Source organism: Pan troglodytes, chromosome 12 (genome assembly GCF_028858775.2).
Source record: "Pan troglodytes isolate AG18354 chromosome 12, NHGRI_mPanTro3-v2.0_pri, whole genome shotgun sequence".
Taxonomy (NCBI): Eukaryota; Metazoa; Chordata; class Mammalia; order Primates; family Hominidae; genus Pan; species Pan troglodytes.
In genome coordinates, this window is record NC_072410.2 from 102,521,918 (window position 1) to 102,646,653 (window position 124,736).

General features: G+C 39.0%; 1 protein-coding gene, 1 non-coding gene and 1 pseudogene across 51 annotated transcripts; all 3 read left to right on the forward strand.

The window, feature by feature from the left end:
• The first annotated feature begins 2,599 nt into the window (after positions 1 to 2,599).
• On the forward strand, positions 2,600 to 106,087 carry PUM2 (pumilio RNA binding family member 2). Of its 50 annotated transcripts, none has more exons than XM_063789270.1 (23): positions 4,053 to 4,311; positions 21,885 to 21,981; positions 22,999 to 23,219; positions 27,583 to 27,651; positions 28,579 to 28,703; positions 36,323 to 36,431; positions 42,523 to 42,710; positions 43,283 to 43,452; positions 46,368 to 46,638; positions 46,882 to 46,975; positions 57,493 to 57,618; positions 60,648 to 60,790; positions 64,382 to 64,520; positions 71,659 to 71,802; positions 71,914 to 72,201; positions 91,680 to 91,947; positions 94,659 to 94,788; positions 96,418 to 96,546; positions 98,609 to 98,746; positions 99,439 to 99,564; positions 99,795 to 99,916; positions 100,768 to 100,960; positions 103,106 to 106,087. In XM_063789270.1, exons 7-23 carry the CDS (start codon positions 42,531 to 42,533, stop codon positions 103,235 to 103,237), a joined length of 2,793 nt encoding a protein of 930 aa, XP_063645340.1. In that variant the 5' UTR covers positions 4,053 to 4,311; positions 21,885 to 21,981; positions 22,999 to 23,219; positions 27,583 to 27,651; positions 28,579 to 28,703; positions 36,323 to 36,431; positions 42,523 to 42,530; the 3' UTR covers positions 103,238 to 106,087. The 50 variants fall into 50 exon arrangements, with proteins under 50 accessions (XP_063645322.1, XP_009440346.1, XP_063645330.1 ...); XM_016947801.4 differs by lacking the exon at positions 28,579 to 28,703 and adding an exon at positions 76,327 to 76,563 and having other exon boundaries at positions 4,057 to 4,311; positions 96,418 to 96,552; XM_054677711.2 differs by lacking the exon at positions 28,579 to 28,703 and adding an exon at positions 76,327 to 76,563 and having other exon boundaries at positions 4,057 to 4,311.
• A 2,353-nt stretch (positions 106,088 to 108,440) lies between these two features.
• Positions 108,441 to 108,502, forward strand: LOC112208237 (U7 small nuclear RNA). The gene has a single exon (XR_002942656.1). It is a non-coding gene; the product is annotated as a U7 small nuclear RNA (small nuclear RNA).
• Positions 108,503 to 113,702: 5,200 nt separating this feature from the next.
• LOC739366 (developmentally-regulated GTP-binding protein 1-like) lies at positions 113,703 to 115,248 on the forward strand (annotated as a pseudogene).
• The last annotated feature ends 9,488 nt before the right edge of the window (positions 115,249 to 124,736 follow it).

The window sequence follows — 124,736 nt, forward strand, 5'->3', positions numbered from 1 at the left end:
CTCACTATGTTTCCCAGGCTGGTTTTGAACTCCTGCCCTCAAGTGATCCTCCCATCTTGGCCTCCCAAAGTGCTGGGATTACAGGTGTGGACCTCTGTGCCCAACCAAGCTTATATTATTTTTATCAAATTGACAAGCTTACAAAAAGAGTTTACTAGGGGTTTCACAAACAGTCTCAGTGGAAAAGAGCATTTGCATAAGGAATATTAAAATGCTCAAAGATTTATGCTCTAAGATGTGATCTGTCTAAATTGGTGGTTCTCAGTCATGGCTATACATTATAACTACTGAGGAGTTGTGTTTTTGTTGTTGTTGTTGTTGTTGTTGTTGTTTGTTTTTGAGATGGAGTTTTGCTCTTGTCGCCCAGGCTGGAGTGCAATGACGCGATCTTGGCTCACTGCAACCTCCACCTCCCGGGTTCAAGTGATTCTCCTGCCTCAGCCTCCCTAGTAGCTGGGATTACAGGTGCCCACCACTACACCCGGCTAATTTTTGTATTTTTAGTAGAGATGGGGTTTCACCATGTTGGCCAGGCTGGTCTCGAACTCCTGACCTTAGGTGACCCGCCCACCTCAGCCTCCCAAAGTGCTGGGATTACAGGCGTGAGCCACCATGCCCGGCTGTAAGGAGCTTTTAAAAAGTACCCATGTCCACGCTTCAGCTAAGACCCATTAAATCCAAATCTCTGGTGGTAGGGCTTGGGAATTAATATACTTTAAATGTTCCCCAGGTGATTCTGATGTGCAACTCTGGTTGAGAACCACTGGACTCAACAGGCCAACGAGACACATTCCCAAACGCAATGCTTGTTGCTGGAAATTCAAGACACTCCATTCTGTGCCTCCTCCAGTCCATACGGGCATACACACCAGGACCAGTTGTTAAGGTAGAAGGGGAGAGAGAACACTGCATAGGCTACTGGCAGTCTGATTTCCCTTGTGGTCATAAGATGCCTGTCAGCGGGAACTGTGGCAACATGTTTTCTTGTTTACACTCAGGGGAGAGAGACTGGACTGGCTTTTCTTCCTCCAGAAGCTCTGAGTTAGCACCTCTTTGTGTCTCACTGGCTCAAAATGGATAAGGCACGCCCATTACAGAACCAGTTTCTAGCAAGCGGAGTGGAATTATTGTGATTGGCTTACTAATGTTTCTCAAACTTTATTGTGCATAGGAATTGCCCGGGAATCTTGTTAAAATGCAGATTCTGATTAAGCTGATCTGGCATGGGGCCAAGATTCTGCATTTCTAACAAGCTCCCAGGTGACGAGAATGGCTGTTGGGGTGTCAATTACAATATCCACCTCAACTACCAAGCACACGAGATATTTACATTAGCTTGAGGAGTATATTCTTTCCTTGTAGGTAAATCTAAAGAGAAGCCAATTATAATCAGAAGTGCTTAATGAGCATGGCAGATTGCAAAGCATATGCGAAGGCACAGAAGCAAGAAACTGCTCACTGTGCATAGGGAATCATGAGCTCCAGAGGAGATAGGGACATAGGCAGATCACTAAAGGGTGGGGCTTTAATCTGCGTCTTGCAGAGCACCAAACCTGTAAGAGATTCTCCATGAAGAAACGCCTCCTAGGGTCAAATTTGGTTGGGACACATTGCATATTATGTCCCTCACTTGGATATTTACAATGCATATTTTGATTTTAAAGGCACTAATAAGTCTGGCAGAAAATAAACCTTTTGTCACATAGAGATAATACCTCATAGGTAATTTGTGGAGCTCAGTTCAAAATGAAAATGAGGGGCCCTTTTGTCAAAAACCACTAAGACTTTCTAGATGGTGACATAAGAGCATTAAACCAATCGTAGAATCTTTTTAGGCACCCCCCAGGCCTTGTTCAACTGCACAGGTCACGTGCCTGTGCTGAAGCTGGCCTTGTTCATGGGGATATCTGGAACATTAAATGAGACAATGTATGGAAAGTGCTTTGGTGCTTGCATGTTGTTAGTACCAAACAAATAACTATAGCTTACACGTGGCTTTTAGTAGGACTCTTGGTTGTAACAGAAATTCACTTCATCTAGCTTAAGCAAAGAAGCAGAATTTACCATAAGGATCCAGGAATGCGGCTCAGACTCCAAGGGTAGAGGCAGCCAGCCAGGCACAGAAACATGTGAAAGAGAGACATTGTCAGCACTCTCCTTTTCTCTCTCAACTCCACTCTTCTCTACAGGTTCCCTGTCTTACAGGATGGAACTAGTCTGCCCAAGGGATCCCAGGTCCAAGAGACTTTCGAGGTTGGGGTCTCTTAGTCCCAATTCCATATTCTAAGGGAGGGCCTGTGATGGATTTATCTAGTTTCACCCACACTAAGCAACTGTATATAAAGACCCTTCTGCTATTATCAGCTCAACGGAGGGGAAAGGAGAAGGCAGGCAAAATGTGTACACCCCAGTATCTCCCATTCTTACTTGATCGTGAGACATTTCTTAAAGGAACATCTATTAACACTGAACACAGCACACTAGGGAAATGCTGTTGTGGGTGATGGGGAGCAATGAGATGGTTGAAGCAGAGGCCTGAGCGCCAGGAATTGGATTTGCATTTTAGATAGCAGTGAGCAGAACTGATTGGAGGGAGTGAGACTGGAGACAGGAAAGCTGATTAAGAGCCAGCTACAGAAATCCAGACCTGGGAAGCAAGGCTAGTATTAGTGAGGAGGCAGAGGAAGACTGTCTCCAGAATTACTTGGGAAGTAAAAATCTGCGAGGCTTGGTAAGTTATTTATATTTGGAGTGGGGGTAAGAGGAAGAGACAAGGATGGTTCTCAGAGGTGTAATTTGGGGAATGAATAGGTGGTGACACTGCCAATTACAGACACAGTACAAGAGTGGGGGGTAGGGGATGGGTGTGACTTCAGTTTTTAACATGCTTGGTGACAAGAATATTCAAGTGAAAATATCTAGAAGCCTGAAATATGAGCCTAAGGTAGGGGCTTGGGATGGATTTCAATGTCAGACATTTTTCAGTAATAGTTAAAAACCGAAGAGCCCATGTATTCAACAGGCACTTGGCACAGTGTGAAACAAAACACAAGGTCCTTGCCCTCGTGGAGCTCACAGTCGCCTAGGGAAGACATACATTAAGCAAACTATACGGGAGGCCCTGAATATTTACGAAGTGCAGCATGTCAGGAGAGCCAGGAGCTGTGCAAATAAACCATCAAGAACAAATCGGACACGGTGCCTGTTACAGCTGTGTGACCTGGAGCCGGTTAGGTTAGAATCCTGGAATCACCACTGCTTTGCATGGGGGTCCAGGACAGCAAGGCAGATTTGGAGTTTCCAACTAGCCTGTAAACCGGGAAGGAGAGAGCGCTTAGTACGCGAGAAAAAGAAACAGCCAACGAGTGAGAATCACTGGCCCAGCTGGAGAACGACCGGAGTTTCCTTTGTGTGCACCGGGACCAAGCACTGGGGGCCAACAATTTGCTGAGAGCTGGCTCCACCTGCCTGGGGTGCAACCACGAGAAGAGTGACAGCCCTCTCGCAGGGTACAATCTTCCACCCCCAGATGCATCTCCCTCGTCTGGTTGTGGGGAGGTACAGAGTGAAAGCTAAAGGCCTGAATTAACGTCCGGCTCTTGTGGGCGCCAGCACTCCGGAAGCGAAATGCCAGGAGTACCCCAAGGTGGGCGGCGCGGGCGCAGACACCCGCACACCCAGTTGGGGGAAAACAATGAGCAACCGGGTAGGAAGCCGAGGGTAAGAAGATACAGAAGTCGAGGCCCAACACGGGAAGACAGTCGAACACAGCGTTTGGCAACAGCACGCCTACGCTGTCCGAGCCCGGCGCGCGCTCCCCGCGCCGCGGCGGAGCCCAGGAGGGAAGCGCGAGCCCGCAAGGTGAGGGCGGGGTAGGGCACGCCGGAGAGGCGGCCAAACACGTGAGAGCGCGGAGAACGTGCGCACGCGCAGGGCGCCCCCGGCCCGCGCGGCGGGAGCGCGGGAGCAGGGACGCAAGGCATTGAAAGGAGCCGCGCCTCGGTGAGCGCTCCCCCTCCCCTTTCTCCCGGGGTGCATTGCGCGCGCCCGGTGGGCGGGGGGGAGGGGAGGGGAGGCGGCGGTGGCAGCCATGTTGTTGTGAGTCTCTGTGTCTCACCCTCGGTACTTCGGTGGTTCGGAGGAGGAGGGGGAGGAGAAGGAGGAGGTGGGGTGGGGGGGGAGGGTGGTAGGTGGAGAAAGAAGACATTGCCGCCACCGAAGGCGGAGGAGGGGGAGGACCGCCAAGAGCGACGCCGCCGTGTGCCCAACGGTCGGTGTCCCCGGCTGAGGCAGCGCGGCCGCAGCAGCCCTGTAAGTCAGTCCGCGTTCGCTCTTTCTCCGGTCCTTTGGCGCCGCCGAGGATGGCTCCCCAGGCTTTGTGCGGCGGCCTCGGCGGGAGCCGATCGCCAGCGGGAGGGCGGATAGGGCCTGCTGAGTGCCCGGGCCGGTGCGGCCTGGGGCCCGCTCGCACAATGCAGGGGGAGGGGTGCCGGAAGGGGGTGTGCGCGCGCGGGGGAGGGGGCGCCGCGCCGGCCGCTTTCCCGCTTCCTTCCCTCCGCTGGGCCGCCGCCTCTGGGGCCTGGGGCGCCAACCCGGTTCTCCCTCCGATTCGGCGCGCTGGAGGTTAGAGACCGAGCTGTCGGCCCTAGGGTTCGGAAAGAGGGGAGAGGCCGGGTGGCCCCAGAGAAGCATGCGGATTGCAAGTGGGTGAAGAGGAAGGAGTGGGTTTATGAAAACAAGTGTGGGCATTTTCAAAGGCCGGAGTGTGTCCGGGAAAAGCTTGCCGTGGACGGATGTGGGTATGAAGCCGTGACTTGGATTCGCCTTGTTTAGGTTATAGGAACGGATTTCGATATTCAGAAAAATATGTAAATTAAAACCAAAGGCAAGATTAGCGGCTTCTACTATTTGAGCAGTAGTTTTGTATCTGAATTGGGTCAGGTTTTGGGGAAAATGTTTAAAGTTTCATGCCCAAACACGTGTAAAAGTTAGTGTTGTTTCTGAAAACACAGCCAGAGAAAACCTACTTAACTTAGCTTTTTATTCTAACATACGTAAACTTTTGAAGAGAGGAGTGTATTGCCAGCATATTAGGTGCAATAAGACATCGTGTTAGGACTTAGTACTTTGAGATTTTTACTTGTTGAGAAAACGGGGTAGATGTTTTGGTGAAGGAAAACGAGAAAAATGCTTGTAAACGGTGAAGAGAAATGTAATACCTGTAAAGGTACTGTATGTCAAGAAAACAATTTTAATAAAAGGAGTTACCGAAGGATTTTAAAAGCTTGTTTAATGGTTAGATTTCGTGTTTAATAGGTGACTCTTCACCATGTGACCTGGAGTATTGGAAGATGACTTAAGGAATCCTGTAAATAAAAAAAAAACAACAAAAATGAGTATTTTCAATTTGTTTCTCTTCCTAGCCTCCTTTTAAACAATGATTTACTTCATTTGCTCAATCATTATGAATAAAAATGATGGCATTTTCCGTGCTGCAAGAATTTCTTTAAAATTCCGATTTTTGGTGAAATTGCATTGTGTAGAATTTTCTTGGTGTGCATGAGGGCAGTTTTTGTATGCAGAAAAGGTTTACGATAATCTTAAAAATAAAATTTTATTTCAGAAACCTGGTTCTTGAGGATTTAAGTCCAGTTTTTAAATTCTGTTTACAGGTCTAGCTATTTTGAGTTATAATTGCCAGTAACTTAAGCATTTTCCAGCAATTTAAGCTGTGTTTAACACATGCTTTCCTTAATTTGAGTCCAAAGTTCTCTTAGGTGTTTCAGCATTTAGCAAGATTTCAACTTCTTAAAAGAGCCTAAATTACTGACATTTACTTTGCTCTTACAAAGCTGTCACTTTAGAATAAATTCTCAGGCATTACAAATACTGTATATAAATTACCAAATAATACTTGGATTTTGTTTCTCTTAAGCATTCCATACTTGTTTATGAATCTTTTTTTCTTGTTTGAGACAGGGTCTGGTTCTGTCGCCCAGACTGCAGTGCAGGTGGTGAGATCTGGGCTCACTGCAGCCTCCGCGTCCCGGGCTGCAACTGTTCTTCCACCTGAGCCTTCCGAGTAACTGTAGCTGGGGGTACAGGCGCACGCCACCACGCCCGGCTAATTTTTGCATTTTTTGTAGAGACAGGGTCTCACTGTGTTTCCTGGGCTGAACTCCGATCTCAAGCGATCCTCCCGCCTCGCCCTCCCAGAGTGCCGGGATTACAGGCGTGAGCCACCGCACCCGGCTTGTTTATAAACCTTTCTGGTGTGGAAAGATAATTTGCCTTCCGGAGTAGGTACTTATCTTAGTTAACAAAAGTAATTATGACCAGAGATTTGGGCCAGGTGTGAAATCCACAGCCAATTTTCTCAGTGACCAAGCTGTCTCCTTTTTATAGACCCTAACATGATCTGCATAGTTTTAAGTGGAGGTTGATTCCTGTCTCCTAAACTCAAGTTCTACATACGTCCTAACTTAAATACCTTGTTGGGTTTCCAGGATATGGAAATACTTGTATTTTTTCATATTCTTAAAATTTACAGATATTTAAAATATCCGAATATTTGAGTCTCACATGGCTTTGTCTACATGGCTGCAATCACAGCTTGAGACCATTTTACTAACAGGTGTGATTAAGATAAAAATTACACTTATAGCCAGGTAAATTGGTTTGTGGCATATTAAGTAGATTTCTTGCTTTTTTCTTTATTATTATTATTATTAATTTTTAATATAGGTGAGGTCTTGCTATGTTGCCCAGGCTGGTCTCAAACTCCTGGGCTCAAGCAGTTCTCCCGCCTTGGCCTCCCAAAATGTTGGTATTAAAAGCATGAGCCCCGGTGCCAGACCCTTGCTGTTTTTAGGAAATGCATTAAAATAGTCTGACTTGTTCCTTTTGTCCTGCCTCCTCACTTCGCTTTGATGAGTTTGTAAGAGGGAACGCTGATGAAATATGGCAGAGCCCCTTCCTCGCTTTCTCTCTGGGAGTCTTCTCCCTGCAGAAAGCACTTAATTTGCCCTGCTTTTTCATGAGACTACCAAAGTTAGACTCCCCATTTCCAGAGGACAGTAGTTGTCCAGTGCTACTTGTGACTGGGTTAGAATAATTATGGAGTGTGTTTGGAAGCCCACTTGGCCTAGGTCTAAATTATGCCTCCACTGTGGTTTTATCAGTAGTAAAGGAAATCTTAGGATTAACACAAGTCCAACTACTGTGTCTTTCAGTCAGTTCGGAATTCTGTTGTGGAAAAAGGTTTCCTCAAACCCTATCATTTAGGAGCTAATATTTTAATAGTGATTTTTATATTTGGCAATATATATAGACAGGAGACAGTTTTTATTTAAAACTTAATTGCTTTTGTAGTTGAAAAAGTGGAAGTTTTCTATTTTCAAGCTTTTCCAGTGAGTGAAACGCTGTATAGAATTATTAGGTAGGTGCGTGATAAATGCTTTTTCTTTGAGTTTCATGTAGCATTATGTTTAGAGACATGTTAGTGTTTTTTTTCCTTAGTGACTTTTTCTTCAAATAACTCGAGAGTTATCTTTTTAAATGAAAAATCAAGACATGCCTAATTAAACACAAGTATTAAAAGTTTTATTTGACCTTTGGCTGGTTCCTTTTTATAGTCTTAAGTGTTTTAGAGAATTTTTAAACAGATTGTTTATTTAAGCTGTTGGCAAAAGCATAGTTTCATTAGTAAGTTCCATTCTGCAAGTTTAGCTACTGGATCCCAACCATTTTCAGGTTGCATATTGCATATTGTTGGTTTTCACATCTTACTCTCTCACTGTTCTCTTGTGGAGGAATAAAAGATTTTAGAATAGAGTACTGGGAAATATCCAAATGTACACACCTTGTATGCATATCACTGTAGCTGGCAAGTGCAAAAAAAGAAGTAGCATGAAGTGTAAAAGGAGAAGGGAGGTAATTGAAGTGTTAGATGGTTTGACTGACTGCAAATGGGACAGGAAAAAAAAGGTAGTCATCACCTATTTGGAGCTAAATATGTTGGGACCACAGAAGCCCCCTAAAATGTTTCCTGGAAGGGACTTGGTACAATTGGCTATGAAATTGTACTGAAAACCACTTAGTCAACACTGCCCAGGGAAATGGAACCTGTAGCTGGCTGCCAACACACATACAATGTGGTCATGGCGGGGTGGTAGGGAAGGATTGTTTACATTTTTTTAGTTCTGGGGAAAAATACACTAATGGAGGAAACCTGGTTTGAGGACAGCTCTTTGATCTATCTTATTGTAGTAGCCATCTTATGACAAGAGTAAGAAGTTCTGGATCTCAAAGTGGTGATCCCTGACTTTAGGCAGTTTCTGAAAAACTTAAGAACAGTGAGAGAAAGATGCAATTGGTCTTATTCATTCAGACATGAAATAAGGCAAATGAGTGTTAGAGGGAGAGTACCCCTAAGTATAGGTCTTTATTAGGCAGTCAAATGAAGCAAACTGTAGGAAGAAAAAAATGTGGATTGTATTGTATGATTTTATAAATACCAAAAATGTATACAGATTGGAACTACTTGTATCTTCCATTTTCTTGACCATGTCATTTTTAAGTTAGTTTATTAAGAACATCTCCATAGTAGCTTATCGGTAGTTTTAGCATGATTACATGCAAAAACATTCAGTTATCTATGATAAAACTTGAATCTTTAAAACCAATTCAACATGAACAGAATTATGTTTTGAAGTTGTGAGGATAATGGCTCCAGGTTTTGCCTATAGGTGTTTTCTTGGACCACCTTTCAATGGAAGTGTAATTTATTACTTTTTTTCCAAAGGAGAGTCTTAGGTGCCCTCGTCTTAATATCTAAATTATGTGCATCCTACACTAGCAAGAATAGGAGTGCTCTACGCTCTTGCTAAAGGTAAATTGTTTGCCAGTTCTTCAGAATCGTGGTTGAGAAAATACTCATGGAGTATGGACATTCAGTCCATTTGTAGTCTGAATATTAAAATTGTGTCTTTTCATCACGCTAAAATACCTGCACAAGTTTTTTGGAGACAGAGTTTCGCTCTTGTTGCCCAGGCTGGAGTACAATGGCGTGAACTCGGCTCACTGCAACCTCCGCCTCCCAGGTTCAACCGATTCTCCTGCCTCAGCCTCCCAAGAAGCTGGGATTACAGGCGCCCACCACCACGCCCGGCTAATTTTTGTATTTTTGGAAGAGATGGGGTTTCACTGTTGGCCAGGCCGGTCTTGAACTCCTGACCTCAAGTGATCCACCTGCTTCATCCTCCCAAAATGCTGGGATTACAGGCGTGAGCCACTGTGCCTCGCCCCACACATTTTTTTTTGAGCGTTGCAGATGTATCGTGCCACACTGTCCTTAGATGCTGGTGATACGGTGATATGTGGTCCTTGTTTTTAAGACCTTTATAGGAAAGTGGAGAGAAGATTGAACTTGTGATTACAGTGCAGCATGCTAGCCTGCCACTGAGGTGGTATTATAAAAGTGCTGTGGTGTGGGCACGTGGCCCATGCCTGTAATCTCAACACTTTGGGAGACTGAGGCGGGACGATCACTTGAGTCCAGGAATTCAAGACCAGCCTGGCCAGCATAGGGAGACCTTGTCTCTACAAAAAATTAAAAAACTGGTCTGGCATGGTGGCACGCACTTACAGTCCAAGCTATTTGGGAGGCTGAGGTGGGAATGAGGTGGGAAGGTCACTTGAATCCAGGAGATTGAGGCTGCAGTGAGTTGTGATCGTGCCGCTGCACTCCAGACTGGGCGACAGAGGGAGGCCCTGTCTCCCCCGCCCTGCCGCAAAAAAAAAAAAAAAGAAAAAAGTGCTGTGGACACATGTAGGTAGAGACTGCAGGGACAGGAAAAGCTTTCCACAAGAGGTAAAGCGGAATCTTCTTTTCTTTTCTTTTCTTTTCTTTTTTTTTTTTTTTTTGAGACAGTCTCCCTCCGTTGCTCTGGCTGGAGTGCAGTGGCACTATCACAACTCACTGCAAGCTCCGCCTCTCGGGTTCACGCCCTTCTCCTGCCTCAGCCTCCTGAGTAGCTGGGACTACAGGCGCCCGCCACGAAGCCCTGCTATTTTTTTTGTATTTTTAGTAGAGACAGGGTTTCACCATGTTAGCCAGGATGGTCTCCATCTCCTGACCTCGTGATCCGCCGGCCTCAGCCTCCCAAAGTGCTGGGATTACAGGTGTGAGCCACTGTGCCCAGCTGCGGAATCTTAAAATGTTATAGAAGTTAATTTAGTCCCGAGATGGGTGAGGTGGCATTCAACCAGAGGGATTAATAGCCGTAGTAATCCTGATAGGGTAGAATGACAAGAGTTTAAGGTGCAGTTATAGGGAGGAGGGTGACAAAAGAGAGATAGGAGAGATAGGTAGAAGCCCACCAGATTGAAGTCCTTTATCTAATATGGACAGTCCAGGATTATAATTTAGGAAGATATAGACAATCATGGTGTCCTTGAAAGCCTTAGAGAATTACTGTGTAGTTAGTTTTCCTGGATTATATTAGGAGTTAGGTATTTGACTTTTCCTTGAGGAACTGACTGTAAGAAAGACTATGAGGCTGGGCGCCTAACGCTTTGGGAGGCCGTGGCAGGTGGACTGCTTGAGCTCAGGCATTTGAGACCAGCCTGGGCAACGTGGTGAAACCCCATCTCTATAAGAAATGCAAAAATTAGCTGGGCATGGTGGCTCGCGTCTGTAGTCCCAGCTACCTGGGAGGCTGAGGCGCGAGGATCTCTTGATCCCAAGAGGTAGAGATTGCAGTGAGCCAAGATCGAGCCACTGCACTGCAGCATGGGCAACAGAGTGAGGCCCTGTCTCAAAAAATAAAATAAAGTAAAATAAAATAAAATAAAGTAAAATGATACTATGAAACCTTGTATCTGTTAATGGTAATGTTGAAGATATTTTCTATTACAACTCTGTTGCCTCAATAATGCTCCATCTAAGAAATTGCTTTTTTTTTCTCTTTGATACTGGGATGAGGGCAGGTGTCTCATCGTGTTGCCGGGGCTGGAGTGCAGTGGTGCAGTCACTGCTCACTGCAGCCTCAACTGCCCAGTCTCAAGCAGTTCTCTGACTTCAGCCTCCTGAGGAGCTGGCATTACAGGCGCACAACATCATACCCAACTAGTTATTTTGTTATTATTTGTAGAGACAAGGTCTCACTATGTTGCCTTGGCTAGTCTCGAATTTGTTGCCCCATGTGGTCTCGAATTCCTGGACTAAAGCAATCCTCCTGTCTTGGCCTCCTAAAGTGCTGGGATTATAGGTCCAAGCCACCATGCCCAACAGAAATTTCTTTTAAAGCTTAGTGTTAGGAATAAGGTTGCATCCAAGGGTTTGGTATGATTTCTTTCTCTGGCTAATGAGAATTGTACATACCTACTGTTTGTACAATTACTAGCACAACTGGTTAGCATTAAACCTACTAGTTTATTTGCTATTTTATTTAATAAATTACTTAGTTATTTTTATTTAGAAACTTTTTTTTAATTTGAGGCAGGGTCTCTGTCATCCAGGCTGGAGTGCAGTGGTGTCACCCAGGCTGGAGTGGAGTGGTGTGAACATGACTCACTGCAGCCTTGACCTCCCTCGCTCTAGTGATCCTCCCACCTCAGCCTCTTGAGTAGCTGGGACCACAGGCATGTACCAGTACACCCAGCTAATTTTTTTGTTTGTTTTATTGTATATTTCCTTTAAGATAGTCTGCCGTCTTCCAAACATTTGCTTAAGTGAATAAAGTAAGTTTATTTAAATTATACTCAAATTTTTTTTAAACACAGACTCTTTTAAAAATATGTAATTTAGCTGGGCATAGTGTGGCACTACTGTAACCCTAGAGGTTGAGGCAGGAGGATTGCTTGAGCCCAGGTTTGGAGGCTGTGAAGGCACCACCGCACTCTAGCCTGGGTGACAGAGTAAGACCCTGTCTGTAAATATATATATGATTTAATACTTAATCCTTGAAACTAACACAGATTTGGTTTCTCTCCATACATTTCTACCTAGATGTTTGGTGGTGTTTTTGATGTAATAACTTGCCTTTTTAAAACTTAAGTATCTTTAGGAAATTGGCTTGGTCATTTCATCTCACTTTAAAGTTAACCAATTCAAAGCTTGTTCTTGATTACTTGAGGAACTTCAAAAACCGCAATTCATACTAATCACCTAAATGATTCCTTTTACTTCAAAGATTTATACAATTCATATATATTTCTTAGACTATTCATAAGTCATAATAAGCTAAATATATTTTAAAGCTTTTAACCGTAAGTTAGGGTTTTCCTAGACAAAAATTAAATCTCTATTCTACCCAGTCTTATGAGAAAATTGAATATATTTCATACCTCACATTCATTTTTCTTTAAGTTGTCTTGGAAATGACTAGAAACACTACATAAAATGTACTTGTGTTAACATTTACAGAAAAGTTATGGTAATACTGGGTTAAGGTTAAACAGTTTTAATTGTAGAATTTCTTGGAGCCAGTAACAGAAGGAAGGAAAGATTGAACATGTACTCAGAGCTTGCAAAGGAGCAAGTGGGTGCTACTTAGCAGCATACCTGAAATGTATTGGACAAGGGATCACTTATTTCTGAGAACACTGAGTTGGTGAATAAGGAGCACACTTAGGAAAATTCCAAATAAACTGCGTTAAAGTCTGCTTCTTAAAATTGTTATTTTTCTCCAGTTGTCTCAGACCATGCATTCAGATTTCTTCCTTTAGTTCTCTGTTACAATTTAGTTAACATTTCTTTTTCTTTCTTTCTTTCTTTTTTTTTTTTTTTTGAGACAGAGTCTAACTCTGTTGCCCAGGCTGGAGTGTAGTGGCGCAATCTCCGCTCACTGCAACCACCACCTCCTGGGTTTAAGAGATTCTCCTGCCTCAGCCTCCCTAGTAGCTGGGATCACAGGCGCCTGCCACCACACCTGGCTAATTTTTATATTTTAGTAGAGACGGCCTTTCACCATGTTGGCCACCCTGGTCTCGAACTCATGACCGCAAGTGATCCACCTGTCTCAGCCTCCCAAAGTGCTGGGATTACAGGCGTGAGCAACCATGCTAGGCCTCTAGTTAACATTTCTTAAGTTGTTTTTCCTTGGTGAGATATTAATTCTAATTGATAGCATGTAACAATTGAAAATTACTAAGATAGCCGTGTGAGACAAGTCTTCATTTGTTGGACTTTCAGCCTAGTACTAATAGGAACAAAAAGTAACACAATAACTTTTGTACTTTGATAGTTTCCAAGCTGTAATGCAGTTAAGCTATGTTTATATAGGACATTAAGAAATTTATTTTGCTAACCTCAGTAAGTCTTACAATATGAAGAAATACAAAGATAAAGCCAACAGTACCTTCTTTACCAAAGTTGAGTGAGATGTTTATTTTTTCGTACTTCCCACAAACATATGTAGTCATACATTGCCCCCCTCGTTTTTTGAACAAAAATTGGATCATATGATACACATTAGGCAACTTTGTATTTTTACTTAATATCATGGACATTTTACATATAACTTTAATTACTTGTAATTTTTGTACTGGCTCATTGTTTTAACTTTTTTCTGTTGTTGAGTTTGGCTTATTTTTTTAATTTTGTACCACCATGTAAGTGGTGCTGCAGTAAACATCTTTATATAGTTAATTCATTTGTGTTGGTGCTGTTTGTTTAAGGTAAATTTCCAAAAGAGAAACTTCTGGGTCAAAATATTTTCTTTTTTTTGCGGGGCAGGGAGAGAGGGGGGCTGTGCAGAGCGCAGGTAAGAGCTGTGGCCCCTGCTATGTTGCCTACGCTGGTCTTGAACTCCTGGACTCAAGTATTCCTACTGCCTTGGCCAACCAAAGTGTTGGGATTATAGGCATGAGCCACTGTGCCCAGTCCAGAGAATTTTATATTGATTTTTAAACAAATAAACAAAAAGTTCAGTTTGATGTGTCATTAATACTCTAGAAAGCACTTGCATTTCAATTTCATTTATTACCTCACTTAATCTTTGCAACAGCCCTATGAGGGAGGCATTGTTGTTTCCATTTGCAAATGGACAAATGAGATCGAGTTCATTTAGCTAGTTAGTGGCCAACCTGGAACTGTATTCTTGGTCTTTTGATTCTGATTTCTGTTACACCATGATGACTGATACTAACAAAATTTTTTAGTTGGGAAACTTCTAGGGTGTTTGTGGATATATTCCTTAGCCATATGGTGATGTATGAGTGTTTCAACCCTATCTGCACAGGGAAAGCATCACCTGGAGAGCCTAAAAAATACTAATAAAAATCCGCCTGTCTTGCTGCCCAGACTAATTCAAGCCAGCCTTGGGTAGGTGAGACCTGAGCAACTGTAGTTTATAAAATCCTCTTACCTGGACTCTGATGTGTGTTGTAAGTGTTTGAGAACTAGTGATCTCAAAATTGGGGTGCTCCCATCCCTGAGGGGTACCTGAAGAGTTTCCAAACTACATCCGTTAGTGCATTTAAGTCTTCTGGGAATCAGTTATCAGGTCCTCACCATATATGTACTGAGAAAGGTAGAACTCTGATCCATCCCACATCTTACTGTTGTGTATTTTACCCAGGTAGTTAAACTTTGGCACCAAAGAGTTAGCTTTCTTTTGTGATTAGTCCTATCTTACATTGCTGTTGGAGTGAAACGTAGCATTCTATAGAACTGGCATATTTTCACCTCCATTGGTATTTTCTGAATTCATATCAACAGTAGTCTTGGATGACAGGAGTAATGACAGATTTTTTTTTAAACCGGTTCACTTGTTCCTTCCCTAACCTGTTAAAGAATACATTACAAAGCAAAGGACGATACTAAAATACTTTGAAAGCTAGAAATATATAAATCATGTTTATCACAGCATACTGTCAAATATATTGGCTTTAAATTAAATGTATGATTTAGTTGGCCGTTTTTTTTTTTTACATTGAGGAATTTATCAAGAGTAGGATAGAACTAATCTAGATGAAATGACGTTTATAAATACTTATCCTGTGTTTTTCTTTTATTTATTATTTTTTGAGATGGAGTTTCACTCATCGCCCAGGCTGGAGTACAGTGGCACAATCTCGGCTCACATGATCTCGGCTCACTGTAACCTCCGCCTTTCAGGTTCAAGTGATTCTCCTGCTTCAGCCTCCCAAGAGGATGGGATTACAGGCGTGTGCCCCCACAGTTGGCTAAGTTTTATATTTTTAGTAGAGACAGGGTTTCACCATGTCTGCTAGGCTGGTCTTGAACTCCTGACCTCAGGTGGTCCACCCGCCTCGGCCTCCCAAAGTGCTGGGCTTACAGGCATGAGCCACCATGCCTGGCCTGCTTTTCTTTTTTCTTTTAAATCAGATGGTGAGAGAATATTTACATCTACAAACTGAGCTTTGCTTTTTAAAAACCTGGTGTATTAAAAGTAAGGCTAAAGATATTTACTATAGTAGGCATTGAGTGTACACGTACATTCTTTTATGTTGCTTCTAAAATGGTTGGAAACTTACAAACAAGACTAAAATGAAAATATTTTTCTTTTAAGTGATGCTTCGTTTAGATGTTTTATTGTACTTTTTTTTTTTTTCTCTTGAGATGGGTTAACCTTGGTCATTTTCCCACTCCTGGTCTCAAGTGATTCTTGCCACCTCAATCTCCCAAGTAGCTGAGATTACAGATATGTACCACCTTGCATGCAGAATTACATAACTGTAATTTATTTGCAAGTCATGATACATATTCTGCATGTAAGTATATTTAATTTAGGAAAAATCTAGTCTTGCTCATACATTGTAGTAAACATTTTTTTTTTGAAATAAGCTATAGAAATAACTTATTTTTTAGTGCTTAGATGTGGCATATTATTAACTAATTTATTAAATATTTGGGTCCTTCCATATATAAAGCCATTGATTTCCAAGTTAACATGACTGTAAGAACTATATAAGTGTGTGATTTTATATTTTAAAATTTTATTTTAAATATATATTTTAAATATTTCTAAAGATATAACTAGTGTGTGGAAAACATTCTAGGAGTTAAGAACTATAAAATGTAATGTAAAAATCATGCATATCCTTTTTCTAGGTGCGACCACTATTAATGGTTAAGTGTGACTTATGCTTGCATCCTGTTTTTACAAAACTAGGATGATAGGAGCATAGATTGGTTTTCACTTTGCCTTTTCATGTAATAACCTGGAATATTTGTATTATATCATTTCCCTTCCCTATTACTATATCCTTAGTATTCCTTTGACTTCCCTCATAACTAGTAGCATTTCATGGAACACTGGTATAACCAGAACAGTTGATGAGATTGTGTGGGATTTTTTTCTTTCCTGGTTCTGATTTAGAGAAGTTTTAAAATTTAGTGGGCAGGATGTATTAGTAATACTGCAACATACCAATTAAATTCTGTGGGAATTAAGAGAAAGATTGTTTGGGGTCAGCTTTAGGGAAAGCTGCATTTGAGCCAAACTTTGAGGAATTTGTGGGATTTGCGCATGAAGGGATAAGTGGTAAACAATTGTCCAGGTGTTTTTTTTTGTTTTGTTTTTTGAGACAGAGTCTTGCTCTGTTGCCCAGGCTGGAGTGCAGTGGTGCAGTCTCGGCTCACTGCAACCTCCGCCTTCTGGGTTCAAGCGATTCTCTTGCCTCAGCCTCCTGAGTAGCTGAGATTACAGGCACACGCTGCCATACCTGGCTAATTTTTGTATTTGTAGTAGAGACAGGGTTTTACCATGTTGGCCAGGCTGGTCTCGAATTCCTGAGCTCAGGTGATCCACCTGCCTCAGCCTCCTAAAGTGCTGGGATTACAGGCGTGAGCCACCACGTCTTTTAGAGAGTAGCGTAATTGGCATTAGCTTGAGTGATGGCTTATGCTTGGTTGGTATGGGAAAGAGCATGGGCTTTTTGGAATTTTGATAGTATTATGTTCTCTACCATTTTAGTAGCTTTGTATATTAGGGTAGGGAAATTGTGGCCAGTTTTCCTATTTGCAAAGTAATGATGCAGTATTGACTTTGCTGGATTATAGTGAGAATTATATATAATGTGCCTGGTATAATCTGTGGCATAAAATGGGGTGCTCAATAAAATTTCTGTTGTTATTCTCTTTGGGGGAAGGTTATCTGATTAAAAATTAGTCTCCAAAATTTGTACCCTTTTGGAAATCAGTTTTTAGGAAAATTTTTCATACACTAGTCAAAAGTATGTTTGAGGAAGTAATAAGCCAAATTAAGTTCATATGAAGGCTTGGACCCTAAGTGAATTAAAAACTGCAGTTTATAAATGTTTTAAAAATATTTTTGTCCGAATTGTGTAACTGACCTTCAAGGCCCAGCTTAAATACCACCTGCTTTATGTGGCTTTCTGTCAGACTGCTATATGTATTTTATTAAACTTAATTTTTTTCTAACCACCTAGCCTTTTCATTTATTAAACTTTATTATGGAAGCTTTCAAACATGTAGAGAGAATAGTAAGTATTGTGAACCCTTGATAGCTACCATCCTTGTTCAACATTGTGTGAAATCTTATTTATACCCATATTTTACTTTTTGAAGGAGTATTTCAAAGTAAATCCCAAACAATATGCCATTTCAAGCATAAATGCTCTTACTGATGAGGACTTACAAAAAACAAACCCAATCCTCTTGCTAGTATCATAACTAATAGAATTCCTTACTGTTATCTAATACTCATTCTATATTTGAGTTTCGCTGATTTTTCTCAAAAAAGTCTTTATAATTGGTTTGTGAGAAGCAGGATTCAAACAAGGCTTACACAGTTTTTTTTTGACATTTAGGCCTATACCACAGTCTGTGTAATCTGCTTCCCCCCCCTTCAAAATTTTATGTCATAAATATGTATTTAGATCAGTAGTTTTATATTAGACAAATTGACAGTAATATATTAGACAGTTTTATATTAGACAAATATCAGTAATATTATATTAGACAAATTGAAGCTTAGTGTTTTTTGAAGGCAGTTCTTCATATGTGGTGGTACTGTTTCATATTACATTATGAGTCATATAATGTCTTACTCCACTATTAGGATGATGTCACATTTTAAATCACAGAAAATAACTTAGGAATACTAGGCCAGGTGTGGTGACTTATGCCTGTAATCCCAGCACTTTGGGAGGCCGAGGTGGAAGGATTACTTGAACTCATGAGTTCCAGATCAGCCTGGGCAACATGGTGAGACCCCATCTGTACCACACACACACACACACACACACACACACACACACACACACACACACAAATTAGCCAGGCCTGGTGGCACCTGTCGTCCCAGTTACTCAGAAGGCGGAGTTGGGAGGTTCCCTTGAGCCTGGGAGGTCAAGGCTGCAGTGAACCCTGATTACGTCACTGTGCTCCATCTTGGGCAACAGAGCAAGACCCTGTCTCTTTAAAAAAAAAAATTATAATATATCTTTAACTTTAGAACCACTTTTTAGGCCAGGCACATTTGCTCATTCCTGTAATGCTAGCATTTTGGGAGGCCAAGGCAAGGTGCAGATCACTTGAGTTCAGGAGTTCAAGACCAGCCTGGGCAACATGGCAAAACCCTGTCTCTAAAAAAATACAAAAATTAGTTGGGCATAGTGGTATGCATTTGTAGTCCCAGCTCCTTAGGATACTGAATAGAAGGATCACTAGCCCAGGAGGTCAAGGCTGTAGTGAGCCATAATCAATGCCACTGCACTCCAGCCTGGGCAATAGTGAGACCCTGCCTCAAAAAAAAAAACAAAAAACAAAAAAACACTTTTTGTGTTATGTAAACAGTTTTCTAAAGCTTGTCATCTTCATTTCCATCTAAATTATTTGACCTGCTTCTCTCAGACAATACCTAAAGCATCAAAACCCAGCATAGATTGAGGCTGTTTAGTGTGTAGATCTTATCTAAGTAGTATATTTTTCAAAATAAGGCAACTTTTCTTCAGCAGTATTTTGATTCTCCAAATAAGTCAGTTGAGAGGATGCCTTATAAGAGGAGAAACTTTTGTAAGGACCCAAATATATGGTGATTCCCCTTTCAGAGAATTTTAATGGAACAAAAATCTTATGTTTGCAGATATATAGATTTGTCTAAATGATGGGTTTGGAATAAAACATTAAAAGATTTGAGCTTTGAGCTAATAGGGTCTTTGAAGGAGATTTTTGGCTTCTGTAAGTCTGTATGTTGACAACACTAATTTTTATGCCAAATTTCATTCAAAACATAAAACTTTACTTTTCCTTATTATAATTGAGTCAGTAATACTATTCTTTGTTATAGAGTTTTTTTGCCTTGCTAGTAAAGCCAGCAGAGGTAACTCCCCCATGAAAGTATTTGGACAAACTAGAAAACAGACTGTTGATTTAGCTCTTGGTTGACCCACTAGCTAAGTGACTTGTTCATCGTCACTGAAAAACTGTATGATTCAATTTATGCCCTCAGAAAAATAAGAAATTACCAAGAGTTGGTTTGAATAGTAGAAACTTTGTTAAATCTTTAAAGGCTAATGGTCTCCTATAAATACCTAAACCTGGATTTAGATTTACTTTTGTCATGTGAATGAGAAAAGGCATTGCTAAACAAAAAAAAAGTTTGTTGGCAGATTTGCAATAAAGTGATTTAATTTGCTGAGCAGAAGAAAGTATTCTTTAGGAATTCAGCACTTGTTTGTTTGCCGTAGATACCACGGATGTTCAATGATTATGTTCATTAAAATCAGTCCAGCTGGGTGCAGTGGCTCACACCTTTAATCCTAGCACTTTGAGGGGCTGAGGCAGGAGGGCTGCTTGAGCCCAGGAGTTTGAGACCAGCCTAGGCAACATAGGGAGACCCCTGTCTCTACAAAAAATACAAAAATTTGCTGGGGGTGGTGGCATGCACCTTTAGTCCCAGATACTCCCGGAGACTGAGGTGAGAGGATGCAGAGAGCTATGATTGCCCCACTGTACTCTAGCTTCAGTGATAGAGTGAGACCTTGTCTCAAAAAAAACAAAACAGTCCAAGGAGGATGATTACGGAGAATATGTCCTAAGAAGCTTAAGTCACTCTGTGTATTGACTTATTTGTGACTCAACTAGGTTTTTATGTAATTTTGTTGTCTTTGTAATTGATGCAAAAGGAAGGTACAGTCTCCAGGCTGTAGATGACAGACTTGGAGAAGTAGTGCCTGTGTGAAGTTGCAATCATTAGTCATTTTGTGTTGGTAAATGTCTTCAGCAGTACAAAAAGTCTAAGCGAAAGCCTTGTTCATTGTCCTTATGTTAAAATAAGCATTGTATATTAATATATGAAGATATGTAAATACCTAGTCACTATCCAGATACTAATTGATTTTATGATCAGAATTCACATTTCATAAAATATGGTTCTTTTCATTCATTAAATGTTGAACATTTACATAGCTAAGACAGTCACTAATCCCTTTGACCCCAGAGGTTAATTTCTACTATGGTGTTAATTTATAATTACAAGATTATAAAAGTGTGATTAGTACCATGTGGCAGTAGAGTGCTTTAATACCATTTATTGTATCTCCAAATGCTTTCCCCACCCTGTTTTTAATGTAGGCATATGGTAAGAAATTGAACCAGATATCCAGGAAGAAATAATATTTTTAATTAAAAAAAATTTTTTGAGACAGAGTCTTGCTTTGTCACCCAAGCTGGAGTGCAGTGGAGCGGACCATGGCTCACTGCAGTCTTGACCTCCCAGACTCAAGCAGTCTTCCCACCTCAGCCTCCTGAGTAGCTGGGACTACAGGTGCATGTCACCATGCCTGGCTAATTTAAAAAAAAATTTTTTTTTTGTAGAAACAGGGTGTATTTAAAAATGTCTGAGACTGGGTAATTTAGAAAGAAAAGAGGTTGAATTGTCTCATGGTTCTACAGGCTGTACAGAAAGCATAGTGGCTTCTACTTCTGGGGAGGCCTCGGGAAACTTAGAATCATGACAGAAGGTGAAGTGAAAGCAGGCACCTCTTACGTGGCTGTAGCAGGAGGAAGAGAGAGGGGAAGGTGTTACATACTTTTAAACAACTAGATCTTAGAAAAACTATCACAAGAGTAGCACTGAGGGGATGGCAATAATCCATTCATGAGAACTCTGCCCCCATGATCCAGTCACCCTCCACTAGGCCCCATCCCTAACACTGGGGTTTACGTTTTGACATGAGATTTGGGTGGGGACACAGATCCAAACCATATCTCAGGGTCTCGCTATGTTGCAAGGGCTGGTCTTGAACTCCTGGGCTCAAGTGATCTTTTTATATTGGCCTCCCAAAGTGCTGAGATTACAGGCGTGAACCATCATGCCTAGCCAAAACAAATACTTTTAATAATGTAAATGTCCTATATTAATGCATTTTCTTGCTTCTTTACACAAGCTATTTGTCAATTTTTTGGCTTTTGTTTTTGTTGTTGTTGTTGTTGCTTTTCTTTTTTTTGAGACAGGGTCTTACTGTGGCCATGGCTCTCTGCACCCTCAACCTCCTGGGCTCAAGCGATCCTCTCATCTCAGCCTCTCGGGTAGCTGAGACCACAGGTGTGCACCATAGTGCCCGGCTAATTTTTTAATTTTTTGTAGAGCTAGGTCTCCCTATGTTGCCAAGGATGGTCTTGAATTCCTGGCCTCAAGCGATCCTCCCACCATAGCCTCAATAATGTGTTAGGATTACAGGCATGAGCCACTGTGCTCAGTTGTTGACATTTTGGATTATGCACTAGTAAATAGGAAAACTATCACTGAGCTAAATCAAGTTGTTATTTGAATGCTTCACCTGTTTTTCCTCACATCATTAGTAATAATCTGCCTACTGAAAAATTAGCTAATATTGTTAAAATTTAGAATGAGCAAAATAAGATACTGTCATTTCTTTTCTTTTGCTAGGAAACAGTCATAACCTCAAAAATGACTTTTTAATTCAAATATAAGATTATACTGGGTCTTGGCCAAAGAAAAGTTTCTGTCGTATATTTCTGTGTTGGTAAGTTCTCATTATTTATTAAAGAAAATAATATTGGAGATTTGAGCCTTAATAATGCAGACAAAAAAAATTGAAGATAGAATTTATACCCTAAGCAGTACATGGTGCCATACTCCTGAATACATTTTTTTCAAATAAACAGTGAAATAGTATATAACCAGTTGCTAGTAGGTCCTATTGCTTGTTAGAAAAGATCTTTCCTCCCTAAGATTTAATCATTTGGATAAAGTCACTAAATTTATGTCCAAATTCCAACTTTTTTATTACCATCAGATGACACCAGCATTGGTAGCTGTTTAAGAGACAGCAGATTGACATACTTTAGAAATTTTGGAGTCCCACTTAGTAGCATATGGGCAGCTGTCTCCCCATCTCTTCAACTTTATTATAGTCTATATGGTATTGCCTGAGAGTTGGAAAAGTTATTTGTCTCCCATTGTCTTGCCCAATTTCTCCTTCATTCTCTTTCTCGTAATTGAAATAAACAGTAACACCCTAAACTGAAAAGCTGAGCTTAAGTCGTGCTGGTGGGGGTGGGGTTTTTTTTTTTTTTTTTAAGTCTTTTTACTCTACTACCCTGATTATTGAAAGATAATAAAATTACCTCCATTTAGATATGATCTGAAACCCCCATTCGTTTAAAAACACACACACACACACACACACACACACTCTAGTAGTATAAGTGAAAAAGTTGAAAGCAAAGCCCTAATGCTTAACTTTCAGTATACTCATATTTGGAAGTGGATTTTGTGTATTTGAGTTTTGGGGAGCAGTCAAGAGAGAAAGTGAACGAGACCAGAGGTCTGCAAACTATGGCCTGCAGGCCAAATCTGACCCATCACCTGTTTTTGCATGGCCTGCTCTATGGGAATGGCTTTTACATTTTTTGATGGTTGGAAAAAATTTTAAAAGAATAATTTGTGATACATGAAAACCACGTGAAACTCAAATTTTACAGTTTATCAAGTTTTATTGGGACATATCTGTGCTCATTCATTTTGGTATTGTCTATAGGTGCTTTCGTGCTACAGAGGCATAGTTGAGTAGCTGCAGCAGAGATCATATGGCCTGCAAAGCCTAAAATGTTGACTCCTACACTAGGGGTATGATTTATCCCAACAGTAAGAATGGATTCAAAGAGCTAAGAGACCTCTCAAAATTATCCAGAGGTTCTTTAACTTATGTGACCTCATCTATTTGGACCACTGATAAAAACCTGAAAGTAAGCAAAAAAGGTAAAGCTCTAGTGCTTACTTTGACTCTTGAGAAAAATTCATGTCTACTACTGATAGTTTTTTTTTTCCTTTTCTTTCTTTCTTTTTTTTTTTTTTCTGCTTTCGATACTGGTTTTAACAGTTTCTTGGGTTTGCCCTTTCCCCACATTGACTACCTTCTTGGTAACCATGGCTCGTAGATTAGAAGTACTTAATGTTGTCTCTGCATAATTTTTCTCTTGGGACGACAGCTTTAAGGCTACTGGCCGAAGCTCAGTCACTGAAATCTGAGGTTGGTCTTGTATTAAGGTCTGACCTAGCACTTTATTTTAGCTATTACGGATAACAGTAACCAAGGGATTGAATATTTCTCCTTAAAATTAGTTTGCATTTTCTTAGACATTTACTTTGTGAGAGTTAGGTCCATCTTTAAATTCCATTGGTAACGTTTACCTTTGGTAACTGAGCACAGCACAGCTCCTGTTCCATACAGTGAGTGACCACGTGGCCACCAAGGAATCAAAAGGTTCTCATCCCCTACCCTTTCGTTCTTTCTATTCCCATTTCTCATCCCCTACCCTTTCATTCTTTCTATTCCCAAACAACGCGTGTGGTTTTTTTTTTTTTTTTTTTCCTGTCCCCAAGTTGTCTGAACCAAACCACGTTTCTGTGTGCCAGGGCTGTGTTAGCAAATGCCACTTCTGACACCAAATGTAAGGCTATAGGATAAAAATACGGTTTATCCTACTGTACCCTTACAACACAGAACACTTCTATGATCCCACATGTATTGCTTGATATGCTGTATCAAGCAATCAGTCCTGCAGCAAGTTCTCCAGTGGACACCAGCTGGGCGTGGTCTAACTCATTTCTGACCCTATCTCCCTGGAGAGAGCATCAGCTCCCACACACAGATTGAGGGCTTGGGCCAGTAAGACTTCCTCCCTACTTCAGATGCCAGTTGCAAGTCGTAGGTTGTCACATAGACTTCTTACTGACCAGCTGTAAATCAGGTGTTCCTCTGACCTTCTTTGGTCAATTAATTTGCTAGAACAGTTCACAGAACTCAGGGAAGCACATTACTTAAATTTACCCATTTATTATAAAGGATATTACAAAGAATACCGTTGAGAATAGCCAGATGGAAGAGATGCATTAGGATGATGTATGGGAGAATGGGGCAGGCCACTCTCCAGGAACCTCCAAGAGTTCAGCTATCTGTAAGCTCCCAGAACTCAGACCTTTTGGAATTTTGCAGAAGCCTCACCTCATTACATAGGCATTAAAATCCTTCGTGATCAACTAAGTTTTCAGTCCGTCTCTGGAAGCAGGAGGGGGAACTGAAAGTTCAAACTCTCTAATCAAAAAGATGGTTCCCCTGGCAACCAGCCCCCAGTCAGTCAGCTCATTAGCATGCAGAAGACACTCATCACTCCAGTGATTCCAGGGGTTTTAGGAGCTTTTTGCCAGGACATGGACAAAGGCCAAAAATACATTTTACGGTATTACATTTTCAGCCTTTATTCTAAGGTGATATTTTCCGCAGGTGTAAAAGTCTGGATTGGCACTCCTTTCAGCACTTTAAAATCTTGTCCTGTATGTTCTGGGCCCCGTTATTTCTGGTCCAAGTTAGCAGTCATTCATATATCATTGTTCCTCTTTATGTAATATGTTGGCTTTTTTTTCTGGCAATCTTCAGGACTTTTTCTCTTTGATTTTCAGGGTTTTTATAATGACTGTAAGTGTGGAATTTTTTTTTTCTTATTTATCTTTCCTCTGGTGTCCATGGGGCTTCTTGAATCTGTAAATTTGACTCTCACTAAATTTGGGGGAATTTCTGGCCATTGTTTCTTCAATATTTTTACCATCCTGTTCATTCCTGGAACTCCAGTTACATGTAAGTTACACTTTTTGGTATTGTTCCTGTGAAAATTATACACGTTAGGTCATTCTTGTAACACCCAACTAAATCAGAATCTAGGGTCCAGGGGGAAAAGGCACTTGAGCACTTAACATCTGATCCAAAAATTAAATTTTCAGCAAGCCCAGCTGTAGAAATGGCCCGCTGTAACCCTAAGACCTATTTTACCTAGTAGCACTGGAAACAACTTGCCACTACTCTGAGACGAGCTTCATCTAGTCAGAGCTTGCCATTTCTCAAAAGCTGCTCTAGTACCAATCTGTCAGAACAGTCTGTAACGTTTCTCTAATAACTTCCAGCCTTCTCTTTGTTCTTCAGACATACCCAAGACCGTCCAGTCCGTATATATATGCTCCAAATTACATTATTTTCCTTTCTTTTTCTTTGTCTTTTCTTTTTTTTTGAGATGAGGGGGCTCTCGTTCTGTTACCCAGGCTGGAGTGCAGTGGTACGCTCATGGCTCATTGTAGCCTTCACTTCCTGGGCTCAAGCGATCCTCCCACCTCAGCCTCCCGAGTAGCTGTGGCTATAGGCATGCCCTACCGAAACAGGCTAATTTTTGTATTCTTTTTGTAGAGACATTGTTTTTACCATGTTGGTCATCCTATGACCAAATAGGACCATATGGAGAACATTAGATCTTATCTTTTTTTTTTTTTTTTTTGGAGACAGGGTCTTGCTCTGTCGCCCAGGCTGGAGTGCAATGGCGCAATCATGGTTTACTGCTGTAGCCTTGACCTTCCAGGCTCAAGTGATATTCCCACCTCAGCCTCCCGAGTAGCTGGGACCACAGGCATGCACCAATGTGCCAAGCTAATTTTTAAATTTCTTGTAAAAATGGAGTGTCGCCATGTTGCCCAGGCTGGTCTCAATTCCTGGGCTCAAGTAATCCACCCACCTCGGCTTCCCAAAGTGCTGGGATTATAGGCATGAGCCACCGCACCCAAATTAGATTCTTGCTTCCTAAATACAACATTTTCAATTTAGAGAGTCATCTTTGTTTTATTTGGCTTTGACATTTTATAGGTCCCTGAAGCTCTGTTCATTTTTTTTCCACTATTTTCCTATTCTTCAAATTAGAAATCTTGTTGATATATTTTCAAGTTCACTGACCCTTTCTTTTGTTGTTTTATAATCTGCTAAGTGCATCCAGTGTAATTTTTAAATATTTTTTTCAGTTTAAGCATTGGTTATTTTTGTAGTTTTTCTTTCTCTGCTGAAATTTTGCATTTGTTCATTCTTTAGGAGCATATTTTTCTTTATATCTTTGAACACAGCTATGGTTGTTGCTTTAGGATTGCTGTCCGCTAATTCTAACCTGGGTCGTCTTGGAGTGGTTATTAATTGCCTTTTTTCCTTTAGGTCACATTTTCCTTTTTTCTCACCTGTCTAGTAATTACAGATTATATTCCAGACTTCATGATTGATGTATTGAAGATGCTCTAGATTCTGTTGTTTCTTTGGAGAATGTGGAGGTTGTGTGTTTGTGTTTTTTTTGTTTGTCTGTTTTGAGACAGAGTCTCTCTGCGATGCCCAGGCTGGAGTGCAATGGCACGATTTTGGCTCATTGTAACCTCTGCCTCCCAGATTCAAGCAATTCTTCTGCCACCCAAATAGCTGGGACTACAAACGCGTGCCACCGCACCCAGCTGATTTTTTTGTATTTTTGGTAGAGACGGGGTTTCACCATGTTGGCCAGGCTGGTCTCAAACTCTTGACCTCAAGTGATCACCCACCTCGGTCTCCCAAAGTGCTGAGATTATAGTCGTGAGCCACCACACCTAGCCAAATGTTGGGTTTTGTTGGGACTCAGCCTCCAAATTTCTGTGACTTTTGTGGTGGTCAGCAGCAGAAATTTCTGCTCAATTCTTTTAGCCTTAATTGAGCTCCTTGGAGTCTGTCTCACATATGTGCAGTTCAGGCGTCATCTGAAAATCCCAGTGTAATTTATACACCAGACATGGCGTGTCCTCTCTGGGATTCCCTTTCTTACTTTCCAGCAGCTCTGGTTGCTCTAGACTGTGTCCTTTGGTTTCTTCAGGCCATTAAGGCTGGATTCTTAAAGGAATTTAAGGACCCTACTTCCACATCTAGGCCTTCCCTCGGGCAGAAATGCCATTTTAAAAAAACAAACAACCAAACAAAAAACCTTACTCTGTGCTACTCCTTTCTTTAAAGTATAGACTATTCTCCAGTTTCTGGGCTTTAATTGTTTTTCATTGCCTTCACATAGTTGTTGGCACACAGAATAATTCAAGAACCCTTGACCTAATGTTTTTCTACAGGTTTTAAGGTAGATTGCTGTCATAAACTGTGGGAAAACCTGTCTTCCCTACAGAAATCAGTGCTTCCCTTTCTCAGATCATGCTAATATTAGTCATAGCAGCAATATAATATAAAAATAGTTGAAGAAGTCTGTTTAAACATTTCTTTGTACTAATTTTTGTTTTTGTTATTCAACAGGTTTGATCTGTGGATGAAATGAATCATGATTTTCAAGCTCTTGCATTAGAATCTCGGGGAATGGGAGAGGTAAATGTTTACAAATACTAAGAACTTACACCTCACTTTATTTTGAGCCATTGTAACTTTTTTTTTTTTTTTTTAACCATCTCCCTTCCTGGAAATAGTGGTCATATCTTCCAAACTATATGGAGGGGTTTAAATTTCAGATTGTACAATTCTGTTGTGATTTTTAGCTTAAAAAAAAAAGCTTTTAGCAGTAATTTTTAGTGTGATTATTTGTGTCTAGGTGATTTGATTGACTTGGTGAGATAATTTCTTATATTTTGGTAATGAACTATAATTAGCTTTGCTCGAAAAAAAACTCTTTAGCCTTGTTCTGCTGTTTTATATATGTATGCTGTGTTTGCTTTAGCCATACTGGTTTTACTATTCTCCCTTCCAAAAATCTCTTGTTCACCCAAAACTGTTTACTTAACAAACTTCTAATCTTCTACAAGACTCGACTGGGATGTATCTATTGTCTAGTTGCTATCTGCCATAGAATTAAGCCCTTCATCTGGCTTCTAGTTCTTTATACAGACTTTTATTATATTGCTGGTTAGTTTGTTTTACACTTGTCTCCCCTGTAAATTATTAGCTTTGAATGCCTAGCATAGTAGGCACTTCGCATTTCTTAATGGATTTTATCATTCTCGTTAATCTATGATTTTCTTTGGAGCACCAAAGTTAACCTCATCATTATATATTTTAAGGCATCAAATACTTAGTTTTTCATATAGCTAATGAATACTTAGAGAACTTTGATTATGGAAACTCTTGTGGTGACATCTGTATTTTGTCATGTTCTGTACTACTAACGTAGACTTTGATAATAGAAGATAACAGTGAACAGACCTAAGATGTGTAATTAACTGCTTGCTCCTGGAGATTATTTTACCTCGGTAGAATAGAGACCTTCATGAGACTCACTCCATCCAATGCTGTGCTCTTCAGATGCAGAAAAGAGTCCAAGTCTCTCCTTTGGGCCACAAGAGGGCACCCTGCAGCTAGCTAACCCTCCCCTTCTTCAGAACAGCGTTTTCCAAAGAGTATGTCATTTTCAGAGGACTGATTTAAGGGTGAGTTAAGGTGCTTAAGCTTAAGTATTGCCAAAATAAATTTGTTAGACCAGTGCATAAGGTAAAATTCTCAGCCCTAAGAAAAATTGAAGAAATTGAATTTTTTTTGTAAACAAAATCTGTAGCTTCACTGCAGTGCAATATCTGGTTAGGCATTATTTATGCTATTGGCAAATAAGAGGCAGATGAAAAGGGCTTTTGTTCTTTCCGGGCCACTAGTTTTCTTTGGTCTTTAAAAAGCAGAATAACATATATTAAAAGCAGGGTTGAACAGTGCTTCAACCTTCTTGTCTATGACAAACTTGAACTTGCTGATAATTCTTTAAGAGCAAGAGAGTCAGGCTGGGCACAGTGGCTCACGCCTGTAATCCCAGCACTTTGGGAGTCCAAGGTGGGTGGATCACAAGGTCAGGAGATAGAGACCATCCTGGCTAATACGGTGAAACCCCATCTCTACTAAAAATACAAAAAATTAGCCGGGCGTGGCGGCAAGCGCCTGTAGTCCCAGCTACTCGGGAGGCTGAGGCAGGAGAATGGCGTGAACCCGGGAGGCGGAGCTTGCAGTGAGCCGAGATTGCACCACTGCTCTCTGGCCTGGGGGACAAACCGAGACTCCGTCTCAAAAAAAAAAAAAGAACAAGGGAGTCATACTCCTACATTAATTTTAGACTCCCTTTATCACTTCTTAGATGTATATTGTATATATGTTTTCAAACTGGTGTTTTTTCACTCTTTCTAAATAATATTTAATAATTCTAAAGTTATCTTTGCAGATCAAAAAAATGTCATGATCTGAAACAGTGGTTGAAAGGGTTTAGTTATTTGGGGGAAAGAGTAGCTGGGTTGAATGGTATGTTAAAAGAAAAAAGCTTAAATCCAGACTTTCTTATTGGACATGTCAGATATGGAGAGTAAAAGTGACCACGGTTTCCTGCTACCTGGTGGATAGCAGCATGTCAGTGTATCTGTAACCTTCATCCAGTAAAAATATATTTTAAGATGCTCTCATTAGTTTTATTTCTTAACAGTTTAAGCACTAACACTGTCACCTCAAAGAGATAGCTAAGAAAAACCTACTGAGATTTCTGTCTCTGGGTTCTCTCTCCCACAAGCCTTTCTATCTTTCCTCATCTCACAGGCAGCAAGGAACCTTCTGGGATTTCCTTCTTTGCCTCTCTCTCTCACCAGTCTTCTCCTTTCCTGACAGGTGAGGTTTTTTTGTTTTTGTTATATCCCAGAATTCATTCATTGGAATAAATTAAAAGCAGCCTTGAGTTTCTGGCTCTTAAGTTTTCTAAAAATGCTTTTTTTTTTTTTTAATGCAAAACTGTTTTTAAAATAGATTGCCCTCGTCTTGACTTTCTTTAAAAATAGTTTTTGCTTACTGTTGTCTTAAGTGTTGTAAATCTGTAATGTACAAAGTTTTACATCTACATGTAGGACTAATTTCAAATTTACTGTGTTTTGTAGATCATGATGTCTTTACTGAGCCATCATCAGAAGGCATCCACAAATAAGAGATTTGTATTCACCTATTCATAAACTTACCCTCTCTGTTTTTACACTGATAGCATGTTTCTGTCGAAAGACCTACTGATTTGCATTATGTCATGTGGCTTAAAAAGAGCAAAACTAATCTATAGGAGATTGAACTCTGCTTTATTAGTGTAGTGTTAAGTCAGACACACTGCGTAGGCTCATACCTATTAGCGTCTCTAGGTTGTTGGGGCACATATAGCTGGGTTTCTGCTTATTTTTTAAATAACAGGAAAGAGGGCCCTGTCTGAAATTCTTCAGAAAATCCAGAATCTAACTTTAAATCACTGAATTAATATCTTTTATTTTGAGAATATCTTTATAGCTTAGTATGATAAGCAGTGCTCTCTCCTGTCTTTCCAACACAATAATATATAAAGAAAGCATTAAAGAAAGCCTGTGTACTAAGATTCTATGTAGTGTGGTGAAGTGGAAGACTTACTAGGTAGGGGAGGAAGGAGACTTGTATTTTCTCCTAGATCTCTCCCTAGTGTTATGACCTTGAGTAAGACTGACTGACTTTAAAAATAATAATAAGAATAACCTTTTGTATGAATCACATGTATCTCTGAAACGCTCTTGCTTTAATATAAGCTCTTAGGGATAACTGGAATGGAAACCAGCCATTTCAAATAGTGTTTAAATAGCTGGTCATAGTTTGTCTAGATAATCTCTATCTTAATTCTATCTTAAACTTTACCCACTGTAATAGGAAGACTATCATGATAATATTTTAAGCATTTTTATTTTTTCCTTATTCCCAGTGGTGATCTGATACTGGATTTTTTTTTTTTTTTTTTTTTGCTAGTCCGTATCTCTAGAATAATACTTGAAATTTTCAGAAATCATGATGAATTAAAATATGATTGAAAAGAACTATCTTTTATGGTAGTTAAATGTGAAGAGAAGGGTCTTAGAATTAAGTAGATATGGGTTCAGATCCCCTTGTTAACATTTACCAGCTTATGTGTAACCTTGGTCAGTTTTCCTTATGCAGAATGTGACTGTAGTAGTAAACTGTTCTTCCTAAGTAGTGGGTTTTCATCATCCCCCTAGGATAGTCAGACTGACTCAAGAGAAGTCAAACAGCTATGGACAAAATCGTTAAAGTGAATAATATAATATTTGAAATCAGTTGAATGTTGTGGGTCAGTAAGTTAAGTCATGTTTGATAACAGTAAAGGATTCATACTGTTGGTAGTGAAGATACCTAATATTTATGTGTTTGCTGTGTACTATATGCCATTCTTTTTTTTTTTTTTTTTTTTTTTGAGATGGAGTCTCGCTCTGTCGCCTAGGCTGGAGTGCAGTGGCACAATCTTGGCTCACTGCAATCTCCACCTCCCAGGTTCAAGTTATTCTCCTGCCTCAGCCTCCCGAGTAGCTGGGACCACAGGCGTGTGCCACTACGCCTGGCTAATTTTTTGTATTTTTAGTAGAGACAGAGTTTCACAGTGTTAGCCAGGATGATCTCAATTTCCTGACCTCGTGATCCGCCCACTTCGGCCTCCCAAAGTGCTAGGATTACAGATGTGAGCCACCACACCTGGCCCTAGATGTAATTCCGTGCAGTTTATAGATGAGGAAACTGAAGCGCAGAAAAGGTTAATTAAAACTAGTCCAAGGCCACGTAATAGTACTCAAAGAGCAGTTTGAACCCAGGGAAGTCTTGAGTGTTTACAGTACTACTTCTGTACAGTACTACTTCCTGTTGGAAGTGATGACATTTAGTAATGTTTGCTGTTGATACCAAGGATTTGAGAAAATGAAAGTGTTAATATCTTTCATTAACAGAAAAGATTAAAGTCTGGAAAAGCACCATTTTTGTGTTCTGTGGAGTTACTTTGTGTTTTGTTCTCTATGTTTCATTTGTTGTTGTTGTTGTTTGTTTGTTTTGTTTGGTTTTTGTTTTTTGTTTTGGAGGCAGGATCTTGCTCTGTGGCCCAAGCTGGAGTGCAGTGGCATTGTCTCAACTTACTGCAACCTCTGACCCCTGGCCTAAAGTGATCCTCCCACATCAGCCTCCCCAGTGTCTGGGACTGCAGGTGCACGCCACCACGCCTGGCTAATTTTTATATTTTTTGTAGAGACATTGTTTCGCCATGTTGCCCAGGCTGGTCTTGAACTCCTGAGCTCAAGCAGTCTGCCTGCCTCAGCTAATTATAGCTCGCTGCAGCCTCGACCTCCCAGGCTCATTCTATCCTCCCATCTCAGGCTCCTAAATAGCTGGGACTAGAGGTGCATGCCACCACACCCGGCTAATTTATTTTATATTTATTTATTTATAATTATTTTATTTTTTAAAAGAGACAGGGTCTCACAGTGTTGGACAGGCTGGTCTGTAGCTCCTGGGCTCAAACTATCTTCTCACCTCCCTCAGTGCTGGGATTACAGGCATGAGTCTCTGCTCCCTGTTACAACTTAGTTTTGAGGATCTGTTCTTACCTCTTTTGAACTTCCATTATAAGTAGAGTGACTTTACATTCTGATTTGCCCAGGACAGCTCACATCTATATCTTCTCATGGCATAATTATTAATAGCATCTTTTTTCACAAAAGTATCCCATTTGGGATGATAAATTATATAAATAACTTAATTTAAAACATAATTTACATTTTAAATCCTTTTAAGTCTTGGGATTATGTTTATTTGGTTGGTTTAGGGGTTTTCCATAACAATTTAAAAAGTCTGAAGTATAGGTATACTCATGTAAATGCCCGAGTGGGAGTTTATTTTATTTTTTTTTTGATGCAGTATGCCTGGGTGCTGATAGGTTTCTTTGGAAATGGGGAAAGCAAGCCATACATTTGAAGGAAAAGACACTGTATATTCCCTCAAACATTGGAGTTAGGATAGAAGAGCAGATTGATAAGAAACACTGAGTTGCCTGACCTTCTTTTAGAGTTTGTGAAGTAGGGAACTAATATGAAGTGGTATTGGATAACACATTTTATAGATCTTAACAGTTTCTTAATTTTGTTTTCTGTAATGTTGTATGGTTGCTCTTTCTACTACAGTAAAAGATTCTCCAGGGGCAAATCTCCTATTTTTATTGCTGTTCTAATCAATGCATTGTTTAACCTTTTTTTTTCCTCTTTAACTGTGTTCTATACTGAATTGTTGCCTTCCCCTACATTTAGTTCACTTTAACCTATTCTTAGTCACCAGCTAGTAGATCCCCTAAAAGTATTTGAGTCAGTATCTTAAACTGTCAGAGCAAATAGTTTTTAGAATATCAGTGAAGGCCTTTGGTAGAGTGTTAATTTCAACTATTAAATTTTCCTGTGCATAAAAACTTCTAAATGTTCGAAAATGAAGATACTCATAGTATAGTGCTTGGCCATAGTAGACACACTTGGTAAGTGGTTTACAGACTCCCCTCCCCGCTGCTTCCCAGCCCAGGTAAACAATTTGCGTTTTTTCTTTTTCTTTTTTCTTTTTTTGAGACAGAGTCTCGCTCTGTCGCCAGGCTGGAGTGCAGTGGCACGATCTCGGCTCACTGCAACCTCAGCCTCCCAGATTCAAGCAATTTTCTTGCCCAGCCTCCTGAGTAGCTGGGACTGCAGATGTGTGCTGCAATTTGCATTTTAAAGCATTTTGAAGGCACTCCCAGAACTTTAATCCCAAAAGACTTCAGAATAGTCTCAAAGGGGTGCTATTACTTTTACTACCTCATAAGATTAGTCTATTTTAGCCACTTCTTTGTCTGTGATAAATGCTTTATTAGTTATTACAACTTTAGATTACTTATTTGTTATTATTTTGATACTGAGACTTTTTTCTTCATGAAGTATGGGATAAAAACATTGCTTTATTCTTTAAGGAATTATTTTCATCTGCTTGGAATGGCTTATACAGTATTTTTAAGGGATTAACTTGGGTTTTAACTGTGAATGTTCTATTATTTAAATATATCAAGTATGCTTTAGTATTCATATTACTAGATTTATGTTTTGTTGAATACGTGAATCTTTTATGAGATTTTTAAAATAGAAGGAATACAAGTTATAGTTTACTTACTGGGATCTTTGTTAGAGCAGATTATTGTTTAAAATGTCTGCTCTTTATAAATACCAGTCATTTACAGCCCAGGGCCATCCTAGCATTTAAAAACTTTTTTTTAAAAATGGAGTTGTTTTTTTTAATTAAAACATTTAAACATTTTAATTAACATTTTTTAATTAAAACATTTAGTTTAGTTTAGCAAAAGATCTTTAATTCAGGAACATGCTCAAATTGAATTTTTTCTCTTCCCTTTAAAGCTGCCTCTCCTGGTTTGTTGTTGTTTTCCTATTGTGGTCAATAGCAGTACCATTTACCTTTTTAGCTGTTTAAGTTATTAAACAGGTTATTCTTTTTACTTATCTTCCCCACCATTTGTATTCAGATCCTTTTGACTCCAAGGTGTCTCAGATCCATTTTATTTTCTCAGCTTTCTCTGCTAGTATCCTCTTTTTTGTTTGTTTGTTTTTTGTTTTTTGAGACAGTCTCACTCTGTCACCCAGGCTGGAGTGCAGTGGCGCAACCTCCACCTCCTGGGTTCAAGCACTTCTCTGCCTCAGCCTCCCAGGTAGCTGGGATTACAGGCACTGGCAACCACGCCTGGCTAATTTTTGTATTTTTAGTAGAGACAAGGTTTCACCGTCTTGGCCAGGCTGGTCTTGAACTCCTGACCTCGTGATCCACCTGTCTAGGCCTCCCAAAGTGCTGGGATTACAGGTGTGAGCCACCTCTCCTGGCCCAGTACCCTCTTTTAGTTCTTGCTCTGTTGGCCCTCTTATTGTAAATTGCCAAAATTGATCTCCTTGTTCTTTCTATTTGTTATTCTTAAAACTTACAACTTGAGTTTTTTGTAGTACATAGTGTCACCCTTGCTAACTCTTCTCTATTCCCTGTTGCTTCAGTAGAAATCTAACTTCCTTAGCATGTCTTTAAGGGTCTTCATAATCTGATCTGCCAGCATCTGTTAGCTTTGCTAGCATGAACTTTTGACCTTCCCACATGTTTCATCTCACACCCTATTCTACACACTGTGCATTTTCTCAAGTTTTGTGTTTATTAGTGGTTTACTATGTCACACACACAAACACACACATCTTATCTCAGACCAATTTCAGGTATTACTGAGTTATATTTATTACAGTTTATATGTTTGTGAGCTCTCTAAAGGTGAGCAGACCATGCCCTTAAGAGGTAAACATATAGGTAATTGAGTGTGATTAGTTTAATAGAAGTATACACAGGTTTTATTGTTAGCACTGAAAAGACTGGACACCTACTTAAGAGTTGAGAGTGATGGTGTCTTATGAATGCTTCTTTAAAATGCTAAGTTCACTTCTCAGAAAACCAGTCTGTTCTTCTCAAACAAACATATCCAAGTTGGCCACCTCCTAAACGACAGGGACAGTAGGGAGATATGAATGAATATTAAAGAATAAGAATTGTCCAAAATGTTCATTTTGAGTAATCAGTGAATGATTGTATCAACACAATTTTTATGTGCTATGCATGTCACAGTATAGGATAGAGCACAGGGCCTTGAGATTGTTTCTTTTCTATGCATGTTTTCTACCATCCATAGCTTTTTGTTATGGATTTGACAGATAGTACTCAGCAGCTAGTAAGAGGTGTGAATTTCACTTCCATTGAATAACTGAGTTAAAAATGAAAAAGTATTTTCTATTCTAGAAGATATGATAGGAGGTGGTCTAGGGAGAGGACTTGGAAGTGAAGGGAAAAGTTCAATCATTCCTATGGATATGCTTATTAAATCTGTTATTGAGTAAGGAATTTAATAAGCCTTTTGAATAAATTTACATTGTAATAAAAATGTATGAAAAGTGAAGAAAAGTCAGAAGTAGATTTTGATTTTTGTTTAAGGTCTAGAATTATTAGCACCAGCACACAAAAATAAATGGGGAGTTAATTTACTATTAACAAAACAGCTTAGAAAATAGGTCACTCTGAATTTTCATTAGCATTGAAAACTAATGTATACATAGCAGTGATATGTTTGAGACTTCTTATATATTAATTCTTTGTAAGTAGGATAAAATTTAACTGTAATTTTTCCTCCAAATAGCTTTTGCCTACCAAAAAGTTTTGGGAACCTGATGATTCAACAAAAGATGGACAAAAAGGCATATTTCTTGGGGATGATGAATGGAGAGAGACTGCATGGGGAACTTCTCGTAAGTTACTGGTATATGTGTGAGAATTGTGAATATATTTAGCATTTTATAAGTCATAATGCACCTTTTTTTTTAGAGTGAGTCTCCAAATTTTTGCATTTTTTGTATAGTTTTGCGCTGTTGCCCAGGCTGGTCTCAAATAACTGAGCTCATGCAGTCCTCCTGCCTTGGCCTCCCAAAGTGCTGGGATGGTAGGCGTGAGCCACCACACCCAGCCCTATGCACATTTTCTTAATGGCAGCTAAGAAATGTAATTTTAGAAGTGTTTGTCACAGTAAGATTTAATCAAGGGTTTTTTTTTAATTGATTGTAAAATTCTGTGACTATTATTAAAAAATAAGATGCTGGTGAGGTTGTGGTGAAAAAGGACCACTTATACACTACTAGTGGAAATGTAAATTAGTTCAGCCATTGTGGAAAGCATTGTGTCAGTTCCTCAGAGAAGTAAAAACAGAATTATCATTCAATCCAGCAATCCCATTATTGGGTATATACCCCAAGGAATATAAATTGTGCTACCATAAGACACACACGTGTATGTTTGCAGCAGCATTATCCATAATAGCAAAACCATGGAAAAACCTAAATGCCCATCAATACTAGGGTGGATAAAGAAAATGTGGTACATATGCACCATGGAACACTATGCAGCCATGAAAAAAAGATTGAGATAATGTCCTTTGCAGCAACATGGATGGGGCTGGAGACTATTACCTTTAGCAAACACAGGAACGGAAAACCAAATACTGAATGTTCTCACTTATGACGAGAACACAGGGACACAAAGAGGGGAACAACAGACATAGGGGCCTCCTTGAGGGTAGAGGGTGGGAGGAGGGAGAGGATCAGAAAAAATACCCATCAGGTACTTTTTTTAGTGCCTGAGTAATGAAATAATCTGTACACCAAACCCCTGTGACATGAATTTACCTATATAACAAACCTGCACATGTACCCCCCCCAATCTAGAATAAAAGTTTAAAAATAATAAAATTCTGTATTTTCATTTAAAATGGGGGATAGATTAATTTAACCATCGAAATTTTTAGTCTTAAATTGTACTAGATGATCGTGACTGATTTATCTAATTGCAGCTCAGCCTAGCTTTATTAGATATTTGCCACACCCAGGAAGGAAGTAGACTGTCTTGGTAAGATAGAGCTCCCAGAAAGGGAGCAGATCTTTAAATGTTTTGATTTCAACTTCATAAGTAGTGGGGAGAGACTTAGGTCTAAGAAACTGTTAAGGGAAAATTAACTGGTGTATAAGGAGTATAACATGCAGGAGTGACAGTGTTGGCAAATTAAAGATCATAGTTAAATGCTTTTTTTTTTTCCTTTTTAAGAGGGTGTTGCTCTGTTGCCTAGGCTGGTGTGCAGTGGCATGATCTTAGCTCACTGCAGTCTCAAGCTTTTGGGCTAAAAAGATCCTTCTGCCTCCTCTTCCTGAGTAGCTAGGACTACAGGCTCACACCATCACATCTGGCTAATTTTTTTTTTTCCCCTGAGACAGAGTCTCGCTCTGTGGCCCAGGCTGGAGTGCAGTGGCCCAGTCTTGGCTCACTGCAACCTCCGCCTCCCAGGTTCAAGTGATTCTCCTGCCTCAGCCTCCTGAGTAGCTGGGATAATAGGTGCCCGCTACCACAGCCTGCTAATTTTCATATTTTTCGTAAAGATGGAGTTTCGCCATGTTAGCCAGGCTGGTCTCGAAATCTTACCTCAGGTGATCTGCCCGCCTCAGTCTCCCAAAGTGCTGGGATTAGGGCATGAGCCACCATGCCTGGCCGTGTCTGGCTAATTTTTAAAACTTTCTTTTAGAGATGGGGGTCTCACTATGTTGCCCAGGCTGGTCTCGGAACTTCTGCCCTCAAGTGATCCTCCTGCCTCAGGCGTGAGCCACCTTGTTCGGCCCATAGTTGTATTAAAGTAGTTAGCATATCATTTTACTGATTATATTTTAAAATGTTTCCAGTTAGTAAAATCTGAGAGGCGTACAGCTAGATCATATATTTTACAAATATTTTCTTTTTTTTTTAAGTTAATACAGTTTGCTTAAGCTCTGCAGAATAACCAAAGTAATAATGAAAACAAATTTTTGGATGATAATTAGCCAATTATCATTATTTTTCCAGTGTTAATCATGAGATATTTTCTTATTCGCTAAATCATTAAAATATATTAGAAGATTTAATGCTTCTATATAATGTTTAATTTCATTGTTAAAATAAAATAATTGCCAAAAAGCTAAAATCTAAAAGGTTAGGAAGTCTGGAAAATGTTGGTGATTTCAACAAAGTAGGTTGCAAATGTTGGCAACAAGTAATTTAGACAAAAATTTTCTTAAAACATTATAAATTTCCTTTGAGTTCAACTAATATGTGATACGTAATATGCCAGGTTTGGAGAATATAAAGATAAATTATATGACCCTTGTCCTCAAGGAATTTTTGTTTTTCTGAATTAGAATTAACCTATATTAGGTTAGACTCATAATTTTAAATATTTAGTAATTTGGACTGGGATACATCTTCCCTACAAAAGGCATATTTCTTGCTGAGAGCATGTGTGCTTGATAACTTGGTTGATGGACATGATTTGAAAGTTGAATGCACAATTTATTTACCAGAATCAGAACCAAAGATTTAAAAAAGTTTTTATCTTTTTTTTTTTTTTTTTTTTGAGACCAGTTTATAAGACTGGCTAATTTTTGTATTTTTGGTAGAGATGGGGTTTCACCATGTTGCCAAGGCTTGTCTCAAACCCCTGAGCTCAAACAATCCACCTGCCTCAGCCTCCCGAAGTGCTGGAATTAAAGGTATGCACCACTATGCCCAGCCAACCAAAGATTTTTTGAGGTGTTGAAAAGCAAAGCATCTTGAGCACACGATGACAGAGAGAGATTATTTCAAGATGGATGATAGAGAAACCGTGAAATTTATTATTTCAGTCAATTTTTTGTACCACTCCTTTCCCAACTCTCATAACATTTTGAAGATGAGTGTTTGTCTTTTACTAGAAACCATGAGAAAATTAGAAATGAATGGAATTTTGTTTACCTAACAAACATTTATTGAATGCCAGACACATAAAAATATGCATAACACCTTCTTGTTCTAAAGGAATTGTCATTCTAAGAGAGTCTCTTTCCATGACTGCAGGAGACTTGACATACTTCCTCTCAGCAGAACCACATTACTTGTGATTATCAGGTTCATTATGTTCTCCAGCACTTCTTGGCATTTGAACATGCCGGTTTCTGTAACTGAAATGTCCTATCACCCTCACCTCCCCATTGGTTACCTTTTTTTTAACCCTTATCAGCTGAAATATCACTTCCATCTGTAATTGCAGCACTTTAGGAGGTCAAGGCTGGCAGATACTTGAGGCCAGGAGTTTGAGACCAGCTGGGCAATATAGTGAGACCCTGCACCTTCCCACCAAAAAAAAAAAAAGAAGAAGCACACTTCCTTTGGTGGCATTGATTTGAAGACTTGGAAGGATTGATGCCCATCTTTCGTACTTTTGCTTTTTTTTTTTCCCTTAAATTTTACTTTTTCCTTTAAGCTCTGTTGGACTTGAATGCCCATCTTTCAGATTTCATAGTATCATGGATTATATTTTTGTTAAAGCGCTTTTATTCTATTCTAATTGCCTTTTATTAAACCTATACTCTTGAGGACAAACTGTGTTGTTCTCGGATTCCTCATGTATAGCTCATTGCTTAGCATACAAGAGAATGAATCAATATTTCAACTGTGTAATGAATGGATACATGACTGAAAGAAAGGATGTAATGACTAATCTCCTGGATGCACATACTGAAATGGAAATGTGTTGATTTGGTTTAACAAACCTGGCAATCATTTCAAAATTATTACAGTTAATAAAATGATAACTGGCTACCAGTATGACATTTCAGCCTCAATAGTTTAAATATTGAGTATTTATACCTGTCACAAACAAGCCAGAGGTAGCTGGTAGCTTACCGGTTCTTTCAAAAAAGTTTCCAGCAAAAACTATTTGAATGTTGCCTCAAATGTGTTACTATATTTGCATTCCATTAACTCTCAGATCTTAAATACTACCTTTACTTTTCATTCCAAAAGTATGGAGAAAAAATATATCAAATGAATAATTTTGTTTTAAAATAAATTGAAAAATTTTAAGATAGAAGATAATTTAGTTTTTTTTTTAACCAAGAATAGAAAATTCTGTGGTATCACCGATTTTTCTGGACTTACTCATTTGTGATTATAGCGTTATAGTCGTGAGTTCTGATCTATCCAGTGCGTAACTGTGAACTTGAGAAGTGTTTCTGCCAAATTGAAGGTTTATTTTATTTTATTGTTATTTTAATTTATTTATTTGCAGTGGGGAGCAGGGTCTCATGTCACCCAGGCTGGAGTGCAGTGGCACAATCACGGCTCACCAAAGCCTTGACCTCCCGGGCTCAGGTGATCCTTCCACCTCATCAACCTCCTTAGTAGCTGGCACTATAAGTGCCCGTCACCATGTCCAGCTAATTTTTGTATTCTTCGTAGAGATGAGGTTTCGCCTTTTTGCCCAGGCTGGTCTTGAACTCCTGAGGTCAAGCAGTCCACCCGCCTCAGTCTGTCAAAGTACTGGGATTACAGGAGTGAGTCACTGCCCCTGGCCTTTTTTTTTTTTTTTTTTTTTTTTTTGAGACAGGATCTCACTCTGTCACCCAGAGTGGAGTACAGTGGTGTGAACATGGCTCACTGCAGCTTCAACCTCCTGAGTTCAAGTAATCTTCCCCCCTCAGCTCTCACCTCCTGAGTAGCTGGGACTACAGACCTGTGCTGCCATGCTTGGCTAATTTTTAAACTTTTTGTAGAGATGGGAACTCATCATGTTTCCCATGCTAGTCTCAAGCTCCTCCGCTCAAGTGATCCTCCTCAGCCTCCTGAAGTGCTGGGATAGCACGTATGAGCCCCTGCTGTCCAGCCTCTTCTAGGTTTTATCCCTGAAGGTTTATATTATGAATTGTTATGTTATAAATTGTCAAAAGGAGGTTAACTTTTTAAAATGATGTTTATAAGCAACTGATCCTTCAGGTAGTATGCTTTGCATACTATTTCTACCTTTATTGACCTTTTTGGTTGTACTGTTCTTAACATAGGTTTTTATATGTTTATTGCCAAATGGTGCTTTCCGTCTGTATTTTCAAGATGTGTGTTCCAGCCAGTTAGTCTCAACCAAAAGTTTTCTCCCAAATTCTGTAGGTTGCCTGTTCACTCTGATGATAGTTTATATTGCTGTGTGGAAGCTCTTTAATTAGATCCCATTTGCCAATTTTGGCTTTTGTTGCCATTGCTTTTGATGTTTTAGTCATGAAGTCCTTGCCCATGCCTATGTCCTGAATGGTATTGCCTAGGTTTCCTTCTAGGGTTTTTATGGTTTTAGGTCTTACATTTAAGTCTTTAATCCATCTTGAGTTAATTTTTGTATAAGGTGTAAGGAAGGGATCCAGTTTCAGCTTTCTACATATGGCTAGCCAGTTTTCCCAGCACCATTTATTAAATAGGGAATCCTTTCCCCATTGCTTGTTTTTCTCAGGTTTGTCAAAGATCAGGTGGCTATAGATGTGTTATTTCTGAGGCCTCTGTTCTGTTCCATTGATCTATATATCTGTTTTGGTACCAGTACCATGCTGTCTTGGATACTGTAGCCTTGTATTATAGTTTGAAATCAAGTAGTGTGATATCTCCAACTTTGTTCTTTTTGCTTAGGATTGTCTTCGCTATGCGGACTCTTTTTTGGTTCCATATGAAATTTAAAGTAATTTTATCTAATTCTGTGAAGAAAGTCAGTGGTAGCTTGATGGGGATAGCATTGAATCTGTAAATTACCTTGGGTAGTATGGCCATTTTCATGATATTGATTATTCCTATCTATGAGCATGGAATGTTCTTCCATTTGTTTGTGTCCTATGAAGAGCTTTATATAAAGATTATAGTAATAACATTCAAAATAAAACAATGTGCTGATTTTTCTTACTTCAGTATATTAATTTGTTTAACTACATTTTGTTTAACTTATAAGTATATAATTGTGTTTTTTCTTCCAAACAGACCATTCAATGTCCCAGCCTATTATGGTACAGAGAAGATCTGGACAGGGTTTTCATGGAAACAGTGAAGTAAATGCAATACTGTCTCCGCGATCAGAAAGTGGAGGCCTTGGTGTGAGCATGGTAGAATATGTATTAAGTTCTTCTCCTGCTGATAAATTGGATTCTCGATTTAGGAAGGGAAATTTTGTAAGTATTTTGAATAAAGAAATATTTAATATTTGCTTGAGAGTTATTTGGTTACGTTACTTTTATTTTTAATTCAATTTGTTTTTCTGTGCCCTTCCTATAGCTAAGAGAAATTTTGTAACTATTATTGCTATTCTTCTGCTTAGCCACTTGAAAAACGTGAGATGATAGAACCATTGGAAATATGTATAATCTGAACCATGTTACAAAAGTCAAATCATACTAATTTTAAAACATAATCTGTAAAATTAAAATTGCTTATTCCTGGTAGTGCTTGATCTGAAAGTAACTAAACAAAATCGTCTACGAATTAAAGAAAATTTTAATCTAGTTTGTGGTGTTAACTGCTTTTCCAGCACCGCTATAGTTAAGGTTGCCTTAGCCCTTCTGTTATAAATCACTAGTTTGTACGCAATTTTTTGGCCTTTGATAAATTAATTGACTACGAAATTAAATAAGATTCAATGCTTTTATTGTTTACATGCACTGTAGTGTAGTGTTAGGTCACCTTATGGTGCCTTTTTTTTGTGTTCTATTAAATATTCAGAATCAAACAGATTCTTTTTCCTCAGGGCACTAGAGATGCTGAAACAGATGGACCTGAGAAAGGAGATCAAAAAGGCAAGGCTTCTCCATTTGAGGAGGACCAAAACAGAGATCTTAAACAAGGAGATGATGATGATTCTAAAATAAATGGCAGAGGTTTGCCAAATGGAATGGATGCCGATTGCAAAGATTTTAAGTAAGATTTTAACTTTCTCAAGAAGAAAAGCGTATCTTTTTAGGGATTATTACTATTAGTTGATGTGACTGATTTAGACATTTTCATCATTTAGGTTTATTTCCTTTGAACTTTGTGTTAATCTGGACAAAATTTTAGTTTTTTACTATAAAGAAAATTTGTGATTATGAACCATTTAAAAAAATAATCTTCAAACCAGCCTCTGAAACAGTGCATTCTGTTAAAGGAGTAATGTTAGAAGCTGTGCTTACTTTTCTGGTAATATAATAGTCTAAATTTGAACTTTTTCCTCTCTGTTAAATTTTAGTGAACTGTAGGTTTACTCTGATTTTTTTTTTTCCCCTCTTGGGAGTGCTTTTGAGCACCTTTCAGTGGAGTTTTCTTCCTTCTGAGTATATATGCCCTGCCTCCCATTTAACTTTTAAGAGGAGACAAAATTAGCTTAGGAGCAGTAATCTTTCTTACAATATATGAGTTTGTGCTAATACTTAAGATTATTCCTGCAAATAGCAAATAGGGAACATATTAGAGACTTCTAAAAGTTAGCTTTAAGCTCATAATTTTTTACATTGTAGCCTTTTGTTGTCTTTTTATGGCAGTTAAATGAATACTTTAGCCTTTGGTCTTAGATTAGACAGTATACATTTATCTACATATTAGGGAGTTGTTTCTTTGTATTGATTTTCTGTAATATTTCAATAATGAGGTGCTTTGGAGCTTGTATCTGAAAATGAGTTGTTTCTTTGAGGTCTTATGACCATGGAATCTTACATAAAAAAGTATTAGGTATATGGTGGGTGGTATACTTTTACATTTATTGCCTTTAATTATCAAAAGCAAAGTAACAATGCTTCTTAAAAACAGTGCCATTTCTATCTGTTCTGAGTGCAAAAAAGCATCCAAAACCAGTAAACCTCTTTTAACAAGAAATACATTTAATGTTATTCAGATTTAGAAATTTATTTCGAGTTTGTTCTTCACTATTACCTAATCTAAGTTTTAGTAAAGGAAATGCATGTAAAATTAAGTAGATGATAAACCCTTCAGAGTATACATTTATAATTGAAGTGTTAATACACCATTAACTATAGCAAGAAAATAGCACCACTGATAGCATTACTTCTTTTCCTAATGTCCTCTATTTTTGCTATATATGAGTTACTTTGTGTGAGAGGTTATACTTCTCCCCTGAAATATTAATGTGGACTTTACATTTATTAGCATTCTAATTTTATTCCATTAAGTTTTTAGGTATCTTTTAAATTACTAATTATTTTAGATAGAGTATTAGTTACTACTTGACAGTATTAAAATGTGTTAACACAATCAACAGCTGTGGTCATACGGTCACTATGCCAGCACATCATTAATTTCTACATTAACTAATATGTCATCAATATATACATTATTGGAGTAGAACAGAAATGAGTAAAAGAACGATTGGACACTTATTTTTTAAAGAAAAATTGGCTGATTTTAAAGAAAATGCTTTTAGTTTTATCTTTTCATTCCATATGTTCCAAATGAAAAAAGAGCCTTTGGGATGTTCACGTACAAAATTAGGTGTGGCTTAAAGGGAAAGGAGTTTGAAATCTTCTGATTTTGCAAGGACAAAATGATTGATGTTTAAGTGAAGTGTAAGTTTGCTTACATATCTACAGAGAACAATTCTTGTAATCAAGAAATTGCTTTGTAAACTACTCTATATGTTAGCAAATTTATTCCCATTCAGACCACCTGAAGTTGGGAAGAGTTAGCTGTAGCAACTGGCATTAAAAGCCAGGTAGAACAGTTACTGCCATTTACTTAATGTACTCAAGTTTGAATATCCTGTGAATGCATAGTTACTCTGAACAATAAACTCTTTCTTACAAAGGAAAGGATCCTATATAAAACATTTATTTATAAGATAAGCTATAAATGAGGATTGATAATGGGCTAGAAATGTAAGTTTAGACCATGAAGGTGTTAATAAAAAGAGAAGCCAGTGCTTAAAATTTAGTCCAGTGTTAATGAATTCCTTGTGAAAATTAAAGAGGCCGTATAGTAGTAAGGTCCTTTTTTTTTTTTTTTTTTTTTTTTTTAATGTAGAAAGATCCTTTTCTTGCTGTGTATACTTAAGTTTTGATAAATGTCATACATTTCGATTTCTTTCTGATGGTTTCAGCTGAACTATTTGGTATAATAAGCATGGTCTTCGGAGGGCTTTCATAAATAGTTGCTTTTGTTCTTGTTAGTTGGAATCAAAAGGTCATCTCTTAAGTCTCCTCAATAAGAAAACTGCAGCTTGAAAGATGACATGACTTGCTCAAAATCATATTTAAAAGACAAAGTCAGAAGTCAGCCTTTTGACTTATCATGTACAGTACTCTTTTCCTGTTGCATCCCACATTTTGGCCCCTTAAATAATAAGACCATTATGATCTCTTATGGCCAGATTTTTTTCTTAAGTATTATTAAACAGGATGTTATGGCAAAATTATGTGTTGGCAGGGCAGGACAGCAGTATGGTAAGTGGGTTTTGGTTTTGAGCTTTTTCATATTTGCCACTTAATAACCTGCTGTTAATACACTGTTCTTTGTGACTGTGACTTGAGACAGAGATTTCAGGTAGTATAAGCCTAAGTTGTGATACTGGCCAGTTTTTCTAATGTGTAAAATTGCATTATATCTTTATGTTATTCAGATTGAAGGGAGTAATCATTAATAATATTTTTAAAATCCTCAAATCATGCCAGCTGTTAAGAGGAAAGTTATATTAAATAGAAAAAAATGTGATAAGGTGGCATAGTGACCCAGAATGCCTTATTCACTGTGTTTTATGACCATTTGTTTTTCATGATTTTTCTATTTTCCCATTTCGCCATTTGACTTGTTACTTTTATTCATAATGCTTTTCTATTTTCTTTATGTAGTCGTACTCCTGGAAGTCGTCAAGCCTCTCCAACTGAAGTAGTTGAGCGCTTGGGCCCCAATACTAATCCCTCAGAAGGACTGGGGCCTCTTCCTAATCCTACAGCTAATAAACCACTTGTTGAAGAATTTTCAAATCCTGAAACTCAGAATCTGGATGCCATGGAACAAGTTGGTCTGGAATCCTTACAGTTTGACTATCCTGGTAATCAGGTACCAATGGACTCTTCAGGAGCTACTGTAGGCCTTTTTGACTACAATTCCCAGCAGCAGGTAAAAGCATGTTCTTTCTTTAAGAAGGTCCTCTTAACTGTATACTGGTTTAGCCTGAAGTGCTATGTGGCATTGAAAAGAATGGTAGGGGTTTTTGAGTACTAAATGTTTTATTGATTAAAGTGTCCTTGTATTTGAGAAAGTCCTCCCCAAAAAAAAATGTTTAAAATGTTTTATTCAGATTTCTGATTAGAAATGAAAGATTTTGACACTAATCTTTGTGTTAAATATTTTCCCTAATAGCTCTTTCAGAGGACTAATGCACTAACAGTTCAGCAGTTAACTGCAGCTCAACAGCAGCAATATGCATTAGCAGCAGCTCAGCAGCCACATATAGGTGAGTCTTCATACGTTCTCATTTTGACCAAAGTCTTGTTAAAATGTCTAGGATGTTTCACTTTTCGTTTACTGATAGGTGAGGTTTTGTTACTTTTTGAAACATCTGAGATCAACAAGTAATAGGTTGTATGACAAAGGTGTTTATTAACTAGGGAATTGTTTCTGATTATTATTTGCATCACTGGTTAAATTAAATAAAAATCTGTAATTCGATAAAAGTTGTCATCACGTAAGTTTTTCTCCAATGTGAAGTTGAGAAAGTCAGACACTTGGAAATTCAAATTTACTTATTTGTGTCCATTATCAAGTCAGTATGTTCATTTAAATTTTTTTGTAAAATATTTTTTTCCATGAAGTTATTTGGTCTTTGACTTTTAATCTGCTAGAATTCAAGCTTGGTACATGATGTTGTCTGTACTAGGTCTCCCCACTACATCCCACAATAATAATATGGGAATAACTTCCCTATACCCTTTACCCAGTTCCCCCTAATGGCTACACTTAAATAATTACAGTACAGTATCAAAAACAGTAATATGATATTGATGCAGTATGTATGTATAGTTTTATTTTATTTTATCAGGTGTAGATTTGTGTAAACATTTTTATGCCTGTCTGATTTTGTCTAAGTTTGTATGAAGACTATTAACATCAGAGTCTATGGAAGGGGGTTGTCTTTCCTTAACGTCATATTGTTCTGTGTTAGTGCAATAAGGCTTCCTAAGCCCTAATTTTTATTTTTCAGTTTTTTTGTTTGTTTATTTTGGAGAGAGAGTCTCACTCTCACCCAGGCTGGAGTACAGTGGGGCGATCTTGGCTCACTTCAGCCTCCGCCTTCTGGGTTCAAGAGATTCTCCTGCCTCAGCCTTCTGAGTAGCTGGGATCACAGGCGTCTGCCACCACATCTGGCTAATTTTTGTATTTTTAGTAGAGACGGGGGTTTTACCATGTTGGCCAGGCTGGTCTTGAGCTCCAGATCTCAGGTGATCAGCCCCCCCTCGGCCTCCCAAAGTGCTGGGATTGCAGGTGTGAGCCACCGCGTCTGGCCTATTTTTTGTTTTCATCAAAAATGTCAGGCTGCACAGTGGCGCCATCCTGAAATCCCAGCACTTTGGGAGGCTGAGGCAGGTGGATCACCTGAGGTCAGGAGTTTGAGACCATCCTGGCCGACATGGTGAAACCCCGTCTCTACAAAAATACAAAAATTAGCTGGGCTTAGCAGTGGGGGTCTGTAATCCCGTCTACTTGGGTGTCTGAGGCAGAGAATCGCTTGAACCTGGGAGACGGAGACTGCAGTGAAGCAAGATTGCACCACTGCACTCCAGCCTGGGTGACAGAGAGAGACTCCGCTCAAGAAAAAAAAAAAAAAGTCCACATTTATAGGTGAGTGCCAGTCGCAGCATGTACTCTGGCCCCGTTTCTTTCCTCTTTTTGCCTCTCTTTCCTTTTTTCCCTACCCCCTTTATCCCTCGTTTGTCCTCTTATGTTAGAAATGTACTGCTACCTGTCTATTCATGGACAGCACAACGGTTTTTATTTCTTGAGGCTTTATGTTATAATATTTGGCAGGCTAATACATCTATTACTCTTCTTTTTTGGAGTTTTAAGTTTTTGGTTCTTGCTTATTTGCTTTTTTGTATGAACTTCAAAATTAGCTTATCTACTTCCAGAAGATAGGATTAAATGTTGTAATTTACTTAGGGAAATTTGACATCTTTATGCCATCAAGCATCAGGTTTTTTTTGTTGTTATTGTTTTTGTTGTTGTTTCTTTGACAAGGAGGTCTTGTTGTTTGACCCAGGCTGGAGTGCAGTGGTGCAGTCTTGGCTCACTGCAACTGCTGCCTCCCAGGCTCAAGTGATCCTCTCGCCGCAGCCTCCCGAGTAGCTGGGACCACAGGTGCACGCCACCACACCTGGCTAATTTTTTGTAGAGACAGGGTTTCACCATGTTGCCCAGGCTGGTCCTGAGCTCAAGTGATCCACCCACCTCAGCCTCCCAAAGTGCTGGGATTACAGGCATGAGCCACCGTGCCCTGCTGACATCAAGTATTCTTGTCCAGGGTGTGATGTGTCTTTATTTTTGTTCAAGTTTACTGTAGTGTCATTTGAGTTGCTTTAAAATTTTTCTCATAGGGTTTCTCATATTTCATTCTAAGTTTATTTTATGTATTTTATGTTTTGTTATTGTAAATGGCTTTCTTCCTGTCTTTCATTGTAGCTTTAAAGTGTTATCTATGAAAACTCGAGTACCATATATCAGATTTCATGAATGATATTTTAAAATAGTTGAATCATCTTCCCATTCTTGGAATAAAAAAGACTTGTATATAACAATTATTTCTTTTAACATACTCTTTCAATTTGCTAGTATTTCATTTAGGATTTTTGCATCTATATAGTTAGGTGAAATTAGTCTCTGTGTATCTGCAGTTTTTTCACGTTTTTTAGTGTCAGCATTCTTGCTTCACAAAAATAATTTTAGATAGGTCTTTTTTTTTTTTTTTTTTTTTCCAAAGACAGGGTCTTACTCTGTCACCCAGACTGGAGTGCAGTGGTACAGCCTCAGCTTCCCAGGCTGAAGCAATCCTTTCATCTCAGCCTCCCACGTAGCTTGGGACTATAGGCTCGAGCCATGATGCCCAGTGAATTTTTTGTAGAGACGGGGATTCACCCTATTGTCCAGGCTGGTCTCGAACTCCTGGGCTCAAGTAATCCACCTGACTCAGCCTCCCAAAGTGCTGGGATTATAGACATGAGCCACTGCGCCCAGCCATTTCTTTCTTATTTTAATGCCTTAGAGTATTTTAATAATATTGGACTTATGTAATCTTTAAAGATGTGGCAGAACTTTCGTGTGTGAGAAACCTAATATAAATAAATTTGAAAACCTAGAAAGCATAGTGTATCAAAATTGACCCCACATTTTAACTCAATTCCACAGTTAAGCAAATTCATTGTTGACAATCTTTTTTATCCAAGTTTGCCTGGTCACCTCTTAGCTGGCCAATAGCTCATTTAGAAAAGGACTAGTCGGCCGGGCGCGGTGGCTCACGCCTGTAATCCCAGCACTTTGGGAGGCCGAGGCGGGCGGATCACGAGGTCAGGAGATCGAGACCATCCTGGCTAACACGGTGAAACCCCGTCTCTACTAAAAATACAAAAAATTAGCCGGGCGTGGTAGCGGGCGCCTGTAGTCCCAGCTACTCGGGAGGCTGAGGCAGGAGAATGGCGTGAACCCGGGAGGCGGAGCTTGCAGTGAGCCGAGATCGCGCCACTGCACTCCAGCCTGGGCGACAGAGCGAGACTCCGTCTCAAAAAAAAAAAAAAAAAAAAAAAAAAAGGACTAGTCGACAGAAATATGTATAATATGTACCATATAATTTGCGGTTATTTAGTAATCACATTTTTAAAAATTAAAAAATAGGTGAAAGTAATTTGAATATTTTATTTAGCTCATATCCAAAATATTGCAAAATGTAGTCAATATGGAACTTACTAATGAGAATTTTTGCATTCTTTTCTTTATATTGTTTTTGAAATATAGCTGATCTCAAGTCAGCTTTGAATATAGCTGATCTCAAACTAGTCACATTTTAAATGCACAGTGACTATATGTGGAAAATTTTTAGAGTGCGAGTTGACAGATGTCTTCTGTACAAAGGGCTGTTGACTATTTAAAGCTTTGCATCCCATATGGGTTCGATCACGACCACTCCACTGTGCTGGTAAAGCATGAAAATGGTTATTAGATGATGCATAAATATTGCTATGTTCCAGTAAAACTTTACTTATGGGTGCTGAAATAGGAATTTCAAATAATTTTCATGTGTTTGAATTTTATTTTTTTGAACCATTTAAAAATATTAAAACTATTCTTAGCTAGTTTGTACAAAAATAGGTAAGACGCAGGCTTAACCCATGTACTTGGCCAGACAGAAATAATAGATAGGATAGAATGAAAACAAAAAGACAGGGTTATGTAGTTGATTGGAGAGTTCCTAGAGTACAAGGAGTTGAGGGAGAATCCATAGGGGGGTAAATTGGGAATAAAGCCAGGTGACCTACAGATGGCTAGAAGAGGAATAAACAAACAAAAAGGGGCCTATACAGTTCAGGCTTTGGGGGTTGAGTTATAGTAACCATGTAAGAGCTCCCCCAGCTACTAATAAAAGACCTGGTTTTGAGATTTGACCCTATAGTATGTAGTTTAGGCAATAATTCTGATACCACATAATGAACAAGTGAGTGCAAGAGAAACTCTCATGCAAGATAATGTTTCAAACAAAAATGACAGTACAAAGAAGAAGGATCAGCCAGAAAACATGTCGCAGAGTTCTAAGTTATGGAAGGGAACTTTAAAGTTGTGCAAAGAATGTAAGGGTATTTTCAGAACCTTAAGAGATAAAGGGTGTGAGCCATCAGAGATTATCAGAAGTCGTAAAACAACAGATTGCTGTGAAAAGGAGCCATTTCATGGTCTTGTAAATAAGTCATTGAAAAAATAGTTCTAGGTGAGCTGCATAATTGGCTATCACCTACCGCTAAATGAATTAGGATATAAAACGTAGATGGTCGCCCAGAACACTGAAATTCCCTATAGTAATCAAGACATGGGAAATATAAAGGAGAAATGAAAAGCTATGGAATGAGTTAGGGAGTAAGTAAGGATGTACAAAGCATTTGTAAAGAAAACTGTAAACTTTTCCAGAAGTCTTGAATAAATGGAGACGTGATTTTTCTGGGCAAAACTCAGCATTATAAAAATGTCAGTTCTCCCTAAATTAATGTGTGTATTAAATATACGCTTGGTCAGAATCCCAGCAGGTTTTTTTTTTCTCTTTAAAAAAAAAAAAAACTTGAAAGCTTGATTTTGATGTTTGTCTCAGAAAAGTAAATGGTACTTTTCTGTCACCCAGGCATGGAGTGCAGTGGCCTATGGCTAATTGCAGCCTCAACCTCCCAGGCTCAAGCAGTGCTCCCAGAAAAACCAGAAAATTAATGGAAAACTAAAATTAAAGCGGAGGAGGAGGGCTTGCTCAACCATATTGTTTCCGAGCAGAAGCACTCACTGCCTGATGCAGTAGAAGCCAATGCTATGGCACCAGGTTTTTGAGAAAAGAAAAGCTTTTTTTGTAGGTCAACCAACAAGGAGACAGGAATCCAGCTCAAGTCTATCTCCCTGTGCTGGCTTTAAGGGAGTAATTTTTATTAGAAAGGACTTGGGGAATGGATTTTGAGATTATTAAGTAATTGGTGGAAGAAAAGGGGAGGCCTGGGAAGTCCTCAGCATGCACAGCTATCTCTTCATGCCACCTGATGGGTCGCATGTGCAAATTGCGGGAGAGTTAGTATGAAGCGTGGTGGAAATTTGGGCTGTGATGTCAGCAAGCTTGTTCTGCACAGACTGCAGTCCATATTGGTTTTAACCGATTTCAGCCAGTTTTGTTATCTTATAAACAGAGAGTTTCTGCATTTCTTTCTGCAAATTTGAACAGTTTCTGCATTTCTTTCTGCAGATTCTTTCTTTTCATATCTGCCATCCTGCAAACTCAAGAATTTTCATTAGTTACTGCTTTCTTTAACTTTTTGGAGCACAGTTTCAGTTTTTTAAAACAATTATTATGACAATTAAAATAGTGTGGTACTGGACTCAAAATGTATGAGTAGATCATTGAACAAGATTACTTTGAAATAGATCCATGTGTGCATGCATGCTTGTTTAGGGTAGAGTGATGAGATGAATTTCAAATCAATGCCAAAAGAATGATTATTTGGAAAATAACTTGGGGGGTGGGGGCGGTTATTGGGTCTCATTCCTAATGGATTGAAATTTTTAATGAGAAAAACAAAAGCATAAAAGATTTGTTACAATTTCCTTGTTGATAGCCAAACAACCATGGATTAAAACAAAACTTTTTTAAAATTTTTAATTTACCTATTAGGTTGGCGAGTCTTCAGAATGTTTGATAATGTCCTGTTTTGGCAGGAGTGTAAGTGGCACTCATACTTTTGGAATGTAAACTGGTACAGTTTTCCTGGAAAATAATCTAGAAATGTGGATCAAGAATTTATATGACAGAAACAGAAAAGTCAGGTGTGTTGGCACCTGCCTTTATTCTCCGCTACTGGAGGTTGAGGCGGGAACATCAGTTGAGCCTAGGAGGTCGAGACCAGCCTGAACTCTGCAATATAGTGAGACATTGTCTCTTAAAAAGAGAATTTATGTTTTTGTCTGTTGAAGTAAATTTTTTTTAAGGATATAGTAATGTACAGACCTGTGTATCTAAAGAGAATAATAGCATTATTTATTTATAGCAAAAGATTATGAACCATCTAAATATATAAAAGTAGTAGATTGATTATATCATGTTCCTTCTATACAGAAGACTACATATTATGTAGCCATTAAAAAGAACGAGTGGCTGGGCACAGTGGCTCACGCCTGTAATCCCAGCACTGTGGGGAGGTCAAGTTGGGTGGATTGCTTGAGCCCAGGAGTTTGAGACCAGCCTAAGCAATAGGCAAAACCCTGTCTCTACAAAAATCAGCCAGGTATGGTAGTGCGTACCTGTAGTCCCAGCTACTCAGGAGGCTGAGGTGGGAGGATCACTTGAGCCTGGGAGGTGAAGGCTGAAATTAGCCATGATCATGCCACTGCACCCCAAGCCTGGGCAACAGAGCAAGACCTTGTCTCAAAAAAAAAAAAAAGGATGAGCTAGGTTTGTATCTGTAGACAGAGATTTATGATTAATTGGTAGGTGAAAAAGTGTATTAAAGTACAGTTATAGATTAGAATACAAAATGAATGAGTATGTATGCATTTAAAAGTATGTATACATATCAGGAAAGGTTACATGAGGATTTTCACTTTAGGAACCCTAATACATTGTTTTCTACTTTTGTGATAAAGATAATTCATGATAGATGAAGTTGCAAACCAAAAGACAACCGAGACAGGTCTCAATCAGTTTAGAAAGTTTATTTTGCCAAGTTTAAGGACATGCCCATGTCGCAGCCTCAGGAAGTCCTGACAACATGTGCCCAAGGTGGTTGGGGCACAACTTAGTTTTATACATTTTAAGAAGACTTGAGATATCAGTCAATATGCATAAGATGTACATTGGTTTGGTCCGGAAATATGGGACAACTGGAAGCTGGGAGGGGGCTACCAGGTCATAGGTAAATAAGAGACAAATGATTGCATTCTTTTGAGTTTCTGATTAGCTTTTCACTGAATGCACAATTCACAGGAATAATCAGTTGTGTGTTAGTCTGGCTTAGTGAAGAAATCAGATACGCTTTTTTCTCATGTGAGCAGAGGGATGACTTTGAGCTCTGCCTGTCCTTTGTCCATAAGGAATTTCCTTGAGGGCAAGCTGTAAGGCAGATACGTAGCTTTTTTTTTTTTTTTTTTTTTTCTCTTTCAATCTTTCTAGCTATCTTATTTAGGAATAGAATGGGAGGCAGGATTTGCCCAGTGCAGTTCCCAGCTTAACTTTTCTTTTTGGCTTGGTGATTTTTGGGAGATTTATTTTCCTTTCACTAACCTGAGTGGAATCTTGTAACCTTTTTGACCTAGGGCATAGCTAAAAATAGGACTCAACGAATGGCTTTAAAATGAAAGGATTTTATTGAACTCATAGTTTAATTCATATTTTCTTCACAGAAAGTATAAACCAAAATAAAATTCTAAGGCCCCCAGCAACCATCTGAATGGACTTCTTCCTTGGCCACGGTGCTCTTAAAATTTAACTTGAGGCCGGGTGCTATGGCTCACGCCTGTAATCCCAGCACTTTGGGAGGCCAAGGCGGGCGGATCACCTGAGGTCGGGAGTTCACAACCAGCCTGACCAACATGGAGAAACCCCGTCTCTACTAAAAATATAAAATTAGCCAGGCGTGGCAGCGCATGCCTGTAATCCCAGCTACTTGGGAGGCTGAGGCAGGAGAATCACTGGAACCCGGGAGGCGGAGGTTGTGGTGAGCCAAGATCGTGCTACTGTACTCCAACCTGGGCAACAAGAGCGAAACTCCGTCTCAAAAAAAAAAAAAAAAAAAAAAATTAACCTGAAGGACTGGTTCAGGCTGTGATGGGAAGTAGGGGTTGGACATGCTTCATTATACCTCTCCAGCATTAACATCAACGCAGACCTTAAGTCTGTTAAGGAACAGAGTCTATTCTCTCTGAAGCCTGCTATCTGGAGGATTCATCTGTATGATAAAACTGTTGTTTCCACAACCTCTTATCGCAACCCAAGCATTTCCTTTCTATTGATCCCAGGTCTTTAGATAAACTCAACCAATTTATCAACCAGAAAATTTTAAAATGTACCTATGGCCCTTATATTTGGCTCAGAATAAATCTCTTCAAATAATTTACCGAGTTTGACGCTTTTCATAGATAAAAGCAGATTTCTTAAATGGCTGTGTTGTGCCTAGACAAGAAATCAGTGTTGAGGCTTGTATTTTTTAAAATTAAATAGGCTATAAAAAATGATTGTGTATAGGGAAAACTCTCTAAAACCATGTTGTTGTTATTTATTTAGGAGACAGAGTCTTACTCTGTTGCCTAGGCTGGACTGCAGTGGTGTGATCTTGGCTCACTGCAACCTCCACCTCCTGGGTTCAAGCAATTCTCATGCCTCAGCCTCCCGAGTAGCTGGGATTACAGGCATGTGCTACCACACCCAGCTAATTTTTATATTTTTAGCAGAGACGGTCTTGAACTCCTGGCCTCAAGTGATCCGCCTACCTTGGCCTCCCAAAGTCCTGGGATCACAGGCATGAGCCACTATGCCTGGCCTAAAACCTTGTTTTTCCTCTACTCTCATGCCATGACAACACAGACTACTTCTGTGACCAAATGTGTGGGCGGTTTTCTCCACACAGCAAGCAGGAGACACCAGCTGGGTGTCCTCTAATTCAGTTCCAACACTGTCTACCCAGAGACAATGTCGGATCCCAGAAGTTGAGGCCTCAGTCTTCAGGACTGCTTTCCACCCCCAACACACACTGGTCACAAGTCTGGGCCTCCAGAACTTCTGACCGACTGGCTTCAAGTTGGAGTTCCCACAAGCCCCTCTTTGGGTTTGATTTGCTGGAGTGCCTCATAGAACACTTACTTTTACTGGTTTATTATGAAAGATACTGTTAAGGATACAGGTGTGCAGAGCTGCTGGGTAGGGTGAGGCATGGAGGAAGGGGTGCGGAGCTTCCATGCCCTCCCTGGGTGTGCCACCCTTCAGGAACCTGAATTTTGATTTTAAGGCCTAGTAAGATATATTTTCCTTTTGAATGCTTTTTAAAAATATTACTATTATCATTATTATTATTGTTGTTATTGTTATTATTTTGAGACGGAGTCTCGCCCTCTTGCCCAGGCTGGAGTGCAGTGGCGCTATCTTGGCTCACTCCAACCTCAGTCTCCTGACTAGCTGGGATTACCAGCGTTTGCCACCACTCCCAGCTAATTTTTTTGTATTTTTAGCAGAGACAGGGTTTCACCATGTTGGCCAGGCTGGTCTTGAACTCCTGACCTCAGGTATTCCACCTGCCTCGGCCTCCCAAAGTGCTGGGATTACATGCATGAGCCACCATGCCCGGCCTATTATTTTTTATTTATTTTTGAGACAGGGTCTCGTGAAGTAATTTTTTCCAGTAGCTATGGTTGAAAGACCTGTACAGTGATTCCTCAACATCTGAGAGTTTCTTCTCTCTTTAATGAGTACTGCAAATGTATATTTTTAGGTCTTTTTCAGCCTTTACTAAATTCATATGGACATATGTTACTCAGAAGTGAGTGTAACTGGCCTTTAAGCTCTTTCTTGTTTCCCTATTGACTGGAGGGTAAAGTCCAAACTACTTAGCATGAACCAGGAAGCTCTTCCTTGGTCTTCATGATGGTTATACCTCCAGTTTTATTTTATCTTACACTATACCTCATTCATTTTACTCACCCCTTCCAAAGTTTATTAGATGTTCCTCCTCTCTGTGCCCAGAGCACTTAATATGCTATATTGTATTTCTTAATATACCTGTTTTTCTCACCAGATGGAGTGCTTTGTGAGGGCAAATTGTATATTCCTGCCTCACTGAATCCCTAGCTCATAATGTGACTTTATAATATTGAGTGAAAAACTACTATTTACCAGTAGCAGTTCTGGCTCTCACATTTATTTTATGCCAGTCTCGTGCTAATACATACTGTGCAGTCATTTATTTTTGAATTTATATTTTTATTTTCTATAACATACCTCGAGACAGTACAGTTATGTCATAATCGGTATTACATTTAATTCTCACAGCAATTCTGCAAAACAGCTGTTTCTTAAATGAAAACTAATTTAGAGTTAGCGGTACATGCCCAAGGTCACTTAGTAAAAATTGGAACCATTATGCACACTCTCCTCCCCACCCCCATACCACCCCAGATTCAGAGTAGAAATGTTTTTATCTAATGAAAAAAATCATACTTTACATTGTTGTTTATTATTTCTCCCCTTTTAAAATATAGCTGGTGTATTCTCAGCAGGCCTTGCTCCAGCTGCATTTGTGCCAAATCCATACATTATTAGTGCTGCTCCTCCAGGGACCGATCCGTATACTGCAGCAGGATTGGCTGCAGCAGCTACATTAGCAGGTAACATACTATTTGTTCATCTTTATTATGGTTGCTTTTTAATGTATTTAGTTTTGGGTGTAAGCTTTATTTTTCTCTATTTGGGCAATTTGAAATTCCTAAGAAAAACTGAAACATTATCCAGAATGAACTAAAGTTTCCAGGAAGTTAGTAGTATTTTTCAACTGTAATGCTACAGGGAAAAGCTTAAGCAATAACTTTTCCTCATATACGTAATTGGCTTACATTTCAGCTTTATAGTTTTAGAAATCTATTGTCAACCATGAATCTCCATTTTAATGACAAACCCCATTACCCGCAGAGACAATGCAAAGTAAAATTACTTCTCAGAAAATAAAATAGAGGTAGGTGACCTGCATACACAGGTCAGGGATAGAATAGAGTAAGATAAACAGATACAGTAATTCTGAGAAAATATGTATCTAAAATTTCTTGAGCAATGCTAAAATGTACAAACAAGGTGGGGGACAAAAAGTTTGGATCAAGTTGGAAAGAACGTACTAAAAACTGCCCAGCCTGAGACTACCACCCAGAATCTGAAATAAAAGCCAAAGCTGGCCAGGTGCAGTGGCTCACACCTGTAATCCTAGCTCTTTGGGATGCCGAAGCGCCTGGCCTGGGTGACAGAGTGAGACTGTCTAAAAATGAAAACAACAACAAAAAAGCTGTATTTATTGTCTGTATAAGTAAGGAAAAGTTGTGTGCTGATCAGGCACAGTCTTATTTGAACAAAGCAATTTGCTGATCTTAGTTGGGGTTCTTGGGAAGAGTTCGTTTTAGGTTGAGGTGGCTACAAAGACAGAAATGAGTTAGTCTGAGGCATTGTTTATATTGATTATACAGGCAAGAATAGGTTGATGTCTGCCTTAGAATTTTGTTTATTGGAATGAGTCTGCTAATGGGCTGACTTTCAAAACTTGAGGCTGTCCCTGTTTTTTCTGGGGGGGGCTTTGAGCGATATCTTGACTGAAATATTGTCACTAATCAGTTTGAAACCCACTTCTGACAGTCAGTATTTTCCTAGGAGACTGACTTTTTTTTTTTTTTTTTTGAGACAGAGTCTCGCTCTGTTGCCCAGGCTGGAGTGCAGTGGCACGATCTCGGCTCACTGCAAGCTCCGCCTCCCGGGTTCACGCCATTCTCCTGCCTCAGCCTCCCGAGTAGCTGGGACTACAGGCGCCCACCACCACGCCTGGCTAATTTTTTGTATTTTTCGTAGAGACGGGATTTCACTGTGTTAGCCAGGATGGTCTCCATTTCCTGACCTTGTGATCCGCCTGCCTCGGCCTCCCAAAGTGCTGGGATTACAGGCGTGAGCCACCACGCCCGGCCAAGACTGATTTTTAAAGTCAAGATCTTGTTTTAAAAAACGGGGAAGAAATTTCAGATTTATATTTGATATCTTAGCTACCACAATGAAACTAAGCTGTCATTAGCTTTTGGTGTGGACTTGGATGTGATTCTATAAGGATGTGAGCTTTTCTGGTGCCATTTAACTGGATGTTACTATGTAAAGTGTTGGTATAATACAGAGAACCACTAAACTGTGGGTCTGATAGAAGTAACTTGAAGAGGTCATTTAGTTTGTGTATAAGCATTCTATGTATTTTGGACTTAAGTTTTCTAGGACCAGCATTGTCCAGTAGAAATACAATGTGAGCCAGAAAACGTAGTTTAAGATTTTGTAGTAGTCACAATATAAAAGTAAAAAGCAATAAAATTAATTTCAATAATACTCTTTAATTTGTCCCAACATATCCAAAATATAGTAATTTCAGCATGTTAATAAATTCAGGCTCCTGGCTAGGTTGGATGAGTTTCTAGGTAGATGTTATGAATAGAGTTTACAAAACTTATATTTTTTATAACATATCCTTTCATTTTTACAATGTGTCCTTTTTATTTTATTTTTACGATGTATCCTTTTCATTGTTTTATTTTTACGGTGTACCCTTTTTATTATTTTTACAATGTATCTTTTTATTGTTTTATTTTTACAATGTACCCTTTTTTTGGTAAACTCTATTCAGTGTTTTAATAGTCCTCCTTTCAGGTTCAGCTTACCTGGCTATCTGTAGAAATAAAAGCTTTTTATTTTAGTGATTCAGTCAAATATACTGGGCTTTTTTCCCCTTTGAATGCAACGTGAAACCGAGAGTTTGACTTTTAAAAATACATTAATACAAATAAAGATGTCCTAAAATTCCACTGATAACATTTTAGGACATGTTTGTTATGTAAGTCAGGAATCATGACATTTTATTCATTACTTTAATGGTGAAGCTTATTGTGCATAAAACTATTTACTTTCCAGGAATCAAATATTATCTTGAATAAAGTAGACTAGAGCAGGAACAATTTATTCTTATTTTCCTAGTTTGCCTTCCATTTTTCTTTCTGCTTATGTTATCTAGTGCTTTCTTGTCTTGACTCAGTTTCATTTTCCTAACCACATAAATGCTGATGTCTCATTTGTTTTCTTATAATTTGCAGTTGTTCTGTGAGAATCGTGACTGTGAAATATGAAAAATATTTTAAAATTTAAGGTTTTCAACTCAAATACCATTGTAGCATGCTTGGTACCAGAATGTTCCCCAGTTTTGTGTTATAGATTGGAAAGTAAAATATTTAAAAAGTATCTTGTAATCCATCTCAGTAGTCAAAATTCTCTGAGAGAAACGATGAATGAGCATTTTAAAAATCTTAGTTTTATGGAATCTGTGTTCCCTGAATATATTATCTGTATAGTGTCAGACCCAAAAATTGGCATTCATTAAATGTTGAATAGATGGTTAAGTGTCCTATCAGTTTATTGGTAGCCTTGAGGTTGGATTCCTTGAGGTTGGATTCTCATCTTTTCCCTTTAAGACCATTGCTGTCACCCATCAATACTTTGTCTTTTATTATAAAGACATGTTCTTCTCTAAGTCTTCTTCCTGCCCCCTTTTATAATCTGATGATAGGTAGCTAACCTCATGTCTATGTAAAATCTAGTAACTTTTTATCCGGGGGTCGGGTGTGGGGTTTAGGTCCAGCAGTGGTTCCACCTCAGTATTACGGCGTTCCATGGGGGGTGTATCCAGCCAACTTATTTCAGCAGCAAGCTGCAGCTGCGGCAAATAACACAGCCAGTCAGCAAGCAGCATCACAAGCTCAGCCTGGACAGCAACAGGTAGGCCTTCTTTCTATTAAGTAATACCAAGTATTCTTTGAAATTCTTTGAGCTCCTAATGTTTAAGATTTGTGTTTTTCGACTTATGTTTCCTCACTGTGTAACACGACTCCTGGCATACAGTTGATACGCAAGTATTTATGCATGGGATTTTTTTTTCCTAATCAGTATTATATGAATTTAAAAGATTTGGTTATATTCAGTTTCTGTGTTTCTGTTATTTTGCGATCTTGAAATCTCTAGCAGTTTCTAAATTTCTTTTCATCACTTCATGTTAGTGTGTTAATAATGTTCCTATCAAAATAATTATTCCTTCATATTTTTCCAGGTATTTAAATTACAATTTTAAATGTTAATGTGTTTCTGACCAGTAAAAAGGGATTAGTAGGTATTTTTTATTTTTAAGCAAGAAATGATAAAATATTTTCACTAAAGTTTAGCTTTAATTTCTGGAAAAAGAAAGATGTTTATATCTTTAAAATTTCAGCTTTTTTCAAAAGAACTAACTTGATAAATCTAAAAACACTATAATAAATAACAGAATTCTGACTGTCACATTCATTGTATTTATACCGAAGAAGCACCATGGTATTGCTTACTTGGCAGTTAACCTTTATTCTGAATTTCCTTTAATATATTTTATTTTTTATTTTATTTATTTATTTTTTTTTTTTGAGAAGTCTTACTCTGTCACCTAGGCTGGAGTGTAGTGGCACGATCTTGGCTCACTGCAACTTCCACCCCAGGTTCAAGTGACTCTTATACCTCAGTCTTCCAAGTAGCTGGGATTGCAGGTGTGCACCACCACACCCAGCTAATTTTTTCTATTTTTATTAGAGACGGGGTTTCACCATGTTGGCCAGGCTGGTCTTGAACTCCTGGCCTCAAGTAATCCACCCACCTCGACCTCTCAAAGTGCCGGGATTATAGGCATGAGCCACCGCTCTCGGGTAATATATTTTGATTCTACATAGATGCTCTGTTGAAGCTGTTTTTGGCTCAGTCCTTTGACATCATATCACTTCATTGTTTAATAAATTATTTTGTAATCTGTATCTTTGGACAAATGTAATGTCACATTAGCTTAAAATATACACACCTGTGTTTGATGCTTACTTACAGAGAAGGACTTACGACTCCCACTTGTCCTGAGTTGTTTAAAATTAATGATTAAATTTATCATGCTTGTGTATGATTGCTACAACAGCTATGTATTGCGGAATAGTAAACCTTGACCAGACTAAGTTTTCACCTTGTTTTGATATATAATCCTGTGTTCTTTTTAAAATATTATGTTTAAAAGCAGATTTTACTCTTATTAAGGCTTCTGAATCCTGAAAACTTGGTTTGGTCTGCATCAGTCTCGTAACAAATGCGAATTTATTTGCCGAATCTTTCCGTATTTCCTTTTTCAGCCTTAGTGTTTTTTTGTTCTGTTTTGTTTTGTTTTGTTTTGTTTGAGATGGAGTTTTGCTCTTGTTGCCCAGACTGGAGTGCAATGGAGTGATCTCAGCTCACCACAACCTCTGCCTCCCAGCAGCAATTCTCTTGCCTCAGCCTCCCAAGTAGCTGGGATGACAGGCACGTGCCATCATGCCTGGCTAATTTTGTATTTTTAGTAGAGAACAGGGTTTCTCCATGTTGGTCAGGCTGGTCTTGAACTCCCGACCTCAGGTGATCCACCTGCCTTGGCCTCCCAAAGTGCTGGGATTACAGGTGTGAGCCACTGCGCCCAGCCTAGAAAATAATTTTAATAAAATCTAATTTTAGGCCGGGTGCAGTGGATCACTTGAGGTCAGGAGTTAGAGACCAGCCTGGCCAAAATGGTGAAACCCCGTCTCTACTAAAAATACAAAAACTTAGCCAGGCGTGGTGGCGTGCGCCTGTTGTCCTAGCTACTGGGGAGGCTGAGGTGGGAGAAGCACTTGAATCCAGGAGGTAGAGGTTGCAGTGAGCTGAGATCATGCCATTGCACTCCAGCCTGTGTGATAGAGCGAGACTTCGTCTCAGAAAAAAATCTAATTTTAAAGTCTTAAGATTTTGCCATTCCTCCTACTCCCAAACAAATCTTTGGGGAAAAAAAAAAAAAAAAACTACCAACTGTCAGCCATGGGCCTGACGGCGCTAAGCTCTGGGGCTCCGTGCATTGACGTGGGACCAGCCACAGGGAGGCGGGGATCAAGTAGCGGAGGCCAGGATTTTGGCCACCTCCCAGGCAAGTTGCAGGGCAGTGGCGCCGGGAGCAAAAGCAGCATGATGCAGCTCATGCACCTGGAGTCCTTTTATGAAAAAACCTCCTCCTGGGCTTATCAAGGAAGATGACACTAAGCCAGAAGACTGCATACCAGATGTACCAGGCAATGAGCATGCCAGGGAATTTCTGGCTCACACACCAACTAAAGGACTTTGGATGCCACTGGGGAAAGAAGTCAAAGTTAAGCACTTACTTTTCATTGGATTGCTTCATAATTTCTTGGTGATGGAAAATTCATTCCTAAAGCAACAAGATTAAAGGATGCTTGGGTTGGCGTTGCAAACGGTATGGTCACCAAATGGGCGACAAACAATGCCCTTTATTTATCAAAGGTAACTGAAAGAGCAGTTCAGAGTAGCACATGAAGATCCCATATATGGCAGCATGTGAGGCAATAAAAGACATGAAAAGGATATAAGGATACAGCAGTTAAAACAGTTATTGGAGGATTCTATCTTGGATGAAGATGGGAGCAGCTCCAGTTCCTCTGAAGTAAAGAGAAACACAAGAAAAAGAAGAGGAAAGAAAAGGAAGAAAGAAAAGAAAAAGAAGAAAAAAATGGAAGTACAAATCTTCCAAGTCAAATGAGAGTTCTGACTAAGGGTGACAAGGACTTGACTTGTTCAACATTCTCTTCTCAAGAATTCAACACTGTAGCCAAGGAACAGAGGAATATGCAGTCGGTCGGATAAAGTACCAGAATAGAGACGCCGAGCGAGGAGGATATGTGGGTCACAGCAGTGAGCTCCCACCTGCCTTCCAGTGAAGATGTGACCCCAGGAGAAGTATCTCCTTCCATGTACTAGCTCTGGACAGAGGCTGATTTTAGGCAGGAAAGTTTCTTCGATGTTGTCCTCCCTGCTGGTCACATGAGTTTACCATTCATTCTTTTGAAATATCTTCCACAAGGTGGCGGGACTGAGGGAATCTCTAAGGCGTGTCTTCCAGGCCCTGCCACAGCTTGTGCCTTCCACAGTGTGGACTCAGTTCCAGTAGATGTCAGGCTGGAGTCTTCTCTGTTATTGAGAATAATAAAAGCTCATTTTTTTTTTTTAAACTACCTTGTTAAAGAGCACAAATATTAGAAATAGTTTTTAACCAAAGATTTTCTGTAACCTCCATGTTGCTTTATAGATTGTTCTAGCTGTTAAGAGCTAGTGATTGTGTTTTTGATGTTAATGTATTTTGTGATTTTTCATGCTAAATCTACATTTCCTTGCATGTAAATGTTTAAAAAATATCCAAAGGCTGTTTGTAATAAATACGCAGTTGTCCAAGATAAATTTACTTATCTATTATTTGATATTGATTTTAAGAAAATCATTTTACCTTTGTAGGTTCTCCGTGCTGGAGCAGGTCAGCGTCCTCTTACTCCCAATCAGGGTCAGCAAGGGCAGCAAGCAGAATCACTTGCGGCAGCTGCAGCAGCAAATCCAACATTGGCTTTTGGTCAGGGTCTTGCTACTGGCATGCCAGGTATACAATTGGTCATTTGTGGAAATTTGAATAGATTTCAGATGTTAAGTGTAGGTACTCACACTGAAGAGTGAAAAAAATCAAACTGTATTTAAAATCTTGCCTACCTTGTAACAAAATATTTAGAACTCAGATGCTAATAATTGAAATCAGTATTGATTGTGACACTCAATGACAGGAATGGTAAATATGTATCAGAATTCTCAACACAGCCATTTTTTTATAGCATCTATCTAATCCTAACCCAGAATTTTTAATATATTGCTTCAAGAAGTAAAACAGTTATTGAGAGTTGGTATGCAAGACAGAACCTATTTGCCACTCCTGCTTTATAAGAATAATCTTTTAGTTAATAGCAGAAGAGTTTGCCGCTAATGTTTCTTACTTTGAACCCTGTTTAATCTTGTTTAGCCCATTTATAGCGTTTAAAACTATTATTTATAACTTAATAGCAACAGTGTCGATAATGTGTCTTTGAAAGCCTAGTATAAAAAATTACAGTATAAAATTTCTACCCATTGCTACTGTACAACTTTTGGGAAAGGGCAACAAAGTACTTTTTTGTGAAATGATCACTAATAATAATGGAGGAAGAACGGTTGTTTTCTAAGTAAAAAAAAAATGCAGCACTTGTTTTTAAACTTTAAAGCTATATTTGAATATCAGTAGATAAGGCATAACTTGCCATTCCCTTTTGAAGATTTAAGTATGCTTTTTTTCACTTTTATATCAGTGGTTGTCCGTATATGGGTTACTTACTAATGATATTTGAGTTCCAATTTCCATTTAATCATAATGCAGTTTACTTTTCTATTCAGATCATTTAGGAAATGTGTTCAGTGTATTGGAAAAAATAATGACTTGCATGATTGAGGGTTTCTTTTATATATTAAGTACTTGTAAATACTTTGGTTTGTTGTTTGAAGGATTTCTATTTCAATTACATTTATTCTTTCTCTCTGGAATTTTAAGATCTGAATTTATCATCTTGTCTGGTTCACGGGATAAAGAGATTTTCATCCTGCTGTCCCTGAAGTAGAAATGATAGTAGAGTGGGTGGCATTCTCATTATTTTATTTTTTATACCCCAGCCATATATTTTTGCTTCCTGGACTCTACTGTCATGGAGTCATTGTGGATTAGAGACCTTGGCAAAAGCAGACTTTTGAGAAATGGACTGTGAAGCTGAAGTTGTTTTAGGCACATGGACATTGGGCTGAAAAGAAGTGAGCTGGGAGTTTTTGAGGGGCACTGAGACTATTTTGGGTTCTTCTTAGGTTTTAGCTATATGTAGAACGGGGAGAGGAGTTATGGAGTACAACAATTTTTCCTGCTTAACTAGTTTCTCCGTGGAACCTGGAATTAAGCAGAGTGCCTCTGGCCTGCATGTGTTTGCTGTGTCCTGTAACTCATTGATCCTCCTAGGCTCTTGATGCTGGCCCTATTACTCATTTCTTAGGCACGTGCCACCACACCCAACTTTTTTTTTTCTTTTGTATTTTTAGTAGAGACGGGGCTTCACCATATTGGCCAGCTGGTCTTGAACTCCTGACCTCATGATCCACCCACCTTGGCCTCCCAAAGTGCTGGGATTACAGATGTGAGCCACCACGCCCAGCCACACAACATGTCTTAAAGTGGATTACTTAATCTTTTGAGCCACAACTTTTTAGCCTTTTTAGAAATACAAACGAAAAAACCACTCTCATAAGAAGGGCGTTACTAGGATTTGTATTTGTATGTTTCAGTGACTTTTGGGCTGTTCACATGATCCCCTCACACTAAAACTTTCTTTGATGCCTTCTTTACTTCATTGTGCCCAGACTATGATGATGAAATAATTCTCATTTTCCATATCCAAATAGTTACATAGTTATAAAGCTAATGTGTATACTAAAAAGGGCTCACTTGAGAAAATCGATGTTCCTTCAGGGCTCATACTTTAGCTCTTCTTTCTAGCTTTCTTCAGTACTTTATCAGATCCCTAGTTACTGTTCTATTCTTAACTCTTCTGCTTTATATCCTGTGTGCTATTGTTTTTCCGTCTTGAATCTTTAGTCTTTCCCTCTCCCAATCCTTCCTTTCAACCTCACTGTGCTATTCTGCCTGTTCATCCTAAAAAGCTTTATCTCTGCTCTGCTTCCCTCATGGACTATTTGTCAAAATTTATACTCTGTCCCATAACTTTTAAATTCTGCCTCTATAATTCCTTTGCAGTGTCTCTAATATAACTTAGTGACAGTTACAAAGTATAATTTCCTCTGTATCTTTTTTTATGCTCAGTTTGTCGCAGTTCACCCTGTTGACTGTGTCCAACTCTTTGTAACTCTTTTCTGCGGAGTGATATTTCACTCATAGCCTTTTCACCTCTCATTGCTTTTTTATCAGTCTCTACTTCCTCTATGTATATCCTTAAATATAAAAGACAGTCTGGCTTAATGGCTGCCTTCTTCAGAGTCAGATTTGCTGTATTTCCACCACATAGCTATTGTGTAACCGTGCCCAAGTTATTTTCCTTTTTGAATTTTCGTTTCAGATGGGAAAAGTGGAGATACTTTAGACTTATTCCTCAGGAGAGTATATTTGCATTAATCCTTTCACCTATTATCCCTGTGAATTTACATCTGCATCTTGGATTCTTTTCTGAACACCTAATACATGTCTGTCCTTATACCAGACATTTCTACTTTTATGTTGCAGGCACTCCTCAAATTGAAAATGTCGGAAAATGAACTCACATTTCCAAATTTTCCTGTCTACTGTTTACCTTGTTTCACTTTACTTTGTCTAGAACTAGAAACTCTTGGCTGCAACTTCAAAGTTATCTCTAACTATTGGTTTTCTTCTGTGCCTCCACATCCAATAACTTGCCAATTCTCTACCATTCTGTCTCATGGTCATTTTTATTTTTATGGAGACAGTGTCTATGTTGCCAGACTGGTCTTGAACTCCTGGCCTCAAGCAGTTTTCCTGCCTTGGCCTCCCAAAGTGCTGAGATTATAGGCCTACCAAATCTCTCAACTTCCTTCATAGTCCTGTGCTTTAATGCACTAGACCATATACCGTTACCCAAACATACCATGCACTTCTGTGCCTCTAGTCCTAGCTCATGTTCTTTTTTTTTTCTAGCTTAAAATACCCCTTTATAAATTTTAAACAAAATTGGTGTATATAGTTCTTGCTTTTTAAAATTTCAGCCCATAAACATTTTGTGATTAACTATCCTTCTCATCTTTTAATATGGTCCCTTTCATGAAGCTTTCCTCAGTCTTTCCCAGTGCTCATTCATTGATAATTACTCCCTTGTCTGCTCTCTTTGGTATATTACTCGCATCTTCTTTTAGTACTTCTGTGTGCCTTGCATTTCATTTAGCTATTTGTGGTTTATTTTCACCATTCTACAACTCTTATTTTAATGTGGTTGTAGATGGGAAATGTCTTAGAGAGTTTTGTTTCTCTGAAAGGAAGTTGTTAGATCTATGTCATATGTTAAAGTAAATGGCATTTTAGAATTAAGAAGGGGTGTGTTTCCTCCTGTGCTAGATTGCATAATTCTTGAGTACGAGGACCATGTTTTTTTGTTTTTGTTTTTCAATTCCCCATGTCTTGTCTTCCTTCTTCCCTACGTCGTTTTTTTTTTCCTTTTCCCACTCTTCATACATTCATCTAACCAGTCACAGACTTTCTCAGTAGCAAAAAGATAATTCAGATGAGATCAGGCACGATCAGAGTTGTATGGCCATAGACAAAAAGAATGGAAATTAGCAACTTTTGAACAGAATTACAGTGAAAATGCTGCATATTTAAACTTGTGGATTAGAACAAAAACATAGCATAGAGAATATATAGATTTTAATGATTACATTAGAAAATTAGGCTGGAAATGAATGAGTTAAGCATTTATCCAGAAACTCTAAAAAAAAGAGAATAAAACCAAAGAATGTAGAAGGAAGCAAATAATAAAAATAGGAGCTGATATGAATGAAAAGTAATAAACAAAATAATTATCCCGGAAATTACTTTGAAGACAATGAAGTTGACCACCTCTTTGAAAAGACAATAAAGTTGATAACCTCAGAGACTCATCAAAACAGAGAAGGCATAAATAACCAATAACAGGAAAATTAATCATTAGCTATTGGGAACAATCTCATGTTAGTAAATTAGAAAATGTTGACTAGATAAATTATGATGTCCATCTTTATCATAAATAGAAATTCTGTTCTTATAATTCTTAGGCCAAAAAATAAGGGGAATCCTTGACTCCTTTTTTCCTCACATCCCACGTCTAATCTCAGCAAATCTCTAGGGTTCTCCGAATTCAACTACCTTTCTACTGTCACTTCTATTTTGACTTGGTCCTCATTACTTCTCCTCTGGATTAGCTTTCCATCTGGGTTCTCACATCTTCTTGTCCCTCTTTTCTCCCCTATGGAGTCCTCTCTCTACATAGTAACTTGGGTGTAAGAAAAGTCGAAGTAATTCACTCCTCTCCTCAAAACTCTAATGGTTTCCTGCCTGAAGTCAGAGTAAAAGCTCAAGTTATTAACAGTGACCTGTAAGGATCTGGCCCCTTGTTGCCTGTCTTACTCTTTGCTCCATCTCTCTTTCAGTCGTACTGGCTTACTTTCTGTGTCTTCTATTTGGAGATGTCTTCCTACAGATATCTGCGTGACTAGTTCTCCCAGTTTCTTTAGATTTTTCCTCATATGTCATCTTGTTATGGAGATTCTTCATGATTCTCAGCTTTGAATTAACACTATTGTCACTGCCCAATAACTTCTATCCACTTTCCCTGTCTGATTTTTCTCTCCTTTTAATATGTAAAACTGTCTAACATACCTTTTCACTTATTTTTCATTTATCTCACTTGAAGCAGAAAATGATCTCCTTTAAGGATATTTTTCCTTATTTTTCCCTGCTTTATCCCAGTACCTAGAATAGTGGCTGGCATGTGGTAGCCACTTGATAAATATTTGTCAAATGGATGAATTCATGAAAAATTAAGCTAAGTAGAGAATGAGAGTGGGAAAAAATATCATGCTGTGACAAAGGAACAGAATGCACCAAACTCCTGTGCTGAGGGGAATCGTGGTGCCTCTGAGGAGTTTGAACCCCCATTTTTCCCAATACGAAAAAGGTACATGAGTACCAGGTAAAACTAGAAAGACAGCCAGGAACCAACCAGATCATGTTGTGGGCCATATTCAGAGCTTTGCATTTCATTTCAAACCCTTTGGAGGTTTGGAGCAAGAGTGTGGATTGATATCTTTTTATATCAATCTCAGACCACAGTCTCTGGAGAATGTGTTACAGACATGGGACAAAAGAGCAAGGGCAGACCATATAATCTGGTTGGATAGGAAAGTAGCCATCAAGAGAATGGATGGATTTGAGAAAGATTTAGAAGGTAAATGAACAAGACTTCAGAGTTGAGTTGACTGTGGGTTATTTCCTCTCTCGGAATTTATATATGCAAAATTTAGTTAAGGAGCAGTTAAGTGCTGTTTGATTTGTCAGTAGAGTGTTTATAGCCAAATGTCCAAATGGATTTACTTTTATTTTTAATTCAAATTCAGATGTTAAGTAAATGACAATGTTTTTGAACAAGAATGTTTTCTGTGTGCCTTGGATTTAGGACTAGACCACACATACCAGTTAAGACTATTGACTGGTATGTACAGCTTGAAATTTACTAGTAATGTGGATGTTTTATTAGCAGCGTGCTAATGCTTATTCTTGATCAGAATTACTGTATTTACTAAAAACAACCTATGCATGTGTGTCTTACAGGTGAAGTGTTTATCTGAGCACTGTTTATTATATTTGAGCTGAATTTAGCCTACTGTGTTTAAAGGCAATAAAATGTTCATGCTGCATTATCACTAATTTTACTGTAACTCTCACTTCTGCATAGTATTAACAAAATAAGACTTAAAAATTGATGTTGGAATGTATTTCAGTATAGTCTGTGTTTTTAAAAACTTCTTAAAGGGCCAGACACAGTTGGGAGGCTGAGGCGGGAGGATCGCTGGCCCAGGAGTTAAAGACTAGGCTAGGCAACATAGTGAGGTCCTATTTCTGTAGAAAATAAAAATAAATTATCCGGACCTGGTGGCATGTACCTGTAGTCCCAGCCACTTAGGATGCTGAGGCGGGAGGATCATGTAAGCCCAGGAGTTTGAGGCAGCAGTGAGCTATGATTATGCCACTGTGCTCCAGCCTAGACAACAGAGCAAGACAGCACTCTTTAAGGGAAAAAAAAGTTGCCAATGCATGTTTTGCTGATAGTTGTAAGGTTATTGGGCCTCAGTTTTTTGTCGCTTTATAAGGCAGCCTTTCTAAACTGAGTTCCAGAAAAGAATAAAGCCTTATTACTGCTCTGAAGTATCCACAGTGTATATAGTTAACTTCTCTCCTGTGATTCCAGAGTGATGCTTGTTATATACCATCCTTAGGAGAATTAACAAAATACTTACTTAAATCATTTTCTGTGTTTTTGGTTCAACAGAGAATCTCCATTGAGAAAGGCTGCTAAGAAGTTAACTTTATTCTCCACTAGTTGTGAAGATTACCTACTTTGTGCTTAAGGCTACAATAAAACTAAAGCCTGTGTGATTTTTAATTAAACTCTAGCTTGAGAATCTTCACAAATAGAATGTTTGGCTTAAGTTTTTAAAGAGATGGTTACAAATGAAAATCTAACGGAATGCTGGTAATGAGGCACTTGATTTTGAACTTCAATGAAATTGCACAGTAAACATTTCATACAGTGTTCTACCTCGCTACTCCCAGTTTTTTTAATCCTTCCTCTTCGAAGGACTAAATGGTGATTTTTTTTTTTCTAATATCAGCCCTTCCTTCATAGCCTGTAGTTTCTATATTAAGGAAAATACCTCTTCATTTTGTGGCCCCTGAGTAAAATTTAGAGAAAAAATGTTTAATGACAGTCTATTACTTTTTCATATATTTAGTAAGACCTTGTCAAATGTGTTGCTTTGCATATATTAACTAAGGATTTTATAGTAATGGTACAAATAGCTGTGTTGTCTAGTTGAAAAAATACAAATGCAGGGGAAAACAAATATGCATGTTTTTGTAATAAGTGCTTTCATTAGTAAACCTTTATTTTATTTAGGCTATCAAGTACTAGCTCCAACTGCCTATTATGATCAGACTGGTGCCTTAGTGGTTGGCCCTGGAGCAAGGACTGGCCTTGGAGCTCCAGTTCGGTTAATGGCTCCAACACCTGTTTTAATTAGTTCAGCAGCAGCACAAGCTGGTAAGTGTAACTGACATTTTTAGGATAATATTTTTCTGGTGTCGAGATATCATTTTTAAAATACAGAATTTTCTGGGTGGTTTAAAGAAGTATCTGAAATTTATTTTACAGCAGCAGCAGCAGCAGCTGGAGGAACTGCAAGTAGCCTTACAGGCAGCACAAATGGTCTGTTTCGGCCAATTGGCACTCAGCCACCACAGCAGCAGCAGCAACAGCAGCCAAGCACTAATCTGCAATCTAATTCATTTTATGGAAGCAGTTCTTTGACTAATAGCTCCCAGAGTAGTTCTTTATTTTCTCATGGACCTGGTCAACCTGGAAGTACATCTCTTGGCTTTGGAAGTGGTAACTCTTTGGGTGCTGCTATAGGCTCAGCCCTCAGTGGATTTGGTTCATCAGGTAAGTTTGTTTTTACGATGAGTGTACTCTGCTAAGTGGAAGAGGTATATGAGTGTGTTTAACATTAAAATAAGCAATAATAGCATGTAGGATAGGAAGGACAGGAATAAAGTATTGGACTACTGGTTTAATTTGTAGGAAAAAAAAATCCTGCAAATCTTTTCAACACTCACCAATGTTTAACTCACTATAGGCAGCCTGTTCTTTACTCGTATATAATACATTTCCTTTTTCCCTGGCTCTAGGAATTGATTACTGTAATTTTTGTTTTAGTAGGGTTTATTTGGGTCAATATATTATTCACTAATTATTAGCTCATCTTCATTCACTACATAATGTTTGTGGAGGCAAATATTTTGCCATCTTAAATTTTTGGTATTTTAAAGCAGTTATCTTTGTGTGCTTATTAGATGGTTTATTCTTATTAAATGCTGGTAGTTTATTACAGTTTTTAAATTTGGCCTAATATAAAAAATACATATGTGTGTGTATAAATAATGAAATGTTCTACACAGAATCCCCTAAGAAGCTACCAGTATAGTTATCTTTTAGATTAAATAAGTTAGCCTTTGTCACTAAAAATTCACTTAAAAGGGTATCTATTCATGTATCTTAGCTTAATATAACACTTAACAAATCAAAATTTTAAATAGCTTCACTAAATAATTGACCCACTCAAACTGGTTCCTGGATCCTGTGGTAGAGGAAGAACTAAGTGAAATCAGAAGAGGCCCACATTGACTTCTTGTTGATACACTTGGTGTTTTCTGTGAGGTTTCCACAGTACTCAGGAAACATTAGGGAAAAAACAGCTGACCCAGTTCTATCGGTGCAGCTGGCAGCTTTTACTTCATAAGGATAGGACTATTTGGACCTCAAGAGATTTTCTGTTTCTATAACATAACTTGCTACAGTCCTTAATATCTGTTTCTCATCTCTTTTCTTACCACATCAAATTATATTCTTTTCTGGTGTGGAAAATGGCAGAACTAACACATGCCAGGCATTATTAACAATGCTTGCCAGTTTTCTAAGGGAGTGTCTTCTGAACTTTTATCATTCATATATACAGGAAGGATGGTCTAGAACAGCCATAAACTTTTAGATGGCAGAATCTTTTTTCATTTATTGTAATGAAATACAATAAGTGAATGTCATTGGACTGACACAAAATAATCTGAAGACTGCTCATAAGAATTTCTGAGGGAAAATCCAGTGAACATGGGGATTGTTAAATCTTTTCAATTTTGTACTTGAGTTTTTTCATTGCTTTTGGAGTTGTGTATCTCTTTGTCCACCTCACGCACTCCCATAGGACTCATTCCTTGTTTCTAACACAATTGGGACATTTTCTCCAAAGAATCCTAAATATTCTGAGGAAAACTGGAAGAACAAGTAACATAAAAAACAAACTTGTGGAAATAGTTTTTAAATTATAAATTGTAGGCCTTAAATAATTCAGAAAAAAGAGAGCATTGATTAAACCCCATGTTTCCTTTCTCACGTAGTATGTCACTGATGGTCTGGTTCAGATTTCTAGGCCCCTACTCAATTCTTTCAAATTTCCATTTGTTTCTTAGTTAAGGCTGTTTTCCCCCTTTCAGGAATTGATTGACATGAACATTTTGTCCACTACAGATGCCCTGTTTCCCCAAAACTAACCTTCACACCTCCGTTATTTACAAGCATGGCTTACTCAGTTCTGACTCCAATCTGTAAGAGCTTCATTTTACCTTGCTTTAGAGAGCATTAGTGATTGCCACCCCTGAATGCCAGTAAAGAGTCCATCATCTCCCTCCTCTTGGGCATTTTGTGGGAGTTTTTTCAAGTGCTATACATATGGACTCTTACAAGTTTGCGCACTGCCTTTTCACATTATGGCAATTACATACTTACATGAGCTCTAAAACATAATATGGTTGTGTGCCTGTATACACATATACAAGTAACATACACAGTCCTTCTCTTACCTCTATGATGAAATTATTAATGTTTAACAGTGTTAAATACCCCATTTTATGATATAGTTGGCCAAGAAGCCTAAACATCGTAACATATAATTTAAATCATCTTTTCTATGACCTGTTATTTTTTAAAGTGTTGTTACAATTGGAAGTTTATAATTTAGCCTTTTTTCACAGTCGATGAATGATTAGCAGTCTGTCTACCCTCTTAGATATTTTAGGTACACTTTGTTTCATATCTCATAGTCATACTGTTGGAGATAATTTAGACATATAGTAAAACTTAAAGAGCCAGCTTCTTTATATTTAAGGTTATTTCTGAATTATTTTTAAATGTTTGGCTTGACTTTTCCTTTTTGGAGGAAAATAATATTGCATGTGTCAAAACTGGTTTCTTGGATTATTTGTCAGGGGAATAATGCTGCTCTTATTAGAGCTGTTGTCTTTCATTGTCAGTTAAATTGTTTTCTGAAATAAATAGGAATTTAAAATGTAGCCATATTTTAGAAAAATCACTTTGACAGTGTCCTTTTAAATTAGCATAGTTAATGTAGCATACATTGCCAGTTTTACCAAAACCAACTCAAGAATAACTGTTTATTACATGTGCTTATAATTCACTTTTGCAATAAAAATGCATATAGACACCTAGTATTTTCTTACTATGATATCTTAAAATGTAAAATTTTCAACAAAACATGATCAGTCTCAGAAACTGCATTGGCTGGTATAAAAGGTTGAATAGCATTATAATCTTTTGCCTAATATGGTAGCATAAGCCTGGTTTTTTTACCCCTTTATAGAATTTTGAATTTGGCAAAACCAACGTAATTAAGTTTTCCATCTGTATTATACTCTTACCTTGGTCTACCCATGATGTACTCTCCTTAATTTTTTTCTTTATACCCTGTATGACCTATTTATATATGACTTGTGCTTAAATAAGATTTAATAGAAACTTAGATCCCTTGAAAAGCATTGCCATATTGGTCCGAATATAGAGCTTGTCATTTAAAAATGTATTTGGCAGGTTCAGAAATGTGGTTTGAAATTTTCTTAGATGTAAAAGTTATTCAGTTAAAAGAGGCTAGTGCTTAGAAATAGGAAGGAAACATACTTGAATATATGGGCTTTAAGTGAGACTTGAGAACTGAGAGTTTGGACAGCCCTTAGAGATGCATGCTGTGGAATTTGATTATCCAGACAGGTGTTGATTAACAGCCAGATCTTGATTAGCTCTTCTGAGCATGTATAGCTCACCAGGGCCTACATGGCCTTTATTTTCTGCACTATAAAAGGAAAAAGGATTAGAAGGATAATAGTTACATTTGGTGTTAAGTAAAAATTCGGTATGCAGTGTATTAAGGTATGTAAAGTAAGAGAAATTGTGTTATTATCAAATGACAAAAACCTGATCAGCCTTGAGTAAGGGGCTCAGGAGGCAGTAGTACTAGCATCTTAGGAGTAGAAGAGTCCTGTGGGATAAGTGAAAGTATGTCTTTGGTTTGATAACAGTGAGAGCTATTAATTTTAGAAAAGTTGAGTTACTTTGTAATGTAGTTAAAGAACAAGGGAGAATGTGTAGTGTAAAAAATACTGTTGAGTTAGCTGCTCACTGTATTTCACAACTGATCAATATTCGGGCCAATATGGACTTAAAGGGCTATGTTTTGAACACAGCTAGATGACAAATTAAATATGAATGGTGAAGGAAATGTACTAATTATTTATTCATATAATCTTTTCTTGGCATTGAGTTAAAGTCTAAGAAGCAGGTTTCAGAGATTAGGATACTATCAGAATTTAAACTTAATGGAATTTAATCTCTAGCATGTCCTAATGCAGACAACTTGCAATTCCAGGGTTTATAAATCATACCAGGGTATTAAAGCACAGTAATCAGATGTGTCAGTGGTAAATATGTGTGAAATAATGAATCATATGACTGCTCTGTTAAGTATTTGGTTCTTTATTGGGGTGCATTTATACCCTTTTATGATTAATAAGTTAGTATATATAGTTATCACAGTAATTATCTTCTCCAAAATGTTTCTAAAAATAATTATTGTGATCACTTCTGTTATTGCCCAGCGAGAGTTGGGGATAGGTTTTATTCAGTTAACACTGTATGTAATTAGGGTTTTTTTTATTTCTTCTTCAGTTGGCAGTTCTGCAAGTAGTAGTGCCACAAGGAGAGAGTCTCTATCTACTAGCTCTGACTTGTACAAAAGATCTAGTAGCAGCCTAGCACCCATAGGGCAACCATTTTACAATAGTCTGGGATTTTCCTCCTCTCCAAGTCCAATAGGCATGCCTCTGCCAAGCCAAACTCCAGGACATTCACTTACGCCACCGCCATCACTTTCATCACATGGATCCTCATCCAGTTTGCATTTAGGTAAAAAAAAAACCAAAACCCTTTTTATTTGTATGTATACATGTATGTGTGTTTGTGTGTGTGTTTATAATATATGTAAAATATTTAATGTTGGTTAAAACATGCCAAATTGCTTTTGCTTTTAGATATTAGTCTTTTGAAAAAGTTCTACTTTCCTGAAAATTCAAAGTGAGGGTCTAATGTACAATAAGGTAAAGACCCCCCTATTGTTTCTTATGTTTTTTTTATGAAATATAATGGTGTGTTTTTTCTTGTCTGTGCTTTTGATTTGTGTGTTTTAGAGCATCTGAAAAGTCAACTATTTAAACATAATAGTGAAAGAGAAATTTCACTATCAAAAGATTTGCACACCATAAGAAAAACATTAGTTACATAGCTACTGAACTAGGTTAGTACACTGGTTTTTGCTTTGGTCTTTCTATGCCTGGCCATTTTACCAGATAATTATTTCAGTGAATTTGAATTTAGTGTATTTGTCACTTAAGGAAGCTTATAGGCTTGGGCCATATACTTCTCTTTTGGATATGTTAAAGAAAAAAAAATGTTTTAGGCTTGTTGTACCCCTGAAGTTGGAGCGTTGAGAACTTTGTTTATATTTGTATATTAAAATTGTTCCCACCCCCAAATTATTAAATTGGTGATTACCTTTTTTCCCTCTCCAGGAAGTATTTATCCATGTAGATAATATGTTTTGAAGGGCTTTGGATATCAGAGGCTGTGTATGAATCCCTATCTTGTCAAAGAAATTATTTTTTTAAAACTTTATTTTGAATTTTTATAATTCTAGTTATTCAGCTGAAACTGAGGGATTCTATTGCCAGCTTTTATGTAATTGGAAAGATTTAAATCAGCTTGTGTTTTAAAAAGTAATGTTGCTACTGTAAGCAGATGTACTGTAAGCTAGTGATTATGTTTGACCACCCCCTCCAATTACATGGGTATAGCTATTTAAAAGAAAAAAACAAAAACAAACAAAAAAACTTACTAATACAATAAATGTCCATGTAACAAAGGTATCTGTTGCAGTGTTCATTTTGATTTACATTATTGCACACACACTGGGCTAGATTTCTTTTTTAAAGACTCTGGTCTTCCACCCCAAGTTCTGGGCCTTTGCTCATTTGGGGTATTGATACTGAACATATACAGCCAATTAATGTATTCAAATGGAGCCCTAAGATCCACTTTGCAGTACTAGATGTGTAGATTTACCTATCTTTAGCCTAATACCTTTCTTCATTTATCATGTATTCTTAGTCGCAGGAGCTGCTCAGCTCCTGATTTCTGTTATTACTGCCCAGGCATCCTCCCTTCATAAGACATGCCTATGAAATGGACACAAAAATTTGGAACACAACAAATCTAAGACTTATCATAATAGTTTTTTGTTTTATTGTTAAGATTTTGTCATGTCCTGTCATCTTTTCATAGGTAAGTTTCAGATCAGATTCTTGTTCAGCTCTTACTGCTGTGTTGTGCTTTAGTGCCTGTATAAATGGCAGTAAATAGGTTCTACACAGCTTGCTTAGAAATCGGATATAAATGACTTTTTAGATGTCTCTATGATTAAACAGCAATCTAGATATGTGCTTCTCTACCTTTCTTTAGGTTGTAAAGAAAGCAGCCTAATAGATGCTTAGGGAAGGAATTCTGGTCAGTTGTGGGAAATAATCACCACTGGGCCAGCATTCTGCATTATAGACTAACATAGCTTCAGCTTGAAATCTGATATTTTAATACACCTCTGATTGGAATTAGCAATTACCTGTGTTATTTTCGTTTTGTGACCCCCAGTTTCCCATAGTTTTAGTGGTAGTATGACTGGCAACATTGTTAACAACAATTAGACCCATACCAGATTGAAAATAACTTGAAGGATTTCATAAATTTTCTTTTTGCATACTATTCATGGAAATAATCTACTCTGCACTTCCCTATGAATGGATCATGATGCAAGGCTCTCCCAAAAAAAAGAAAAATATTTTAATTATGTACCCATGAAGTGGATTTCTTTATGAATCAAGTCTCAAGGCTGATAATATAAAAGACCTATGGAAATGGAATTTGCATATTTTTAAAGTAATTTTACTGAGCTCACATATCAAGAATATGAAATCATAAGATAGAGATAAGTTCTCTCAATTCTCATTAGAATTGGTTGGAATTAATTCCAGATTATTTTCCCGGGAGATTTTAAGATGTGAATGTTACAACCATTACAGTTACCTGTAAGGCTTGAGATCTGCATCCCCAAAGTATGTTCCTTTGTTAGTGTTAGTTATTTGAGATTCACAGAAAATGCCCAGTAGCAACAGTCTGTGCTGTCTTTCAAAAAAAAAAAAAAGTTTTCATTTTTTAAGATAGGCTTATAACCAACACATGTATTTTTAGCAGGATGACTAGTAATCACTTTTGGGTTGAAGTATAAGAATTTCAGTGCATAGTTTTGGGGTGTTAATTTTTTTATAAAAATCTAAAACACTTGTTCAAATTTGCAACTCTGTTGCTTATTCTAATATATTAAAGTTAGATGCATGAAAAAATAATTTTATTCTTCCATTTTTATAGTGTAATATCTGAGGTTCTATTTCAAAACAATAACTACAGTATATCATACATTTTAAAATAATTTATTATTAACTCTAATCTCCCTAATTGACTTAAATGTCTTTAACAATTGTTCCATTTGAATCACAGTCAAAATAAGGTTCATACATTGCATTTGTTTGATATGTCTTAATGTGTAATTGTTTTTCCTTCATCTTTTTTTTCCCTTTCCATTTATTTGATGAAGAAACTTTATCCTATTTATTTTCCCACACTCTTGACCTTGCTGATTGCTTCCCCATAGTAGTATTTAAGATGTTCCTATGTCTCTTTCCTGTAAACTGGAATTCGATCTAGAGGCTTGGTCAGATAGTTTATGGGTTGGTTGGTTTATTTTGACAACATGGGGTTCTGTTAGTTTTTGTTGCACTGTATCGGGAGACACGTGTTTGGTTGTCTCCATTGTGAGATGACCAGCCTGATCCACCTAATGGTTTTAGCAGCCTTTGATAATTTTTTTTCCAGAGGTTGCAAAATGATAATTTGTTAATTGTGTCATTCTTTATTCATTTATTATCTGGAACTTTTCTATAAAGAAGAATAGCTATCCCTCATCAGTTGTAAGGTTACAACTGATGACAGTTCATGTAAGAGTCAGAATAATGCAAGATTGTTTCCTTTACTTTCAGAATAACATTGATGCCCTAGCAACTTTTAAAGGTGACTCATGTTTTTATCCTCATTGTTATCTACAAATGGGTAGATTTTGGGGATAATTGATATGTTTCAGTTCATTGCAGTGTAAGACATCAATTTTATATCTATTTTTGATTCTAAAATTACACCTTCTTTGGCCCCTTGGAGCCCCTTTATATTGATTCTCCTGTTGACAACAACTTGGAGAGAGAATAATTTTAAGATTAATAGTTTTTACTCTGAAATGCAGAGAACAGTGTAAAATTCTGGGCTTCAGGTTCAATATTAAATATTGAGTTATTTTCTCATGTTGTATTAATCTATAGGAGGGGGGCAATCTACCTACAGTTGTTTTATACATCATTGTCTAGGATAGAAGTAAGCATCTTTTTTTTTTTGGAGATACTTCACTCCTTGTGAAGAACATTAAATATTTCTAGTATTGCCTTATTTTTCTACCTGGAGCTAGCTGACTAGTTCTTTCCTTGTTTTCCTTCTTCTAATAAACTTTTTAAATATAGTGTTGATAATTTTTTTTAACTCCAGTCTTTATGCTCATAGTAATTTGATTGATGTGGAACTTACTAGGTATAAAGCAGTGTTCGTATTTTTGTTATTTAACTTAGGTTTTGACAAACTAATGGCTTCTTGCCCTGTACCTCTTCGTTTTTGAACTAGCTATTTTTTTCTTAACAAAAAGGGTGCTAAAGTGTAATGTGGGCTTTGAACTCAGTAAAATTTATTGAAAGGGGACTATCAAGTCTGAAGAATGTCATGTATTCAGCAAGTAAACGGCTGTGCTTTAGTTTGCTGTGGATTATAAAATTTCATAACCTGTCTTCCAGTTACAGAAAATTTTAATAATAGGCAAGATATTATAAATTTTTAGAATCATTCTGTTAAAATTGCTGGCCTTTGGCACACTTAGTCTTGTGCTTCTCTTATGATAAAATATTCAGAGAAGTAAAATTAGTACAGCAAAGTTGATAGTAAGGCCACCTGCCATTTTTCTGAGTTTCACATACAGTCATTAATGAAAGCAGAAAACAATATGAATTATTTGAAGCATTCACTGAAAATACTGTTATCCTTTAGCAGTTACAGTTCTCTGTAACTGAATAGCATTCGATAGTTTTTTTCTTAAAGCACCTTCATATTCATATTTCATTTCATCCTAATTGTTGGCATAGACTGTCAGAGTGGTTTGTTGATTAAAGATGAAGAAATTAAAGATCAGTTGATTAATAGACTTTCCCAAACCAGTAAATAACAGAATTAAGGCTAGCATCGAGTTCTGACTCGTGATACTATTCTTCGTTTTTCCATTATGCTATTCTATAGGAACTGAACAATTTTACAAAGTATATAAATAACTTATTCTAATTAGCCTCTCAGAATCTAATGATTACCTCATTATGGTATAAGTTATGCTTTTCTTTGGTTAAAGTATGTATAGGATTACCAGCTTTTTAGGTTCCTTTCTCAGTTTAGTTATTCTTGAGATTTAGATAAAAATACTTGTCTAAGCACATATGTTATATTTGTACTTCTTATTTGTAATAAGAATACTTGTTAATCTAAGGCAGGCAATTTAGGGACTGTGTATAGAGCAGCACACCCGACTCTCAACAGAATCTTACTTACAGGTTCTCATGTTAATATAAATTGAAAAACAGCTACAACCCTCTGGTAGACCTAGAAGTAATTTATTTGCTGATGAGTAGGAAATAATGTTATGAAGAAATTACATTACTAGTTGTATGGAAGAATTTGTGATGTTTGGTTTTCTGTGTAAAAATGTCTTGATCTTGGTTGTACTTGTTTTAGATTACTAATTTTTTATTTATTATCCTTTAATAACATTATCAGTGACATTGTGGTTCTAATGTCTGAGAAAGTTTTCACCAGTTAATTTACTTAGTTAAGATAATCACAAACTGAAGACTAGAAAATACTTGATCCCATCCTGTGTTTTGGCATCAGAATCACTCGGGCCACTTGTTTAAAATGCCTAGTAGTAGACTTCACAAGGATGTGAACAGTTTGCAAATGTGTGGCAACAGTGTTTGCTCGTTAGAATGATTGTGGGGATTCTATTGGCATTAAATGCCTGGTAGCCAGATGTTATACTTTGCATAGTCAGCACAAAAATAGTTTCGTCCCACTGAAATTTTCAGTAGCCTCCACATGGAGACACTGACTTGAAATAATTTGTAGCTGGCAGAGATTATTTTAATCTACCAAGAATTCACCTGTAATTTACACCATTCCACCATGCTTATAAGGTACCCTAAGGATCAAAAGGTAGCCTTTAAAATACAGGCAGATGTGCTTCATGAGAGATTTGCAGTGTTAGCCAAATAACATAAAAATGAAAGTAGCATATATCTCTTAGAATGGCATTGAAAAATTGTTTCTTATATGTAGAGAATATTTTCACTGGAGTTGGTTTTGTTGTGATATATCTAGGAATGGATCCAGCGGAAGAAGTGCAAGATCTTTTACATTATAAACTATAAAATGCTGATGGAAGTTACAGATGACTTAAATAAATGGAAGGACATACCATATTTGAGGTTGAAAGACTCCCTGTTATAAAGATACCAGCTTTCTTCTAGTTGGTCTAAAGATTGAACGCTATCAATAAAATTAGGTTTTAAAAAGAAATTGATAAGCTGATGCAAAAAATGAAAATGGAAAAGCAGAACCAAAAGTAGTGAAGACAGTTTTGAAAAGCAAAGTTAGAAAACTTAATACTGCTGGATACCAGAACTTAGAAAGCTACAGTAACTAAAACTACGGTATTGGCACAAGGATAAATAAATAGAACAGCGGAACAGAGTAGTGCATCCAGAAATAGACCTACTCATTTAGATACCTAATGACCAAGTTGCCACTCCAGTGTATATGAGAAAAACAGGTGTTTCAGTGACTTGGGCAGGAGTAGTTGAATATCCAAATGAGGGGGAATGAACTTTGACTTCTGTTTCACACCACACATACACATATGCACACAAACACGCTTTATTCTCAAAGAAATTACGTGACTTATATTCATGAAGTTAGTAAGAGGCAGAACCAAAATTTTGAGCCCACGTTTATCTGGCTTCTTCCAGATGTTGTACTGCTTCTCAAAGGATGCTTTTCTATTTATTCATTCATTCATTCATTTGACGAAGTCTTGCTCTGCCCCCCAGGCTGGAGTGCAATGGTGCGATTTCGGCTCACTGCAGCCTGTCTCCCAGGTTCAAGTGATTCTCCTGCCTCAGCCTCCTGAGTAGTGGGGATTACAGGCGCCTGCCAGCACGCCCAGCTAATTTCTGTATTTTTAGTAGAGACGGGTTTTCACCATGTTGGTCAGGCTGGTCTTGAACTCCTGACCTCAGGTGATCCGCTTGCCTCGGTCTCCCAAAGTGCTGAGATTACAGGTGTGAGCCACCATGCCTGATCAGGATGCTTTTATTTCTAATACCTATCCGAATAAATTAAAAGGACCATGTTTCCTATGTTTCACATCTTTGTAAACTTTTTATAAAATTGTAGTAAAATATAATTTAACCTATTGTGACTTTGTGGAAAAAGTGAGTTTGAATGTCAATGTTATTGGCTTTTTTGTGGTTTTTCACTTGCTAACAATTGATCTTTAATTCACATTAAATGCTATTTACTTTAAGGGTCTTTTAAATATTTCATTACTAATTTTAAGTTAAACTGATCATGTACAGTGGCTCCTGCTTGTAATCCCAGCATTTTGGGAGGCTGAGGCGGGAGTATTGCTTGAGCTCAGGAGTTCGAGACCAGCCTGGGCAATGTGGCGAAACCCCGTCTCTATTAAAAATACAAAAATTAGCCGGGTGCGGTGACATGTGCCTGTAGTCCCAGCCACTTGAGAAGCTGAAGTGGGAGAATAGCTTGAGCCCAGGAGACGGAGGTTGCAGTAAGCCGACGTTATGCCACTGCATTCCATCCTGGGCGTGACAGATCGAGACCCTGTCTCAAAAAAACAGAAAAGAATCTTGTTTGTAATACTTTAAAATACTGTAAATAGTATATAAATAGCAAGTTTTGTTTTTATTTCTAATTACTGAAAGTAATTGCTATTTTATCTTTTCTATAGTTTTATTAGACTCCTTTTTAGAATTATGTGATTAAAATTTTTACTTATTCAATATTGAATATCTGTGTTCAATACAATATTGAAGCCAGCCTCTGCTTGACTAGGAGAAAAAAACATCCTTATTCACTGTCATCGAGTTTATAGCTTTGTGGTAAATACAGATAAAAACAGCAGTTACAATATAATGATTGTAATGTTCTTGTCTTATTTCACTTTATTTCATAATCTTATTCTGTAGAAACATGGTGATTTCATTGGAATTATTTTCCTTTATGGATTTTTTGAACCAAAATTAGCACACATTGGATTATAATGGAATTGTTTCTAGGTTTATTTTCTCCACTAGATTAGAAACAAGAAAGCCCAGGCCTTTTTCTACAACTAAAAATACTCAGATTTCATTGAATGTTTGGGTAATTGAATTTGAGTGGTTTTGTTTCTTTGTTTTATTGATGAATTTATTATTGAGTAAGGACACTTCCTTTTTAAAAATTACTTGGTATCCTACATAGATTACTATATTAAAGCATTATTTGGCTGTTCTCAATCAGTGTTTTCTTTGTTCAGTGTGCCAAGATCATACTCTTTAAAACATTGCATTATGAAAATGAAGTTTTGACAGTCAGTTGTGGAGTTTTTGTTTTGTGTGTGTGTGTGTTTATTTGTTTTTTACCTTCCCAGTTCTTCAGCCCTCTTCCCACCACCACAATGACCCCATCAAGAGAGACAATAAATGTACCCATAATGTTTGTGTAGGATCAGAATTTATTCCGGTATTCACAACTTTTGAAGCAAGCTTTAAGATTGCATAAATCCTTAGTAATTATGGTTTAAGAGAAACAATCCCAGCTCCTATAATTTTTCTTCACTCCAATCAGAAAGGCAACTGGCCATGAAATCTCAGCTGGAATATTTAAAAGGAAATTCAGATATGGCTTGCTCGTTTGTTAACTTATTACCAAATGTATTAACCAAAGGAAAGAATTTAGGCCAAATCTGACAGGGTCATGTGACATATGCAGGGAAAAGCCAACAGGTTCCTATTAGGCTACTCGAACTCACGCTACTACTACTTCTCTTTTGCGGGGTCAGGGGTAAGTTTTTAAAAATGTTCTTGTGTCCATCAGTCACAAGAGGAGGTAGTTTTCACTAAAGATAAAAAATTGAGGCAATTTTTGGAACTATACATTACCCCCTTTTGATAGGGTAATGGAAATTGACAGGGTGGGTTATTGATGGAAATGATGTCATAACTAGTCTGAAGACTGTGTATGTTATGTTAACTAAGTATGTTATTACTTAGTCTGTTTAAATTCCCCTTGATGAATGAGGGAAGATTATTAAATACCTTGTATGGTGATAGTCTGCCCTTTATTTTTTTAAGTTTAACCAGTAAAGACTATAATAAAAGGTAAGATTTTTTAAAATTGCTGATAGAAAAGAATCACAAGCAATAGAAACGGAAACAACAGATTTTTATTTTGTATTTTAGAACACTTGGCTTGTAATTTGCATCTAATGTTTGCTTGCATATTGTCATAAAATTAACAGTTTTAAGGTAGTACGTTTGACATGTGTGTATTTTTATATCAGCCTATTAAAATGATGTGGAAGATTATACTTTTAAATATGCCCACTTTGTTTTTTTAAACTCATTGTAGTCTTAGTCTTTCCTCCAATAAAATTGTTGTGTCTTTATATGGCAAATGTATAGTTATTATAAGTATTCTCACGCCTGTGATCCCAGCACTTTGGGAGGCCAAGGCAGGTGGATCACAAGGTCAGGAGATCAAGACCATCCTGACTAACATGGTGAAACCCCGTCTCTACTAAAAATAAAAAAAATTAGCCGGGCGTGGTGGCGGGTGCCTGTAGTCCCAGCTACTCGGGAGGCTGAGGCAGGAGAATGGCGTGAACCTGGGAGGCGGAGCTTGCAGTAAGCTGAGACCGTGCCACTGCACTCCAGCTTGGGTGACAGAGTGGGACTCCGTCTCAAAAATAATAATAATTATTATTATTATTAAAATTTTATTCAGTTTATACCTTATGTAGCTTCAGTCATTTTGCAGACTTAAGAATGGCATGTGAGATTAAACATTCTCTAGGAAGCATAGCAGAGTATGACTGACAACTTTACATGAATTTTTTAGACATAATGGTAAACAAAAATTCAGCCTAATGATTAGCTGTGCTTTCTTGGATAAGTTATTTAGATTCTCTAAGCTGTTGTCTCACAAGTAAAATGGAGATATGTCTGCCTCATAGGCTATTAAGAGGATAGCATTCTCATACAGCAGTGTTACAAATGATGTATCATAAAATAATAGTCCAACCACCTGCCACATTTCAGAAACATAAAAAAAGATTTATACTTTACATGCAATAGACATACAAAAAATTTTAAATTCTGAGGGAAAAAAATGAAAATGCCCCTTACATTTGAGTCATTTATATATTAATCTGGAAAGAAATGCTATCTTTCTGTAACTTCTGTTTTATATTTTTATTTCAGCATTCACCCTGTGTGCATGAGCTGTATTAAATGTATCTGACATACATACATATATATATATATATATATATATATATATATATATATATATTTTGTTTGTTTTGTTTTGTTTGTTTAGACAGGGTCTTGCTCTATTGCCCAAGCTAGAGTGCAGTGGTGCAGTCTCTGCTCACTGTAACCTTCGCCTCCTGGGTTCAAGCAATTCTCCTGTCTCAGCCTCCCAAGTAGCTGGGACTATAGGCGTACGCCACCACACCCAGCTAATTTTTTTACACATATATATAGTGGAGACGGGGTTTCACTGTGTTGGCCAGGCTGGTCTTGAACTCTTAACCTCAAGTGATCCGCCCACCTCAGCCTCCCAAAGTGCTGGGATTACAGGCCTGAGCCACCTCATGGGGCATACTTACTTTCATTTTTATTTGCAATTAGTAGTTGAAAATCTGTTGTAAAATGAAGCATTAAATTATTTTTATTCTAATTAATTAGTCCCCATACTCTTCTATCAGAATATCCTTCAGGTGGATTTTCCAGAAGGAGTAATTATCTATGTCTTAAGTAAGGGTCAGGAATCTGTATTCTTAAACAGGCCTCATAGATTGAGTAGCTGTCATTCCAATCCCAGAGGGTAGAAAATAATGAAAAATGAAGGCTAGACAGATTTATTTATTTTGTGGTTGTTTCACTTACGGTCTCCCCCAGCACCCCTTGCCCCGCGGAGGACCTGCTTTATCTCCACAGATTCTGCATCCTTGGATAAAGGTGAAACTTGTGGATACGGAGGTCTTGCCTTTCGTATCCATAGTTTACATAAGGCTAAACTACTGGAGTTCAGCTTCCACAGATTTTTGGTTTCTTGTGTGGGTCCTGGAACCAATTAAAGTTCTCATGAATGAACATGAAAGATGTAAATAGCACAGAAGACTGGCACACTGTCGTATGAGATAAGCTCTGGCCTAAGGGTCTTGGCTGACTAGCTGCATGTCCCATACCTTTTGGACCATTGGACCATAGTGACCTCATCTGTGAAATTATAGTACTGATCTACATGTCCTATATACACTCTTAGGCAGATAGTGATTAAACAGTCATGAATGATAGTGGGGACTGAATGACGAAATGAAAAGACCTTATCTCTTTAATACTTTTGGTGCAGAACATAGCTGCTTTTAGACTACCAGCAGCAGAAGTATGAATATGGATGACCTGTTTATGTGTTTGTTTTTAACCAATTCTGGGATAATTTGAGACTAATGGGAAAATTGCAAAACTATACCCTTCACCCATGTTTTCCAGATGTTACCGCTTTATCACATTGGCTGTATGATTCTCTCTCCCTCTCTTCTTCCCCTCATCCACAACACTATTTGGGTTTACTTTTGAAAGGAAGTTGCAAGTGGGCCAGCGTGGTGGCTCGCCTCTGTAATCTCAGCACTTTTGGAGGCTGAGGCGGGCAGATCACTTGAGGTCAGGAGTTTGAGACCAGCCTAGCCAACATGGTGAAACCCCGTCTCTACTAAAAAAATACAAACTTAGCCGGGCATGGTGGTACGCACCTGTAATCCCAGCTACTCGGGAGGCTGAGGCAGGAGAATCACTTGAACCCAGGAAGGGGAGATTGCAGTGAGCCAAGATTGCATCACTGCACTACAGCCTGGGTGACAGAGTGAGACCTGTCTCAAAAAAAAAAAAAAAAGTTGCAGGCATGATGTCCCTTACTCAAAAGTACATTAGTGTATGTTTCTTGACAATAAGTATATGTTTTCATATAACCACAATTTCTGAAGTCAGGAAATTAACACTGATAAACCACTAATCAAAGCAACCAACTTTATTCAAACTTTGCTACTTATCACACTGATTACCTTTATAAGAAAGAGAAAGGGAGATTGACAATGGGGGCCCATTGTCAAATTGAGGATCACAGATTACTTTCATCACTGCTCTTTAATCTTGAACTGTTTCTGTTTTTTATGACCTTGACATTTTTAAAGGGTATAGGCCTGTTTCATAGAATGTCTCAATCTCCAGATATTTTAGATGACCTGCTTTCAATATTTAGATAACAAAATTTAAAATGTCTATGTTAAAAATTGAGTTTTACACACTTATTTGTGAGAGAAAAGGTATGCTTCCCTGGGTGAAATTAATTTGTGATAGTTCGTCCTTTCAGTGAATTAGTTTCTGGAGAATATTTTTTTCTTTTTCTCTCTTTTTTTTTTTTTTTTTGGTGGGGGGGTTGTTGTTGTTGTTGTTTTGTTTTGTTTCATTTTTGAGACAAGGTCTTGCTCTGTTGTCCAGGCTGGAGTGCAGTGGCACAATCTCATCTCATTGCAACCTCTGCCTCCCAGGCTCAAGCAATCCTCGCAACCTCACCCTCCCCAAGTAGCTGGGACTACAGGCACACACCACCACTCCTGGCTAATTTTTGTATTTTTTGTAGAGATGGGGTTTTGCCATGTTGCCCAAGCTGGTCTCAGACTCATGACCTCAAGCTATGTGCCTTCCTCAGCCTCCCAAAAATGCTGGGATTATAGGCGTGAGCCACCGCGCCTGGCCAAATTTGTAAATTTCATATATGAGAAGACCACTTAGTCTTCTAGAACTGAATGTCTATGGTTTTTTAAAATTCAAGGCAGTGTAATATTATTAGATATTGTATACGATGTGCACAGGAGTTCTGTTGTTAGGAGCTGATAGAATATAAATAAAAGAATACCTAGATATGGGAGAAATTCCTGTTGCTTATTGGCAGGATATTTGGGAGGTACCAAATAAAACCGGCTTCTTCATTTCCTGGGGTGAGTACTTATTTTGAATTTGGTGTCGAAAATCTTTAATGCATTAAGGGTATGTTTGAGGTAATGATAAGAAATAGTAACGAGTAAGTGGGGTGGGGGGTATGAACAGTTAGGGTACTACTAAGAAATTTGTGTGAAAAATAGGTTTGGAGTAATGACTTGAAAACTAGGTTGAAGATCTTAGAGCATGTACTCTTATCAGGATGCTGTAGGTTTTTATCATAAAGTGACATCATCAAAAATGGACTTTGAAAGGAAAAATACAATTGATGTGTATAAAAATGGATTGGTGAATCTTAAAGTCAGCTGATTAAGAAAAAAATTTTTAACCAGATTGAAATGATAAGCAAAGCACCCCTGCCCTTCTAAAAGGGCAAAGATGCTAGAGAAAACCCAGTGGCTGTGCAGGATGTGATAAGGACTCAATTATAAAGAATCAGATGGGCTAGTGATCAATTATTGTTACGAACAGTTAGAAATACGTAAACAAATAATGGAAGTGTAAAGGCTGGCAGTAGTGAGACAGTATTGAAACACTGAACTCTTGAACGTTTTGAATATCATGCATGGGTGCTGAGATAGTTATGTATAACTGGACCAAACAAGAATTTGATCTTAGTGATTTTGGTGTGTAAGATAGCTTCTTAAATTACATGCCTTTTTTTTTTTTTTTTGAGACGGTTTCGCTCTGGCGCCCAGGCTGGACTGCGGTGGTGCAATCTCTGCTCACTGCAACCTCTGTATTCCGGGTTCAAGCGATTCTCCTGCCTCAGCCTCCTGAGTAGCTGGGATTACAGGTGCACGCCACCGCGCCCAGCTAATTTTTTTTTGTATTTTTAGTAGAGGTGGGATTTCACCATGTTGGTCAGGCTGGTCTAGACATTGTTCTAGGCACCAGGCAGCTAGCATGTAAATTAATTTTATGGCTCTTGGATTGGAGATGGGGCTGGGGATTCAAATAAATAATGCATGATATGCTATGTAATAGGAAGTTCAATGAAAAAAAGTAAAGCTAGGACAGTAGGGACAGAAAGTGAAAGAGGAATGTTCTAACCCAATTTGCCCTCCAGGATTTGACTGTTTTACTGCTCTCTGTCCTTGTAGTCCTTTTCGACCTTTAATACCTCCGTATAGCTTTGCACTGACGGTGTATCCTTGGGACCATCTCTACCCTGTGGCCTGGATTGTATATATAGTACTACTCTGCATAGATTTTGCATATAATAATAGCATGATGCTGGTAGTGGATTTTGTTTTTCTGAACTCTACTAATGTGTATTTTACAACTATCTATACATTTTTCTTTTTTAAAAGGACACTGTCAAGTACTTTTAAACTGTTAATTGTAATTTTAAAAATTTCCTGCATGTATTTATTTTTATTTCTATTGACTGCTCTTTGATTTTCTTTCTTGGAACGGAATGTAAGTTAAAAATGTTTTTTATTTATTGAAAATGATAAGGCTCTAGGAATAATAACTGCTGTTTATTAATACTATTGTTTGTGAAATAGTGGATTTATGTCAAATATATATATATATATATATATATTTTTTTTTTTTTTTTTTTTTTTTGAGACAGAGTGTTGCTGTGTCACCCAGGCTGGAGAGCAGTAGTGTGATCTTGGTTCACTGCAACCTCCGCCTCCCAGATTCAAGCGATTCTCCTGCCTCAGCCTCCTGAGTAGCTGGGATTACAGGTGCCCGCCACCACGCCTGGCTAATTTTTGTATTTTTAGTAGAGACAGGGTTTCACCACGTTGGCCAGGCTGGTCTCAAACTCCTGACCTCGTGATCCGCCCTCCTCGACCATCCAAAGTGCTGGGATTACAGGCATGAGCCACGACGCCCAACCTTATGTCAAATATTTTAAATAAAAATTTTAAAATCTTAAAATAATGTATAATTTAGATTTATTACCTAATATTGTGGCTTTTTAAAGTTCATACCATCAGTGGTTTAAGAATTGATTTATTTTTACATAGAAGTATATATGACCGAATGCAAAAACTAGAGATTTAACATTCAATGTTATTGTGTTAATAATGCTATAATGAATTTCAGTCTATTTCAGTGGCTTAAAATGTAAGTTTGCTAGCAATTTAAACCTGCTTGTTAATGTAACTGAAAATTTTGTTGGTAGTTTCAGTGTTCTGACATTGATGAGTGCATATGACACTAGATCATATAATTAAGTTTTAAACTAAGCTGCTGAAGAATAAATACACACATTTTTCTCATGTTTTCTAGTCTCTTTATCATATAGCCACATACATGAGGTATATGGGTGAGATTTTCCCCTCCCAATTTTAATTTTCTGTCATAACAAGTAGGAATTAGTGGGGGGAAATATTTCTTTATTGACTGAATTTGTAGCTAAAGTAAATTTTATTTGAGGAATAACTTTGTCAAAAATACTTGCTGACCATAGCTGCTTTGTTGTAGGAGGACTGACAAATGGTAGTGGTCGATATATCTCTGCAGCACCTGGAGCAGAAGCAAAATATCGAAGTGCTTCAAGCACTTCCAGTCTATTTAGCTCCAGCAGCCAGCTCTTTCCTCCTTCCCGGCTTCGGTATAATAGGTCTGATATTATGCCTTCTGGCCGCAGTAGATTATTGGAAGATTTCAGAAACAACCGCTTCCCAAACCTTCAACTTAGAGACTTGATTGGACATATAGTTGAGTTTTCTCAAGACCAGCATGGTTCTAGGTAGGTGATTATGATATTTCTCACTTCATTTTTGCTTTGGAAATTGCTGCCTTATAAAAGCTTAAATTTTTCTGGGCTTTAGTCTGCATTAAAGTTGGAAGCTTTTAAGAGCTAAAATTCAATATGGATTATATGTTTTTTCTTTCATGTTAGGATAAATTATAAAAATACAGGTTTTAATTTTTTATAGTTTTCCAGTTTTTTACAGTGAGAATATTGTTATGATGAGAATATAGCAGGGCCCCCTCCATTGGGTTATTTTGATTACATCAGCTCTGTATTACATTTGTGGGCTTAAGTGACCCTCATGGTGTGTTTAAAAAATATAGCAAACAATGTTAAATGCCTTTGTGTTGCATTATAGGTTGGTATTCAGTGTGACTTGGCTTAGATTGAAACATTTCACATTTGTTATAGGAAAATTTGGTGCCTTTTTACATTAAAACGAATGTAATACATGAGAGATACATCTGAATTAACATTGTAAAGATAGCTTAGAAAGGAAAATAGAATTGTAACACATTTGATAAATTTAAGATATTTTCTCTCTTTATAGCTTTAAGGTAAACCTCAAGTTTTTAAGTCATTTTAGATTAGATGGTGTACAAATTTTGTCTCCCTATATAGTCATGCATCACTTAATGACGGGGATACATTCTAGAAAATACGTTGTTGTGTGAACATCAAAGAGTGTACCTATGCAAACCTAGATGGCATAGCCTACTACACACCTACTCTGTATATTGCGCCTAGGCTGCAAATCTGTACAGCCTGTCACTGTACTGAATACTGTAGGCATTTGTAACAATGGTATTTGTATACCTACGCATAATAAACAATAGAAAAGATACAGTTAAACTATAGTATAAAAGATTAAAAAATCATATGCGTGTGTAGGGGACTTAACGTGAATGGAGCTTGCAGGACTGGAAGTTGCTCCGGGTGAGTGAGTGAGTTGTGAGTATATGCGAAGGCATAGGACATTACTGTACACTCCTCTAGACTTTATAAACACTGTACACTTCAACTACACTGAATTTATTTAAAACTTTTTTTCTTCAATAATAAATTAACCTTAATGTAACTTCTCCCCACTTTGAGACAGGGTTTTACTCTGTTATCCAGGCTGGAATACAGTAGCATGATCATCACTCACTGCAACCTCAACCTCCTGGGCTCAAGCAGTCCTCCCACCTAAGCCTCCCGACTAGCTGGGACTACAGGCACGCACCATCACACCTGGCTAATTACTTAAAATTTTTTTGTAGAGACAGGGTCTCACTATGTTGCCCAGGCTGAGTTTACTGTAACATTTGAGCTTTTTAATTTTTTTTAACTTACTGACTTGTAATAACACTTAGCTTAGAACAGAAACACATTGTACAGCTGTACGAAAATATTTCCTTTGTATGCTTATTCTATGAGACTTTTTCTGTTTACAGATTTTTTAAACTTTTTGTTAAGAACTAAGACACAAATACACACATTAGCCTCTACAGTGTAAAGATCATCAGTTTCACTTTGTTCTAACTCCGTGTCTTCTTCCACTAGGAGATCTTTAGCAGCAACACCTATGGAGCTGTCCTCTCCTATGATAACAGTGCTTTTTCTGGAATACCTTCTGAAATCTACCTGAGGGTGTTTTACTTTTTTTTTTTTAAACAAGTGGAATACACTCTAAAATAACAATAAAAAGTATACTAAATACACAAACCAGTAACTCAGTTGTTTATTATCAGATACTCATCGTACACAATTATATGTACTACACTTTTTTTTTGTTTTTGGAGACGGAGTCTCACTCTGTCGCTTAGGCTGGAGTGCAATGGCATGATCTCGGCTCACTGCAACCTCCGCCTCCTGGGTTCAAGTGATTCTCCTGCCTCAGCCTCCTGAGTAGCTGGGCTTACAGGCGTCTGCCACCGTGCCCGACTAATTTTTATATTTTTGGTAGAGACAGGGTTTCACCATGTTGGCCAGGCTGGTCTCGAACTCCTGACCTAAGGTGATCCACCCACCTCGGCCTCCCAGAGTGCTGAGATTACATGCGTGAGCCACTGCACCCGGCCATACTATACTTTTATAAACTGACAGTGCAGTAGGTTTACATCATCATGAACACCTGAGTAACGTATTGCACTATGATGTTATGACAGTTCCTACCCAATAGGAATTTATCTCCATTATAATCTTATGGGACCACCATTGTATATGTGGCTTGTTGTCAATTGAAATGTGGTTAAGCAGTGCATGACTGTAGTTGGCAGTTCCTTCAGAGTAACAAATGAGCCTTGTGTCACCCAGAATGGCTTTCTTGCTTAGGAATTCATTCATGTTGGATGAATTTTACTTCTAAGGGTTTCCTTTATTATGTTCTAAAAGTTAGATGTTTAGTAATACATTGTATATTATGAAAAATAAATGAATAAGCAGCAAAATTTACGTAATTTTCTTATTGATTATAATGTAACCAACCTAAGAAAGATTAAACATCTTTATATCCAGGTTTTTTGTCACTCTATCTTTAGATAAGGTGTTATAAAGAAATGCTATGTAACTTTTGTCCTTTTTGCTGTAAGTTAGCTGTCTACTATATAAAGTATGTTAATATTTATGGAAATAACTTGCAGTGCATATATGTGGAAGGGTAGGGTGTAATACTCAAGTGTATTAAAAAACATATTGTCATATTAAAAATGTTCCCTATGTAGATTCATACAGCAAAAGCTAGAGAGAGCTACTCCAGCTGAGCGACAGATGGTATTTAATGAAATTCTGCAAGCAGCCTATCAATTAATGACTGATGTTTTTGGCAACTATGTTATACAGAAGTTTTTTGAGGTAAGGATTCATGCATATTTGTATATCCGCCCATCCAGCTATTGTATACTTGATGCTAAGAAAAGCTCTGAAAGTTGGGTAAAGTCATTTTCATATAAAAAAGATAATAAGCCAGGGATAAGATATTTACAAATTATATATGCAGTAAACATTTTATCCAGGATATATTGTAATGAACTCCTAAAAAGTCAACAACAAAAAGACAACCCAAATGACAAATGGACAAAGGACTTGCATAGACATTTCTCTATGTAAAATAATACAAAAGGCCAAATAGGCCATGAAAAGATGCTCAACATCCTTACTAATCAGGGAATGCAGATCAATCTCACAATGAGATACCATTTTATACCTACTAAGATGGCTGTAATCGGAAAACATAAAATCGGAAAATAACAAATGTGGATGAGGATATGGAGAAATTAGAGCCCTCATAAATTGCTGGTGGAAATGTAAAATGGTGTAGCTGCTATGGAAAACAGTTTGGCAATTTCTCAAAATTAAATATTGAATCACCACACAATCCAGCAATTGTACTCCTAGGGGTACAATTGAAAGCAAATGAACTGAAAGCAGGAACTTGAACACCAGTATATATTGCACCATTATTCACGATAGCCAAAAGGCGGAAACAGCCCAAGTGTCCGTCAACAGATGAGTAGATAAATACAAGTGGTATATGTATACATTATAGAATATTATTCAGCCATAAAAAGGAATGACGTTCTGATACATACTACAACATGGATGGACCTTGAAAATACTAACTTAAGTGAAACAAGCCACACACAAAAGGACAAACATTGATAGTGATCTACCAGTATGAAATGTCTAGAATAACTAATAGTGGCATAAAGTAGATTAGGGCTTACTGGGCCTAGAGGAAGAAGGGTTTAGAAAGTTACCATTTAATGGATACAGCATTTGTGTTTGAGGCCACGGAAAAGATTTGGAAACAAATAGTGATGGTGGTTGCACAACAGTGTGAATATAATTAATGCTACTCAATCACCTAGCTAAAAATGGTTCAAATGGCAGTTTGTCACAAAAAAAATTTTAACATGAACCACTTTAAATGAAAATTTGCTATTAATCCTGATTCATATTTGAAAATATAAAGCATTGGTAGTCAATCTTTGGTAAAGTAGTTAATGAATATCACTATAGTCTTTGGATTTATAGATGTGTGTTATTTTACAGTTTAGCCAATTTTTAAATTTATAAGCATCTGTGTTGTAGCTTAATGACTTTAACAGTTTTTTTCCTCAATCATATCAGAATGTAGTTTGATGATTATCTGGGTGAAAAGTTTTGGTGGTCAACGTATGGCTAAGAAAGTTATATATTAAAGATGAAGGGTTTTGTAAAGATGTTCACTTTAAAAGAGTGTTTCTTTAAAAGGTAGTTAACATATTAGTAACAAGGAAATTTTAGTAAGACTTAACCCAAAGAAGTAATAAAAAATTATTATTGCAAACATTTCCCAGTCTATCTTAATTAGCTTCTACCTTAAAGCCCCTGCCCTACATAGTTACTGATAGAATGAATAGACTGCAAACACTGCCTTACTCAAGTTCAACAAAGCAATATTAAGGTCACTTGTTATTAATGTTATATCTTTTCTGTCAGTTTGGGAGTCTGGATCAAAAATTAGCCCTGGCTACTCGTATTCGTGGTCATGTTCTACCCTTAGCCTTGCAGATGTATGGCTGCCGTGTTATTCAGAAAGCATTAGAATCTATTTCTTCTGACCAGCAGGTAATTGTAAGTTAAGACAAAATTTTTGTATTATTTTATTCAATTTTTAAATTATTACATGTTTTTAATCTTACAGTAATCTTGAAGTGAAAAGACTTAAATATTTCCACAACTAGACTAAAATGTTGTTACTGTGTCCTAAATAGCACACTACTAATTAGAAGTCACAAAGTAGATAATTTCTAAATGAAGATATTTTAGCACCTATGTGGCAAGCAGAATGTTAAATGATGAGTGTTTTTATTACTACTTGCTTACTTGATTTTCTGCAATGTGAGAATGCATGTTACTATTTTCCAGTGTTTATATTGATGGTGTCTAATGTTTCTATTATAAGAAGAAAATTTTTGGAACCAATAGCATTACTATATGTCAGTTTTATTTACATATATGAAAATGTTTTTTTAAAAATATAGCCCAGCAGAAAAGTAACTTAAGAATCCTCTTTAAAAATTTATAATTTTTTGAGAAAAACAAGAACACATAAATTAAATGAGAAATATTCTGTGTTATTGGATGGAAAGTCTAAATATTTCACATTAATAAAGGAATTGTTGATCAAAATAATGCTTAAAATCATTTGAAATAGACAAGAATATTGAGAGTAGGGGATGAAGATAAATGCTGATCCACTAGATTTTTAAAATACACTGTGAAGCAACACTAATTAGTGGGGTTATTGTATATAAGATTAAACAGACTTTTAATAAGAAATTTATAGCCCCAAATCAATACTGTTTTCTGACTACATGATTTATGTATTACAATGAAAGCATAAGACTGAAGGAAATAATTATTTCTTAAAAGGTAATGGTAGTTTAAGTTTGGAAAGAGATTATCTTTGACTCATACAATAAAAGAAAATTTCAATAAATAGTAATATATGGATGGATGACTATATATGTGTATATATTCATCACTGCATTAAAATCTGTGAGAAAATACTATTATTCCTCCAGAGGAAATTCTGAGTTTTACAGTAATTTTAATGTGTGTCACAATGGAGAAATATAAACACATTTAATTATTTAAAAGCTTAGAAACTTCTCTGCCACAAGTTTCTAACTGGTATAGATATTTTTAAAATGTCTTTGATATTTAAAAATAAAAGCATTAGCAGTAAGTCTTTGTTGAAACAGTTAATGAATAACAGTATTGTTTGGATCTCTTTTTTTTTTTTTTTTTTTTTTGAGACGGAGTCTTGCTGTGTCGCCCAGGCTGGAGTGCAGTGGCACAATCTTGGCTCACTGCAACCTCCGCCTCCCAGGTTCAAATGATTCTCCTGCCTCAGCCTCTGAAGTAGCTGGGATTACAGACATGCGCCACCACGTCTGGCTAGTTTTTTGTATTTTTGGTAGTAATCGGAGCCATGTCGCCCGGGCTGGTCTCAAACTCCTGAGCTCAGGTGATCCACCAGCCTCAGGCTCCCAAAGTGCTGGGATTACAGGTGTGAGCCATCGCACCTGGCTATAAGCACTTTATTATAAGAGCATTTTATAAAAGAACAAAGATACCTGACATTAATTCTTCCCTTAGGGAATTATTGAGATAATATGTAAAAATCATAGCCCATAAGTAGTCATCAACTTCTTAGCCTTTTCTATGTACTTGATAAACTCACTCAGCCATTAAAAATAATTCCTTTGGTGGTGGAGGTGGTACTAAGTAAGGCAAAAGTGTGGAATTCTGAATTAGTCATGTTAGTTACCGCCCGATAAAGATTAGCGGATGATTTACACAGTGAAGACAGTTTAAATACAGCAAGTTCAGCATCACTACGTTGTTTCAACGTATATCATTTACATTATAATCCTGCAGTGTGTTTTAGTAATTTTCACTTTTCAATGGTTTCTGCTAATTATACTACAAGAGAAAAAAATTTAAACCCTTGACAAACAGGAAATAATATTTTTGAATATATTTTTGTTCCCATCTCAGTATTTTTAATACTGAGATAAATATACTGAGATTTTTAATATTCTTAATTTTTAATACTGAGATAAAATATACTAGTATTTTCTCGTTTGAGGTAATAATTTAAATGACGTCCTGTCTTTTGCAGAGTGAAATGGTAAAGGAGCTGGATGGTCATGTGCTCAAATGTGTGAAAGATCAGAATGGAAACCATGTTGTACAAAAATGTATCGAATGTGTTCAGCCACAGTCACTACAGTTCATCATTGATGCTTTCAAGGGACAAGTATGTTTGAGTTTTGGCTTATAATTTGTTAGCAGGGCATTATTTTAGAATTTTGAATATCAACATGTTTTTCATAAGTCACTAGATAATACCCAGCACTTGTATACAAAAATAGGATACAAAACAGTAAATGTACATTAATTTCTTCCTCTTTCATAGTCGGTAGATAGCTTCATTTTTCTGAAGCTGCAAAACAAATAGTTTAATCACATTACTTTAAGAAGTAAAGGTAATCACTGTTAGAATTGTTTTTTATTTATACCCAACGATGTTTTCAGGTTTACTCAGAGAAGGGAAGGAGGTTTGGAGAAAGACGTAAGACTGTATAATAAGACAGAAAACACATAGCAATTTGTAACTAATACATAGTAATTAATATTTCTTAATGCTGAACTACCCTTTCTCTTTTCACCCATTCATTCCCATTGTTACATAACCTCAGGTTCAGGTAAAGTTCTGGTTAGGTTCCTTTTGATCAAAATATCTTCAGCTCCTAAATGGAGTGCTCCCTGTCCCCACTCTCCAGTCTTTGCTAACATGGTGGTAGTCATATTAAATGTGAGTTCATCACCCTTCTATTTCAAACTGCTTTTAGGTGTTGTCAAAAAAAAAAAACAAAAAACCAGTCTGCTTCATAGAACTGTTCAAAAATGTCGGAGAATACAAATTTTAATTCTTGTAATTGTCCTCAGGTATTTGTGCTTTCAACTCATCCTTATGGCTGCAGAGTAATTCAGCGCATCCTAGAGCATTGCACTGCAGAACAGACCTTACCTATCTTAGAAGAACTCCACCAACATACAGAGCAGTTGGTACAGGTATAAATTCCCTAATAATTTGAAATGTTTATATATTTTTGGAAATTGTTTTAATTTTTAAAAGAAATACAATTTGTTACTAAACACACTATAGAAAGAGTGAGACAAAAGCCTGTTGTATTCTCCTAACTATCCTACTGGACTTTTAGATGAAATGATTAACATGTCTTTAAAGAATATCATTCTTAAGGAATGACTTAGGGAAAGTAATTTTTAAATATCTGTCTTAGGATCAGTATGGCAATTACGTTATTCAGCATGTACTGGAACACGGTCGACCTGAAGACAAGAGCAAAATTGTTTCCGAAATCAGGGGAAAGGTTTTAGCCCTGAGTCAACACAAATTTGCCAGGTATTGTAATACTTTGTAATTTTAAGGGTCAATTCTTTCAACTCATTGACTTTTATTAGTTATCACAGAAATACGTGTAGCATGTAGCATTAAACTGTAGTCTTTTTTTTTTTTTGGTATCATTAAAATGCACCTATGGAACATTGCTTTTGTTTTTTAAAAAAATCTACATAACAAATTTGTTTTGCCCATATATGTTCATTTATGAAATCTGTATTTGGAAAATAATTACTCCCGACACTGGAAATGCAGATTTATTTAGTACATGTTTCTTGAAAGCCTCACAGCTTTAATGATCTGGTTTCCTTTTTTTGAAGTACAATTTTAAGAGACCTGTAATTAAACTTGTGGATGTCAAAATGATGTAGGTTGTTCCAAGATACCAATTTCTGTTATAAAAGTAATTGGCTGGGTACAGTGTCTCACACGTGTAATCCCAGCCAGCACTTTGGGAGATCGAGGCAGGAGGATCAGTCGAGCCCAGGAATTCGAGATCAGCCTGGACAACATAGAGGGAGATCCTTTCTCTACAAAAAATTATCCAGGCGTGGTGGGGCATGCCTGTAGTCTCAGCTATGGGGGAGGCTGAGGTGGGAGAATCACTTCAGCAAGGGAGGTCAAGGCTGCAGTGAGCGGTGATAGCATCACTGCACTCCAGCCCGGGTGACAGAACAAGACCCTATCTCAAAAAAAAAAAAGAACAAAATAAAATAAAAGTAATCATAAGACAAGAGAATCCCATCCTGACTTCTGTTTTATTGTTCATTGGAGAAGATTCTTTCTATAAGTCAAGGAAATTTTGCTGTGAAGAAAAAAATAACAAATCTTTGTTTATCTGCTTTAATTTTTAGCAATGTAGTAGAAAAGTGTGTTACTCATGCCTCCCGTGCTGAGAGAGCTTTACTGATTGACGAGGTTTGCTGCCAGAATGATGGTCCTCACAGTGCCTTATACACCATGATGAAGGACCAGTATGCCAATTACGTGGTTCAAAAGATGATTGATATGGCTGAACCTGCTCAGAGAAAGATAATCATGCACAAGGTAATACAGCATATAACACTCAGATAACTGTTTGTCTTTGTGTTTAGGCTACACATTTAACCTCCTTGGGCTTTCATTTCCTCCCGTATGTTATAACTGGAGGAAAAATTAAAATCGATGGATATCCTTTGGCAGATATATTGGTATGGTTTCCATTTTTATGCTTAAGGTTATCATGGCCAGGCACGGTGGCTTTTGCCCATAATTCCAGCAGATTGGGAGGCTGAGGTGACAAGATCACTTGAGGCCAGGAGTTCGAGACCAGCCTGAGCAATGTGGCAAGACCTTCCCTCTACAAAAAAAAAAAAACAACAACAACAATTAGACAAGCATCATGGTGCAACCCTTTAGTCCCAGCTACTTGGGAGGCTGTGGTGGGAGACCGCTTGAGCCCAGGAGTTCAAGACCAGTCTGGACAACATAGACCCCCATCTCTACAAAAAATTTAAAAATTAGCTGGGTATGACAATACATGCCTGTGGTCCCAGCTACTCAGGCAGCTGAGATGGGAGGATCGCCTGAGTCCCAGAGGTTGAGGCTACAGTGGGCTGTGTTCATGCCAGTGCACTCCAGTCTGGGCAGCAGAGCAAGACCCTGTCTCAAAAAATAAATCAGTCATTCAAAAGAAATTCTTAAGGAATCATATTCATTTCTCATCTGTTACTTATGTTTTACATTGTTCTTTTTGCCTTCATCTTATTTAACTGTACAGTTGCCCCTCAGTAACTGGGGGATTGGTTGCAGGACCCACCCACTCCTGTGCCAAAATTCACAGATGCTCAAGTCCCTTATATAAAATAGCGTATAGTATTTGCATATAACCTAAACATATCCTCCCATATACTCATCTCAAGATTACTTATGATACCTAATACAATGTAAGTGCTATGTAAATAGTCATACTGTAATGATAAGTAAAAAATCTGTTTAATACAAACTTTGTCATTTTTAAAAATAGTTTTGATCAGTGGTTGAATCCACATATGCAGATGGCAAACTACATTTAATTTACCATAATACATGGGTTGAACATTGATTTTAACCTAATACATTTTTCTAAGTAGAATTTTGTGTTTATGTTGTGGGGAGGTAGTACTAACTCATAAAATTCCCTTTAAGCTGTTTCCTCTCTGTATCCTCCTCCTAGAATCTAATAATCCTTTAAGAAATTAGTAATTGCAGCAGGAAAACTTATAAAGAAAACTGAAAGAACACTGAAAAAAACACTTATTTTGAATACTCTTGATCTTAATGAATTCATTTACAAAACATGAATTACATAACCCCTTTGGTCCTCTCCTCATACAGAGAGAAAAATGATATCTTAGGATTCCTTCCATCTGTAAAAGTGTTTTGGCCTTCTGATTTTTAAAATTCATTCTTCAACTTGATGTAAGTTTTCCTTTCTTTTTCTTTCAAGACAGGGCCTCTGTTGCACAGGCTGGAGTGCAGTGGTGTAATCTCGGCTAACTCTAGCCTCAACTTCCTGGCTCAAGCCATCCTCCCACTTTAGTCTCCTTAGTAGCTGAGACTACAGGCATGCATGCTTATAGTTTTGTTTATGTTTTGTAGAGATGCGGTCTCGCTATGTTGCCCAGTCTGATCCCAGACTCCTGGGCTCAGGTGATCCTCCCACCTTACCCTCCCAAAGTACTGGCCTCTAAGTGTCTACCTATCTTTTAATTCAGTGTTTCTGCTGTAAACTAATGAATATAAAAAATTGCAATCATTTTTAACAGCTACATTAGTTATTTAACTGGTATCATATTTATTATATTTGGATCCTCCCTAATTGTTTAATTGTTATAAGTAGTGCTTTGTACAAAAGTCTTTTTGTAATTTTTTTGGTGGAATAAATTCCTGGATGTGGAATTACTGGGTAACTTTCTTGCTATGTTTGGGGCCTCTGCCTGTTTCCACGTGACATAGTTAGATGTAGTGTTTTATTCATTGAACAATTTCGAGAACAGATGTTTGGAGGGATTGAGCAGATCACAACTGCTTTTGCAAAAAGTAGCTTTCTTTGGATTTAAATTTTTTTTAATTGCAGTTATTCCTCTAAATTACCCAGAATTGGGGGTGCTTTTTTAAGAAATCAGAAACTAAAATGACTTAGATTTTCTAAGCAGATTATTTGTTTTTCAGATTCGACCTCACATTACTACTTTGCGCAAATACACATACGGGAAGCATATACTGGCCAAGTTGGAAAAGTATTATTTGAAGAATAGCCCGGACCTAGGACCTATTGGAGGACCACCAAATGGAATGCTGTAAATTACAGGAGCAAGAGAAAGAAGATAATTTAACCATGTGAGAAGAATTTTTTTGTGTGTGAATTATCAAAACACAACTCAACTATGAATCTTCAATTTTTTTTTAAAGCAAAACTATTTATTGACTTTATTCATCCATTTGTAAATTTTTTAAGGTTCTTGTGTATATTTGGGGGGTGGGGGATGAATTATAAATTATATTCAGCCCTGAGTGGAGACCTATCAGATTGGATTGCTGGCAAAGCACAGAATGCCTGTATATGATGTAACTGTATCAAAAATAAAAAGCTGTCACATATTTTGTAAATTTTTACCTTGTAAAGTCACAAAAATAGTTTTTAAAGGAAAAAGTACAGTATTCTTTTAATAAACTGGCTCACAGTCTGGTAGGTCTACAACCCCATAGCACAACAGGTTTATAGAGATGTATATAGAATTATAGTCCTTATTTTTTTCCTTTGCGTGAAACCTTTTATAACAGATTAACAATCAACTGCATAAATATTATTAATATTTTAAAAAGAGTTAAGTTGTATTTTGATAATTCACAAACTATCATGCAAATAACGAGCAAGTAGACAAGAATAAAGTGGTTTGAGATGAAAAGAACCTAACATTATTTACAGTAGATGTGGTTTTAATACAATTACTGCCCTAAAATGTCTCTGGCAATGTACAGAAATATTGTATATACTTACATATGTAATTGTTGTAAGAGTTAAATACAAAATCATGGTGACACTTCCAATTAAGTGCACTAAATGAAAAGTTAAGTCACTTATTAACTTTTCAGTTTGGTTTGCAATGAGAAAGAGTGGAAATTTGTATTTTGTTTTGCTTATAGAATTACAGACATGTTGAGGAAGTGTTGAGCTTTATTTTGCTTTTTCATAGAGGCAGAAAGTAGGAACCAGATAGAGATGAAAAGGGGCCACTGAAAAGTGAATTTGATAGCTCAGCATTTAAGCATGATTACATATTCAGATAGCTCTTTTTGCTTTCTATAAATATATGCATTGTGTGTGTAGTAATAGATGTAAGTTTACACTTTGAAAGGAAATCTTGTTTCAATGTTTATTATAAAAGCCTTGCTAATTTAGTAGTGATGCTTTCCTTGGTTGTACAGGTGTACATTTGTAAACCTTCATGCTGTAAATGGAATTTGTTTTATCTCTTTGGGATACATTTGCATTTTAGTGTACATTTACGTCCCTGCCCTTTGACCTGGCAATATAGTGTTGTATAATGTAAATTTATTTCTCCAAATCGAGAGTGATTTTTTAAAAATTTTTTATCTTTATATGGTTTCAGAAGTATGAACCAGCTTTCTTTTTATTATTGTGAGATCATTTTGTTTTATAACATAGTTGTTGACTGTTAATATGGACATGCTAGAATTTGGATCACTTTCAATTGAAGTCAGGGTATTGTGCATAATAGAAAGTATTGGACTGAGATATTTGGTTACCATGGAGGCCAATGCTTTTTTCATCTTATTAAATGTGATGTGACTTTTTTCTTTGTACAGAAGAGTACTGTATTTTTGAATAGCCTACTCCCAAGTAAGAGCAAATCTGTATGATAACATTTTTTCCTCTGGACATAAGACATAACAGTAACACGATGTACATTTACAAGCGGCCTTATGTACATTTCCCAACAATCTTTTTAAGGCAAAATTGTGACCATATGTGTATAATTAAAATCGTTTTTAATCCTTTGCCTATGAAAATATTTTGGAAAAAAACTTGCTGTGTATATTCAGTTTCTGAAAGATAAAGAAAGTGCTTTGTATTTTGTTGAAGTCAGTATTTTGTATAAACATTTATGTTGACCCACTTACGTTTAGTGCTGAAAACTAAAATGAACATGCTATTCTGTCAGCTGAATATGGAAGAGATCTTTTTTTACTAGAGATCTGCAGAAGAAACACAATCTTCTGAGCACAATATGGAATCTAAAGGTTTTATCACTTAGTTGTTCATATTATGAACCTAAAAATAATGGCATAAAGTTTGGGGATGCCAGGCATACTTTTTCATGTTTGGTGTTGAGTTATTTTACTTTTCTAACCCAACATTCCTTGGTGAGACCATTAAATCCAAACACTTGTCACCGTTCCTTCTCATAGTCACTCTGGGTCATCAGCATGTCCCAGTCACTGCAGCAACGCCTTGTGTTTGTTTGTTTCATTTTTTTTAAACCCACACAAAGCCGCTGTCTCACTTTTTCCTACTTTACCAACCTCAGAGTATTTCGGCCCGTGTCGAACTTTTGTTCTCAGTATCAGCCCATGGTTTCAGGATCAAAGCTGTCATGTTGGAGATTGGTAATGGCTTTCCTGTCTTTGTACAGTTGAATTCCTAGTCTTCCTTCATCCTTGCTCTCTGTTGGCACAGGCATTATCTCTGCAATTTTAGAAAATGACAAGTAGAGAATATTACATTGAGAAACTAAACCCTCTTCTTGGGGTCCTGATACTCATTCCCATTTGTCCCAGTGCTGACAACCCAATCTTCCCAATACTTTCAGGCCTGCTCTACAAAAGTACCTGTTCTTGTAGAAATTTTACAGTCTGCCATTTTGGGTGCCCACCCCAATTTTTACCTTTTAGTAAGTTGGCATGAAATTTTGGTAAAATCTGAAAATCACATTTCAGAATAAAACAATTGGGCAAAACTACCTAGGCTTTACTCTTGAGTGTCTCCTTTTGATAGGGATTGTTTCTGGACCAGTTTGTCTAAGTCCTGGCTCTTATTGGTTCATATGAAATAATGTTAACTTCACTTCTTTGTATATTATGTATAAATTAGAAAATGAAAAATGTGTGAATAACATTGTATGAAATAAACCTGGTCTTGTGTTTTTCTCTAGATAAAATACCCCTCTGTACCTCAGTTATAACTTAAGATTGATTGCCCATTCAGGTTTACTCTGATGTAAGGAAAACAAATACATTTTTAACACACGGGTGCTGTTCTGGAGCCACTGATTCCTCTGATGGTATTAATTCCATCCTTTGATTAGTATTTAGGACCTATAACTGCATACTTCATAGGATAAAACTTTTAGCCCGTTTTCACATGAACTCGAGGAGGCAGTGTTGTCTAAAGGTAAACAATTTAAGTTCAGATGTGGATTTAAAGTTTACCTTATTTACACACCTTGTGAACTTTTCTAAACCTTGAGCCCTTAGTCTGTATCAAGGGATAATACTACTTAACTCATTAGTTTTAACAGTGGAGAATATACAAAAAGATGGCTAGAACCTATTTTTTTCTTTTTAAGAGATGGATTCTTGCCATGTTGGTCAGGTTGGTCTTGAACTTCTGACCTCAAGTGGTCTTTTTACTTTGGCCTCCCAAAGTGCTGGGATTACAGGCATGAGCCACTATGCCTGGCCAAGAACCTAATTCTTTTTTTTTTTTTTTTTTTTTTTTGAGACGGAGTCTCGCATTGTCGCCCAGGCTGGAGTGTGATGGCGCCATCTCGGCTCACTGCAACCTCTACCTCCCAGCTTCAAGTGATTCTTCTGCCTCAGCCTCCCGAGTGGCTGGGACTACAGGTGCACACCACCACACCCGGCTGATACTTGTATTTTTAGTAGAGATGGAGTTTCACCATATTGGCCAGTCTGGTCTTGAGCTCCTGACCTCGTAATCTGCCCGCCGTGGCCTCCGAAAGTGCTGGGATTATTGGCGTGAACCACCACACCCAGCCTGGAACCTAATTCTTAATGAATTGCTTGTTAATACCATTTCTGTTTTTCCCATTCTTTCTACAGCTATAAAAAGAAAAAAAGCCAGAACAATTTGATAGACTCCAAAATGGAAACCTACATAAAGCTAAGTGGGAAAAAGAAATGTCATCATACACATTGTATTTCCTGAAATTTAATTTTGTCTTGGTTTGGGTCTCTTCTGAGCAACCCTTTTGGATTATTGACATACTACCTCACATTGTATTGAAATTTAAAAGGTCTTAACAAGGAAATAACCACATCTTCGCACCCTGGCTTACCAACCTAAGGAAAGCAGTTTCCTAAATTCACCTGGGACTAGATGCCCTCGATGCCACTTTCTCTGGAAGATTTTAAAGCAGCAGGGGACAAAGAAACCCCTAAAGGAGCCATATTCACTGTCCATCTTCCCTACCTCACTTAAAAGTACCTAGCTTAACATGCCTGGTAGAATTGCCTGGTAGAAATTAGAAAATTTGTCTATGAACAGGAAGCTGAGCAGGAAAAGAGTGCTGAGGCTTCAGGGCTCACCCCTAGGAGGCTGTTCTAAGCGCTGCGCTGCAGAGGGAAGGAGTGGGGCCAGGACTGGGCTGGACCTTTGTTACTTGTAGGGTCCTATCCTGACTTTCCCACAGAACCTTGTGGCTGAGGAGTATGTTGTTTTTATTTTTATTTTTTGACAAGATCTGGCTCTCACCTAGGCTGGAGTGCAGTGGTGCCATCACTGCTCACTGCAGCCTCAACCTCCCAGGTTCAAGCAAGTTTCCCATCTCAGCCTCCAAAGTAGCTGGGACCACAGGCTCATGCTACAATGCCTGGCTACTTTTTGTATTTTTTGTAGAGATGGGGTCTGTATGTCGTCCAGGCTGATCTCAAACTCCTGCTCAAGCAATCCACCTGCCTCGGCCTCCCAAAGTGCTGGGATTACAGGCATGAGCCACCAGACCTGGCCAACTCTTAAGACAATATAGGACAAGACAGCCCAAGATAGCTCCTGTAGGCAGTTTCTCCAGTTTCTGCTATGTTCCATTCACAGAACTTTTTTTTTGAAAAGAGCACAAAAAAATCATAACTGTACGGCTTGTTAATTTTCACAAATAAATACTCATGAATCCAGGATTTAGATCAAGAACCAGAACATTACCAGCACCCAGAAACCTTCCCGCACCCTCTTCCACTGAGTGGCCCTTTCAACCCTTACAAAGCCGGAGAGCTCAAGTTCTGGGCCCTGTGGCCTTGGTGAGCAACACCCTGGACCGATCAGAACGACCCAGTGAGTTGGGAAAACGCTCCTTTTACCGATAAACTTGAAGCAACTCATGACTGTGGCTCTGGCACCACCTCAGCGGAGGCGGAAGTGCCATAGAACTTTTAAAAAATATATTTACCAAGAATTAAAACCAGGTGAAATAGTCTTGTATTTGGTAGTTTAAGGGAAAGCAATTGGCTGGATTAAAATGGATTCAAATGTCAGAGCTCTTTTAGAATTTGTCTAGCAGGTTTTCCAGTTTTTACCGGAAAACCCAACAACAGAAAGATCAACAGAAAGATTGATTCAAACTTTCTTGGGCATCAGAAAGTAATGATTCAGAGTTTGGGCTCTAGAATTAGACTGCCCAGGTGCCAAACACTAGCTTCATATCTAGTAGGTAAGTGGTTTCATCTTTTAAGCCTTAGTTTCCTTGTGTAAGTCAAGGAAATGGTGACCTGCTGAGATTGTAAGGATTAAAGAGAATAGACCTGAAGCGCCCTGGCAAGTACTTGGTACATGTTAGCTACTAAAGCAACTCGTGCGCATCACTTGGTTAAAATAAGTTTTCATTTTTAAAATTCGGTTACATGCAGCCTCAAAACATGGTTTGGAGATCATTTATGTTTCTGCAAATGAGCAAAACTCTTGATTCAAGTTGCAGATAAATCATTAAGTCATGTGTAGATTTGCCCTGATGTATACAAGCTGCCAGGATGGAGAGAAGAGCAAGGAAATCGAAGACATTGTGATGGGAAATCTCGGTATATCTCCCACAAACACATACAAAAGCATATTAGAGACCTAGAAGCTGCTGAGGTTTTGTGGAGGTCAGAGTAGCTCGGGACCATCACCTGATCTCTGCCATTTCTTACCCCATCCCTTGCATGATTTTCACCAGTTTGGAAGCCTCTTGATGCTATGGTTATGCTTCAGTAAAAGAACAGGCCTGCAAATCAGTCAATTCTTTGCTGAGTGTTTGATTTAAAGAGCTACCTCCAGGCCGGGCGCAGTGGCTCACACCTGTAATCCCAGCACTTTGGGAGGCTGAGGTGGGCAGATCACCTGGGGTCAGGAGTTCGAGATCAGCCTGGCCAACATGGTGAAACCCCATCTTTATTAAAAATACAAAAATTAGGCTGAGCGTGGTGGCTCACACCTGTGATCCCAGCACCTTGGGAGGCCAAGGCAGGCGGATCACTTGAGGTCGGGAGTTTGAGACCAACCTGACCAACATGGAGAAATCCTGTCTCTACTAAAAACACACAAAAAAATAGCCAGCCATGGTGGTGCATGCCTGTCCCAGCTACTCAGGAGGCTGAGGCAGGAGACTCACTTAAACCCGGGAGATGGAGGTTGTGATGGGCTGAGATCGAGCCATTGCACTGCAACCTGGGCAACAAGAGTGAAACTCCATCTCAGAAAAGAAATACAAAAATCAGCTGGGCAAGGTGGCAGGCGCCTGTAATCCGAACTACTCAGGAAGCTGAGGCAGGAGAATCACTTGAACCTGGGAGGCGGAGGTTGCAGTGAGCCAAGATCACACCACTGCACTCCAGCCTGGGCAACAGAGTGTCACACCACTGCACTCCATCTCAAAATAAATAAATAGCTACGTCCAATTATTTATAAATGTCTGCTTTGTTTGAGAGTTGAGCCATAGTTGTAGCCAAGTGAGGAAGAGCCCTCCATAAGGGTCCATCCAACTGATGCATCAAGTTTGAGGGAAGCCACAGTGACACTCCTTAATAAAGCTCTGCCAACTTGGCTTATAGCAAGGAAGGCATTGAACTGAGAAAGATTTGCCTGTTAGCCTTCTAAACCTTTCCCTCTCAACCTCTGCCTGGCCAACGAAGTTAGGATGACGGAAGCTTCCTCAAAGCAGTAGGTATTTAGAAATCAGAAACAAGGGTCTCATCCAACTCTACGCAAAGCACACGTTTTCACCTTCATAGTCAGAAGATATGGGATGTTGGCCAAGAATTCTTTATGAACATGGCCATCTAGGATCCTGAGGGAAGTCAAAAGCTGCTTGAGAAGATCATGTGTGATTTCCCTCAGCACACATTTTGGTGCCCATGCAGTTGAGCAGAAGCCTTCCACCCAGTTCAGGATCGTATCTTTTTTGTGTAAACAGCATGTAGCTCATGGCCAGAAACAGGTTATGGAAGGAATGCTGAAGAGTGGAGGAAAATCCACCACAAATCATTCCATGACCAAATAGGACCATATGGAGAACATTCAGTCTTATCTTTTGTATTGTTTTGTTTTTTGAGACAGGGTCTCACTCTGTCGTCCAGGCTGGAGTGCGCTGACGTGATCACAGCTCACTGCAGCCTCAACCTCCCAGGCTCAAGCGATCTTCCCACCTCAGCCTCCTGAGTAGCTGGGACAATAGGCATGCACCACCATGCCCAGCTCATTTTTAAATTTCTTGGTAAAGACAGAGTCTTGTCATGTTGCCTGAATTGGTCTCAAACTCCTGGACTCAAGTGATCCTCCTGCCTCAGCATCCCAGAGTGCTGAGATCATAGGCATGAGCCACTGTGTCTGGCTGGTCTTACCTATTTTTTGAGAAGGCATGAGGTCCTAGGCGGGGGGAAAAAAAGTAATTCCTAACTCAAAGCCTTTAAATCTAGACAGGAATCAAGATTTCAAAACTAATCAGTGCCTTGGGCTTGGAAGGGAAAGGTAAAATGAAGAGGATGAGGGGATGGCTTTGGGGGATTGAGAGCAAGGTGGGTGCAGCAGCCAGTGCATTTTCATAGTCTTATTTATTGAGCAACTACTTTGCATCAGGTTTCATTTTTTGTTTGTTTGTTTTGAGATAGAGTCTTGCTCTGTCACCCAGGCTAGAGTGCAGAGTTCAGTGGCACAATCTCGGCTCACTGCAACCTCCACCTCCCAGGTTCAAGCGATTCTGCTGCCTCAGCCTCCCAAGTAGCTGGAATTATAGGCGTGGCCCACCATGCCCACCTAAGCCTAATTTTTGTATTTTTAGTAGAGACGGGGTTTCACCATGTTGGCCAGGCTGGTCTTGAACTCCTGACCTCAAGTGATCCGCCCACCTTGGCCTCCCAAAGTGCTGAGATTACAGGCATGAGCCACCGTGCCCGGCCTGTGTCAAGTATTCTTGCTGCTGAGGATACAGCCCTCAAGAGGCGCACACCCCAGTGGCGGGAGAAACAGAATGAGATTCTTGATACAAGCAATGCTTCAGTTAACAATAGGGGTCATCACAGATTCTTGAGCAGGGGAGTGACAAGTGCAGTGGTGTGGAGGACCCAGCACAGGCTGGCAGAGCAGCAGTAGAGAGGGACTGGAGGCAGGGGAGGTAGCAGTGCCAGTTACAGAGCTGAGGGGCTCCCCCTGACACGGGCGGAGTCTCATCTCTTTCTTCCTTTATTCCCACCCCTGGCCTTTTATGGCCAGAAGCCTTGGAAAGCCGGGTCACACCTGGTGGGCCCCTTCCTATGGCAGGGATGAGGACAAAAGCACTTGTATGGGCTCGCCCTGGAGAAGAGGAGGGGTGTCTGGGAGGCCTCTTCTGCCCTGCTCCTTCAAAAGTCAGTTCTGGTTTGAGCACTGGAGTCTGGGCTTGGAAGGCACCTGTGAGCAGAGGAGGGAGGGGGTCACCCCCCAGAGTTTGGAAGGGTGACAGCTTCATCTATATTCCATTACCCACCCTCTTCTAGAGTAGGGTAGAAAACTAGAGAAGGGACCTGGAAGACAAAGAGGCAGCTTTGTCACAGGAAGAGGCAGCTGTAGACACAACGGCAGCCACCAGGTGACCTAGAGCCCTCCCCACAGGCCCAAGCCTGGCTCACGCAGCAGGGTGGCAAGGGCCTGGGGGCGGCCTTAGAAAGCTGCAAAACTGGCTGTGCGCGGTGGTGATCCCAGCACTTTGGAAGGCCGAGGCGGAGGCTCGCTTGAGTCCAGGAGTTCGAGGCCAGCCTGGGAAACATGGCGAGATGCCCCTGCCTTCCCTATAAAAAAAATAAAAATAATTTTTTTTAAAAAAGCAACTGACCCGCCTGGGTGACACCCTCAAGCCCCCCCAACCCTTTCCCCACCCGGGCTTCAGTTTGCTCATCGGGGCCTAATCCAGCAGGGCTGTTGCGAAGCTGCCTGGGAGACACCAAGGGGGACCCCCGCCCCGCCCGCCGAGAGCGCCCCCTGGCGGCCCGGTCCTCCCCTGCGCCGCGGGTCCGGGGGCCCTTCCCAGTCCAGGCGCGGCGCACCCTGGGGGATCCGTCCAGCTCCGAAGTTTCTTCGTCTAAATTACTTGGAGTTGATCTTTCTAAACGGGATTGCTCAGACACACCCTGCCTTCTCGAACAAGGAAAGAACTCTACCCATCCCACTCAACTGCCATGTACGACCGCCTGCAGCCTCATCACAGGGCACTTCCCATAACATCCTACCACCGCAGACCCCAGGCCTCGCCCCTAAAGCCCGAGCCCTGACATCCTGCCGCCTGGAATCCCACATATCCAGTCACGTGGCCACTGGCCCCGTTTCCCCAAACATGTCCGGAACCGAACCCATCTTCTTGCACCAAACCTTCTTGTGCTCTTCCTCTTCCCTTCCTGAACAAGTCGGCCCTAAAGCCACAGGTGGGGCGACTAAATTTTTTAGTATAAATAAATCCCAAACATTGCATAGGACATAATTATACATTTTATACTAAAAAAAAAAAGTTCATCTGAAATTCAAATTTAACTGGGCATTCTGTTTTTATTTGCTAAATCTGACAACCCTACTGCCCCTGTCTCTGGCCAGCCAGTTCCTCCTCGTCTCCTGGAGCCAGCCCTGGAGCTTCCCTAGACAGATTCCAGGGACAGCTCCTCCAGGCACAAGGTCATGATGGCGGTGATGGCAAATTATTGCAATGGCTTGTTTTCTTACGTTTCTCCACCCACACTGTGAGTTGTTGGAAGGCCAGACTTGTGTGTTTCTCTCTACCCCAAAGCCTGAAGTTAGGTGCTTAGGTAATGCTCACCACTGTAAAGCCAGTAGGAAGTAAGCGCGTTTTTGTTTTGTTTTTTGTTTGTTGTTGTTGTTTTTGAGATGGATTCTCGCTCTGTTGCCCAGGCTGGAGTACAGTGGCGCAATCTCGGCTCACTGCAACCTCCGCCTCCAGGGTTCAAGCGATTCTCCTGCTTCAGCCTCCGGAGTAGCTGGGATTACACCCGCACGCCACCACGCCTGGCTAATTTTTGTATTTTTAGTAGAGACGGGGTTTCACCATGTTGGTCAGGCTGGTCCCAAACTCCTGGCCTCGTGATCTGCCTGCCTCAGCCTCCCAAAGTGCTGGGATTACAGGCATGAGCCACCACGCCCGGCCCTAAACGCGTTTTTAAAGGCGGTGTCTCTCGGTGAAGAGCTGTCACACAATGGTGCTCTCAGGGGTCTGTGGGCCACTGTACCGAGGCCTACACTCCCAAGTTCATTGAGTTACTTTTGAAAAACATTATACTTGAGCTAGTTTGCCCGCGGGTGTGTGAAGGGAGAGACAGTCAGTGTGGAGGCCACAGGGTACTCGCCACGATGAGCAGCACCTTAGCTAAGATCGCGGAGACAGAAGTGGAGATGGCTTGGACTCAACAAGGCCACAGCACACCACCTAGGGCTGCTTAAGGCTCGTCTTGCTAAGCTTCGTCGAGAACTCATTACTCCAAAGGGTGGTGGTAGTGGAGGTCCAGAAGAAGGTTTTGATGTGGCCAAGACAGGTGATGCTTGAATTGGATTTGTTGGTTTTCCATTTGTGGGGAAGTCGACACTGCTTAGTAACCTGGCAGGGGTATATTCTGAGGTGGCAGCCTATGAATTCACTACTCTGAGCACTGTGCCTGGTGTCATCAGATACAAAGGTGCCAAAATCCAGCTCCTGGATCTCCCAGGTATTATTGAAGGTGCCAAGGATGGGAAAGGTAGAGGTCGTCAATCATTGCAGTGGCCCGAACCTGTAACTTGATCCTGATTGTTCTGGATGTCCTGAAACCTTTGGGACATAAGAAGATAATTGAAAATGAGCTGGAAGTCTTTGGCATTCACTTGAACAGCAACCACCGCCCCCCAACACTGGCTTTAAGAAGAAGGACAAGGGAGGCATTCATCTCACAGCCACTTGCCCACAGAGTGAGCTGGATGCTGAAACTGTGAAGAGCATTCTGGCTGAACACAAGATTCATAATGCCGATGTGACTCTACGTAGTGATGCTACAGCTGATGACCTCATTGATGTGGTGGAAGAAAACAGAGTTTATATCCCCTGTATCTATGTTAAATAAGATTGATCAAATGTTACATTAAATAAGATTGACCAAATGTTATCTTATATTAAATAAGATTGACCAAATCTCCATTGAGGAATTGGATAGCACTATAAGGTGCCTCACGGTGTACCCATCTCTGCCCATCACCACTGGAATTTTGATGACCTATTGGAAAAGATCTGGGACTATCTGAAACTTGTGAGAATTTACACCAAACCCAAAGGCAATTACCAGGTTCCACATCCTCAGTGGTGCTTCCTTACTCCAGGACCACAGTGGAGATTTCTGCATGAAGATTCACAAAAATCTTATCAAAGAATTTAAATATGCTCTGGTCTGGGGTCTCTCTGTGAAACACAATCCTCAAAAAGTGGGTAAAGACCATATGTTGGAGGACAAGGATGTCATTCAAATTGTGAAGAAGTGCAACCTTTTCCTTTTCCCATCTACTGGGCGAACCACAGCAGCCTTCCCCATGATCAAGCACCCTACCCCAGTTCCTTCTGGTTTTGGCAGTCACTGGATCAGGATCCAGGGGAGGGAGATGGAGGCACCAAAACTGGCACTTCGTTTGTCTTACCTTGCTGTCACCTTGTATGTCGAACTGCATAAAAGACCTGGTAGGCTGGTCAGCTACGTGCAAAAAAAAAAAAGAAAAAGAAAACCATTATACTTGAGCTAATTCTTATAGTAAAAAAACTTCCCAACAATCAAAAGCAAACAAAATAAAAACAAAGAAAAAGCTTCTCCTCATTGTCTCTGCCTTTCAATTTCATTCCCCTCCCAAGAGTTAATCGTTGTTAACTGTTGAGTACGCAAATTCCAAATATTTTTCTTTGTATTTATTAGGCCATAATGAAGAGCCTAATAAACCCAAGAAGCTGAAATCATACAGGACACATTCACTGAATAGAATGCAATTTAATTAGAAAGGGAGGGCAAAAAGATCTGAGAAACAGAAATATATTTATTAATAAAGCATATATCTTCAAAATATAAATATATTTGTTACTAGAAATATATCGTAGAAAAAAAATTTTTTGAGACAAGGTCTTGCTATGTTTCCAGGCTGGCCTTGAATTCCTGGCCTCAAACAATCCTCCCACCTAGGCCTCCGAGAGTATTGGGATTACAGGCATGAGCCACCATGCCTAGTCTAGAAATTTTTTTAAATACTCTTCTTAGTAACTCCTCGTTTAAAGAGCTAATCCAATCTGGAACAAACTATTATGGGTTAATTTCCAAATTAATAGCAATGACAGACATATATAAAAACCTGGGGATTCAGGCCAAATGCTATTTAAAGAAAATGTTTAGTCAAGAAAATCTGAAGATAAATGAACTCAAGAAGCTAGTAAAATAAGAACAAAAAAAATTACAAAGAAAGCGGAAGGACGGAATTAATAACAAACTCACACACACACTCACAAAAACTTGACCAGTTAAAAATAATGAATTAGACATGCTTTTGGAAAATTTGAATTTAGCAAAAAAGATGAAAGACACAAACAGTAAGAAGATAAAAAATTGTGATTTTTAATTATAAGAGAATTTATATTAAAAGTCTACTTACAAACTAAAAATCAAATGAAATAAATAATTTTCTTTCCTTTTTTTTTTTTGAGACAGAGTCTCACTCTGTCACCCAAGCAGGAGTGCAGTGGTATGATCACCATCACAGTTCACTGCAAACTCAGCCTCCCAGGCTCAAGTTTTCCTCCCACCTCAGCCTCCCAAGTAGCTAGGACCACAGGTGTGCCCCACCACACCCAGCTAATTTTTAGTATTTTTTTATAGAGATGAGTTTTTGCCACATTGCCCAGGGTGGTCTCAAACCTCTGAGCTCAAGCGATCCTCCCACCTCAGCCTTTCAAAGTGCTGGGATTTACAGGTGTAAGCCTCTGCACCCAGCCCAAAATAAATAATTTTCTAGGGAAATATATAGTTCCAAAATTGATTCAAGAAGAGTGGGAAACTTGACTATATCAATACCATTAAAGAAATTAAGGAAGTAGGAAACAAACAAACAAAACCAGAGGTATCACATTTCCTGATTTCAAAACTTGTTAGAAAGCTACAGTAATCCAAACAGTGTGGCACTGGCATAAAGACAGACATACAGACCGAAGGAAGAGAATAGACAGACCAGGGAGAAACCCTCGCATATATGGTCAAGTGATCTTCCACAAGGGTGCCAAGACCGTCCAATGAGGAAACAACAGTCGTTGCAACAAGTGATGCAAAAGTTGGTCCCTTACCTTACATCATATACAAAACTAACTAAAAATGGATGGAGATCTAAATGTAAGATGGAAAACTGTGAAACCCTATAAGAAAATGTAGGGGGAAAGCTTCATGATGTTGGATTTGGCAGTGACTTTTGGCTATGACAGCAAAAACACATGCAAAAGCAAAATTAAATAAATGAGACTACATCAAACTTTAAAATGTCTGTGCACCAAGGGAAACAATCAACAAAATGGAAAGGCAATCTACAGACTGGGAGAAAATATTTGCAAATATGTAAATAATAAAGGGTCAATATTCAGAATACATAGACACCTACAACTCAACAACAACAAAAAATAACGTGATTTTAAAATGGACAAAGGACTTAAATAGACATTTCTCCAAAGATGATATATAAATGGCCAAGAAGAATGTGAAAAGATGCTCAACGTCATCATTCATCATCATGGAAATGCAAGTCAAAACCGCAATGAGAGATCATTTCACACCCATTGAGACAGCTACTAAAAGAAAAAAAAAAGAACAAGGAAATAACAAGTGTTGGTGAAGCCTCTGTGGAAAAAACAGTATGGTGCGTCTTTGAAAAATTAAAAATAGAATTACCATGTGATTCAGCAATCCCACTTCTTGAAATACATCCAAAGGAATTGAAAGCAGGCTCATATTAAAACAGTCAATAGCTAGTGGTGTGTGTTTATATACAATGAAATTTTTATCAGCCTTGAAAAGAAAGGGTACATGCCACAGCATGGAGGAAAGTTGAGGACACTGCACTAAATGAAATAAGCCAGCCACAAAAAGACAAATACTGTATTTCCCCAAATGAGTTGAAAACTTTGTCCATAAAAAAAACTGCGTATGAATGTTTATGTCAGCTTTATTCATCATTGCTAAACATTCAGAACAAACCAAGATATCCTTCAGAAATAGATGAACTGGTACATCCATACAACACAATATTGTTCAGCAAGAAAAAGGAATGTGCTATCAAGCCATGAAAAGACCTGGAGGAACCCTAACTCCACATTGCTAGGTGAAAGAAGCCAATCTGAAAAGGCTGCATACTGTGTGTTTGCAGCTATTCGACACTCTGGAAAAGGCAAAACTATAAAGACAGTAAAAAGATCAGTGGTCGCAAGGGGTTGGGAGGAGGGAGGAATGAGTAGGAGGACACAAGGAATGTTTTGGGCCGTGAAAAGACTCTGTAGGCTACTGTAATGGTGGAGACATGTCATTATGCATTTGTCAAAACCCACAGAGTGTACACCATCAAGAGTGTAGTCTGATGTGAACGAGGGACCTTAGCGAATGACAGCATGTCAGTACTGGTTTGTCAGTTGTAACAGATGTATCACACCAATGCAACAGGTTAACCATAGGAGAAACTGTGTGTGGCAGGGTGCGGAGAGGTCAGTGAGAACTCCCTGTACTTATGACTCAATTTTTCTGTAAACCTAAAATTGCTCTTTAAAAAAAGGTCTATTAATTTAGGAAGGAAGGAAGAAGTAAGGAAGGAAGGGAGGAAGGGAGGGAGGGAGGGAAGAAGGGTGGGAAGGAAGGAAGGGGAGGAAGGAAGGAGGGTGGGAAGGAAGGAGAGTGGGAAGGAAGGGAGGGAGGGAGGAAAGAGGGAAAGAAGAAAGGAAGAAAGGAAGAGGGGGCTTCTCCTTACACAGGGCCTGGCTCCTGGTGGGCTCTTGCCAGGTGTGAATTCCCACCCAGCCTCCATCCCAGGGCACTGGTCCTTTCTCCCCTCCAGCCTATGGCTCACTTCCTCAGGTGTGTAATCAGGCTCTCGCTTGCCCCGGGCAACATTCCCACTCCTTAGCTTGGCAGTTAAGGCCTTCACTGGTTGCCCCAGCTTCCTGTCATCCCCACCCACTGCCACTCCCTTCAGCCGCTGCCCTGAGCATTTAGGGAACACCATTACTCAGCGGTGCGTAGGTGGCCCTGGCCCTTTCAGGGCCTCAGCTGGCCAAGTCCTCCTCTAGCTTGAGCAGCCCTGCCCACTTGCTCCCCTGCCTGACAAACTGCTACTCAGCAGGCAGGTTTCTGCCTGGACGTCAACTCCTCCAGGAAGCCTTCCCTGAACTCCTCCCTGCAACCCAGGACTGGGGCCCCTGGCTCTTGAACCATCTTGTCATAGGACTCAAAGATTGCAGTTGCCCCAGGGCAGGGCCCTGCCTTGGACAGCATGCACCCCCAGGCCCTGGCTGGGAGTGGGCGCTCGCTGCAATTTAAGAGCATCCAAAGGACCATGGAGACACAGCGTTTGGGGAGAGCAACGTAGCAGTGGTTTCAGAATCTCCTCCAAGGCAGCCAGGCCACTTCTGTCCTAAGAAAGGTTTGTCAGCTGTGGGACGATGTCCACGTGAGGATATTCAACAGTATTGTTTGTGACAGCAAAGCCTTTAAAAATGGCACCCATCAGAAGGGGAATGGTTAAATAAATCAAGATATAGCCAAACCAGAGAATCCCAAGCAGCCACTAACAAGATTGAGTCTTATCTGTAGATACTGACATTTCTTTTTTTTCCTTTTTTTTTTCTTTTTTTGAGATGGAGTCTCGCTCCATTGCCTAGGCTGGAGTGCAGTGGCATGATCTCAGCTCACTGCAACCTCCGCTTCCTAGGTTCAAGCTATTCTCCTGCCTCAGCCTTCTGAGTAGCTGGGATGACAGGCGTGTGCCACCACACCCAGCTAATTTTTTTTTCATTTTTTTTTTTTTTGCGACAGGGTCTCTCTGTGTCACCCAGGCTGGAGTGCAGTGGTGCCATCTCAGCTCACTGCAACCTCCGCCTCCCGGGTTCAAGTGATTCTCATGCCTCAGCCTCCCAAGTAGCTGGGATTTCAGGTGCCCGCCAAGATGCCTGGCTATTTTTGTATTTTTAGTAGAGACAAGGTTTCACCATGCTGGTCAGGCTGGTCTTGAACTCCTGACCTCAAGTGATCCACCCACCTCGGCCTCCCAAAGTGCTGGGATTACAGGCATGAGCCACCGCACCCAGCCTCCATTGTGTTTTTGTTTTGATTTTTGTTTTCAGGAGATGGGCGCTCCTAGAGCATGGGTTTATGCTGATGGGAAAGTCATCATTTCCACACCACGGAACACTACTCAGCAATGAAAAGGAACACACTCCTGATGCACACAGCTTGGATGGAGCTCAGATGCAGTCTCCTAAATGAAAGAAGCTAGACTCAAAAGGCTTCCTACTATACAATTCCACTCATAGGACATCTGGAAAAGGCAACACTTACAGAAAACCGATGAGTGGCTGCCAGGAGCCAGGGGTGGGGAAGGGGTTGACTACAAAGGGTGCAGGGAAGTTTTGGGGATGAGTAAACTGTTCTAGATCCTAACTGTAGTGGTGGTTATACAATTGCATGCATTTGAAAAAAGACTGTATAACAATAAGGGCAAATTTTACTGTGTGTAAAATATACCTTAGTTTTTTTTTTTTAAGAAAGGAAAAAATTACATTTTCTTTTTAACATTACATGACCCCTTTTTTCCACTCATTTTGACTGTAACATAAATTTGAATTATTAAAATATTTCAGACCGGGCGCAGTGGCTCACACCTGTAATCCCAGCACTTTGGGAGGCCGAGGCGAGCGAATTGCCTGAGGTCAGGAGGTCAAGACCAGCTTGGCCAACATGGGGAAACCCCATCTCTACTAAAACACAAAAATTAGCCAGCCACGGTGGCGGATGCCTGTAATTCCAGCTACTCGGGAGGCTGAGGCAGGAGAATCGCTTGAACCCAGGAGGTGGAGGTTGCAGTAAGCCGAGATTGCACCGCTGCACTCCAGCCTGGGCAACAACAGCAAAACTCTGACAAAAAAAAAAGAAGGAGAGAGAGAGAGGGAGGGAGGCTTAGAGAGGTTGTATGACTTGTCCAGGGTGGCAGGGCCAGAGTTCAAATCCAGACGGTTTGATGTTAGAGTGAACACATTCAACCGCCGTGCTAGGGCTCTGGAACTCAGATCCCTGCAGGGCCCAGCAGGTAGTGGACCAGCTTGAAAGACACACTCTGTGACTGTGGCTTCCGCTGGTCTTTGCTTTGACTGGATGTGGGTCCAGCATATTAGCTCTTCCAATTCAGCTAGAAAAGTCGGAATTATTATTATTTTTTTTTTTTGAGACAGAGTTTCGCTCTTGTCGCCCAGGCTGGAGTGCAGTGGTGCGATCTCGGCTCACTGCAACCTCTGCCTCCCGGGTTCAGGTGGTTCTCCTGCCTCAGCCTCTCGGGTAGCTGGGATTACAAGCTCCTGCCACCACACCCGGCTAATTTTTGTATTTTTAGTAGGGACGGGGTTTCACCATGTTGGCTAGGCTGGTGTCAAACTTTTGACCTTAGGCAATCCACCTGCCTCGACCTCCCAAAGTGCTGGGATTACAGGTGTGAGCCACCACACCTGGCCGAAAAGTCGGAAATCTTGATTCTTACATGCAATTCTCCGATGGAAATCTCCTTTTTAAAATAGTGTAGGCTGGGTGCCAGCACTTTAGGAGGCCAAGGCAGGCAGATCACCTGAGGTTAGGAGTTCAAGACCAGCCTGGCCAACATGGTAAAACCCCATCTCTACAAAAATACAAAAATTAGCTGGGTGTGATGGCGGGTACCTGTAGTCCCAGCTACTCGGAAGGCTGAGGCGGGAGAATCACTTGAACCCAGGAGGCAGAGGTTGCAGTGAGCCGAGATTCTGCCACTGCACTCCAGCCTGGGTGACAGAGCGAGACTCAATCTCAAAAAAAAAAAAAAAAAAAAAATAGCATAAGGGGAAAACAAAAACAAAAAAAAGAAAACAAAATAAAATAGTTTAAAGGCAAAACACTTCTACAGGCCAAATGCAGCCCTAGGGACTGTCCCTTTGCAACCTCTGTCCCATTCCTAGGGAATGCAAAGTCACTTTCTCACCTGTTGAGTGAACTCAGTTACTCATCTGTTACGTGAATTTGCATATGCATCCTGGGGCTGGAGGTGAGGCACACCTGTGTGCGTGAAGGTGCGTGCACATGTGCTACACACAGGTATGAGCGCTGACATAACACTATGACTTATACATCCTGGCTGCGGTGAGCTCAGGAATCTCTTCAGAGCCCAGCCCAGATTCTCCCCTGCGGGCTTTAGAATCTCCAACTTCTCTATGATTTCTAGGGTCCTACCTTGTGCCAGGTAAAGTGCTAAGTGTTTTATATGTATTATGTCAGAATGCTTAGGAACTTGCCTAAAATGAGTCTATCTGCCTCTCCCAGTGAATCCCACTGTGGGTATCCACGGCATCACTAGCATGCAGGGGGCACTTACACGTGTGTGCCAGGACCTATGGAGGGCTTAGCTCATTCAATGCTTTTGACTCTTTGAGGTAGGTACTAGTATTTCTCCAATTCACAGAGGAACAAATTAAAGAGCAAAGAGGTTACTGCTTGCCTGAAGTCACACAGCTAAAGTAGCTCAAAGAATGTGTAGAAGAACCGGCTGGGCAACATGGCAAAACCCCATCTCTACAAAAAATACACAAATTAGCCAGGCATGGTGGTATGTGCCTGTGGAGGCTGGGTGGGGAAGATCACCTGAGCCCAGGAGGCAGAGGTTGCAGTGAGCTGTGATTATGTACGTCACTGCACTACCCCAGCATGGGTGACAGAGTGAGACCTTGTCTCAAAAAAAATCAAAACAACAACAACTCCTCCCAGCTCCCCCCCGCCCCTCCCCTCACAAACAGCATATTGCATACAGCAATTAGCAGGGCTTTGTAGAGTCTGTCCCTGGGCAGCCAAGGCGGGTGGATGACCTGAGCTCAGGAGTCCAAGAGCAGCCTGGCCAACATGGTGAAACCCCATCTCTACTAAAAATACAAAAATTATCCATGTGTCGTGGCAGGCACCTGTAATACCAGCTACCCAGGAGGCTGAGGCAGGAGAATCGCTTGAACCTGGGCAGTGGAGGTTGCAGTGAGCTGAGATTGTGCCACTGCACTCCAGTCTGGGCGACAGAGCAAGACTCTGTCTCAAAAAAAAAAACCAAAAAACAAAAGTCTGTGCCTAGCAAAGCAGGTGAGGTGGGACAGGGGGAGCTACTTCCCTGCTCCAGCCCCAAGAGCACCAGCACGGGCTCCCCTTCCCCACAGGGGCTGAGTCACAGAGAGCCTGGTGCTGCTCAGACTCCAGATCCTTGATGATGCCCTGCAGGGCAGGGGCTAGTGTGAGCCAGTGGCGAGTGGCCTCACTCCAGGAAATGGCTCAGGGTGATGGGGCCTAGCTGCACCTGGGAGGGTGTGGCTGGTGTTGGCACTCCTCCCTGCTGGGGAGCTTCCTGGCCAAGCTTCCAACAAAGGCAACAAAGGCTCGTCCTTGAGGCAGCCTAGAACTGAGTCATGAGCCCCGGGGTGATCTACCACAGGGCTTCAGCACCCAGTGCTGCCCCAGCCTAGGCAGCCACTTTACACACTGATTCGGCCCCTCTGACGCTAGCTGTTTACGTAAACCAGGTGGAAATGTACCCTCACCAAGGATTTTCCACATTGCACTGTTCCTCTCCTTCATCCTTCTCCAAGCCTCATCGCATCCCGCCTCCTCCATATTATTCAATCCTGGCTCCCCACATTGTACCTTCACGGCCCCTGCATAGGGTGTCCCAGCCCACAGTCTCCCTCCCTGCAGCCTGCCCTTCGCACAGTGGCCAGAGGATCTTTTCAAAATGCAAACCATGGCTCCTCCAGCCTAGGCACGGCCCGTTACTGGCACACGCTGCTCAGGCTCTCTCCCTCTGATCCAGCCCTCGCCAGAGGTCCTGTGCCCCGGCCAGTCCAGCCCACCTCAGACTCCTTCCAGTTCCTGAACATCCTGAAGCTCTGTCTTGCTTCTTTGCCTGCTCTTTGCTGGGTTTCCTGTTTGGAATGTCCTTTCCCTGCTCTATCTGCCTGCGGTAGGCTGAATAATTACCCTTAAAAGATATCTATATCCCAGCCCCTGGAGCCTGTGAATGTTAACTTATAGAACAACAACCAATACAAGGTGGTGGTGGTGGGTCTTTGCAGATGTGCAGATGTGATTAAGAATTTTGAGATGGGGGCGATTATTGGGAATTATTCCAGTGGGCCCTGCATGCAGTCCTGTATTCTTACAAGAGACAGCCAGAGGGAGATTTCGCTATACACAGAGAAGAAGGCAATGTGAAGATGGAGCAGAGAGAGCTTTGAAGCTGCCAGCTTTGATGACTGGAGTGATGGGACCACAAGCCAACGAATACCAGCAGCCACCAGAGGCTGAAAGGGGCAAGAGATGGATTCTCCCTAGAGCTTCGGGAGGGAGCACCAACCTGCCCACACCTTGATTTCAGCCCAGTGAAACTGATTTTGGACTTCTGACTTCCAGAACCGTAAAAGAATGAGTGTTTATTTATTTATTTATTTATTTATTTAGAGATAGGGTCTTGCTTTGTTGCCCAGGCTGGAGTGCAGTGGCATGATCTTGGCTCACTGTGGCCTTAACCTCCCAGGCTCAAGCAATCCTTTCACCTTAGCCTCCCAAGTAGCTGGGACTACAGGCGCGTGCCACCACACCCAGCTAATTTTTTTGTTTTTTGTTTTGTTTTTTTGCAGAGATGAGGGCTCACTATATTGCCCAGGCTGGTCTCAAACTCCTGAGCTCAAGAAATCCACCCACCTTGGCATCCCAAAATGCTGGGATTACAGGTATGAGCCACCTCACCCAGCCTAAGTGGGTGCTATTTTAAGCCACCAAATTTGTAGAAATTTATTACAGCAGCCACAGGAATCGAATCCACTGCCCAAATCCTGTTTCTTGATCCAAGGACAGGTTCTAATGGCTTCCCACCCACCCTCAACCTTCCTCATCATTGAAACCTTTGGGAACTTTATCCCTGCGTCCGGAATCCATCATTTCCTTACTGCTGCTGATGAACAGGTTAGTATTGCACGCACTTCTTTGTTTTATAATGATTGTTTAGTTCAGTTTTTCC

Bases quoted from the DNA above. Each gene is read 5' to 3' on its own strand.
- PUM2 (XM_063789247.1), top strand. From the start codon at position 28,563: ATGCTGTGCTCTTCAGATGCAGAAAAGAGTCCAAGTCTCTCCTTTGGG. The intron at 57,619-60,647 runs GTAACATACTAT...TGTGGGGTTTAG, and splicing joins TGCAGCAGCTACATTAGCAG to GTCCAGCAGTGGTTCCACCT. The intron at 98,747-99,438 runs GTATGTTTGAGT...AATTGTCCTCAG, and splicing joins TTGATGCTTTCAAGGGACAA to GTATTTGTGCTTTCAACTCA.